Raw genomic sequence first — 144,179 nt, forward strand, 5'->3', positions numbered from 1 at the left:
CCCGAGAGAATAACCTCTGTAATGCGCAAGGCACACTCAGATGGCTCACGGCCATGGAAGCAATAATCATTCCAGGGAAAATCAAAGAAGTACTGCCTGAGGGCCTCCCAGTCCGCGGCTCCAAAATGCCACAGACGATGCTTCCCTGGAGGGTCCACAGGCCGTACCGGAGTGATAGGACAGGTTAAGGTAATAAGGTTGTGATCGGAGGAGCCCAACAGAGAGAAAAGATTAACAGAGTAAGCAGAAGGATTAGTTGTGAGGAAGAGGTCAAGTATGTTGGAGCTCTCTCCAAGGCAGTCAGGGATACGGGTAGGGTGCTGTACAAGCTGCTCTAGGTCATTAAGGATAGAAAAGATGTAGGCTTGTTCACCAGGTGGATCCGTGAAAGGAGAGGAGAGCCAAAGGTGGTGGTGAACATTGAAATCTCCAAGAATGGAGATTTCAGAGAAAGGAGAAATGGACAGAATGTGTTCCATCGCAGAAGTAAGATAGTCGAAGAATTTTTGATAGTCGGTAGAATTAGAGGATAAGTAAACAGCACAGATATATTTAGTCAGAGAATGACAGGAAAGCCGAAGCCAGAGTGTGGAGAATTCAGAAGAATCAAGTTCAGGAACACGAGAGCAAGATAAGTCGTTGCGTATGTATACACAACAGCCACCTTTGGCTTTGAAATGGGTATAGAGAAAGTAGGAGGATACAGAAAAGCGTTTGCTGTCAGTTGCCTCAGACAGCTGAGTCTCCGTTAGAAAAAGAAGGTGAGGTTTAGAGGAGGAGAGGTGGTGCTCAACAGAGCGAAAGTTAGATGAAAGGCCGCGAATGTTGCAGAAATGAAGAAGAAGAGAGTCAGACAGTGGTTCCAGGCACCTCGAGACGTCACCGGGAGAGGGGCAGATGGCGGGGGCATTTATGGTCCCCCCCCCTGGGGACTCCGAGGCTTGGTGAATCGACGCCATTATGGTGAATTTTGAATAGGAAGTGTAGTGTGTACTGTGCATGTAGTTTGGTGAAGATAGTTAGAGAAATTTGTACTGGAGAGCATGCTGGCCTACTCTCTGTTTAACTGAGACATTGAAAAAGTTCAGCAAAAGATTTGCACATACAGAGCTGTACGCCACCTTCATGGATGTTTTCTTGCGCTGCTGATACACTCAATGTCGTGGCTTCTTTGTTATTATATTGCAGATAACGCCAAACCATGTTATTATTGAAGCTGATGTTCGTATCTGCCTGAGTACTATAACTTTTTTGGTTGGTGCAACCCTAAATTTCTCTTCAGGCTAAAGTCAGAGGATTCCGGCCAAAGCCAGAGGATTCTCTTCACCTAAGAGTAAGTCAAAGAAGCCTGAATGATAACCCCTTCATTTATACTTTGTGTTTGCTATTTCCCTCTTACTTTATTGACTTTGTAGAGGTTTCACGTGGACACTGGGCTAAAGCAGGCTGTTTATAACTCCTTCAGTTCATGGTGTCAAAATGAATCTGAATAAAACAGCCTGATGTTGCCACGAATAAAACAGAAGATCCATCATCGTAGTGAAAGCGTTGATAATATAAATGTAGATACTAAGTAGTTTCTTCAGTATAACAGAGGTTTCCAGAACTGGAAGAATTATATATATATAAAATTGTCTGTATATGTAATAAATATATAAATAGAGAGACTCTCTCTCTCTCTCTCTCTAAGCTTCGTTAACCCCTTCAAAGCTAGTTTTCTCTAATGGGAATAAAATCTCCTATAGGTGGTAAAAACATAATTACAAAGATGTCACCAAACTGAAAGGATTTACACTAATCATTGTATTAAAACCTTCCATTATAGTGTTATGTTTTATTAGTCTTGGTTAATGGTGCCATAACATTCACATGAAGTAGTACGTAATTGGCCAACATATACATAACTTTGTATATACTGGTATACCTCGTTAGGCCGAAGACGTTATTTACATTTCTATCTTTGCTGCCATCTGATTATTACTATTAATTCTGGTCATGAGAAATTTTTACCGCTGTAAGAGAGAGTTTACCCTCATTAGCCACTTATATTCCAGACGGCTCTTTGAACTTGAATGAAAGCTTCTGGGGGTACAGTTGGTATCAAAAGTTTGTCGTCGTCTCTAGTTTTTCTTGCTTTGGATTCCGAAAATAAATGTGGGCAATGAGATACAGGCGACACTGATAGTTAACTTTTGGGGTCAGAGATCATTGTCATCAGTGTCGTATGCCACGGATTCACAAGACTAATTTTCAAAGCACATGGAGAAAAAAAGCAGGACAGGTGACAGGACTTTTGATGCCGACTGTAACAAGGATGAATATTATCGACGTCACTGGAGTAAAGGAGCTAATAATCACAAAATGAGTAGGCTAGCTCGAGGGTATATAGCATAATATATAACGCATCCAAAATAGTATTTACTGATTAAACTACGGAATAGCAGAGTGGTATTCCAACTTTGCCAAATGTAGAACTTTATCATCTGAAGACAATTTCCTGTAACCTTTTCAGGTCGTCAACTTTATCTTGGTAAGAAATAATAACGGTGAGGAACTGGGGTAATTCCAGTATTCCATCGGTACAATTTCTCACTTCCTGACAATGGTAACTAACAAGGGAAGCAACCAAAAATGCTGTGACTCTTTGCCACGATATGGGAATGATGAGCGAGACGGGGGAAAGACATAGATGATTTCAGGAGAAGATACAAGTGTTGGGATTTTCCCCAGTCTGGTCGGGTAATGTTTTATAGGTAGGGGACAATCAAATACAGGTGTGGTGACAAGGAAAATGCCAGACAAACATTTCCCATGAATACGACACTGAACGGTCGAGTTACAAACTCAGGTCCCTGTTTCAGTTCCATGTGCAACCTGTTTTAGGTAAACGACCCTGTCCAAAGTCTCTTGGTCAAGCCAGGGCGGATGGCTAGTGAGAAGGCTAAAATGAGTGTTGTCGACTGAGCAAGGATAATCAGGTTAAAGCTATTTTTTGTGAAGTTTAAATTACCACTACAACCCGACACGAACACTCGAGGTTACATCCAAGTCTCCAATGGTACTAGTAGGCCAACAGGAATGAGGAAAAAAAAAAAAGATTTATACCAATCATCTGCGTGAGGGATATTTATATGAAATCTTTTAAAACTATAAATCTCACTCTTCATATAACACACAACAAGCAACAGCCTTGATCCCATTTCTCATTAGTTTAGTAAGCGTTCCGACACCTCATTCTTATGAGTTTATTTCTCTACAAGACTCGTAAATGCACCCTGGGATGTTAATGATGCATTCTAGATTTGCAGCATTTAGATAAATTATGGGAATATGGACGTGAAATATGCAAAATAAATCACAAAGAAAGAGGTTTTCGTAAGCGTCATAATCACACAAGAAAATAACCCCAAGTCCCCCTTTCTACTGGGTGAACTGGGGCGAGGGGGAAAGGGTGAGAAGAAGACTACATGATGCTTATTTATTAAGACAGAGGACTTGCTTGAAATGTCGATATCTTCACCTAGAATTCATCTGAAAAGTGTGGATGTTACACTCAGGTCTGCTGGGTGAACGTGACCATGGGTAAAACAAAGAGAAAGGTTTGGGTGCAGGGGCTGGTGGAGGGCAACACCGTCCTGCTGCATGTGACCGCTGATCGCATCGCATATCACCCCGGCCCGCCATTGGTTGCCTAGTTTTGCTGCGGACAGCGGGTCTCTGGAGGTCAGGTCATAGAGGATCTTAGCCTTTTGGATCCCTGGGGCGCATTAATAAAAGATCTTATCTAATTTCTACGGTAAACAAGTCTCCATACCAGTGAAATATTTCTGGATTTTTTATTTTTTTTTTATTCTATCATCCTCTTCTGTCTTTCTTTCATTCTTTCCTCGTCCTTCTGCCTATGGGTGACTTTACACTCCCTCTTCTGTCTTTCTTTCCTTCATTCTTTTTCCTTTACTTCTTCTGCCTGTGGGTGACTCTACACTGAGTGACAAGCCAAATGGTTTCCTGGTTTCCTGTACACCAGGAAACCATTTCCTACGTTGGGTGGTAACCATATAACCAAATTTTGGCGTCTGATGGTTCATTGGGTAATTAAGGCACTCCAATCGGATTGGGCCGGTGAAGGTTTATATCCAAGGGATGGTTGGGGTTTATTGCTCACGTAATGCCACTCAGGGATGAGTGAGGCTGGTCACTCTCATCTCAAATGTTAGGACCAACTTGCCAAGCCCCGGACTCCTACGCTCCTTATGAGGCAACGTTGGATTGGATGAAGGATGGGTGGATGGATATTCACTGAGGTGTGATTGAAAAGTGTTTAGTAACAGACGCTAGAGGATATGTTTATAAATGATTTTTTTTTTTTTTTAACAATAAGCAAGTCTCCGCAAAGGTGTATTTTTGACAATCATTTTGTTCTGACGTATTTTGTATTTTTATAATCTCATTTGTTTGTGAAGTGTACAAAGGTGTACAAAGGAAAGCAAACAGCAACAGACCTTACGGTCCTTTCGTGGCTGTTTGTTACAGAGTAGACTATGACTACGAGATCTAACTTTACATGCTGAAGGATAAGGATAGTAAAGCAAGAAGGCTCCCCCTGCTTCCAAACCCTCCAGTTAAAACTGGCAAGAAAAAAATGAGAAAACCCACCATGCAGCATGGAAAAACTGACATGGAAATTTCATAGGAAAGACTGAAAAGGAAAAGCTACATTCTACAATACATTATCTATAAGCTACCAGCATGAATAACCTGAATGAAGACGGATTAAGACAGGAAATCTTATGCAGAATGTAAGATTAAGGAAATGTAGGCCCCCGATGTTGAAAATATAAGACCAGCTGTTATTGTTTTCTCTTTGCGCAGAAAAATTAATAAATATAGCCCTCTGTGTGGCAAGAACAAAGCCCGTTTCTTTCATTTTCACTTTGTGCTAGAAGGAAAAGACACTATTTTTCCAGTCAAATCCTTGTACTATGAGGTTCACTCCTTGCACACCGTGGCCACTGCCTCCCCTTGCCAGTGTTTGCCGGGGATTATTTGCCTGGGTCGGTTCATTGGCGGTGTAGTACCCTGGGCTGTGGGCGCCTCCAGTGTGGCCTGACCTGGTTTGCACTGAGCCCATATTTCTAAACTTTCCTAAGTCGATTCTATGTATGAAGTTCTTTCTGTATACATTTGTCTTTGTTCATAAAAGTAGTGAACCATTCACAGTCAAATTCACTAAATAATAACGTGGAAAATATTACAAAACAGAAACATTCATTACAATATTTAATTGTTGTGACATCGTAAAAGCTGGCTAAGATGCTTTATGCATACGCAACCTGGCCTGCCGCAGTGCTGACACAGGCCTCACTAAGCACAGATATATGACCACTACTACATGCGCCAAACGCGACTAATATATCTATATCTATCTATATATATGTGTATGTATGTATGTATGTATGTATGTATCTATATCTATATATCTATATCTATCTATCATCTATCTATCTATCTATCTATCTATCTAGAGAGAGAGAGAGAGAGAGAGCCGCGAATTAGCAAAATCGGTGATTTTGATAAATCCTCGATTGGTCTGTGCAATCACGAGAACCCGGTGATTTTTGCGAAATTACAGTTAACGTCGTTATTTTGCAAAATCCCCGGAAAGTCGGTGATTTGGCAAAACTACGAATATCTTCTCGGTGAATTTTTATATGAACCGAAAACACGGGAATTTTTCCAAATTACTGATCAACTTCTTGGCGAGTTGGCAAAGACTTAAAATAGGCTCGTGTATTTTGCGAAGTCACCAGTAGATACTGCTTTATCTGAGCCAAGATGATATTTACATAATTCTCACGATGCCTTGTAGCCTATATGATATTCCTCCCTGCATGTGTGTGTGTGTGTGTGTGTGTGTGCTGTATACCTATATATCCATCAACCTATACTGTATATCCAATATGTACATATGTATACTGAAATTCTATATTGTACCATCAACAGCGTAGGATCCTAGGGCTAGAGAACTTAAACATTTAAGCCGAAAATACCTAGTCGTCAACCCTATGCGGTATATTGTCAGCAATAAACGTCGACCTTCAATCGTATGGTTTATTTGCATCTTACTGGAGCGCCACAACCCACTAAACCATCAGGTATCCAGTTCGATATTTGGCTAAAATCCAGCTTGGTAAATGGTGTCCTGGGCTACATGTAACCATTTCCTTTCATATTTAGTATAGAATTATTTCAAGATCTTGCGGTCGTTTTGCAAGTGACATAATTTATTTATGGTTATTTACTTAACTGTTGCACCTCGGCTATATTATGACTGCCAGTTCCCATACGCAGGTGAAATTCGCAAAATTGCCTGTTTTCAGGCCCTCATATCTCAGCTAATATTATACCTAAAACATTCAACAAACAACCAAAAAACATCATTCTTTCTTCTTTCCACTAAAATTAACCTGAAGGCAAGGTGCTGGTGGTTAGAAATGACGATACGATAACTTAGGGTAACTTTTGGGGCCCCGCACTGGCCATTACTAAGGCATGCTCGCTCCAGGAAATGGGCAGGCAAGCTGAGCATTTCCTGGAGCTTTTCTCCGCCGCTGTCACTTCCCCGCGTTCCGTACTACACCACTCTGCTGGCCTCAAGGTCCAGAGAATACCTGGACCTTGGCTTGCCCCACGTGACCCGACACTTACCTACACTTCGCGCCGTTTCACTCCCACTGCTGTGTCTTGCATTCATCGCCACTTCTCCCTGTATGTGTGGCTTTCAAAATTCGTCCAATATTGCGCCTATTCCAGGCAGGTGAGACTGCATAGTGATGTGTGAGGGAGAGGCAAAAAGAGCTATAAAGTTCACTGTGGCTGCACTTACAACAAAAATCTCCTATCAGCCTACAGCGCTTGTAACATAACACTTATCATAACTTCACTTATAATTTATTATTTGGAGTAGTTTCACATCATACAGCATACTTCTCTAATTTCATATGCTAATACACTTATACAAATTACTTCCTTACATTTGTATTTCTTGGCCATACTTTTCAAAAACTCTGTTTGTATTTTGCTTATCATTAGTTTGCTTAATGTTCTTGATGCACTTTTCCTATTTACACACACACTATTATATACACCATTTACAAAGCCCCATACATCTGTGCTTAGAAGGTTACAAGCCGGTGATAATCGAAAAAACACACCAGGCAGGAGCAATGTAGGATGACCAGGCAAGCTGGACTGGCGAGGGTGGCACATAGATACCTCCACATGGCTCGCACGGCAAATATTTCCCTCTTGACTTTGTCCTCCCCACGTTCTTTCCTCATCCTCAGACTCCCCATATAACTCCCTGACTCATCAAAAGGGTAGGGAGATGCAGGATTGGCTGCAGGGTAGTTAGGGTCACTCTCCAGGGATGGCATGGTACCCCAGAAGGATGCTCGAGAGCCTGGCCATGTCACATCACTCTCCATGTGGTAGTTACCAGCCTCAAAGGGTGATGTTTTCCTGCATGAAATAAATGAGACCATCATTTCTAGTGCCATTTCTGTTGCTGGGTCACTTAGTCCTCTCCTTGGCACTGTAGGAGGCTTGGCAGGGGTGGATGCAGTGCACCGCTGGCATGAGCGAGATGGGGTACTGGAATCGGACAAGCTGGAATTAAAGCTCAACATCCAAAAGCTAGCACTGCACTTGGATGACCAACTTTGGTGACTCACAGCCACCCCAGTGCTTGGGAGAGCGTGGTGCTGAAAAAAAAATTGCTGGAGCTTCCAACAGTTGCGGGAGAGTACTGGTGGATCAGTCTAACACCTGGGGGCCTCCCGGGACCCGGTGTGCATCGAACTGATCCGACACCTGGGTCACATTGGTTAAAGGGTATACAACAAGGGGTGCTATGTACCTGAAGGTGAGGAAAGCTAACCACTTACGGAAACTGATTCTTGGAACTTATATGTCAAATCCTGCTAGTGAAGGTTACTTACTGTAGCTACTCTTCTTGAAGAAATGAGAGATGTAATTTGGGATATCATAGGTCTTAGCGAGATGAGAAGGCCAGGTGAAGCTTTCTTGGCATTGTCTGATGGTCACATACTGTGTTACAGAGGTAAATAAGAAAAGAATAAACGTGGTGTAGGATTTCTGGTTAACATATGAGCAAGTGGCAATACTGAAGAATTCTTTTATATAAATGAGCGAGTAGTAGGCTTAATAATGCTACTGAACAAGAGATTCAAAGAGAAGTTAATCCATGCCATTGCACCAACGTCAGCGTATGATGATGAGAAGAAAAATTCTATGAAGATGTAGAGGAAGCAATGAATAAGCAAGAAAAAAAAGTATAAATTTTGATATGCGGCTTTAATGCAAAGGTTGGCAAGAAATGAGTAGGTGACACTGCGGTAAAGCATTTGGAATGGGTACTTGGAATGCAAGCAGTGGCATGCTATTGGAATTGCTGAAGAGAATGATGAACATGTTCACGGACAAATCGCATGCTAGAACACTGAAAAACATGACTGTAATGAACAGAAGAAATATAGGATGCGATCATTGAATGGTGAGAAGTCAAGTAGTACTTCATCTCAGAGGAGAAAGGGAGAAACTGATTGGAAGGCAACAGTCTAATCTTGTAGCAGTGAGGCAGAAGGCAGTAGAATATAGCCTGCCAGCAGTTGATGGATGCAATAAATACCAACACAACAAATGAATGGAAAATTTACGAGAACAGTAAACAAAGCAGCTCTAGAAACTGATGGTACAAAACTACAAAACAACAACACCAAGCTCTGAGAGGGCACCAGAAAATAATCTAAAGAAAGGTAGGGATATGATCGCATGGATGAGGAAAGATTATACTTAAGCCGCCAAATTATGGAAAACTATCAACAAGAAGAAAAGTGAAGATATTCGAATGATAAAAGCGTACAGAATTGAGGATTTTATTATTTTATTTTATTTTTGGGCAAGGAAGAATGAATCAAAAGCGTGAAGATTGGAAAAAATTCCTTCCATGGAAAATGAGCCAAACTCATGATCCATTAATTTCAAGATGCCTGGACACACTGCACTTAAAAGACTGGAGAACTTAGGCAGTAGGAAATACAAGTACAGTACAGACATGGGGAAGAGTTCCAGAGTTGACCTGTTGCATACATGAAGGATTGGGAGCAACAGTTAATTCTTGTGCTGGAGAGTCTGATAGAAACGGAATGAGAGTTTGCTCAAACGCGAGTGTTATATGCCCTCCATAAGTGGAGGGATACAAGCAGAGAAGCAATTACAATTGAAGAAGCGATAGAAAAGAAATAAAGATGCAACAGTGTGACAAAGGGACAGAGGTTGAAAGGAGTCAGTAAGAAAAGAAGAGTTCATGCGATGAAAAGCCACTGACCCCATCTTGTTGAGGAGGGCTGTATGTGGGGAGTCTCCCCACACGTGAGAGTTGTACTTTACACAGGGGCAAATGAAATCTCTGTATAAAGTCAACAACTGTGCAAGGATAAAGAAGGCACAGAGTCGGATTAGCACACCTACTCTACTGGAAGTAGATTTTACTAGAAAGGCAATATGGGCTTTCAAAATTTATCATATGAGAATGAAACAACAAGTATCTTCAGTTTGATACAGGGTTGAGTTGGATATTGTTAAACATTAGAGCATACTCCTGCAGAAGAATTTGATGGTTCAAAATATGTAAGAACTGATGTCTTGATGCATTAAAAATAAGATAACTTTTACCCCAATCAGATGAATAAGCCAAGTCAGAAATTAGGTGTGCAATAGCCTCATCCCTCTTTTGTTTAATAAACTGATGAGGTGGATGCTGCGAGAAGTGAATGGAAAGGTGACGGGTGGAGTCATCAGCATATGAGTGGATGGGGTTAGATGTAAAACTTGGAAGGTCATTGATGAATAAATAGAAGGAAGAGAGCTGGTGATGGGACCGAGCCCTGAGGAACACCACTATTGATAACTGTAGAAGAATGGTGGCCGTCAACAACAGCAGCTATAGAAAGACCAGAATGATAGCTTGAGATGAAGGCACAGAAAGAAGGATAAAACTGTAGGAGGACAGTTTGGAAATGAAGATTTCTGCCTGACTCGATAGAAAGCCTTTGAGATGTTAAGTGCAGTGGCAATGCTTTAGCCAAAGTCCCTAAAGCAGGATGACCAGGAGTCTGAAAGGAAGGTGAGACGATTGCCAGTGGTCCCTGGCATAACCCATACTGGCAATCGGAAAGAAGTTTATGATAGGAAAGGTGCTTTATTTATTTATTTTTTTGTTAAGAACGTTTTCAAAAGCTTTTGAAATACAGAATGTTAAAAGAATCTGGTGATAGTTAAAGGGTTAGGAATGGTCACCTCTCTTTGGGACATGCTGAATGAGAGCAAACTTCTAGCAAGAAGGAAAGGTACAAGTTGATAACTAAGGCGAAAGTGTTTACTTAAGCAGGGTGCAGGCAAAGAAGTTCACTTCTTGAGGGCAGATGCATTTTTTTCTGAATATAGAATAGAAACCTGGATGTCAAATGTGCATATAGTTTGATATTGACAGTTTGAGACAGTTGTATAGGAGTGTATGCTGGCCTACTCTCTTTGTTACTGAAACACTGAAAAAGTTCAGCAAAGGGGAACGGTCAGAAGCTAGTCCTGAGGGCTGATGAAATGGGAGCACCAGCTCTCCCAGTCACAGGTTTCCATCCACCTTTGGAGTACAACTCTGTTTGATTGGTGCTGCAGTCAACTGCCATAAGATTCCCATAGGGTACGTAGAATGTTTGAGTTTTCCATCTTCCCTGGATGTAACGCCCTGTTTGGCTGGTGCTGCAGTCTGTTCCAGTAGGATACCCTTTAGGAATGGCGGAAAACTGAAGGAAATCAAGTGGAGGCTTGGTCTATGAATATAACATTTTTTTTTCTCAGAGACTTTAATGGAGAAGTAACGTATAACAAATATGAGATGGTCAAAATAGCCAAAGAACTTTATTTAAAAAATTACATTAGCTGAACCGTGGTGGAAGAGTCAGTTTAGGAAAGGGAAACATTGCACACAGCCATCTCCAGAGTGTATTACATGAATTATATAAAGCTTTGAAAGAAATGAAGAGGAATTAGGCAGCATGTGATGATGGTAACACTGTTCAACTTATTATGCCTCTGCTCACCTATAGTGGAGGAGGCATTATATGGTTGGTCTGTCCATCCGCGAGTGTGTGTGTGTTGGTTGGTGCATGCGTTTATAACACTTTTCTGGACACAATATCTTCTGAACCCATTGACTGATTTCTACCAAACTCTTGCCAGTAATGCACTATGACGAGATAATGAACTGATTAGGTCAGCTAGGTAAAACAGCCAATTGTCAAGGTAATATGGGGCCAACTTTGTTTATCCTAGTGGGTGTGATATCTTTTGAACCCTTTGACGGATTTCGACCAAAATTTTGTCAGTGATACAGCATAAAGGGACGATAAAGTGATCAAGTCATCATGGTCAAGTGATCAAAGGTCAAGGTCATATGGCGTCAACTTAGTTTATCCTTGTGGGCATGCATCTGTAATACTATTGTGGGTGTGATATCTCCTGAACGCCTTGATGTATTTCCACCAAACTTTTGTCTGTGATGCAGTATGATGAGCTGATGAGCTGATTAGTTCATCTAGGTCAATGGGTCAAAAGACAAGGTAATAGGGGGTCAACTTTCATCCTTGTAGATGTGATATCTCTCTCCTCGATTAATATCAACTAAACTTCTGTCAGTGATTCAGTATGAAAGGGCAATGAATTGACTGGGTCAGTAGAGTCAACGGATCAAAGGTCAGGGTCATATGTGTTTGGGCATGATATCTCCTGAACCCTTCGACGGATTTTGACACATCCTTTGTTACTGGCTCATTATGAAGGGATGATTGAATGATTAGGTCAGCAAGACCAAGAGGTCAAAAGTCAAGTTCATATGGTTGTGGGTGTGATATCTGAACCACTTGACGGATTTCGACCAAACTTTTGTCAGTGATAGAGTATGAAGAAACGATGAACCAATTAAATGGGCAAGGTCAATGGGTCAAAGGTCAAGGTCATATGGGAATGGGCACAATATTTCCTGAACCCCTTGATGGATGTTGGCCAAACGTTTGTCTGTGATACAGTATGAACGGCCAATAAACTGATTAGATCATGAACGTCAAGATTCAAAGGTCAAGGTTATATGAGGTCAACTTAGTTTATCTTTATGTGTCACTTCAACCTCCAATGAACCCTGGTCTGGAGATTGTATCATGACTCCATTTACAAGCTTGATAGAGGTATACCAAGTGATGCTTTGTGTTGACAGCTTGGGGCCCGAGTTCTCGGCATTTCATTAGCTCTGGAATGCAAACCTTGGGTGGAAATCTCCCGGGCACATGAACACAGCGTGAGCACCACGCAGTCTGTGGCTGGAGAGGGCTGGGATGCCACGTCCCTCAGTACGCTCTGAGCTGTTTTTTTTTTTTTTTTTTCCATAGAGGCAGTTTTAGGCGATTTTCACACTCCGTTTGTGATAGTGTATAGCAAAATGGCTGTATGCCCTCGCCACTATCACCCTGTCTGCACTGACGGTGTGTCTCTCCAGGTAAGTGATAAAGTATTTGGAAGTTTTCAACAATACTTATTTATACTAGGAATAAATAAAAATCAAGTCTATCTTTATACCATATACCTAGGCTGCTTCTCCTAAAGATAGGGAGGTAGCCGAGACAGGACGACACACTTCCAATTTACTCATCCACACAAACACATTCATTCGCAACTTAATGAGTAATGTTAAAAAACCAGGGAATTAATTCTTTGGGGAAATTTCAGGAAAAAAAAGAATCCATGGATTTTTTTTTCAGTCAATAGGTAAATCCTAAGGATGATAAAATAGCAGTCTGTGTTCATTTACAGGGGTAAATAACTTTAAAAACATATTACTTTCAGATGTCTCTTTTTGACTAAAAAAGCAAATACCCCCTTTGTCTATCTCCAGCACAGTACTGACTGAAGGAAGGGAGGCACTGGATGCCCTACCTGAGGATCCTAGGCCCAAAGTTTGTATGTGCAAATGTTCCGATCTTCACATCCAGTACTAGCCAATCTGAGAAATATTTTGTTCATGTCAATAGAAAAATCACATATTTTTTGTTACTTTTTTAAAGTCACCCCTATAACATTAAGTTTTGAATTTCAGTGCATTTTTTTGTGGGAGGGTGGGATTTAAGGAAGAAGAGATCTATTTTCATTGCATGTTGTGAGATTTAATAAAAGCTAATTAGAAGTATTTTTTATTAATTTCCTAAAATTGTGTGTATTTCATCCTGGGTTGGTAATGGTGTTACGGAAACTAAGGGTTTGTGTTCCAGGGTTAAGGATGCAGGTGGCTTAACATTAAATGAACTAGAAGTGTTACTTATGAAAATATTAACAAGTAAGTCCTGTACCCAGATCTGAGAAAAGTGCATCAATTGTTCTGCTTCACAAAAAAAAAGAATGACAATAAAGTTCTGAAGAACTACCATCCAATTAGTGTTTTACATGTTGTGTATAAAGCATCCACAGAAGTCCAAACAAATCGAATTAGTGCTATATGAGATTCAAGCCAGCCAAGAAACCTGTCATAATTTCGAATTGGTTACTCGACAATAGATCTTAGCTTGGATATCAATCAGGCAATTGAGAAAACTTTAAAGTATAAGAAATATCTGTGCATGACATTTGTTATATATAAGAAAGCATTTGATTTATTTGAAATATTTGTAGTGATGAGAGCATCTGAAGGATTAGTTCTAGGAGAAACTTTGATTAAAATCCCTAGAGGATATTAAACAGTAGCATGGTCATAATAAACCTCCATAAAGATAGCCAGAAAATACTAGTAACGAAAGGTGCTAGATAAGGAGACACAACTTCTCCAAGTTATTCATTGCATGCCAAGAGGACATTTTCAGAAACTGAGTCTGGGATGGTTAAGGAATTGAGCAGTTTTAGGGCGGTATTCTCATGCAGTTAGGAAGCTTACCAACGCCTTCTTCTTACCAGTTTATTTCTGATTCTGATTCTTTACTGTATTCTTGTGTGTTATTCATGCATTCTGGGTCGACATTAAAAAGATATATGAATCAGAATATGAGGATATTGAGAAGTAGGTTGGAAAATAAATTGTTAAGGAAGAGGTGCTAGGAAGCCTCCTTGCCCAACAGGAATACAGGCCTTAAAGTTGCAAATGACAAAGTCCTCTTCAGTGAATCAAGGGCGGAAGTATAAGCAATGATAAGTGGCCTGGAGAGGGATAGTGAAGGTAGGTTTGAAAATTAACAAGAGGAGGATAAAAATTATTAACAGAAACGTTTGTACCCGTCCAGTAGATAGAGAAGAAGGACTAGATTGTGTCGAGGAATACATATACCTATGGCAGGTACTTCAGACAGCTCCAGTCTATGACAATGAAATGCATAGAACTGGAATGGGACAGTTTTTTTTTTTTTTTTAGCAAATTAAATTTTCGTAACTACATGGAGGAAAAGCAATAATCATTATGCCTAACAGAACCTTTAGAACGTACACCTATTAGTGCTTAGAGAAGAATAAGGAAACGGACGAAAGTAGAGGACATAATCACTACAATCAAAAGCATAACTGAATGTGGCTAGGTCTTATCCTTCGTTGAACAGATAACAGGTAAACAACCAGGGAAAATGAATGCCAACCTAGAGATGGACCGAGAGGAAGAGCCAGAGTACGAAATGGTGATATGAGATTTGAAGATTCCCTGGGATTGGATGGAACAGGCTTAGAGCCAATCGGTTTGAGAGGAAAAAAATGGGAGAGGCTTTGTCGTGCGGTGGAGTGACTCAGGCTGATGATGTTGATGATGGCATACAGGATAATTATATTGACTGCCCAATAGCTACTTAGACAGACACTGAGTATGGGTTTAAGAACTAAGGAGAGGATGCTCTGTGGCATCCACCTAACAGCTGTATGAAGTATGAAGCAAACCGTGAAAGAAATAAAGGAGTGGCACCAAACTAAAAATCTATTTGAATAAAGAAGAAATAAACTAGGCAAATACATTAGGTCTCCACATTTTGGTGCTAAGGACTACCAGTAAAAACTGTCACCAGATTCACAGAGTTAATGCGCCATGATCACACACCAGGAGGTTACTTGTGATTCTATCACGTATATTCTGTCAGAGATGTAGAACAGTAACCTGCCGCTTGAATGATCAGGATTACGGTAGCATAGCCTTGGGTATTCAGTGGTCACAAAGAGGGTAATTAATAGTGATGATACTGGTAATAGTGATGACAGTGATGATTACGAGTTTGCTAGCAATGTTTACTCCGGAAATGGGAGGCCCGTCCCTTCCTGGCCCAACCCGACCACCATACAAAGCAGAAGCTAATAACTTTACTCCTATGTGAAGTAGAGCTGAAATTGAAATTCTTTTTGCATGTGATACATTTGTTCAACAAATTTTGTTGTCAACGAGAAACTCATCGATATTGGTTTAGAAACTCCTTGGAATCTCTGTTTTCCTAGTGTGTGTGTGTGTGTGTGTGTGTGTGTGTGTGTGTGTGTGTGTGTGTGTGTTAATAAAAGAACGGAGGAAGGAAAAACAAATTATTAAAAAAAATAATCCATACACCAGATTACTGGTGTCCTCTGTTCATAAAATATCTGTAACAGTTAGACTTGAACAGCTGTGGGTTGAAATATGGAGGGAAACAACTATGGGGAAGCGAGTTCCAGAGAGATGCAGTTCGGGGAATGACAGAATTCTGATGACAGAAGTTCTGCAATATGGCTGAGTGACATTCCAGTCATGAGCACTACCAGATCCCCGTGTAGCATGAGGGAAGGCATGGAGAGGTGGCACCATGGACGCAACTTCGTCTGAGCATTTGCCAAAAATATATCTGTAAAATAATGCAAGGGAGGCAACATTCCTTCTAACTTGCAGGGGAGGTAGTTTATTTGTAATGGCAGGGTTATTAATAATTCTAAGAGCTTTATTCTGAATTTTGTCTAGTTGTTTTAATGCAACCTCTCCACATCCATTCCACAAGGGTGAGCAATATTCAAGCTGAGAGCGCACATGACTCTTATAAATTATAGCTAACTGGTCGTCAGTGAAGAAGTTACGGACTCTACAATAATCCAAGTTTCTTTCAGGCGGTTTTAGCAAGTGTGAGTGTGTGTGTGTGTGTGTGTGTGTGTGTGTGTGTGTGTGTGTGTGTGTGTGTGTGTGTGTGTGTGTGTGTGTGTGTGTGTGTGTGTTTTACAGTAACTCATCCTAGACTATTTGATGGAGTTGAATGAAGCTTCCCAGGTAAGAATGTTTTCCATTATACACAATTTTCTAACCACGATTTATGAGGACTGTCAGTCCTCCCTCCCCTCACCAGATTAAAATTTGTAAGTAGTGGAAGGAGGGCAGATATGGCTTTGATATCATAGTACATGTTGCACAATGGACGCTCATCTGTACTGCGATGCACGGGAAGCGTGACCCCCAGTGATTCTTTTGGGGGGGTGGGGGGGTCAGCCCTTTCTCTAAAATAAAAACGATCAGAAATAGGAGAAAATTTTGAATGAAACATCAGAGGTGAGTTCGTCTGATCAATCCGAATGTCGTCCACTATACTAGGTTTTCAGCTGTGATTTTAGGGGAATCAGCCTCCCTCACCAAATAAAAAAATCCCTGAAACAGTGGGAGGATGGCAGATATGGCTTTGAGTTCCTAGTAAATGTTGCAAAATGGACTCTCATCCCTAATGTGCTATTTAGGCAGCGTGACCCCCCAGTGATTCTCAAAAATACAAACAATGAGAAAAAGGGGAAAGTGAACACACATATCCAACGAAAGCAGCATACATATTGCACGAATGGGTATGCAGTTTAATGTTTTCTCTGAGTGCAGAGGAAAAAAAAAAACAAATGCATATCTACTTGATATTACAGTATGCGACATTTTTTTTTTTTACGTGTCCGACTCTGGGCAAAGGCTTCAGGGTTTATTTCTCGAGGGCAGTGGCCTTTCCCAAGGCCCAGTTGTCAGTCTTCTTACACCTCCACATGTCACCACTTCGGCGCTAACACCGACAGTCCATATTGAATACATGCTAGGGCTGTCTCATACAGGACTGGTGTACTGGTATTAGCGGGGGTATTTTTACGATATGTCGGCGGGTCATCTATTAGATCAGGAAAGTTTACATTTAGGAAAATCAAAGCCTTAAACTGTTCCCTGCCCCAGCCGGGATTCGATCCTGGGTCCATTAGGACTGCAGACCGCCTCTCTACCGATTCAGTGATACGTAATCACGAGTCTGCCAAATACTGCGAGTGCGTACACCCCCACGCCCCTTCTAAATCCATGTTTGGTATATGATTAGTTTACACACAGAGCGAGTTTCATAGTCTGTTGAGCAAATTATCTATGCAGAGTTCAACAGAGGGGTAATGTCAGGTATCAGTTTGTGGCCAACAGTTTAGGAATATTAATAGTTAGTCTGTGCCTTTTAGAAAAAGTACCTAGACGTGCCAAGCAAGGATGAGTTTGATCACCCTAAAGCAGAGAATACTTAGCGTGGCTTTACTCAAGCCAGCGTTCTCTTGTACGAGTATATCATGTGGGAACGTCGCCAGAGAGTCTCAGTTCCCCCATCCATCGACAGGACTTTGATACACAAGTGAGATCGCCGAGTAGGCAATGCAGTCATGCAACCATTCAGGTGATACCTAACACACCATGGTTTCAACAGTGTCCTAATCAAGATTTGGAAATTCAATCTGTAATGGTTATTTTGAAAATTTCAAGATATTATCCCGTACTGGATAGATTTTTCAATATTATTAAGCATTATGCAATTTTTGTTATTCCAAACCATTGTGTTGAGCTTAGGAGAGACTTCTTTTATTGAATAAATTAACAAAGGTTATTTGGGTCCTTCAAGCAGTTCTCGGCCTTGCCCAGAAGCAAAGGAAGTAAGACCAATTTTCTACATGACTTTTTACTAAAAAGCCTTATATGACTATACACCAGAACTCAAATCTCTGTCTCTAATTGTTTGCAGGTGACGCCCATTGAAATTCAGAGGGTTAGAGCAAAATTCAGAAATGAACAACACGACGTCTGTGCTGTGATCAAGTCTCTGAAAAAAAAAAAAAAAAAAAAAACGGATATGACCCATAAGGAAAGCCATGAATACATGGCCAATAAATTTGGCGAGGACTCTCCTCGCTATTCCACCATAAAGAAGTGGACTGCTGATTTCTTGCAGGACAGGGAGAGCACAAAAGATGAATGCCTCAGTGTTTTGGGACACTGAGGGAGTTCTCATGATTGACTATTTGCAAAAGGGTCATACCATGAATGGGGCCTAATCTCCTTCAGGACAGTGACAGTTGATACGAGCAATCAAAGAGAAATGAAGAGGAAAGTTGTGAGCAGGCATTCTGTTGCTCCAGGACAGTGTCCCTGCCCGCACGGCACAAGGGTCTGTGGCTGAAGTAGCCAGTTGTGTCTTTAAACTTTGCCTCATGCTCCTTACTCACCCAGCCTAGCCCCGTCTGGTTTCTACCTATTTCACAAACTGAAATCCTACCTGTGTGGTCACCGTTTTCGGAGTGAAAATGAAGTCATCCATGCTGTTATAGCATACTTGCAGATTGAAGATGTGACCTTCTCCCACGACGGGACCGCAATGTTTGAACGTCATTGGACCAAGTTCATTGAACTTAAGGGAGGCTATGCTGAGAAAAAGTACAAGGGCAATCTTTCTCCTGTGATTTTTCTTTTGTGGGGGGGAGGGGGTGATTCCGAGAACTTTTTGGAGGACCCACGAATATCCAAGCTTTGTAATAAAAAAAAAAATCCTAGTAGAATATAACAGTATGGAGAATACACACACACACACACACACTAATATATATATATATATATATATATATATATATATATATATATATATATATATATATATATATATGACTTACGCACACAAGCATAGCCATGACTATGTTTTGACTTTCATGAGCATCACCGTCATTACTGACACCTTTGCCTCTTTGCACATGGCCAGGATGGAAAATTTTGGTGGCCCTTGTACCTGCAATGGCAGTACGGTACGGTACGGAAAAAATATCGTAATTCCGATAGTTTAAAAATATCGTACCGTAATTTTGTACCATACCTAAAGAACCGTACAGCTCTGGTGCTGTGAAATGAAATTTCGTATCTAATCTCGTACGTCTGCCATTACGTTTCTGTGAAAATGAATCGACAGTATAAATTATCTTTGCAAGCAATTCCTCGTCCAGTTTCAGTACTCTCTGATTATATTTGTATTTTTTGTTGTTAGTGGAAATTACTGTAAATATATTAAGTGTGTGTGTGTGTGTGTGTGTGTGTGTGTGTGTGTGTGTGTGTGTGTGTGTTAATTGACCTAACATTTCATTTACCTTCATATGGCACTGACTGCAACGGAGTACTTGGACTATGGACAGGAACTGAACGCGGTTATTCGGTCGCGACAGCGCGTCTCACCCGGGCCGTACCCGTACAGTTGTACCGACCTTGTACTGTGCCCACACCCACACCCACACCCACACCGACCCACCCACACACACACACACACACACACACACACACACACACACACACACACACACACGCTAAAACATAGGGTTATATCTTAAAATAGAACTTTCGTCAAGGAAATAATTAGGTTACCCTCTTTAAAAGTCAATATTTGTCATCTGGATTATTCTGGACAGTGGACAGTCACATTTGAATAAGTAGGGAATGGGTACGGAAAAGGTACGAACAAAAAAAAAAAAAAACGTAATTTTCGTACCGTACCGTACTTAAAAAGAAATATCGTACCGTAATTTCGTACCGTACTTACAGGTGATAAAAAAAAACCGTACCGTAATTCCATACCGTACCGTACCGTACTGCCACCCTTGCCTGCGAGGTGTAGGACAGGTCATGCAGTCGACCTCATATAGAATGTTACAGTTGAAGTAAAGCCAAATTTGTATAATCAGGTCAAAGTAAGCCGTAGGTAGTGACCGCAGTTTTTCAGGAATAAAATATTATTGTGGTCTGAGAGCGAAACAATATAGCACACAGAGAATGGCTATAGCAAAATGCCCAGTGAATTTCCCATACTTTGGCAGTCGTGTTTTCATAAAGATGCATTTACATCGTTTGCTTATTGCATATCCAAGGCAGTATTATCATATACACACACAGATACGAATAAGTTTTCTTAGGACACCACGAACTGCACTGATTACTTAGGACATCATCAGAGCCCTCTTGCCTTTCATTAATTTGATGGTGTGTGTGTGGCTTATTAACACGGATATACTGTATGTCCACCAAAATTCCATCAAAAGAAAAATATTTGTTTGTCAACTTTACAAACTCAAGGACTCAGTATGACAGGCCTGAAGGAAGTGGTATTGTGGGGGATGCTTATTATGTATGGGATTCATGGAAACTTGGTGAGAGTTGTCAAGAGTTTATATGAGGAAGGTGATGTGCAAGTCAGAGTTCTCAGAAATGTTGGTAGGATGACGATGTGCGAAGCGGTGACGAGAGTTCATGTCGCAGGAAAAATATATCAGTTATTCTTTGCTTACGGGGTGAGTCAGAAACGAATTTAACCGCTGACGGTGTGTAAGACTAAATAAACATTACGATATTAAAAATGGGTATGATAACACACAAGGAAGATGGGACGATGAGGAATGAGGAAGTATGCAACGGAGAGTGTAGCTGACTTTCAACACTGGCATATTTAATTGTGTTATGAGAGTTGTGATGTTACTGGTAGTGGTGGTAGTGGCAGTAATGACAGTGGTTGTGGAGGTGCAGTAATGTTGGTCGTGAGTAATAATAATGGTAGTGATGATTGTGGCAGTCATGATGGTGTTAGTGATGACTGAGGATAGTGGAAATGATTACGGTGGTATAATGACTGTTGCAGTGATAACAGTGGTAATGAATTGGTAGTAACATTATTTGCAGTTTTAATAGTGGTAGTATGATTTTTTTTTTTCACTGGAAAGTGAAATTTTGCACGTTGATAAACTTTCAACCAAGCCATATTTTAGGCAGGGTGAGACACATCCCCATTTGAATTACAGGGATATTTTTCTCTTCAAGGGAAACACACACACACACACACACACACACACACACACACACACACACACACAGAAAATCGCACGGTGCTATACGTCCCCCGTGAACGGGCTTTAGGCCAGTGGGTCGAGGCCCCCCTCCCCCTTTTCCCTGAAGGTACCGGTATGCACGGCTATAGTTTTCTTACCCTGGCAGCGACGGTTACCCTTCCTCTCTCTCTCTCTCTCTCTCTCTCTCACACACACACACACACACACACACACACATACACACACACACACACACACACACACACACACACACACACACATTTGAAGTAAACACTAACTTTACAGTAGTCTTGATTGTTAGGTTTTCTTCCTTTTGACTGATTTTTCTGTCGACTTTTCTAACTTTAAAACCATTCTCATTATTCTCGAAAAAAAAAACGCGCACACACACACACACACACACACACACACACACACACACACAAAAGCTTTTGACACAGTACCACACTAAAGACTTTTATAGAAACTGTACCATCAAGGAGGAATTCGAGGCAAACTGTTTTGTTAGATGCAAGATTTTCTCATAAAAAGAGAAATGAGAACAGTACTAAGAGGAAACTACTCATCATGGAAAGAAGTGACTAGTGGAGTACCACAGGGTTCAGTGCTGGCACCAATCATGTTTTTAGTGTATATAAATGATATAAACAGTAACACTGGAAATGAGAGCTATCTCAATATGTTTGCAGATGATGCAAAAATACAAAGGAGCATTACTAACACAGACTCTTGTAAAGAGCTATAAGAAGAATTAAATAAACTTCATGAATGGAGTAATACATGGCAAATGGAATTCAATGTGGACAAGTGTCATGTAATCAAGTTTGGTAAAAGTGGAAAAAGACCTGACTGGGATTATAAGTTAGGAAATAAAACCCTATACACATCAGAAAGAGAGAAGGACCTAGGTGTGATTATCAATAACAGACTATCTCCGGCTGACCACATCAGCGAGAAGGTACGGAACATGTATACACTGCTTGCAAATATGAGAATAGCATTCACATACACAAATGAAGACATGCTAAGAAGGATAATAACATCATTCATTAGACCAACTCTGGAATATGCATCAGTAGTCCGGAGTCCTCATCTCAAAAAACACATAGACAAGATTGAAAAAGTTCAAAGGGCCGCTACAAGATGGATACCAAGCTTAAGGGACCTAAGCTATGAAGAAAGACTAAATAAACTGAATCTACCAACACTACAGGAGGGAAGGAAAAGAGGTGACATGATAATGCTATGTATGTGCATATCAAGGAAGGAGAAAATAGACATAAATGATTACTTAACATATGGAGAAGCATCAGCAAGAGGACACCGCAAAAAACTGCATAAGAAGAGAGGTGATAAAGACATAAGGAAATTCAGTTTCCCAAACAGAGCAATTGATCAATGGAATGCACTACCGAATGAAATAGTGTGTGCCAAAACAATTCACAAATTTAAGGATATGTACGAAAAATATGGTTTAAGACACGGGACAGTACGAGCTTGACTCATTCCTGTAAAGATACAATTAGGTAAGAACACACACACACACACACACACACACACACACACACACACACACACACACACAAGGATACTCACATCACGTGCGCACACACCCTCCTCACACAAACACACACACATACATACAAGTACACAGAAAGACAGACAGGCAAACACACAACCATCCCCCTCCCCCCAACACCTCCACACACACACCAGAAAACAATATCCTGGTGCCCCACTCCGGAAGAGGCTTAGCAAACACTAAACTTTGTTGTGTTTGGTTAAAGCAGCCAGGCATGATATTGTGCTCCACTTGTTGCACCTCTTAATTAAAGAAAAAAGTAATGATGCAGTCGTTGTGCGTCTTCTGTAAACACAGTAATTGTAGCGTTGACCTATAGTGACAGTGGATAAATGAGAGAGAAAATTGAGCCAGTTACATATATGATAAAGGGGAAGAATTAAATGGAGAGAAAACGAAGTCCAGGGCGGGGGTAATTTATTGGTTCTGTTTTGTAGTTTGTTGTTGCTCTTGCTGTGGAGTAACCCCAATCTCTCTAGCCGATCAGAACCATAAATTGCAGAGAAGCAATCGCCCTTGTAAGACGGCCCCATTTGGTGATCCGGTGTTTCTTTGTGGTAGACAGCGTCCTCCCACGGCAAGGGCCATAAAAAGTGTCGAGGTTTGGATCCCGGATGGACGCTTCACATGCGTCTCTCCACCGAGTTAACATGGGTACATAGGCGGTTCCACATCACCTCGTTATTGGGTTAAATATTTATCACCCAGAACTGTAAATGGTGTTTTTGGTTATAAGAAAACATTAGACTTGTCACTCAGTGTAGAGCCACCTGGAGTGGTAGCATGAGTAATAAAAAGTGGCAGGAAGAATGTAAAAAATAGAAAGAGAGGAAGGTAGGCACAGAAAAAGAATACTAAAAGTGAAGAACGGAGTAGGCAACACTACATGAAATACGTGGATGCTGGTCGTCGCCACCTGTCGCCAGTACTTTGTAGGTCAGGAACAGATGGAAGTACATGCAAATTTGCCAACAGGAAAAACACCCAGGTATTCCCCCTAAAACAGGACACACAATCATCGACAAATAATCCACGTACTGGACCGTACTTTCAGTTTATATAACAAAGGAACTGTGGTAAAAACAACCCTGGCCAAAGATACCGTGAGTCAAAGGAAGTGAATCGAGAATTTCTTGCTGATGGAGTATGCTTCCGACTGCACCACACCTACGCAAGATCTTGTAAATAAAAGTCTCTGTCAACGAAAGTATAAAACATTTACCCATAAGAAGAAGGATTAAATGTATGACCACATATCGCATGAGGGTCATTACGGAAACATTCAGTACTTAACAAGTCCTATATTCCTGTACAAGACCACCAGCAACAAATCCAGGATCAAACAGCACTGAAAAAAAAAATGTTGAATAGCCTGACCGGTATGGAAATCAAATTCAGGTTTTTCCAGTTGAATCTGTATATTTAAAAATGCCGCCTTGTTTGTTTGTTTGTCCTTCAATCACGCCCAAACCAAGGACCAGAGACCCCAACCCCCTATATAATCTGAATCAGGGTGGCCCAAGGATGGTTTTAGTTGGGTCAAAATTCAGATCTGGGTCATTTGAGGTCACCGATAGAGTGTTTATCTTTTCGGTCCGGGCAACGCCGGGTATCCCTGCAGCCCAATGTATCGCATGGAGACTCACATGACCTCCAGTTCGGACATAGGCTATGTGAGGTTGACCTCCGAGGTCATTTGAGGTCACCAGTCGGAGGTCATTTGAGGTCACCGGTAATAGTAAACAAGTGCGCACAAATACTGTGCGTTAGTCTGCTAAAGCTGAAATAGAAAGTTCCTGGACCTTTTATAATCCCTCTTCAAAAGCATAAGAGGTACATGGTCTTTCTGGAGTAGAAAGAAAGACTGAACTAGAACAAATAGGATTAAAGTGTTTGCCTTCTTGGCCCGGCCAACGCCGGGTACCCCTGCTAGTTCTAAATAAAGATTGAGAAATAGGTACTGTAACATTCGTGGCCTACAGTTGCTCGAAGGCTGAACCTTTGATTTTGTCCTTTGATGATTTATTCTTATAACAAAATTGTTTCTTCCTTGTCTGACCTTGAACACGTGTACCAAGTTTGGTTCAAATCTGATCAAAACTGTTTGAGTTGACCTTGCTCTGTGAGAGTGATATTTCATCTACCGTTCTGAAACCGAATCTCTTCATTTATTCCTTCAACCAGTCTGATCAAAATCGAATCGAAAGTGTTTAAGTTATATAGGCTGAGCCTTTGACTTTGCCCTAAAAATTGATTGTTCCCAAAGTGAAAGTAGTTCTTTCTTGTGAGACGCTTATTCCCCCACCACGTTTTGTTCTAATACGATTAAAACTACTTGAGCTTACTAACTTGCTATTTGGACTTGACTTCTGACTTTTTGTTCCTAAACAATTGGTCGATCTTTCGTCTGATTCTTAACGATTCCACCAAGTTTGGTCAAATCTGAATAAAATCTGTTTGAATAATGCGGTTCACACACACACACACACACACACACACACACACACACACGGAGTGATATGTAATACACCCCCATAGTCTGCGTGCAGGTGTAATGAAGCGGTATTGCTCATTCTAAGATAAATTACACATATGTTGTGACGACACCAACTGTAATGGAAAATATAAAGGTCATGACCCTCGTGAAAAAAAAAATAAATAAATAAAAGATGAAAATAAGTACAATATGGCCATAATCCTTCGTGCCAAAATAATATAATCAAAGCCATTAACATCACAATCATACCCTCACTTAAGCCTGTCTCTGTCATTTCTCTCAACACTGATACCATCAACACTGAAACTACAACTGTCATAATCACCACTATCACTTACACACTGGCACAACTACCACAACCACAAATACCACAGCCACTAGTAACACTATCACTGCCAAAACTGCCGCAACGCACATCACTACTTTAATTACCACTATCACCATCAAACCAGTGCTATCAATACTGTCACCATTAGAACAACTACAGATATCACCATCATGACCACAGCCATCATTATCACCGCTACTACCTCAACTGTGACAACTACGGGAATCCCGACTACCAATGTCAGTATAATAATTACCACCACCCTAAGTACGACGATCACCGTCACCCTCACAGCTACACAATTATCATCATTACCAAAACTATTCATTTGTGTGCATCATTATCATAACCATCACTATCAGCACCACTGCTTCATGTACTACTGTCACATCACTACCAGAGTCACACCTAAAAGAATTTCAGTAATCACAGTTACAAACCCAGCCATTTCTATCATTACAATCATTTCCAAAACTATCAATTTCACTATCATCACTACATTTATCACCACATAACTTTCACTAACACCATCACTACCGGAAGTATCATCGTCTGTATCGCAACTACCACAATCAACATTGCCACGAGTACTATAACGATCATCAGTACAACAGCTATCACCATCATCACCTAGCAGCTTATCATCCCCATACCAGCCAACCATCAGCACCTCATCCACAACCAGCGGTATGGCTATCCCTGCCAGTACTATGGCTGTCAGTGTCATCATTACCATTACTAAAGCATCACTGTCATCATCATCACCACCAGACTAATACCTATTACAATACAGACAAAAGCTGTGCTGATAGCTAACATATACACTCAGGATACAATGACCCTCCCTCACTTAAAGCAAGCCATCTAGTGTTACCTGGGAGATCGTGTTAGCCTTGACCTCAGCATGAGAGGGTTAATTAATTATCGCCCGCCTAGCGAAAGGATACCGTTAATGCATGTGTCGTTGTGTCTGGCTGTTCCCAAAACATCTCAAAAGCAAGTGGGCAAACTGTATCCAAACTCTGTGGGCAGTATCTCGGGATGTATGGCTTGTTTGTCAATAATTTGGGCAAAGCTGCTATTGTCTGCGATTGCCAGAGGATTTAAAAAAAAAAATATGAACTTTTAGTTTTAGGCCATTATTCACATTTCCTATCGAACCCTACACGACCATTTAAAGGGTAACTATTAGAAATTCATCAAAGGTTTGTTATACTCAATGATCTCCACCAACATAATATCCCTGATTTCAGGCTTCTGAATTGTAGCATGATATTTAATCTGGGAGGAAAAAGCGAAATCCTAAGACTTTTTCGATTTTGGCGAAGCTGTGATGATTGCCAAAGGATTACAGTTCTCTCTCTCTCTCTCTCTCTCTCTCTCTCTCTCTCTCTCTCTCTCTCTCTCTCTCTCTATATATATATATATATATATATATATATATATATATATATATATATATATATAATATATATATATATATATATATATATATATATATATATATATATATATATATATATATATATATATATATATATATATATATTTAACAATGGCGGGTAAAACATTCGTGGGCGCCTGCTATGGCCTTTACTGTGAGAGTAAAAGCACTCTAAGGATGCATTCACATAGAGGCCAGAATGTATTTTTTATCTAATACAATCTGTCCGATCATGTAGGCTGGATTAGATAAAGGACAGAAAAGTTCATTGAACTGGTTCACTTTTGTGTTTCTGAGTGGCAACTACATTACGTGTAACCATAAAAAACAGTTTGTGCACAACATAGCCCATGAACCTAATACTTCCAGGTTTTATCCTGGCCAACATAATCGGACAGTTTGCCTCTGAGTATGTTAGCTTCTGGCCTCAGTGTGAATATCCCCTAAGGCTTTTTCACGCTTGCCATTAAAAAAATAATAAAAAATAAACAGTTTGGCATTAATTGGAGCAAGTCAATTAGTCTTGACCATGAGTGTTAAACAAGTGATAATCAGGACAAGACTAATGATAAAAACATGACTGGTATAAAAGACAGTAAATTTAACACAGCAGGTGATCGAAATATATCTATGATCATTTTGTCATTCAATCAGCAACATAGCAAGTACCACTGGACGGTTTATGGTGGCTACCCTGAAGCATTAGTATTTAAAAGAGGGACGCATCTAAAAGGCAGACTATTAATGTACATTCCTAGATTTTTAATCATATGCAGACTAAGCTGCTTCAATATTTTTAACATGTGTTAATTAATAACATATTACTATCAACACCTGTCTTGATTAACACTTGTCTACAATAACAGCAGACTCCACTGACCCACTGAGGACTACAGCTACCTTATTAATTATATTCTAGCAACCACCATAGGAATTCAGTCAGCATGGAGGCGGCCTCTTGTTTTGTAAATCTATATATCAATAATTCACAGTTAAGGTCGTCTGCTGTCTTGCATCTCCACCGTCTGCTGGCTGCCGTCGCGTCCTCTTCTCTCATATCTAGCTTTCCTGCGAGTATACTTTCACCGTCTCTTCATTTGTTTCTCATCTCTCTCCATCGCTCAGTTCCCCCACCGGCCTCCTCCATGCTAGCTTACCTTGTCTATCTTCACTCAGTTTCACCACATCCATTTACCATTGCAGTCTTGCTTTAACTCACGATTTTCGCTCTACGTTTGTTTTGTTTAGGTTTTCTCTTACTGAAATCTTCAATATCTGTCTCACCGTTTTAGTCAAAGCCCTTTCCATTAACTTCTTGTACTTCATTGGATGTATGTGTACGAGTACGAGGTATTCACATAAGAAATCTGTGCAGCTTGTGAGGTGGTGTGTGGGGTGAAGAGAAGACAAAAAATGGGTGCAAGGAACAGCATGGTGGAATGAAGAGGTGAGACAAGCTAAGGCTCAAAAGAAGAAAACATATACTGGGTGGATGAGAAGCAAAGGCATGGATGAAGTTGAGACACAAAACAGGGAGTTACATAAGGAGAGAGGTGAACGAACAGATTAGCAAGAGGGAGTAGGGAGAGAGTGGATGAGGAGTTGGGAAGAAAACTGAGTGTAAAGTGGCGAGTATGTAAGAAAATGTTCTGGAAGGAGGTAGAGTTATAGAGGGTGATAAAGAAGGTAGTAGGGGAGTGATAGATAAAAATGGTGGATGGCTATTGGAGAAGGGAAAATAATTGAGCAGGAGACAACACTTTAAGGAACAATTAAACACAGAAATTGAAAGTAACGTGAGTATAAGTGGCTGGGGAGTGGCTGGGAGAAGAAGAGAGGTGAGGTGGGAGGAAGAAATCAGTAGGATGGAAGTAATGGAAGCAATAAAGTCAAAATGGGAAAAGCCCCAGGAATTGATGGAGTGTGTGGTGAAATGCTGTGTCACGAATCAAATTCTCGACATTACCCTTTTGTGAGAAGCCACGAACTATTAGTGGAAAACTCACTGTTTATCGTTCAGTTAACCGCTCATTCGGACGGAAGCTTTGTCAAATCAATTTTGCATTGTCATACGTGATCGTCTTTGTGTGAGACATTAGTGCTTCCGCTGAGCGATTTGTTTTGGGCGCGTTTCGCACACTCGACCGTTAAAAAAATGCGGCCTATTGCTCCCCCTTTTTCCCCACGACTTACTCAGTCCAGTGTTTGCTCTGACGGAGAGAGGTTCTGTGCTCCAGAAGTGCGAGAGAAGAGGTCGCTAGCACCCAGACTCCACTGAGTACGGTTTCTCCAAGCTCCCACCCTTGGTGATACAAAGCATTCATCGACCAGTATTTCCTTTTGTATTTTCCTAGGTTTAAGAGTTTAATTAAGGTGTTTTTCCTAGGCGTAAGGATTTAGCTCTTGTGTGAGTGAGTGAGTGCGATCTCATTAATTTGATTTTGAATTGTAACGTTAAATTTATTTTGTAATCAATAAATTTAACAGTTCTTTTTCTTGAGCTTAATGTAAAGTAACCTCTTGTTTCATTTCTCCGCAGTTAAGCTTATTTCTCATATAGCTCCTAGCTTGCATAAACGTTTGCTATTCATAACTGGTACTTAGGCCAGTCTTGTTGTATTAACTTAAAATCCGTTGTGCCACCTAGGAGTTAAGCATCAGCAAGAACCTGATGTTAGTATTAGCTATTTATTGTCAGGGTTGAAGTAACTTTCTCCAGAGGCTACAGTACTATTGAACAGCAATTGAGTGATTAGTCTCTGCTGTGTACTGTCGAGAAAGTTTATAAATTCTCGTTCTTAGAGAATCGTTGCTTGATTTAGCAAGACAATCATTGTCCCTGCTCTTTAATATTATTGAATATTATTATCAATTAAATAATATTTAGCATTTATTTTAAAAACCCCTTGATATTTTAAAAACCTCGTGACAATTGGCGACCTCATTCCAGGATATTAACTCCTAGCTCTAAAGCTATTCACGAGATAGTGCTCACTCGTTCATATTTAGGTATTTATCATTAAAGTTTATAGGCACAAATTTACTGGTGTTTACCGTTAATTTAGCAAGTGAATTTTTGCTTTATTAATTCATAGAGTACTTAACTCTATTTAGTACTTTATTTTTTGTAACGCCAGACGATTTTATTCACTCCTGGGTAGCCGCCGTACCCATTGTGTTAGTTATTGAGTCTTCTCAGTTATGTGCAAATTTTGTTTTATTTTTGCCAGTTAACTAGATAAGACTGGTCACCACTAGCTTGTGTCTGTATTCTTTATTTGTGTTATTAGCATTCGTTTGCGAAGCAGTCAGTACTCAGTTTCGTTTGCTTAATAAATTAGCACCATGGCTACCGCTGTATTTTTACAGGAAGCCAAAGAAATGGGTCTTTCGGACCCAACCGAAATTAAAGAGTATATACTCTCACGGCATAATCAGGAGCAGCGTGAGAAAGAGCGTGAGTACAAGCGCGAACAACATGAACGTGAGCGAGAACAGCGCGAATACGAGCGTGAACAACATGAACGTGAGCAAGAACAGCGCGAATACAAGCGAGAACAGCGCGAACACGAGCTAGTACAAGAGCAAGAACAGCGCGAATACGAGCGTGAACAATGAGACAGAGAACGAAAACACGAACGTGCCGAGCAAGAAGCGCGTGAAAAACATGAACTTGAAGTGCTGAAGCTCAAGCGAGATTCCTTGGCTTCAGACACGTCTGGTGCAGTTGGTCCAAGCTCCACGAGCGTTCCCCCTGCACATGTCCTGGCGACCCCACGCATCAAGCTTCCTTCATACAAGGAAAGCGAGCGAATCGAGCCGTACATAGCTCGTTTTGAGGACATGGCAGACATGTATCAACTGGATGAGGCAGCTGAGCGGCTTCAGTTTCTTAGCCTATTTGAGGGTCCTGCCCTCGATATTCTCCACAGAATTCGTGGAGACAATCTCACATATGAGATGATGAAAGCTGCACTCATTAAGGCATATGGTCTCACAGTAGATGACGCCAAAGTTCAGTTCATGAGAGCTCATCTCAAAGACAAGGAAACAGCTGTTCAGTTCCTTGATTGTCTCACAGCTTACTTAAATGAGTGGATGGAGAAAGATGAAACTCCTTCCACGCGTGAGGGGATAATTGACCTTATGCTGCGTACACAGCTAGAGAGGTCGTGGCCTGCTGAGCTCATAGCACAGCTTAAGATTTGCCAGGTGAAAGATGCCAGCCAAATGGTAGAACAGGCTGATGCATTCTTTACTGCATACGGGTATCAAACTCGTAAGCAAAACACCTGGAACAGAAAACCTGATAAATCTGGGAAATCGTCTCAGACTGAACCCCAGCAACAAGGCCATTCTCAGAATAATGGCCAAGGTCCAAAACCGCAGTGGAAGGACCAGGGGCGAAACACTCAGAAATATGAGTGGAAGAGGTACAACAAGTACCCTAACCAGCAGCAGTATCAGCCACGCAACCGACCGTCGGGACAAACTTTTTCAACACCAGCTCAAAAGAGGCAGGAAGCGAACGCAGCCTTCATTCCTCAGCAGCAGCACGGTGGTCATGTCCCTACCAGTATGGGTACTCCCCCACAGTTCACTAGTCCCACAGTGACAGTGAACCCCCCTCCACAGATGGCCAATGTTCCATCTTCCCAATATAATTCACAAGGCACAATGTTTGCCGCATCAATTCAGCAGCCTCATGAGTGGCTAGCTGCTTCCTCCACAGGCCCTCCCACAGGTGACAGTACCTTCCTTGTTCAGCCAGGGTTTGTGGGAGACATTCCTGTGAAGGTCCTGAGAGATAATGGTTCCTCAGGTTGCTCTGTCAAGCAGAGTCTAGTTCGGCCTGAGCAGTATACAGGTCGACAGATCCATGCAAACCTTATTGATGGATCAGTGAGATTGTTCCCTGAGGCATGTATCCAGGTTGCATCTCCATTTTATACTGGTACAACACTCGCAGTTGTCATACCAGAACCTTTATTTGAACTCATCATCGGCAATATTTCCGGTGTCAAGGATAGTTGCTCCGATGATAACGCTACTCAGACTTTGGCTGCTGCGGTAACACGAGCCATGGCTGAGGCTCCAGACTGTGTCACCCCAGTGATCATTGAATCGCCGCAAGATCTGATGTGTAGTCAACTTGTTGTGCAAGAACAACATTCTGACCCGACACTTGCTGCCGTGCGGAACAAACAAAAGGGTCGAGTGATTAAGTATTCACGGGGAGGTCGAGCCAAGTTCCTTCGCAAACAAGGACGGCTCTACCGTGAGTCACGAACACCCGAGGGCGAGGTTCGACTGCAGTTTGTCGTTCCCACCAAGTACCGCCTAGCAGTGTTACAACGGGGTCATTGCTCAGCCTCAGGAGTTCACATGGGCAAAAGGAAGACCCAGGGCCATATCCGAGCTGACTTTTTCTGGCCAGGGATGGGATGAGACATAGATAGTTTTGTCCGTTCCTGTAGTGTGTGTCAAAGTAACACCACTAATCAGGGACATGTCCTTCCTGTGCCATTTGTAACCACACCTGTAATCTCTGAGTCAGTTGAGAGACAGGGTAGTGGTGAAGTGGGTGTAGACCTGACGTCTCGCCCATTGGCCCCACAGGACACATTATGTCCAGGGCCTGTACATACATATTATGTACTGTAAGTTAAGGGGGAAGCAGAGGCGACTCGAGGCTATGGAAGTCCCGCATTTGCACAAGGATTTTCAGCTTCCCGATATTAATATAAGTACTGTAGGTTAAGGCACAGATTGAGGACCCGTGTGCAGTTCGAGGCTATGGAAGACCCGAGTTTGCACAAGGATTCTCAACTTGCCGACCATAATCGTGTGCTATAATTAATGGTGACCTCAAATGTACGTCGTAGCACTGACTGCTAGGCAGAGAGAGTAATTGTAACATAATAAAATTTTGTCTCATTGACACTTTTGATGCTCCACCTCAATTGGTTTTGCAGGTACAGCAATGGGTGTAGCAGTTTTGCTGTGCGCGCCAGCTGATCGTCTGCCGCACGCTGCCGCCTCTTCTCCTCTGCCTTCGTTTTCGCCAAATTATTATTTACTGTGTCATTTTACACGTAGGTACAGTTACACTACAACTGTCACACCTACACCGTGTATTACATACACCACGCTACACAACAATTAGCTGTCAGTGTAAATGTAGCGAATTTTCGCTCAGTTTGACCTGAGTACAGGATTTTCACCGTCGTCACGGAGTTTTTCCCTCAAGCTTGCTTCTATTAACGTAAATACGAGTTTTTTTTCGCTCACTGGCGACTGTGACTTTCTCCTGTAGCAGGATAGCACACACACCACAGTGTGAATCTTGTGTGACTGAGTTAGGATGTGTACATATATATATATATATATCCACAAATTTTTTCCCATAAGGAAAAAATTTAATTTTGTAGGGGCGTAATGTCATGAATCAAATTCACGACATTACCCTTTTGTGAGAAGCCACGAACTATTAGTGGAAAACTCACTGTTTATCGTTCAGTTAACCGCTCATTCGGACGGAAGCTTTGTCAAATCAATTTTGCATTGTCATACGTGATCATCTTTGTGTGAGACATTAGCGCTTCCGCTGAGCGATTTATTTTGGGCGCGTTTCGCTCACTTGACTGTTAAAAAAATGCGGCCTATTGCTCCCCCTTTTTTCCCACGACATACTCAGTCTAGTGTTTGCTCTGACGGAGAGAGGTTCTGTGCTCCAGCAGTGCAAGAGAAGAGGTCGCTAGCACCCAGACTCCACTGAGTACGGTTTCTCCAAGCTCCCACCCTTGGTGATACAAAGCATTCATCGACCAGTATTTCCTTTTGTATTTTCCTAGGTTTAAGAGTTTAATTAAGGTGTTTTTCCTAGGCGTAAGGATTTAGCTCTTGTGTGAGTGAGTGAGTGCGATCTCATTAATTTGATTTTGAATTGTAACGTTAAATTTATTTTGTAATCAATAAATTTAACAGTTCTTTTTCTTGAGCTTAATGTAAAGTAAACTCTTGTTTCATTTCTCCGCAATTAAGCTTATTTCTCATATAGCTCCTAGCTTGCATAAACGTTTGCTATTCATAACTGGTACTTAGGCCAGTCTTGTTGTATTAACTTAAAATCCGTTGTGCCACCTAGGAGTTAAGCATCAACAAGAACCTGATGTTAGTATTAGTTATTTATTGTCAGGGGTGAAGTAACTTTCTCCAGAGGCTACAGTACTATTGAACAGCAATTGAGTGATTAGTCTCTGCTGTGTACTGTCGAGAAAGTTTATCAATTCTCGTTCTTAGAGAATCGTTGCTTGATTTAGCAAAACAATCATTGTCCCTGCTCTTTAATATTATTGAATATTATTATCAATTAAATAATATTTAACATTTATTTTAAAAACCCCGTGATATTTTAAAAACCCCGTGACATGCTGAAGCATGGGGGAGAGATAGTAGTAGAGTGGATATGGATGATGTGTAGATTAGCTTGGGAGGAAGGTAGAGTACCGGAGGATTGGAAGTCAGGTATTATTCTCTTATACAAAAGAAAAAAGGAAAAAAAAGTGTGTGTTAATCATAGGGACATCTGTCTTTTTAGTGTAATAGAGAAAATCTATGGTAGGATACTTATTGACAGAGTTAGGAGTATAACAGAATAATTAGTTGGGGACGTACAGGGAGCCTTCAGGAAGGGAAGAGGTTAATATTAGATATTCATCCTATAGTGTATGGTGGAAAAGTTTCTAGAGAAGGGAAAGAATTTGTATGCAGCCTTCATGAATTTGAAGATTGCATATGACAGTAGATAGACAAGGAAATGTGGAAAATATTAAGAATATATGTAGTAAAGGGAAAACTGTTGAATGTCGTCAAGAGTATGTATGACAGTGCTAGGGCTGCAGTGCATGTGGATGGAGAACTGATAAATTCTTCAGTTTGAAGGTTGGATTGAAACAGAGATGTGCCATGTCTCCATGGTTGTTCAATCTGTATATGGATGGAGTTATTAAAGAGATGCAAGGTAGGGCAGTGGATGTTGGAGTGGTCCTAATGAGAGAGGGCAGTGTTGGGAAATTTTTTGTTCTGTTGTTTGCAGATGATAATGTATTGCAAAGTGAAGATAAAGGGGAACTGCTAAGCTTGGTGAATGAGTTTGGGAAAATGTGTAAAGTGGGCCATACACGCACAGGCGAACCCGTCAGGTAGCCTGAAGAGGCCAGCCTCAACGAACAATGCTATGCCCACACACGATTCAGTCAGCCTCATGTCTCAGCTCAGTTGCAAGCGAAACGCTGTGGTGTGAGGGTGGCCATGGACACTCCACTGCCCACAGATGACCTGGAGCTGTATGCTACTGAGGCTGTTGCCGCGGCCTATATTGCAAATAATAAAAAGAGGAGGAAAAAACGGACCAAATGGACAAAAGACTGGTTGATGAGGAGTAAATTGTCCCATCTGACTCTGTTGAAAGAATTCCTGTGTGAGAAAAATGACTTGTTTAACCCGCCCCGTCCCGACGACGTATGGGTACGTCACCACGATTTGCATTTGCCAGTCCCGGCGACGTACCAGTACGTCGTGCAATTGCAAGGTCGCTAATTTGCACAATTTTCAATTTTCGCACGTGATTTTTCGTATGTATACACGGGACACCTTCCTCTATTCCTGTACAAGATACCAAGCAGGGACAATGCCTTACACTGCATAACCTCCCCCCTCCCCCCCTCACGACATTGTCTTGGCAAAGGACCTGTTACCAGTGACCTGGCTAGTAAAGTTATTCAGGGCCAGAGTGATTCCCCAATCGATGACAATGTGGAGGACAATGTTTACATAGCATTAGAAGAAGAAACAGCCAGAAATAATGATCAGGTAGTGTGGCAAAAATAGGTCAGGTATGGTGATTAGTTAGTGAGTGAAACAATGCTTATAATGCCTTTATTACTGCTTGAAAACCAATATACTGTCATACTACATATACATTCGTACCAAGTAAATAAATAAGTACCGTTTATGAGTGGATAAAATAGTTACCCTCCCATAGAACTCGTTTTCTTTGGTGCCAGCATGTTAGAAAACCCACTCAGGTAAGGAGGAACTCCTACCTGGATTGGGCACTTTAAACCTCAGGTGAGCGATTTCTCTATGAATTTTCGATGTTTCTCACCAAAAGCGAAGGTTTTAGCCAAAAAAAAAAAAATCGAAAATACCTCGGGACTGGGGGATGTCGGAGGTGCGGAAAGCCTCGGGACGTGACGGGTTAATTACTTGAGGATGGATGAGCTTTCCTACCTGCAGCTGTTGTCACTGGTTTCCCCAATAATAAAGAAGAACGATACCTGTATGAGGAGTGTTATTTCACCACATAAAAGACTGACAGCCACACTGAGATTATTTGCCACAGGTTGCTCGTACTAGAATTTAAAATTTTCCCTCACAACTGACACAAGACTGACGCCTGACGGCCAGCGGTACCTCACACATGCTCAGTTTGCCTGAACCTGACTGGAGCCTGACCATGAATATTTGTCCTCGACAGATCCCAGGACGACCGTTAAGGCTGTCTGTGCAGGCACATGTTCCCTACCCACACACACCCAGGTTTGCCTGAACGGGCTGGCCTCTTCAGGCCACCGGACGGGTTCGCCTGTGCCTGTATGGCCCGCTTAAGAAACGGAATCTAAAGGCGAATGTAGGGAAGAGTAAAGTTGTGATCTTCGAGAGAAATGAAGTTACTGAATGCACAGTTAGGCTGGATGTTGAGGAAACGGAAAATGTAAGTGCATGTGAGTACTTGGGTAGTGTGATAAGTAAGGATGGAAGATTATAGGATAAAGTGCTTGACAGAGTGCAACAGGGAAGAAAGGCTGCAAGTTCTTTAAAGAACAGTGAGAAGAAATATGAAAGTGTGCATGGATGCAAAAAGGTGCTGCATGATTGTATTGCGATACCAGCTCTAACGTATGAATGCGAAGCTTGGAGCTTGTTGGAGGGATGCAAGTCAAGAGTGAGTGCAGTGAAAATGAGTTATTTGAGAGGAGCATGTGGAGTTAGAGTAAATGAAGAGTGAGAGAGACTGATAAATGAGGAGGTGAAGGAGCGTTGTGGTGCAGATGTGAATGTGACAGAAAGCTTTAGGAGAAATTCACTGAGGTGGTTCGGTTATGTGGAGGGAATGGAGAGAGAGAGAGACTAACCAGGGAAGTGTATGTATATTGTTTTTATGCAAGGCAAAAGGAACCAAAGGCCAGGAGCCCGCAAATCATTTCTTACAAGGAAAAACAAAACAACAGTGAGCCAAATTCTAGATCAGTTACTTTCGAGATGCCCGGACACACTGCGTTTGAAAGACTGGAGATCATAGGAAGTAGAAAATACAGACAAAGGGAGACAGTTCCAGAGCTGACATGTTGCATAATTAAAGGACTGGGAGTAACGGTTAACTCTTGCATTAGAGAGTTGGACAAAAAAAAGGATGAGAGTTTGATGCTAGACGGGTGTTACGCGCCTGTCGTAATGGTGGACTGGTGCAAACAGCTAGTTCAAATGAGCAGTGACCATTGAAGTAGCGATAAAAAAGAGATAAACATACAACAGTGAGGAGAAGAGACAGAGGTTGAAGGCAGCCAGGAAGAGCAGGAGAGTTAATGAGACGAAAAGCCTTTGACTGCACCCTGTTGAGAAGATCTGTATGTGGGAAACCTCCCCACACATATAAAAGGTCAGAAACTGTGCAGGGGTAAAGAAGGTACGGAGCTAGCTTAGCACACCTATATCTCTTCGGAGCAGATTTTACAAGAGATGCCTCTCCTTCACATTTTCTCCCGAAATAACCGGGCAGCTGGGAGCGCCCATGAACTCACACTCTCTCCCCCCGCAATGCAGAACCTCTGCTTATCAGAATTCTTTTATCCCCAGAACTACTACTCTCTGAAATTCATTTCCTGGGAGTTGCTTCCCACAAACATATAATCCACTTTTATTTAAATCCAGTTGTTATAAATATTTTATGAATGGAGGATGCCTTTAGCACATGGACTTAGTTTTTATTTATTTCCCTTTGTTTTCCCTTCCTCCATTCATTGTCTCTTAATAAAAAATTATCATCTTTCCTAAATAAATCCCCGAAGAATGAAACCCCAAGTATGTTTAGAGATGATGCGGGATTGAGCTGGATGTTATTAAACATTAGTGGGTACTCCTGTGGAAAATTTTGACAGGTTGATAGATAAAAGGACTGAGTCTTTGATGCATTAAAAACAACAAGATTACTTTTACCCCAGTCAGAGATACAAGCCAATTCAAACATTAAGTGTGCCATAGCCTCATCCCTTTTTTGTTGATATAACTGCTGAGATGGAGGTGGGGAGAGGGAGGGGGAGACCGATGATGAAATGGAGGGATGGAGTGGAGTGGTATATTGTAAAGAGGGTATGTGAGTTGTGTAGAGGGCAGCATAGTGGCAGAGCACAGGGCGACATGGAGGCGATTTATTTGTGGCCGTCCCTCACAGGATTAAGCCGTCTGACTAGAGACTGATAGATAAACAGACTTTCTTCTTTGTGCCTATGTGTTATATTCCATAATGTCAATAAATGATGCACGCAGTGAGGGGGACAACTGGAGGTTAGGACAGTATACAGACGACTGCCAGACTGAGGTTGACCAAACGACACAGGCCAGACACAGGTACAGTTGATAGTTTCTCTTTTCTAGTTGTGTTGTCTTAGGTGAGTTGGGTTATGTAACGGGAGTTAATGCATTTCAGAGACCACTTCACATCAGTCATTCAAAAGTCACCTTGAACCTGGTAATGTTAGATACATTAAAGTTAAAATTGGTCACTATAAAATCGCAACTTAATCTGGTATTGTTCTGTGTTAAGTTAGTCAGGATAGAGTACAGTAGGTTGGGTATGGGCGGTGGCAACACGGCCTGCGCCCGGTGGTCTAGGTCTGTCCTGACCTGACCCCTACTGGCAGGTCAGGTCAGGGCAGGGACACCACTTGAACAAAAACGAGCCAGGACGCTACCTCCTAGGTGGCTTGGAAAGGCATCCCTCCCCCCCCCCCCCAAAACACACAGAGAAGCAAGTTCTGTTTTGTTACTTCCTTTTTTTGTTGTTGTTGTTGTTTCTCACGTGCCATCAATGACAGTCATCCAGTGATAAGGTTTCCGTAGTGAAATGACATTTAGCTGTTTTTTTTTTTTTTCGGTCTTGCAGTTATCGAGGAATTAATACACAAACGAGAGTGAACAATTGAATGAAACGTACGTCCAGTGAAAATGGGTAACGATATTTTATACGTAACCTTTTATATGAGGGGAGGAAGGAAAAATAGGCTAAAAGCCAGCAAATTGTTCCCTCCAAGAAAAAATAACAATGGTAATACAGAGCTGAATTCGTGATCAGTTCATTTCGAGATGCCTGGACACACTGCTTTTAGATGACTGGAGATCATAGGCAGTAGGAAATACGGACAGAGGAAGACAGTTCCAGAACTGAAATGTTGCATACATGAAGAACTAAGAGTGAGGGTTAACCCCTACATTAAAGGGTTGGATAAATGGGATGAAAGTTTGCTGCTAATAGGGTCCTACGGACTCGCTATAGTGGTGGAGGGATGCAAGAAGACATTTCAGATGAGCAGTGACAATGAAGGAGTAAAAGAAAAGAGATAAAGATGCAACAGTGCAGCGAAGATATAGAGGCTGAAGTAGGGCAGTAAGAGGATGCGAGTTAATGAGATGAAAAACCTTTGACTCCACCTGGATGAGAAGAGCTGTATGTGAGGAGCCTCCTCACACATGAGAGTTATACTCAGCACAGGGACAAATAAAACCCGTGTATAAAGTAAAACCCTTTGCATTGGTAAAGAAGGCACAGTGTCGGCTTAGCACAAATTATATCTGAGAAGCAGAATTTACAAAAGAGGTAATATGATCCTTCTAAGATACAAGTTCAATGATTGATGCACGCTTGAGTTGAGTATTGTAAAAAAAAAAAAAAGAAAGAAAGAAAAGAAATAGAGGATAGTCCTGTATATGATATTCATGGTTCATGAGATTTATGAGCTGAGTTTCTGATGCATTAAAAACAAGATTAATTTTATCCTAATCAGAGATATGAGCCAAGTCAGACATTAAGTGTGACATAACCTTATCCCTTGTTTGTTGATGTACCTGGTGAGATGGATGTTACGGAAATCGAATGGAAAGGTGAAGGGTGGAGTAATCAGCCTATAAGTGGATAGGGGTAGACGTACAGCTTCGAAGGTCATTGATGAGTAGAAGAAAGAGAGTTGTTAGAGGACAGAACCCTGAAGAACACTACTATTGATAGCCCTGGTAGAAGAATGGTGGCTGTTTACAACAGCAGCTATAGAAAGACCAGAAAGGAAGCTAGAGATGAAGGCACAGATTGAAGCATAGAAACCGTAATAGAGCAGTTTAGAAAATAAAGCTTTATGCCAGATTCGATCAAAAGCCTTTAAAATGTCAAGTGCAATGGCAAAGCTTTCACAAAAGCAAAGTCCCGGATGTAGGATGACGTGGAGTCGGAAGTAAGGTGAGAAATCACCGTGAAGTGCCCCTAGTGGAACCCATACTAACGATTGGAGAGAAGGTTGAGACGGGAAAGGCGCTTTAATATTTTTTCTATAGTAATAGATTTAAAAACTTTCGAAACACAGGATGTCAGAGGAACTGGGCGATAGTTACAGGGCTGGGAATGGTCACCCTTCATTGGGACAGGCTGAATGAAAGCAAACTTCCAGTAAGAATGAAAAGTATAGGCTGACAGACAGATGCAAAAGAGTTTACCTTGGCAGGGTGTTAGCACAGAAACACAGTTTTTGAGGACAGCAGGAGGGACCCCATCAGACCCATATGCCTTTTTAGAACTGAGGCCAGTGATGGTAGAAAACACATCAATTGAAGAAATTTTAATGTCCACCATGAGAAAGTCAGAGGGGAGAGGAAATGGAGGAACAGAACCGGAATCGTCTAAGGTGGAGGTGGAGGAGAGCACCTGCATGAAGAGTTCTGCCTTGTCAGTAGGAGTAACAACCACAGAGTCATCAGAACCGAAATGAGGGGGGGAAGGATGATGAAGTAAAAATGTTAGAAAGGTTTTTGGGAGGGTGCCTGAAGGAATGGGAAAAACTTGAGTTGGAGAGTTCGGATCATTTAGCAAATTATTCTTAATAGAGCAAAGAACAGACAGGGAACGATTCCGGGCAGAAACATAAAATAGATGAAATTCAGGGGTGGGTTGGCTCTGGTACATTTTGAAGGCCGGCCCCCTCCTTGTTGTGGATAGCATTAGAACAAGCGTGATCAAACTTTTTTTTTTTTTTCATTTTTCACGGAATAAGAGAAAGGAATCTATGCTTCCATGCCCAGGAGAATAACCTCCACAGTGTGCAAGGCACACTCAGACGACTCTCGGCCATGAAAGCAATAATCATTCCACGGAAGATCAAAGAACTGCTGCCTGAGGGCCTCCCAATCAGAAGCTCCAAAGTACCACAGTTGCAGCTTCTTGGGAGAGTCCAAAGACCCTAACAGAGTGATAGGACAGGTTCAGGTAACAAGACTGTGATTAGAGGAGCCCAATGAAGAGAAAAGATTAACAGCATAAGCAGGATTAAGTGAAAGGAAAGGGTCAGGTGTGTTGGAACTTTCTCCAAGATGGTCAAGGATACAAGTAGGATGCTATGCAAGCTGCTCTAGGTCATTAAGGATAGATAAGGTGTAACTTGCTCACTGGGTAGCTCAGTAAATGGAGAGGAAAGCGAAAGTTGGTGAATATTGAAATCACCTAGAATGGAGATTTCAGAGAAAAGAGTAATTGATAGGATGTGTTCCATATTACAAGTAAAATAGCCAAAGAATTTTTCATAGTCAGTAGAATTTGGGGATAAATATACAACGCTGATATGTTTAGTCAGAGAATGACAGGATAGCCGAAGCCAGAGAGTAGAGAATTCAGAAGATTCAAGTTCAGGAACACGAGAGCAAGATTATGTTGTTGCCTTCATATACACAACAGCCATCTTTGGCTTTGAAGTAAGCATAGAGAAAGTAGGAGGTTACAGAGAAGGGTATGTTGTCTGTCGCCTCAGACAGCTGCCTCAGTAAGGAAGAGAAGGTGAGGTTTAGGGGAAGACAGGTGTGATCAACAGAGGGAAAATTAGAGGACAGGCCGCGAATGTTGCAGAAACAAGAAGTTAGTTAGACAATAGTTTCAAGCATCTCTCTTGGCTGTAAACAGGAGAGAGGTGGATGTTGTGGGCTTTTGTCGTCCCCACCCTCCCCCTGTGGGACTCAGAGGCTGGACAGTGAGGCGCCATTGTTTTACTTTTGAAAAGGAAATTTGGTGTGTAATGTGCTTGTAATATGGTGTTGACAGTGTGAGGAAATTGTATAGGAGAGTATGCTGGCCTACTCTCAGTTGTACGGAAACACTGGAAATTTCAGCAAGTTAGGATGGTCAAAAGCTAGTCCCGATGGCTGATGAAGCGGGAGCTCCAGCTCTCTCTATGGTCAATTTTCCATCCCCCTTGGGAGTACTGTCCTGTTTGACTGGTGCTAGAGCTTGTTTTCCATTAAAACTGGCTAAGATCCTCCATGAATACTGTACCTCTTTTGTCCATGTGGGGTGTTTGTGGTTGCTTGTCATGTTGTCTGTCACTGAGCTCATCCTGGTTTACTGGACAGGTTACTTTCGTAACCCGTAAAGGACGATACGCCACACCCGAGATACAATATTTTGCCTGGCGTTGCCCGGAACAAAATCATAAAGATTTTGGACGTCCTGAAAGGTGATGAGTTGGCTCCATATATAAATGCCTGTCCAACTCTCTCTATATTTATCTGTCATATGTCTGTCTGTCTAACTATCTGTCTCTCTGTTTATGTGTTTGTACATCTACCTACCTATCGGAATGTCTATCCAATTACCTGCCTATCTGTTCATCGCAAGAGACTCTTGGAACGTAAAATTGATACTGGAAACAGGAAGATATGATGATGACAGAAATTCTAGACAATAATTCGTTCATCATGTGATGGTAATGGGACATATCTGACCTTTGCTGATTGCTGCACTGTGCAGTGTTGGATGAAGGTTGATCACGTCTAGCAAGTGTCGGTTTTCAATACATAAATAATTATGATGTTAGCGTTTTGTTTATGCCTTCAAACTGAGTGTTAATATTATGTCCAATTATTTTGGAATTGATTAGAAACGCATCAGAAATAAAAATTTGTGCAGTTGGTTTTGCTCGTGATAGGAAGCGTTATGAGGAACACACTGAGGTGGTTTGGCCATGTGGAGAGGATGGAGGGTGAAAGACTGACGAAGAGAGTGTATGTGAGTGAGGTGGAGGGGGAAAGAGGGAGGGGGAGGCCGAGGATGAGATGGAGAGATGGGGTGGAGAGGTATATGAGAGAGGGGGGTGTGAGTTGGAAGCAGGGGAGTGAAATGGCGGGGGACAGGGCGACTTGGAGGCGATTTGTTTGTGGCCACCCCAAACGGGATTGAGGTGTCTGGCAATAGATAGATAGATAGATAGGTTTTGCTCGTTAGGTTGAGAAAGGATTCCGGCTTGGATGATGTGTAAATGACTGTTTGGCCCATGACACTGGGCATGCTGTTTGGTTCTTCGCTTTTGGTTCATTTTATTCGCTCCTGGATACCGAATTACCTCATCCCATTTATGGATGGGAATAAGGATAAGGATACTGATGCTGATAATGGATTGGATAAGACAGTATATATGAAGGAGATGGTGTAAGAATATCTGTTGACCAAAGCCTAGAATACAGTGCTAAGAGTCCTCAGAGGATATTGTGAAAGAAAATGGACAAGGATAAAACGATCATAAATGTGAGTGTGACTGATGGCGGTGACTGATGATGATTTTAAAGTATATTTTGAAAGATAATACTGAGACACGGTAACATAAAGCAGTCACCTTCAAAGTCATGCCAGTAATATGAAGTGGCAACGGCTTTAGAATCCCGCTGGTAAATATGGAGAGGGTAAGCCAACATGGTTCTCACAAAGACGACAAAGACGGGAAAGAGGACAGCTGTCTTTTGTGTCCCTTCATCCCCTTGTTGACCGGGACAGTATAGTGCAGTCACATCACATCACCTCTCTAATTGTGTCATTTTTCATATTTTTAGGTAAAAAAAAAAAAAGTTTGGATGATGATGATGGGTATGGTGTTACTTTTTGCATAGAGTCAGATAGGTGTGACTTATTTAAAGAGTTACATCTTCATAGTTTCACTTGGGTGATACTTTTGCATGATGTCATTTCCTTCACGATGTCACGTCAGTGATAACACTCCAGGCATGATGTTAACTGTCATGCTGCCACTTTTTGCACTATGTTAACTAGCTATAATTTAACGCATGGTGTCACTTCTCTTTTGACCGCTTCGACTAATTGTCTTCAGCTTACCAGTTTTCTGGCTAGAGTTAGCGATATTAATTCCAGTCAATGAAATTTTGTTGAGATCTTATCTCATTATGGCGAAAACATGCGTCATCAAATTGAGGAGTTAAAAGACAAGAGGTGTTTTATTAATTTCTGTTTCATCTCTTATGTTGTCCATAATATATCAGTCATTTTATGGTAAGTGATCGTAACTTTCTCATAAGATAAGGTTTATGATTCATTACGGATAATGCCAGCCATCGTGGGCCGGGATTCACAAATAAACCTACGATCATATATTCCCAGTCGTAGCGGTGATGTGTTTTTGTAGGGACGATGAGGGAATACAGAGCTCAGTATCATCCCATATAACTTGCCCTTCCAGTAAATGGAAAAAAAAAAACTTTGTAACAAAAATGAATTGATTATTTGTGGATCTAAAATCTGGCCAAGAAATTCCCAGAAGACTTGTCTCATAAGACCTGGGGAAAAATCCTGATCCTGGCGTGAGTAGTCGGACTCAGTTATGGAACATTAGGATGTAACTTATGAGTTTTAAAACAAAAAGCAAATGCATCATCTACAGGAACTAGGTGTGTGATGAGGAAAAACGACAGATACTTGCACAAAATTAGCCCTGGGTTATTGGGTTCACTGTAGCACCTCTGCCTTAACCCATCAGAACGGTAACTTGAAAATATTATTCTTGCCAAAATCAGACGATTTTAGCCTGATTTGATAAGACTTCTCGAACTGTAGAATTGATGTATGTGTACAGTGTGGCCTTTGTAACCCTTTCGCTACTTGGTTATAATACTCCCACATACATAAAGGACGATCACAGCCTAATCTTCTTAGTGGCAAGAAATTGTCTGGGGAAAAAATGCACTCGGGTGATTAACTTTTGCATGTGGCAAAGTATGTGACTGAAACGGCACTGAGCGTACCCATTCAGTACAAGAGCTCCTCCACTCCTGTAAAATGAATCGTCCATGGTAACTACAATGAAACATATCTTGATGAGTGTATGTTCGTGTTTGTATGTATGTATGCATGTATGTATGTATGTTCTTATTTTATATATATATATATATATATATATATATATATATATATATATATATATATATATATATATATATATATATATATATATATATATATATATATTGTGTGTGTGTGTGTGTGTGTGGGTCGGTGTGTGTGTGTGTGTTTTACAGGCAAACTGTGAAATCGGTCATTTCGTGAAATGACTCGTCAGTTCCTGAAACGAGGTTATAATGTGGTTGGGTCACATAAAGTTAGGTTAATTTAGGATAGGGACAGATAGTCTGAGAAGATCCAGGTTAAGGTTAGTTTAAGTCAGGCTAGTTTGGTTAATTTAGAATAAGATCACGTTAACATATCCAAACCTGAACTATAACTGGTCATAACAAACCTATCTAGCACAACTTAGCCTGAATCTAAACTAACCTAACCTAACCTAAGCTTGGCTTATCCTAGATCATCCCAGCCTACTGTAACGTCAGCTTAAATTAACCTGACCTAAATTAACCAAGTCAATTACAACCTCGTTTCGTGAACTGACTAGTCATTTCACGAAAAAACTGATTTCACAGTCTGCCTGTATATTAGACACGTATGCAAGAGCTGTTACCCCCAGGTATTCATGTATGGAACAGGTCAACTCTGGAACTGTATTCATCTGCCTGTATTTCCTACTACCTATGATCTCCAACCTTTCAAATGTAGTGTGTTCAAGCATTTCGAAATGAACACATCTGGTACTTATCTCTCTCTTCATTTTTCTCGGAGGGAACAATCTTTCGGGTTTCTGGCCTTTGGTCCCTTCTTCCTTGCACACACACACACACACACACACACACACACACACACACACACACACACACACACATATACACGCACGCACACACACACACACACACACACACACACACACAAATATATATATATATATATATATATATATATATATATATATATATATATATGAGTGTGTGCAGTTGCGGACAGGCAACACTGATTGGCATGGAACTTCACCAAGTTTCGTTCGGTCGCTGGGACGAACCGAACGCGGTGATCATTGCCGTTGTGCGCAGTTATTGGTAGTTTATAAATGTCCCGCCAGACAATATATTGAAAATAACAACGTTTTGTGAATATAGCAGTAAAATAATTTCACACTATACATATTCGTAATTTATTCACATTAAACACATAGGTTTCGTAAGTATAACTTTCGACAAACATCACGAACCATATAACATTTACCGACGGCCAGCATATAAGCCATTATTACATTGTTTGCATTCCCATACCTATCATAATCACCAAAATACTGTCTAAGTCTACTAATACCAAGTCGGTTCACTTTCCGTCAGAGCGCAGGGAGGCGTGGCTTGTGTGACGTCACTGGCTTAAATAACAGAAAATGTATTAAAGGGCAGACTCAAATTAAACATTTATAATAAAGGAAAACGACGAAGGGGAAGAAGTGTGGACTCGTTTAACCCTATAATATGGCAGTAGGTTCCCTCACACCCCCACACCTTACATCACACCCCCACACCTTCCCTCATACTTCACACCTTCCCTCACACATTTCAGTCCCTTCCCTCACACCCCTACACCTTCCTTCACACACTCATATCCTTCCTCACACACCCCCACACTTTCCTTCACAATCTTATATCCTCCCTCACACCCCCACACTTTCCCTCACACATTTGTTGCTTCACTCACACCCCCGCACCTTCCTTCACACCCTCATATCCTCCCTCACACATCAGTCGCTTCCCTCACATCCCCGTACCTTCCTTCACAACCTCATATCCTCCCTCACGCCCGCACACCTTTGTCGCTTCCCTCACACCTTCCTTCACACTCTCATATCCTCCCTGACATACCCACACCTTCCTCTCAATTCTCCGGGCTGAAAATGTGTCATGGTATTTGCACCTTCCCTTTTAGCTATGTTCTTTAGTACTGTGTAAAGCTTCTTTTTTGATTATGTAAAAGTAAACTCATGTATCAAGTAGTATATGAGATTTATATTATAACAAGAATTACAGAAGTCCTATATTCATTTCACCATGCATTGCACAATAAGACATTCTGTTACGAAAAAGTTACTGGCCTGTGCGCCTGGTCGTGTCGTGAAGGTAGTGTTTATACCTAAGCCTGTAGACTTAGATTTATACTTTCGTGGAGCAAGCACCCATTCACCACCGTGGTCAGGAGTCGACTGAACTGGAGATTCGTGCTAGCTAACGTCACTCTGATGCTCCGCCCCCTGCGCCAGCTTGGACCAGTTTTGGAAAGAAGTGATCTGACTTGGTATTAGTAGACTTAGAATACCGTGATCCCCCTCCTCCCTGACCGTGAACCTGAAACTGATAGACCTCTTTAGGGAATGCCACAGGAGGAGGCAGGGTGGGGCCCCTGGGAAACAGGAGGAGAGAGAAGGGGGCAATACTGGTCTGGCTGGTGGGAAGGGGTCTCTAAAAGAGACGAGTGATATGCTAGGGGAGAGTTGACTTTGGCAGGAAACTAGGATGGGATGGATAATGATACACTGGTTACATGGTGCCAAATCAGCAATAGTTTAATGCTAATTATGGAATTTGATAGGCTGTTCAATGTTATGCAGATTTTGGCATGTTACGCAGTCTACCAGCAAGTTTTGTTATATCATATAAAGGATGACCTACTCCCCATGGGGTGGCACATTTCACAAACCTTGCAGTATTAGTGTATGGTGAAGACTATGTCATCACACGGTGATATATGAAATGTTCCTAGAATGTTTGTTTGATGTCACACCTGTTGTCATAGCGACTGGGAGCTATTCTTGTTACATTTACGTAGTAACATCGTGGATGACAACTGATGTCGAAAGCAGAAGGGGGGGGGGAGTAATTTTCTCTTGTTACAATAAATAATAGTTAACAGTAGTGATTCGTGCCTATAGTTCTCATTAATATTTGTATGGCACCTGTGTAAACCAACACGTGATTTTCTAGGGGGGGTGGACTGCATCCCAGAACATTGGTAACGTTACTGGGATGGGCTAATAGGTGGGTAGAGAGATGCCTTACCAGCTGCATTATATGATCTTTATGCCGGATCACTGTTAACCCTATAGTGACAGAGTTGTGGTATGAAGGATGTGTAACTGTTAAACTGAGGCATCCCGTTGATGTATGGGTACGTCTCAATGTTTTGTCACAGCTAGTCCCATCGACGTACCAGTATGTCGCGCAATTGCAAGGTTCATAATTTGCACAATTTTCAATTTTTGCGTGTGATTTTTGGTATGTATACAAGGGACACCTTCCTCTACAAGATGCCAGGCAGGGACAATGCCTTACCCTGCATGACCCCCCCCCCTGCACGCCATTGTCTTGGTAAATCACCTGTTTTCAGTGACCTGGCCAATAAAGACATTCAGGGCCAGAGTGATTCCCCAATCGATGACAATGTGGAGGACAAGGTTTATGTAGCATTAGAGGAAGAAAAAGTTAGAAATGATGATCAGGTAATGTCGCCAAAAAAGGTCAGGTATGTTGATGTGTTAGTGGGTGAAACAATGCTCATATTGCCTATATTAGTGTGTGAAAACTAGTATACTCTCGTACTACATATAAATTCGTACCAAATAAATAAATAAATACTGTTTATGAGTGGTGTGGAATAGTTACCCTCCCATAGAACTCGTTCTCTTTGGAGTCAACCTGATAGAAAACCCAGTAAGGTAAGGAGTACTGCTAACTGTATCGAGTATTTTAAACCTCAGGTGAGTGATTTCTCTATGAATTTTCGATGTTTCTCACCAAAAGCGGAGGTTTGAGCCAAAATTTTTTTTTCCAAAATTGATCGAGATTGAAGGGAGTCAGTGGTGGAATATCAGTTGGGACGGGGCGGGTTGAACAATATGATTCACAACCTCAGTATCCAGTTTATTGTCAACCCTTCCCTCTTCCCAAAAACTTCATGCACTTAGATGGGTAGTCCTACTGACGGGGAAGGGAGATGGCCATAATGACTGCTCCACCATGGACCGCATATTACATGTTTATACACCAATGACAGTGGTTCACCTGTTTTATTTAGTGGATTGCAATATACATTATTACTCAGCCAGGGCAGCAGCTCCATGTTCGGACACTGGTGAACGTGTGGCTCAGTAGTTGCTCTCCGTGAACAGGGCAATGGTCCTTGTATTTATCTTTATCCTGTGTATTTCATACACTGTGCACATAACTCGGTTGTTTAGCATAATGAAACACACTACAGATGTAGTGTGTGTTTGCATTTAATAAAAGCGATTTCTGTAACTGATGGCACAATTGATGTAATATGCACCTGCTCAGACTGGATAACTGCAGACATTACAACCTTGTTCCACCATTATTAGCTCAAGGGTTTGTGAAGGAATGCTTATGGCATACGCCAGTTGCTCAGTATGAACCTAAATATAACTAATAACCATTGGCAATCTCTTAAATCAACAAACATGGCATCCAGAAAACGGTAATATTTACCTGTTAAGTAAATCCACCTTTATTTTACATTGGTGCCATACAGATATTAATGAGAAACAAAGGGACCATGAATACTGTCAGACTGTTCATATTTACTGGTGATAAAGGAAAAATCTACATAGGCCTATCCCTACTCTGTTTGAGATATCAGTCGTCATCCATGATGATACAACGCAATAGGCTACAAGAGCAATTCCCAATCACTATGACAACTGTAACATCTGACAAACTGTAGGGACATGTAATATATTTGCATATTAGCAAATTGTCACCATACTCATAATACAGGGGTACTGAGCCATCCAGTGGAAAGTGTGTCGTGAATTGTTACAAACCATGACGGTCAATAACAACACTTGCCAATGTCAACATAATGTTGCATGGTCTGACTGTAAAATTCCGTAATCTCCATGAAACACTGATTTGGCCCAGTCATTACCTTGTAATCTATCCCTCCCACTGTAGCTCCTGTTGTCTACTGTAGTCCACCTTCCCATCACCCCTCTCCTCTAGCCCCTAGTTCAAACACTATTGCCTTATCCCAATCCTCACCCACCTTCCTCCTCCTGTTTCCCAGATCCCACACCCCCACCCTGATGCCCCCTTTGGCGCCACCTCCTGTATGTAGTGAACTTGCTTCGATTTCAGAGGTCTACCAATGTCAGGTTCACGGTGGGGAGCACGGGCATCACGATAATTTTCTGTTCATTGATGGCTGCTGGGAATCTGATAACTATTATTTATATGATGAATTATTAACTGTTGTGTGGTTCATGACTCAAAACTAAACCACTCATGAATTCCGTGTCATTCATAATAACTGCCATTATGTAGAGGGTGTATTATGTGACAATATTAACCCTTTTGCACACAGATAAGTTAATAAGTTTTTTGGGACATGACACGCGGGCTTTTCTCCCCTCCCCCCTCGGCCACCATGCACTCAAAAAATTTGTATTCTCAGCTTGTTTCCACCACCCAAACATATTTATTTTGCCACAAAACCCACATATTCCTATTCGTCGATCTTTGTTCTACATAAGGAAAAAAAAAAAACTATACGTATGTCAGGGCTATGTGAATTAACATTCAAGATCATTCATCTCACTTCCGAACATCATAAATCGAATGTTTACTAATCAATCTCTACATATTATACCATCATTGGAAAGAGAATTTTATTAGCTTTCGAATCCCGGAAGTTCCAGTTTGATACGAGGTATGGTGCTCGAATAACAATCGAAAAAGTATAACCCACTTCCGAGAGACAACAGATTTTTTATTCGTGGAGAGCTAGCAAAAAAACTTTTCTCGCCACTGGTACATTTTTATTTTATCATCCTATGCAGAATTTCATTGGCTTTCATTTGAGTCCACAATGGTGATCCTAGGCCTCATAGTTTTCAAGAAAAATGCAAAAAACTACAGTGTACCACACCGTGTCGTGACTGCAGTGCAGTTTCCTGCTTTCCTCTAAGCTTCTGCACATATTTCACCAATCCTTTGTACACTAGATATGCACACTATATTCACATGATTCACTGTCACTATTTTTATAGCTGAATGCTCACATTTGGTGCGGGGTAGAGGCAGTGTGGTTGATTAGAAACAGTAGCACAATCTTTGTTGGGCCAATGGCTGATAACGACCAAGATTGCTTCAGAAACACCAAATTTCCTATTGCAAACACCAAAGCTAATCACCTCAGTGCCCAAGCACTATACACAAGCACTACTGGTATAGTGAAATATGTTGCACAGCCGGGATGGGGGTAAGAGTGAAAATTTAAAGGAAGAGAACCGCGTAGTACCTTCCCCACTCATAGGTCATTTGGTACTGAATAACCTGTCCACTTTCTTGTTGGTATCGGGACCCACAGTTGCCAACTCATTACATTGATGAGGAGCAAGGAAGCTATGATGCCTCCAAAAATGACACCGATCAGCAGAAAACTTTTCCTCTGACGAAAGTTTTTATACTTTAACCCCTTAACCGTGGGGCGTCACTTTCGTGATGCTTGGGATCAAGGGATCATACCGCGGGGCGTCGCTTTTGTGATTTTGTGTTATTTTGAATTCACCCGGGCTTCCAAGTGGGGGCTTGTATCATCTATCAGTACTGCCAATGTCCAACACTAGTCAGCACTCCTAATCTCATCTGTACTCCCATCCATTGTTGACAATTTAGCCATTTCTCCCCATTCTTGACTCCCCTCCCTACCCCCCCTCCATTACCCTATCCTCTCGCCTGCCCGGCCGTGCTACGCTAAGTAAATCTTCCCTGGAATTTTTCACTGATTTCATCCATTGAAATAAGCCCTATGCCCTATTCTTATACCAAATAATATATACAAGAAAGAAATAAGGTAAGTGAAAGTGCCATACACCTGGAATTGGCTAATTATCACCTGACAACACCTCACGTGCACTCGTTCGCTAATTTTCGCTGTTTATTTCCCCTTGAAATATGCCGTGTAATCTACTTTCGTAATAAATATACATATAAGGAGGGAAGGGAGAAGCCTAAGTGATATGTACATTCACCTGGAACTACCTAATTTATAATGTATTGTCTAGATTTCCTGCCAATCATTTCACTGCTATATATAGCTGTGTCAAGAGGCTAAGTTGGTAGTAATGAATTTCCCTAGGTAGGCCACCACCCCGGCCCACCCTTATCAGTTCACTCTCATCTTCCAATGTGGAGGTACGTCAGTTCGCTCTTGCTAGCTTCAGGGACTTTTCACCCCCATGCAAAGGGCCCTGTGACCTTTACCCCCTACTAAACCTCGTGTGGAAAGAGGTAAAGGGCTGACAATTGATAAAAGAGTGACTACGATCTTTCTATTAAGTAAAACAGTGGAAGTGGAATTGTAAATAATGTGTAAACAGCAAGTGAAAGTAATGAATGTAAATATACGTGAACAGTGGAAAATAGTTTTATAAGTTACTTCAAGTGACAGTGCATAACACAGTGTAAATAAAACAGAAATGTAAATAACGTAAATAAAATAGAGAACGTAAATAGAAATGTAAATGAGTAGTATTATAAGAATACGAGTATATACCCTAGGAGTAATGAAAGTGAAAGTTTCACTCTAGCATATCTGAATACTATGAGTTATGAGAGTGAAGGTGAAAGTGACATTCACCCTCAATGCTAGTATACAGGACGAGAAAGTGAATGCCACGTATTTTACTGAAAGAAATTGAATCCCTACAGTGACAATAAACTAATACTACTGAAGGAAACTTATGGATAAAGACTGTAGATATATATAAGTGTTATATAGTAATAGAAATATAAAGTGTGAGGGGTTTTATGAATAATAAATGACAGAGTACCAAGAGCGAACTAGCGCAAGGGCGATGGTCAGACGCGCTCGTAATTTTCATTGCTTTCACAGTGTTTTTTTTTTTTTTGGAGTATGGATCCCAAACTACTTGGAAAGCATAGAGTAGTGTTTATAGTGTTAATATCTGGCTGTGGTAATCATATTACGGGTTGTCGGGAAGTGTAAAGTGGAGACTTCGTTACCCAACTTCAGAGGTCTCCACAAGTCCTACGGTAACCGACAAAGGCTCAACAAACATTCCAAGAGAAAGCTGAAGGTATGTGCCATAAGCATATGTAATTTTAATATTCTAGGACTAATAACTGATTTTTGGCAAATATTTTTTGAGAGTTTGTCGGAGCCCGAATAACCCCGTGGCACACGCAAAACATTGGTAAACATGCCCGCGGTGTAGGGGTTAATGACGCCAAAGGCGTCAACGAGTATTGTCGCAGCCAAACCCTAATGACGACAAGCACATCATCATTTACGAACGGATTATAAAAGCTTACTATCATCAGTATATTTTCTGACAGAACATTGCTCATATATTACCAACAATAACTGCGCACAGCAGCAGTGATAACCATGTTTGGTTCATCCTGATGACCGAACAAAACCTCATGAAGCTCCATACCAATCAGTGTTCCCAGATGTGGAGAGCACTACACCACCTCGCTGATGGACGGGGTGTTTCTGTTTGGTTTGTCCACAACTGTACCTATCTATCTTCAGCCAGACAACTTAATCCTGTACTGGGTCACCCTTTCGCCTGCCATTTCGCTGCCCTTTCCCCAAATTACATCCCCTTTCTCCTATACTATTCTACTGCATCCCCCAATCTCATCCTCAGTCTCCCCCTTTCCCTCCCTCCACCTCACTCACATACAGTCTCCTAGATAGTCTCTCACTCTCCATCCTTTCCATATGGCCAAACCACCTCAATGAATTTCTCCTAATGCTATCACCTTTATATGCACACCACAACGTTCCGTCCCGTCCTCATTTGTTAGTCTGTCTCTTCTTGTAACTCTACATGATCCTCTCAAATAACTCATTTCCACTGGCCTCACCCATGTTATATGTCCTTCCAACATGGTCCAAGTTTTGCTTCCATACATCAGACTTTGTATCACAATACTATCAAGCAGTGACTTTTTTACTTCCTTGTTCACCTCTCTATTTCCTATCATAGCTTTCAGTGAATCAGCAACCTTTCTTCCCTGATGAACCCTTTCAAGCACTTCATCCTCCAAACTCCTATCTTTGGTGTCAACATTAGCCAAGTACTTAAATGCACTCTCACTTTCCATTTCCTCACTATCCAGTCCCACTGTGCATTCAGTGACTGTTTCTTTCCAAGATCACAACTGTACTCTTCCTTACATTCACCTTTACATTCCGTTTCTTACACACTCTCCTAGACTCATTCACCAAGCCTTGCAGTTTTCCTTTGTTTTCAATTAACAATACAGTATCATCTGCAAACAACAGATCAGGGTGCTTTCAAATGATGCCCTCACTCATTATGGCCACTCCAACATCCACTGCCCTACCTTTTATCTCTTTTATAACTCCATCCATATACAAACTGAATAAGCATGGAGGCATGACTTGTTTCTCTTTCAATCCAACATTCAGACTGAAAAAATTCACTCAGAAATCTATCCATATGCACTGCAGCCTTAGTGGCCTCTTAAATACTTTTCATAGTATTCAACTGCTTCTCATATTTACCATAAAATGTTAGTATCTTCCAAATTCTTTGTCTATCCACTGTGTCATATGCTTTCTCCATATCTATGAAGGCAACATACAACTTCCTTCCTTTCTTTAGTAACTTTTCCAGTAAACACTCTAGGACGAAGATCTGATCTACCCAATTTCTTCCTTTCCTGAAGCTTCCCTGGTCTTCTCCAAATAATTCCTCTGTTCTTTCCCTAATTCTGCCAGTAAGTATCCTACCATATACTTGTCCCATACAAATGCCATTTTAATCACCACAGACTTCTCTTCCCCATTTCATTTGAACGTTAGAATAACTATACCTGGCGTCCAATCCTATGGGACTCTGCCTCCCTCCTAGGCCAGTCTGCATAGGCCTATCTTCCACATCCATTCATCAACTATAGCTCCCCCGTGATTCAGCATATCACCACACTCTCCATCAATTCCTGGAGTTTTCCCTATTTTGACTCTTTACTGCTTCGATCCACCTGGTCTCTTCCACCCATCTTATCTCCCTGCTTCTCCCAGAGATTCTCCTGTCACATATACTAGTGTTCCTTTCATTCTCCATGTTTAACAGTTCCCTAAAGAATTCTCTCCATCTATTCTCTTTTTTCCTTTCTCCACCAGCAATCTGCCATTTTTTGTCTTTCAATCCCCTGCTGCCCCCTTTATCACCCTGTCGTACTCTCGTAACCTCCTTTCAGAACATTTTCTTGCATTCCATCCACTTTATACTGAGATTCTATCTAAACCCCTCATCCACTCTCCTCATACTAATTTTTTCACCTCTCTCTTTCCGTCTACGTATAACTCTCTATTCCGTTTCTCAACTTCCACGTCTCTGCTTCCTATCCATTCATTATATGCTTTCTTCTTTTGCATCACAGTTTGTCTCACCTCTTCATTCCACCATTCTGTTTCTTGCACCCCTTTTCGTCTTCTCTTTACCCCGTACACCACCTCACATGCGGCACAGATTTCCCCTGTGAATGTCTTGCAACCACCTTCCACCTCCCCCTTCTGCTCCAAGCCATATTGCTCCAATCACTCCTCGACTTCACCCATATATATATATATGTCACCATGAGGTGTCATGGCTTAAAGATTGCCCTGCTCATTTTAAACCATTGCTGTACCGTAGATATGTTGACGACTGTTTTGTGTTATTTAGGCAGTCTGATCATGATATTTTGAATTACATTAAACATAAGAACCCTAATATTGAATTCCCTGTAGAAACAGAGGAAAATACAAGGCTTCCTTTCCTTAACGTTTTAGTCATCATCAAGCGACTGTGCTACCTCCAGTGTTGTGGCGCCCTAAATCTGCTCGTCAGTGCAGTAAAATTTTCTTTTGCAATATTAGGGGACTTCATTCCAACATCAACTCTGTTCAAAATTACCTCCAGTTTGAATCCCCAGATCTGCTATTTCTGACAGACACAAGTAAGCTCCACCTCTGATTTAGCTAGATTTAATTTTCCTGGTTATATCTTGATTCAAAATTTCAGACCCAAAGGAGGCGTATGTTGCCTTACTAAATCAGAAATTGACCTGGAGGAGATTACTATATTTAATTGTCCTTTTTTCGACTATTCCATATACAAATTAAATTCTTTCGGTAAAATTAAATATTTACAGTTGTGTTTATCGTTCCCCTAATGCCCCTTCAGAACCGAGTTTATTTGACTCTCTGTCTTCACAACTAAGTGTCCTCAACATTAATATTGGATCAGAAATTAATATTCTGGGTGATTTTAATGTCCATAATGTCAAATGGCTCTGTTATTCACCCAGAACTGATGACTCTGGTCTTGAATGTGAGCTATTTGCAGATTCATTTGATCTCACCCAGTTAGTCAGTCAACCCACCCGTGTACTAGACAACCCCGATCAAAATCCCCATCTGCTGGACTTGTTTTCTAACAAACAATTCAGATAATTATAATGTCAAGTGAAGCCCCCACTCGGATCCTCTGATCATTGTCTCATTCAATCCATCAGTTTCACACCTACCACATCCTCCTGCCCTGAACCTGTCGTGAACTAAATGGCACTACGACAGGGCAGACTGGAAGGGACTTCAAAATATTCTCCTGAATGTTACTTGGACCTCCTTTTTCTCCCATGATGCAAATTCCACATTGGGCCACATACAGGATTTCATTAAAGTCGGCATGGAAACATTCATTCCCCATCATAGTTACAGAAAAAGATGTAATTCTCCTAAATAGTTTGACCACAACTGTGCTAGAGTAACAGAACATAAAACAATAGCGTATAACACTTACACAAGGACCAAAACCAATGAAGCCTTTAACTATTTTAAAAATATCAGAAACCATGCCAAAACTATTATCAATCTTTCTAAATCAGACTTTCTACATAGACAAGCTAACAAGCTACTAAACAACCCAAATGATGACAAAATATTCTGGTCAGCCCTTAACCCCTCCGTGACCGAAGGCCCGCAATTTTCCGTGCACCCCAGGCTGACGCCGGGGCCATTTTTTGAAGTTTCGAAAATTGATTTTTTTTTCTTGCCATATTGAAGAGAAAGTTCAGATGCACCTAACAGTGCAAATCCCAGCTTCCTAGACGCATTTTGTGGCTTGCAGTGAAGCACGGAAGTTGCAGAAATATTGGCAACCAATATCGCCGCCCACAGGACTGCCGCATTGCAACTGGGTAGGTGTTGTTATTTTTTTTAAACCTCCCAAAACAATGCGAATGGTGCTGAAATGTTATGCATATATGAGATATGATTTTACCGAATGATTTCAGTACATAATCTGTTAGGAACGACTGGAAAAAAAATATTATGAATACATTTTCATCTTTTTGATATAAAATATGTTTATGGTAGTTTCGAGTTATTTTTTACATAATCGTTGTGCCCATGCTTGGAAAAGGAAGTGAAAGAGTTGAATTTTCAGTCTTAAATGAGAAAACTGCACTTCCTGCAGGGCTAGACTCTGCCACGGGAGAATAACGTGGAGGGTCAGTCCGATTAGCAATAAGGAAGTTGAGTCGCAACTTCCAGCTCCCACACCACGAGGATGGCTAAAAATAGAATCGTAATGCAGTTTCAGAACTAAGAATCAGTCTAATTATTACGAATACAGATACAAAGCAGAAATAAATACGTTTACAGGCGGGGGAAAACGTATTTTTTCCGTCATAACATGTTCATCTTTCTCTATCATTTTACGTTCATCTTTATCATTTTACCATATTATTTTCACAATATACATTGCTGACTCGTAAACAGGGTGGTTGTGTGTGTTTTGCAAGGGAGGAAAAAGATTGTATTTTCTTTTCTGGGTCGAGATAATGGGTGTAACTATGTGTGTTTAGGCATGGCCGCGAGCGAAAAAATCGTACATCCACTTATCACGACAGCAGGTGGTGAACTGACAGATGATACGTGAGAGGGTGAAGTCAAGGTCAGTCTCATGTCCCAGATTTTCGTTCACTTCTCGAAAGTTTTCACAGTTTTCTACAAGTTGCATTTCATCAAATGATCCAAACCACTACAGAAAACCTGAGCAAATAGGTAAAGATACCAAGACAAAAGTGTATTTTTCTGTTATTATCATGTCTCTTTTGTATGTGCCTGTATTGCTTCGTACTCGTAAACAGATGATTGTATGTGTTTTGCAAGAGAGGACAAAGATATGTTCTGCCTGGGTCGAGATTATGGGTGTAGTTGTGCTTGTTAAGGCATGGCCAGGAGCGAAATAATAAAAAATCCACTTATCACAGCAGCAGGCTCTAAACTGCTGGATGGGGTGTATGGTAGTGTAGTGTAGATCAGTGTGAAGACGTTCAGAATGTCCATTCACTTTCCAAAAATTTTTGCAGTTTTTTACAGGCCACGCTCAAACGACGCCGGCGGCCATTTATCAGCTGAATGTCATTCGAAGCCGGCAGCCACGGAGGGGTTAGTTCATTCAAACTAACTTCACTACCACCTCTTTCATTCCACCGTTACAGTCCCCCAGTGGAAATCTAGTACCAGTAAGTGACCCATGCGGAAAAGCCAACCTTCTTGTTGACGTTTTTTCAACAAACTCAACCATAAAATCAGAAAATCATAATATTCCTGTACTTGATTTTGATTCCCCTCAAATACCTCCTTTCATGATTCACACCAGACACGTACAAGCCGCATTACAGAATCTATCAGCAGACAAAGCCTCTGGTCCAGATGAAATTCCTTCAATAGTGCTTAAAAATTGCTCCTCAGTATTGGCTCCTGTATTAGCAAAATTTTTCCGCTTATGCATCCTACCTCAATTTTTCCAGCCCCTTGGAAAGAAGCAAATATCCATCCTGTTCCTAAAAAGGGGGCAACTTCTGATCCATCAAACTATAGACCAATTGCAATAACTTCCATTCTCGGTAAAGTTTTTGAGACACTAATTAACAAACACATAGTCAAGCTTCTAGAAATCAATAAATTGATCAATGATTGGCAGGATGGATTTAGACAGGAACATTCAACTGTAGATATTCTTTGCCTTCTTACCCATCAGATTAACAAAACAATAGACCAACATGGTGAAACATACACAGTAGCACTTGATATTTCAAAAGCATTTGACAGAGTATGGCACCAGGCCTTATTGTCTAAGATGTCACACTATGGCCTTGAATCACTGGTTCCTCTGATTTCTTCTTACCTTCATAGTAGAAAAATACGGTTCATTGTAGATGACTTTATTCTCAGTTTCATTCCACAAATGCTGGGATACCTCAGGGATCAGTTTTGGTGCCAACCCTCTTTCTCATACATATAAATGACCTCCTATGTCACGCACAACCCAATACACTCTTATGCTGATGACTCGACCTTTCATAGTTCTTTCATATTTAGTACCTCCTTTACACAATTAGATATTATAAATTCCGAAATAAACACAATAATTTCTCTGAACTAGGACCCTTCTAAAATTAATCAATGGGACAAAAAAATCTGATCTCATTTAATGCTCAGAAAACTAAATACATTAATTTCTTCAATAGAAAGAATCCCTCAGACTCTCGCATAATTTTAAATGATGTCAGTATTCCCATATCCACTACAATTGATATCCTAAGTGTTACTCTAAACCCCAACCTAAGCTGGACAGCTTATGTTAAATCCCTTGCTAAAGATGCTTCTAAAAAACTGGGACTTATGTACAGAGTTTGTGAGTTCTTCACTGACGAGCAGCTGGCCACAAAAGTAATGTGCGTTCTCAGATCAAATACTGTTCACCACTGTGGAGTGGATGTGGAGCGGTTGCATTGAGGCAGTTGGACAAAATTCAAAATAAAGCCATTAGATTAATCAATAATCCTGCCAAAATGCAGGACCTTCCTCCCTTATCAGTACGTAGAGATGTTGCTTCTTTAGCACTATTTTATCGATATTTTTACCGTAAGTGCTTTAACCCTTTAACCGAGGGTATTGTTTTGGTCTGACTGTCCTCTCCCGCGGGGGTTTCAGCCAAATGTAAACAAACCTTTAAACCTTAATAACTCTGCACAGAATAAAGCTAGAGAAAAAAATAAGGTACCATTAGAAAGTACTAACCTTCAGCTTTCCATTGATGTAGGTTTCATGACTTTGTTGACTTTCACAGGACGGGCAGAGCCGTTAGAAGTGAGGGGTGTAAAATCACTATTTTACGCCCCACACACCAGTACCAAATGCCAACCACTCTCTCATAACAGTAATATAAACATATATGAACACTGTACATACGATAAACACCCACTCTGTGTTCACTGAGGTAGGTAAAAGGCACTTCACTGCGGCTGCGCCGGCTCTTCACTGCAGCTGCGCCTCACTTCACTGTGGCGTCACCTGCTCACTGACGTTTCAGGCGATCTTTTCATTATTTCTAACTTCTAATATTATTTTACATATAATCTTGGCAATATACATTATATTTACACTGCACTTATTACTATATTGCGTCACTGTCGCATCACAGAATTGCACAAGTGCCGCAGAATTACACAAGTGCCGCAGATTCTCTTATTACAATATCACTTATTATACTGGCCAATATTTACATTTTTTTCTAGGCAAAATATCCCTTATTACTACATTATCCATTATACAATTATTGGTAAAGCACGTCACTGTCGCATCACTGTATATCACTGTCACTTTCAGTAACTCTGCACAGAATAAATCTAGAGCGAAAAATAAGGTACCATTAGAAAGTACTAACCTTCGGCTTTGCAATGATGTAGGTTTCATGATTTCGTTGACTATCACTGGATGGGCAGTGCCATTAGAAGTGAGCGATCTAAAATCACTATTTTTCGCTCACACACCATTACCTTCGCTCATACACCATTACCAAATGCCAACCTCATTCTGATAATAATACTATAAACATATATGAACACTGCACATACGATAAACACCCACTCTGTGTTCACTGAGGCAGGTAAAAGGCACTGTCATTACCCGCACTTCACTGCCACATCAGCGGTGTTGTAATCAATATTTTTCGCTCACACACCATTACCAAATGCCAACCTCATTCTGATAATAATACTATAAACATATATGAACACTGCACATACGATAAACACCCATTCTGTGTTCACTGAGGCAGGTAAAAGGCACTGTAATTGCCCGCACTTCACTGCCATATCAGTGGTGTTGTAATCACTATTTCTCGCTCACACACCATTACCAAATGCCAACCTCATTCTGATAATAATACTATAAACATATATGAACACTGCACATACGATAAACACCCACTCTGTGTTCACTGAGGCAGGTAAAAGGCACTGTAATTGCTTGCGCTTCACTTCCACATCAGCAGTGTTGTCGCTCACACAGCTGGACAGATACTGATGCGTGTTTGGTCCGGGGTGGGGTGGGGGGCCCAGGGGGTTGGAGGTGGGGCCCCAAGGGGGGGAGGAGGGAGGTGGGGGTCGGCTGGAGTGAAAGAACTTATTAGCTACTCTCCCTTGAAACAATTGGCGCATGGAAAAAACGCGGGGTATTCAAAATATTCACAAACATTCGAGAATGACACCCGCGGTTTGGTCCAGTTTTTGCAATGTCATTCTGGAATGACACCCGCGGTTAAAGGGTTAACGAACTGGCTTCAATTGTGCTTCCCCTTCACATTTTCTCCCGAAATACTCAGGCAGCTGGGAGCGCCCATGAACTCACTCTCCCCCACAATGCAGAATCTCTGCTTATTAAATTCATTTATCCCCAGAACTACTACTCTCTGGAATTCACTTCCTGGGAGTTGCTTCCCACATATATATAATCCTCTCAATTTTAAATCCAATTGTTATAAGTATTTTATGAATGGAGGATGCCTTTAGGCACACGTACTTTTTTTTTTTTCTTTACTTTTCCTTCCTCCATTCATTATATAAAAAAAAAAAATCTAGTTTCAGTACCTCTGTTTATAGGAAGAGTATCTTTACAGGACTATGTCTTAATTTTTTGTCTTTTGTACCCAGGGTATTGAAATTCAGCTCCATTAAGACTTTGGTATTCAGGTGTTTTAATCTTTCCTCGGATTGGAATTTGTTCCATTTAGAAATTACTAGGCTTAGAACATATTTCTTGAATAATGGATACCCTTTGCATCTTTTTGAAAGTACCTTGCATAAGTTCCTGGATAAATTATTCAGTTGCACAAAGCCTGTGTATTTAGTTCCCAAACTAGTACTTCATATTGGTCTCCCTTATTATGGGCACAGCAGTTTTCTCATCAGAAAGCAATTAAATATACTGCTTAACCCGTCACGTCCCGAGGTTTTCCGCACCTCCGACATCCCCCAGTCCCGAGGTATTTTCGATTTTTTTTTTTTGGCTAAAACCTTCGCTTTTGGTGAGAAACATCGAAAATTCATAGAGAAATCGCTCACCTGAGGTTTAAAGTGCCCAATCCAGGTAGGAGTTCCTCCTTACCTGAGTGGGTTTTCTAACATGCTGGCACCAAAGAAAACGAGTTCTATGGGAGGGTAACTATTTCATCCACTCATAAACGGTATTTCTTTATTTACTTGGTACGAATGTATATGTAGTATGATAGTATATTGGTTTTCAAGCAGTAATAAAGGCATTATAAGCATTGTTTCACTCACTAACTAATCACCATACCTGACCTATTTTTGCCACACTACCTGATCATTATTTCTGGCTGTTTCTTCTTCTAATGCTATGTAAACATTGTCCTCCACATTGTCATCGATTGGGGAATCACTCTGGCCCTGAATAACTTTACTAGCCAGGTCACTGGTAACAGGTCCTTTGCCAAGACAATGGCGTGAGGGGGGGAGGGGGGAGGTTATGCAGTGTAAGGCATTGTCCCTGCTTGGTATCTTGTACAGGAATAGAGGAAGGTGTCCGGTGTATACATACGAAAAATCACGTGCGAAAATTGAAAATTGTGCAAATTAGGTACCTTGCAATTGCACGACGTACTGGTACGTCGCCGGGACTGGCAAATGCAAATCGTGGTGACGTACCCATACGTCGTCGGGACGGGGCGGGTTAATGCAGTTTATCCACAGGTTTCATTTCGGTTCATCTTTACAAATTCATATACTATTGGATCCTTTTTTAGGTATAAGGATAGAATCCCAAAAACTTTATGCTCTAACATTGTGTACAAGTTTAATTGTTCCTGCTGTAATGCAGGATATATTGGGAGTTCTATTCGAAACCTGAAAATTAGGATGTTCGAACACAAAGGCCTGTCATATAGAACCACTTTACCACTATCAAACCCTCCCTTCTCGGAAATTAGGGAACATTCATCTGTTTCGGGTCATACTATTGATCTGGATGATTTTGAGATTTTAATGACAAATGATGATAAAAACTAGTCTTAGAATAGCAGAATTATTGTTTATATATGACTTAAAGCCTTCACTATATACCAATGATTCTTCTATTAAAATATAATTTTACCCACTGACTCATTATGATTAAATTCAGTCGTCTCATACAGCTCAACCAATTTTACTTATCCATAGACTTTTGTCTACTGATCAGTTGCATTGTGCTGTTGTCTCGGTGTAGATGTGTGTAGGTTAGATCTTTAGTAATTCTGTGAATGATTTTTTTTTTATTTTTTTGCTACTTCATTTTATAATTTACTTTGGATACATTTTATTGGTGGTTAATATTTTGTGAATGAGGTGTTACTTGTTGCAACTTCATTTTTTAAATTCATTTTGTGTATATTTCAGTTTTGTCAGATGATGGGGTTGGATTTCCTCGAAACGTCACTACAGAAATAAATCGTGAACATGGCCTCAGTCAATCGTCTACTTATCCTGGTCTTCAATTTTATATATGCCATCAGGTTCCCTACTAGATCCTGAGTTGTTAATAATCTTTATATATATATATACACAGTATATATATATAATATATATATATATATATATATATATATATATATATATATATATATATATATATATATATATATATATATATATATATATATATATATATATATATATATATATATATATATATATATATATATATATATATATATATATATATATATATATATATATATATATATATATATATATATATATATATATATATATATATATATATATATATATATATATATATATATATATATATATATATATATATATATATATATATATATATATATATATATATATATATATATATATATATATATGATGTATATATAATATATATAAATATATATATATATATATATATATATATATATATATATATATATATATATATATATATATATATATATATATATATATATATATATATATATATATATATATATATATATATATATATATATATATATATACCCAGGGGCAGGATCCCACTGCTACCTGGTGCGTCCCCAGGTGGCGGATAGGGCAAAGCCTTGTAGATATACAAGGTACCGTCTTAGACAGTGTGGACCACGGGACCCCCTAAAGATATATAGGGCTCCACCGAATATAACGAATAAGGTGGCAGAAAAAATTACATCTCACCAGAAACTATTTGGCAGGGAGGTGAGATTATTTGCTACAATCCTCCCAACCAAACATGAGTTCTATTGCTAAGTGTTTGACAGGCGTTCCTGTTGGATCATCGTCTATTAAAGGTCCAACCGCACTGCCTACTGTGCTTATGGGCAGTGTGCCACCGAAAGTGAGTAAGCATTGTGTTGACAAGATAGAGACTGGGATATTGAACACTCTTAAATCAGTGAAGATCTATGCATACAATGTAAGAAGCCTCGCTGAAGATAACAAACTTCATAACTTAATGGCTTAACTGGAAAACATTAGTTGGGATATTGTAGGTCTGAGTGAGACCCACAGAAAAGAAGAAAAAGTAATTCAGCTCGATGACAGTGGCCACCTATTTTATTACATTGGAAGGAAAAATGAAGGAGTTAGTGGTGTAGGATTTCTAATTAACGGAAATCTTGCAGACAACATTGTTAAATTCAGCAGTGCATCTGACAGAGTAGAAGTGGTTGTAATTAGATTGTGCAAAAAATATACCCTGAAAGTGATTCAAGTATATGCACCAACTTCTCAGAGCCAGATGAAGAAATTGAAATATTCTATGATGACATCTTCCTGATTATGGAAGAGGAAAAGACCACCTATACTACACTCATGGGAGACTTCAATGCAAAAGTTGGAAAATCAAAAAATGGAGAAGTATGTATGGGAAAATTTGGAGTGGGAGAAAGGAACAAAAGAGGAGAAATGTTGGTAAACTTTGCAGAAATGTTTAACATGAGATTAATGAACACACTCTTTCACAAAAGAACAGGGAGAAAGTGGACCTGGAGAAGCCCAAATGGAGAAACAAAGAATGAAATCGACTTCATTATAGCAAATAAGAATAACACAATCACAAACGTCACAGATGTCAATAAAGTAAATATTGGAAGTGACCATAGAATGGTGGGTTGCACAGCAAGATTCAATTTCAAAAGTGAAAGAAAAAAGATGATTAAAGACAAAAAGATATGCCCAATAAAAGACAGCGAAAACAAAGCAGCTTTTCAGTTGGAAATAAGAAACAGATTTCAGGCTATCAGTTATGTTGAATGTGACATTGATGAGTTGAATGACAGACTAATAAAAGTCCTAAAAGAATCAGCGGAGGTAGTAGGAAAACCTAATACAACCAAAGCCGGGAAGTATCTAGAGAAGACACTTGAGCTTATAAAAAAAGAAAGGTAATGAAAGTAAAAACAAAGAAAGATGAAATAGAACGAGCGAATTAAATAACCTTATCAACAAAACACAAAGAGAAGAAAAAAGAAAGAGAAACACGGATCAAATCAAGGAAACCATCAAAAAAGGAAAAAATCTGAAACAGTTCCGAAATAAAATGGCACTTGGAAAGCAACAAATTACATCACTAAAAGACAAAAACGGTAAAGCCATTAAATGCAGAGATATGATGGTGAAGCGAGTTGAAGAATTTTACAAAGAACTGTATGCATCAAAGACATTAGTACCAATAGCTAACTTTTCTGTTGACACAAGTGAAATACTTGAGATATCACCAGACGAAGTAAATATTTCTCTTAAAAATATGAAAAGAGGGAAGGCAACCGGAGAAGGTGGAATAGTAGCAGATTTACTGTGGGATGCAGGAGCAGAAGTACAAAATAGGCTTGCCTACTTATTTACCCAATGTATTAAACAGAAGACAATTCCGAAAACATGGTGTAATGCAAATGTTATTCTACTTTATTAAAAAGGCGACTCAAAAGACCTTAGTAACTATCGACCCATTAGCTTGCTATCAGTCATTTCCAAACTTTTCACTAAAGACCTTACAAACAGAATAGCTACAAATTTGGAGGAAAACCAACCTCGTGAACAGGCAGGATTCCGATGCGGGTATTCGACCACTGATCATCTGCACACAATGAATCAGCTAACAGAGAAAACTACAGAATATAATAAACCACTGTGCTTAGGTTTTGTTGATACGAAAAGGCTTTCGACTCAGTGGAGCACAAAGCAATTATAAATTCATTGAGAGAACAAGGAGTGAATGAGAACATTGTAAAACTGCTCGAAAGCATAAATAAAGAGGGAACTGCTACAGTTAAATTACATAAGGACTCAGAGAAAATTAAGACTGAGAAGGGTGTGCGTCAGGGAGATACAATTTCACCAAAGTTACTTACAGCATGCCTAGAAAGTATTTTCAGAAAGCTAGACTGGGAAAACAAAGGAGCAAACATAGACGGAGAAAAGCTAAACCATTTAAGATTTGCAGATGACATTGTCCTAATCTCGGAAAAAGCAGAGACGTTGCAAGAAATGTTGAGAAAGTCTCAAAGTAGGGCTAAAGATCAACCGGAGTAAAACTGAAGTAATGTTTAATCCTCAAACACCAAAGAGCGTCATTAGAATAAGTGGAGAAATTTTTGAAGAAGTTGAGGAGTACAATTACCTGGGGCAAATACTAAAATTAATGAAAGATAATTATAGCGAAATAAAAAGACGCATTATAATTGGATGGAAAGCTTTCGGTAAACACAGAGACATTATGAAAAGTAGCTTCCCAGTTTGTATGAAACGAAAAGTATATAACGAATGTATAATTCCAGCTATGACGTATGGTTGTGAGCCTTGGAAACTGACAAAATCGATGGAAAATAAATTAATTCTTTCTCAGAGAGCAATGGAAATGTCAATGTAGTAGACAGGAAAAGATCAGCTTGGGTGAGAGATCAGACTAAAGTCAAATATATTATAGGAGTTATAAAAGAACAGAAATGGAGGTGGGCAGGCCATGTAGCAAGAACAAGGGATAATCGATGGAGCAAGAGGTTGACTAACTAGACACCAAGAGATGGTAAGCGTAGCAGAAAAAGGCCAGACAGGAGGCGGAGGGATGAGATAGAAAAATTTGCAGGGAAAACGTGGCAAAGATTGGCTCAGCCAAGGAATTCGTGGAGAAGGTTGGGGAAGGCCTTTGGTCAGCAGTGGACATATAATGGCTGATGATGATATCTATCTATCTATCTATCTATCTATCTATCTATCTATATATATATATATATATATATATGTTTATATATATGTCTATCTATCTATCTATCTATCTATCTATCTATATATATATATATATATATATATATATATATATATATATATATATATATATATATATATATATATAAGTTTACTCTATCAATCTATGTATCTATCGATCTACCTATATCTATCTATATATCGGTAAACATACAAAGTATTTTTTCCATTCAAGGTATTATGCGTTATCCTAATTATCTATTGGAGGATGGTCTTGCATATAATGTTTCTGTAGCTTTCTTGTATTATACTAAACTGACAAGGTTTTGTAATCCCCTGCCTCCCTTTAAATCGCCTACTGTATTCAGATGGTTGGTTAAGTTTGAGCGGTAGGAAGGGAAACTTATTTGTCACTCATAGCAGAATTTCACTGAATATTATACAAGTTATACCACGATTGGCTGGAGTGGCCCATTTAGGTTAGGTAAAAGTTTTTTTTTTTTTTTTTTTTATGTGTCCGACTCTGGGCATAGGCTTCACAGCCTGCTGTCAAGGCCCAGCAGTCCTCCTACATACAATGCACCTCTACAAACCGACAAGAGTAGAGAAGGTGACTCATTTCTATCTCATAAATAAGGCTGATCGCATTCATGCAGCCACGACTTAGTATTCAAGTTACACGTGTGATCCAGTTTCATCAGGCAAAAGCAAAGTAAGGGATTTAGCGGTTAATGTGTGCACAATATCGGTCATGCGAAAACATTTTCCATGACACCTCATGTACGCTGCGGATGTCGATTGTCATATCTGTGTTCTGGGTAAAGCTCATAATAATCCTCGTGTGCTATGAGTGACCTGAATACAGACCGTAACACTTTTTTTTTTTTTTTAATAAGAGAACAGAGAAAGGAAAAACAAATGATTTTAAAAAAAATAATAATCCATACACCCCATTACTGGTGTCCTCCATTCATAAAATATCTGTAACAGTTGGACTTGAACAGCTGTTGTTGAAGTTTGGGGGGAAACAACCCCGGGGAAGCGAGTTCCAGAGAGATGCAGTTCGGGGAATAAAAGAATTCTGATAGGCAGAAGTTCTGCAATATGGCTGTGTGACATTCCAGTCATGAGCACAACCAGATGCCCGGGTAGCACGAGGGAAGACACGGAGAGGTGGCACAATGGATGCAACTTCGTTTGGGCATTTGCCATAATAATATCGGTAAAATAATGCAAGGGAGGCAACATTCATTCTTACTTGTAGGGGAGGTAGTCTATTTATAATAGCAGGGTTAATAATAATACCAACAGCTTTGTTCTGAATTTTGTCTAGTTCTTTTGGTGCAACATCTCCACATCCATTCCACAAGGGAGAGCAATATTTTAGCTGACAGTGCACATGACTCTCAGAGATTATAGCTAACTGCTCGTCAGTGAAGAAGTTACGGACTCTGTACAATAATCCAAGTTTCTTTGAGGCGGTTTTAGCAAGTGATCTGACATGAGAGGTCCAGTTGAGGGCACTGTTAAGTGAGACACAGAGAATTTCAATACTTTTGGAGATGATAATATTAGTAGTACTGAAGGTAATATACGAATCTGGCAATATCTGTCTATTAGTAAATTGTTTATATTTGGTTTTACTAGCATTAAATGAGACAAGGTTGTTTTGTCCCCATTCACTGACAGTAGATAAGTCTTGATTTATGGAGATGGCTGTACCGAGTTGAGAGTTAGAGATATTAGACCTTGTAAATGGGTGTTTGAATGTGAATGAACTGTGAAGTGTTGAGTCATCTGCATATGAATGGATGGGATTGTGGGTGATAGACAAGAGATCATTAATATGAACCAGGAACAGGGCTGGCGTCAGAACTGAGTGGAAATTGGAATATGCATCATCTACTCTTACTCTTATCTTCCTGTCAGTGAGATATGAGGAAATCAAAGGAACAAAGGAAGCTGGTCCATAGCAAGGGTTTTTGGACAGAAAGGGAACGGTGCCACACTCTGTTGAAAGCTTTAGAAATATGAAGGGCTACTGCATGAGTTTCTCCATGTTGGTCAATTGACTGATGGATGGCATGAGTCAGGAGATTAAGTATGTCAATGGTGGATCTTTCGTGGCGGAAACCATACGTCTATCATTAATTAAGTTGTTGAATTCAAGATGTTTAACTATGTGCTTATTAAAATTTCAAGTACTTCACCATTCTTAGATGTGACAGCTATTGGTCTGTAATCAGAGGGGTCAGAGGAACTTCCATTCTTTGGAACTGGGTGGATATTGGCTTCCTTAATTTCTTACTGGATGCAGATACCTTCACTTAATTATATAGATCAGTCTATTATGATTTTCATATGGCCTGTCACAGCTAGCACTCAAATAATAATTTGTGCAGTAGCTACGTATCTATGTTTTTCTAATAAATCCATCTATATATCCCTTGACACCACAACCTATGAGTGGCAGTGTCGACATAAGAGCATAAAAGCCATTCTGTCTCAGCTCAACAGCGACTCCTCTTCACACGACACACGACACCGCACCTTATCCCTCTATCTTCTTCCTGGTCTCCCTCTCCTCCTCGCACCCCTCTCGCTCTCACCTGTTTTCCCAGTCACTTAATCCCTGCAGTACAGTATTATCATATTTTATCCGATTCTCATTGTTATCACTCAAAAATGTCTTTCTTTCACACACCTTTCATCATATAACACCTCATTCGTTCAGTACTGTATCCTGCCTCTTAAAAAGTATGGTCGACTAAAATCTGGCCTCTACTCCCAGGTGAGCCATACGCAAGGTAAATTTCCAATGAAGGTTTTCATTTAGCATCTTAAGCCCGTAAAAGTATTTCCTTTAGTGCATAGCTGTGACTATTGGAACTGGTTCTAACCCCTATCCCCTCCGCGCGGCGCGAGTGTGTGTGTGTGTGTGTGTGTGTGTGTGTGTGTGTGTGTGTGTGTGTGTGTGTGTGTGTGTGTATAATGTTTTTTTTTTGTGTGTGTAGTATCAAGTCTCACACACACACACACACTAAAACCCTCCCATTCTTTCCTGGTCTCTGTATTTCTGGCGAACAGGTGCAAATCGCTACTTTACGGCAAAAAGCTCCAGCCACAACACCCAATCGCCAAAAAATGCCATCTCAAAACTGAGGTACAGACTTAACTAATGTAATCTGTGTTTTCGTAAGTGACAGTCTTCGGCCGGGGACAAAATTTAGCTAAATACTGTATGTCACCTTATTTCTCACATCCCTATTCAGGCTAATATTATTGGCCCGGAAAGGTTTGGTATAAATCTCTGCCTAACGCTGATGTTTGATGTGATGCGCCAGAGAGTAAAGTGACGGACATCCCCTGTGGGCAAAGTAGACGTGGCAGAATACTTGGTGACCTTTGGTTCCTTACTGTATGTAATGATAAAAATACTGCATATGGGAGACCCTTTTCCCACACTGGGAAAGATGGCCTTGAGACTACAGACAGATTAACAGGTTTACTAATGGATCCATAACCCAAGCCGTATACGACACTGAAAGTACTGTAGGTGCTGATAGTGCGTTGTTTCGTCGCATAATATCTCGTAATCTTGTTGGTCCTTACTGATGACATATGGATTTTGACATATACCACAGTAGCCATTTCAGTCCTTCGACTTTCACATGCATTACTTTCCCTACAAACTTTCCATCCAAGTTCATACTTTGCTTGCGTAAGGAAGGCTACCACTCGCCCTTTGACTAACAGATTCCTTGCTTATTCCACTGAAATAGATGAATCAGTTTATATCCTTAGTCAGAGTATGTAAAGTTAGTAGAGCGACTGGCAGTCCACTGAATACGCAAACCTACTGAATTAATAACACTGCCTGGCATCTAGTGTGGACTACGTTGTGTTGCCCCGTGTTTTGAACTTAGTTATCATTACAAGCATTAAATACACAACTTGGAATTAAGCTTATAATGAGGTTACTGCAGTTTTTATCTGAACTGGGCCCTGTTGGACTTGAAGCTTGTTAATATATATAATTTCGGAATTAATGTAATGGCGCTCCAGCTGGGAGTGACCTATCAAGGTTTATGTTCGATTGTTAGTTGGGGTTTATGGCTCATATAATGCCATTCAGCGTTTAGCGACCGATCTTCCTCTCCTTATTTTTCATAACTGAGTGGCGTAGCCCTGTGTCCCTACGCTCTTGTTGGAGCAGCGTGCGAGTGGATGATAGACAGGTTGTGAGGATGCAACATTTTCGGCCACACTTACGATTACGTAGACTAGGACCTGATAAATAACCTTACAGTAAACTGTTTCAGTATGCAGGCATAGTTCTTCCCTGTGAGCAATCATCTATTTAGAATATGAAAAACACTCTCACCGACCGAAGAAAAAATCTGGCCATGATGTTGACTACAGTGTCGAGGAAAAATCTATAAATTATGAGGTATCTTCTACCATATTTGTCTGAAATACATATCGCTATCATCCAAACTAGAGAAAACTATTATTCTTTGTCCGTTATGTTATTGTTTTCTTTTTAAATCATTATAAGACGATACCGTTTTAATGTTTCCTCAAGGAGAATAATTTCATGTACAGTAATTAATGATGTGTCTCTAAGGACAAAACAAACGATATCTTTTATAATTTTTCATTAATGGAATGCATTCATTCCTATTTAGAATGAAAATAATCGGATAAAAGACTTAAGAACAAAAACCTGATAATAATATTGTTTCTTATACGAAAATTATATCTATACAGAGAATAACAACAACAAAAAATTACAACCCAGCCAGTCTACAGTTTATCCGTGAAACACATTCTCTCCTACCCAGAAAATATATTATGACGTAACACTGACAGTAACACAAAGGATTACGCATACAACAATACTTCAACTGTTTGGTGTTCTGGGACATCACTCTTTCTACTTTGAAAACAATATCTGGAAGTAGGACTGAATATAATACAAAGGATGAAGGGGACCTGGTTATTTTATTTCTACTATCGAAATTTTCTATCCTTATGATGTATCGCTCATAATAAAACTGGCTGTATTATTTTGCATTCATGGTATATTCTTTCCCCTGCCCAGAAAAGATAATCCGATCATAGCACTGGCTACAACAGAAAGAAAATACAAGGAAGCATGTTTTTGTGCGACAAATAGATCACGACGTGTTGCTGGTGACGAAATCAACAACCCTTTCCATATGATTTGTGTTCTTGGAAAATTTTCTCCTACCGAGAAGATCCTCTAACCTAAAATGTATTAGCCAATGAGGAACAGCTAGCGATACACTGGTGCGGTCCTTGTGAGGAAACAGTTGTGTTTCTTGTAATGAAGGGATCTATTGTTAACGAAATCAACACAAATAATAATAGTATTTACAAAAATGTTAATCATTACTGTTCTCTGCTCTGATTAAGCAGTCTCTTCCACGCTAAGCCATCATCTGTACTTAATACAAGGGAGAGAGAGAGAGAGAGAGAGAGAGAGAGAGAGAGAGAGAGACTATTCAAATGGTATCTTGTATTTTATGAAGTGTTACTTATGGCAACATCAGAAACAGCATTACTGAGCAGTGTCCTGGTAAACAGATTGTCCTACATAAATCAGGTCATGCTGCCGTAAGAAGGAATGTAGTGGGAGGAAACTATGCTCATTTTACTTTAACTTGGCCCAGATGTTTGTCCTTTTGCAGCTCATCTCTCGTAGTCCTGTGACAGAAAACGACAGTACTGCAGCTCGACGTACTTTCCATAGCACTTTTTCATTACCAGCACTATATTTCAGTATTAGTGTAATGTATATGCTTTAATGTATTGCTAGTTGTATGTTGTAGTTATAGGAGTGTACTGTATATCTGTTAAGAAGTCTGTTGTGGCTAACTGAGGCTTCTATCAGACTCAGCATATTTCTTTTCCTCTCACACCTAGTAGCAAGCAAGACTTATATTAGACGCTGACTTGTATCACTCAGTAAATCAAGAAACCCCATGCTCAGTTTGATTCTACACCTGCACCTCTTCCATCCATCAACTCCTGTTACGTTAGTCCATTCTTATAACTCAGCATTCAAGAGCAAGAATGGCACTGTTAGGCCAAGTTATAGTAAAAAAGACTGTAGATATTTACAGTTTCTCCTTGCTGAATGTTGTCTTGTCCTTAGCCGCTTCAGCTAGAGACTGTCTCACCTAAGCTATATGAACTTGTCTGAGAGTTAGGAATAATAAGCTAGAATATTATACTGAAGGGGTGAATGAAGTATCGCAGAGGCCGCCAAATGAAGACAATAATGCTGTCATGTAACGGCATAAAGCATTCTCCCTCAGCCCAAAATGTTCTCTCTCCATATAAATGTGTAAGGCAAACATACAGAAAGCGACGCCAAGGCTTTCATGACTACGCACTCAAAACATTCTTCTTACTGAGTGTATATTCTTGCTATCACAGGATATTATATTCAGGTAAGAGGATAATTTTTGAAGGGAAGGGGATGGGCGTAGCCTTCAGTACCCCCTTCACTGAATAGAACGTCTTTTGTGTTCGATGTTTTTGCTGACCTTAGATTAGTTTATTCATCTTAGGACTTTCTGAACTGAATGGGCTAGATAATGCCATCAAATACCCTTTTTTTTTTTTTTTTTCCGAGGAAGCAATTTCTAATTCATTCTTGTCTCCAGACAATTTCATTAAGCTTAGACGAGCATTCGAACTGGAAAGGGTAAGTCTTATTAAAATCTTTAATACGAGAGAGAGGTTATCCATGCCGAATAATGATAGTGATGGAAAAAAAAAATAAGAGTGAAGAGGGAACTGATAATTATGAGTAAAGTAGTCTAGAGGCACCAGGAATTAGCCAAAGGAAAACCTGATCTCAAGATTCAGGGAGCACTGTTAACGTTGCAACACTAAGCATTCCTTATATCTTGCTTACTGAACTCTTGCACCCACTGGAAAATATTACTACATAACTTAAGGGAGGTCTCGTTGTACTGTAGCGTCAACAAACCCTCTGATATCCCTATATACGATGTGCCCATAAAACGGCGTAACCTGAACATAAAGACTGATGTTAACGTTACCCTGGATACATACGCAGGGCATTCTGTTCCCCTGTGTGTGTGTGTGTGTGTGTGTGTGTGTGTGTGTGTGTGTGTGTGTGTGTGTGTGTGTGCGTGTGTGTGTGTGTGCCCTGCAGTCAGGGTTCTGGCTTTCCTGTTCACAGCTGTGTATGTGCTCTTTTCTTTTTCTGTTGTACTTGATCAGCGCTGTCTTTAGTTGTTTGACATTAGCGTTTTTTTTTTTTTTTCGTTATTTAGCGAATTAATTCAGGGGTATTCTGATGTCGGAATCCTTTGCTACAACTGATAACTTTCTTGTATTATAATATTCCTACTGTCTGACGATTATACTTAGCTTACGAGAGACATTCAATGATACTGGAGTTAATGAAGGCTGTATTTAACTGCATAACGTTAAAAAAGTTGGTTTTCTTCTATCGTCAGTTGTCAACCCTATGTTTTTAATAGTATAATCTTGGTTAAAACTTGCAACAACTTAACAATTTTTTTGAAAGACTGTTGCGTCATGGCCTTGGTGAGAGCTGATTAATACAATACCCAACATTTCGACCGTTTACTGTACGAATCTACTTCCACACTAATTTTAATACACCACCTCATAATGATATATATTTCTTCATCTATTCTGTTTCAGGTCTGGCATTACCTATCTCTGTATGTATGTGCTGTATATCTATCTATCTATATCTATCATTCCATCTCTCTCTCTCTCTCTCTCTCTATGCTAGTGCTTGCCCTTACAAGTTTGCGAGGCTAACTAGTAGCCTATCCATCACAAAATATTTGCAAATACCATTATATTTTATTCCATACCGTTATTCAGCCCACAATGACCAGTTCTGACGAAAGTGCCGAAAAAATGATTTTTGCATGCTATCGCGGGTCGCGATATCCGACAATTTCGAGTTGTCGCCTGGCGCGCGATCGCATTTTTTTTTTTTTTTTTTTTTTTAGGGGGAGGTACTCTACTGACGCTCCCTGAACTAACCCAAACTTAATGCAAGAAGAATTAGGTCGATATCTATTAACGATTTCGTGAAAGAAACGAACAAACACACAAACTGACACACATATGCAGCTTGACTTCATTATATCTATCAGTCAATCTCTCTACTTATCTGTCTATCCATCTATCTGTCTATCTATCAACCAGTCAATCTCTCTCTCTCTCTCTCTCTCTCTCTCTCTCTCTCTCTCTCTCTCTCTCTCTCTATATATATATATATATATATATATATATATATATATATATATATATATTATGTGCAAGACTCTGGGGATAGACTTGACAACCTGCTCCCAATGCCCAATAGTCCTCCTACATATCATATACCTCTACATGTCACCACCTCGGCGCTAACACCCACTGTCCATATTGAATACATGCTAGGGCTGTCTCATTCAGGTCTGGTGTATTGGTATTAGCGGGTGTATTTTTACGACATGTCGGAGGGTCTTCTGGTAGATCGGTAAAGTCTACTTTACATGTAATTCAAATCCTTAAACTGTTCCCTGACCCAGCGGGATTTGAACCTGGGTCCGGAAGGACCGCAGGCCACCTCACTATCGATTGAGCTATATATATATATATATATATATATATATATATATATATATATATATATATATATATATATATATATATATATATATATATAAAGGAAGTGATGATAGAATGGTGCATTGCAAAGCAAGATTCAATTTCAAAAGTGAAAGAAAAATGGTTAAAGATAAAAAAATATGTATAATAAAAGTAAACGAAAACAAAGCAGCCTTTCACTTGGAAATCAGGGACAGATGTCAGGCTCAAAGTAATGGTGAATGTGACATTGATGAGCTGAATGACAGACTAACAAAAGTGCTAAGAGAATCAGCGGAGGTAGTAGGAAAACCTAATACAACCAAATCCAAGAAATATTCAGAAAAGACACTCGAACTTATGAAAAACGAAAGGAAATGGATGTAAAAACAAGGAAAGATGAAAGAATAGGAGCGGAATTAAATAAGCTTATCAAGAAGAGACAAAGAGAAGAAAAAAGAAAGAGAAACATGGATCAGATCAAAGACACCATCAAAAATGGAAAAAGTCTGAAACAGGTCCGACTAAATGGCACTAGGAAAGCAACGAATGACCTAACTGAAAGAAAAAAACGGTGAAATCATTAAATGTAGAGATAAGATGGTGAAGAGAGTTGAAGAATTTTGCAAAGGACTGCATGCATCATAGACAGTAGTGCCAATAGCTAACTTTTCAGTTGACACAAGTGAAATACCTGAGGTAACATCAGACGAAGTAAATATTTCTCTTAAAAATATGAAAAGAGGGAAAGCTCTGGAATAGAAACGGATTTACTGTTGGATGCAGGAGTAGAAGTGCAAAATAGGCTTGCTCACTTATATACCCAATATAAACCAGGGGAAAATTTAAAAAAACATGGTGTGATGCGATAGTTATTTTACTCTACCAAAATGGTGACTCAAAAGCTCTTAGTAACTATCGACCCATTACCATATAACCAGTCATTTACAAACTCTTCACTAAAGTCCTTACGCACAGGATAACAGTAAATCTGGAGGAAAACCAACCTCGTGAACAGGCAGGATTCCGAAGCGGGTATTCGACTACTGATCATCTACACACAATGAATCAGCTAACAGAGAAAACTACGGAATAAAATAAACCATTGTGCTTAGGTTTTGTAGTTTTCGAAAAAGCTATCGATTGAATGGAGCACATAGCAATTATAAATTCAATGCGAGAACAAGGAGTGAATGAGAACATTGTAAAACTGCTCGTAAACATATATAAAGAGGGAACTGCTACAGTTAAATTACATAAGGACTCGGAAAAAAATAAGATAGAGAAGGGCGTGCGTCAGGGAGATACAATTTCGCCAAAATTATTTACAGCATGCCTAGAAAGTATTTTCAGAGAGCTAGACTGGGAAAACAAATGAGTGAACATAGATGGAGAAAAACTAATCCATTTAAAATTTGCACATGACATTGTCCTAATCTCAGAAACGACAGAGGCATTGCAAGAACTGTTAAATGACCTGAACAGAGAAGGTCTGAAAGTAGGGCTAAAGATGAACCGGAGTAAAACCAATGTTTAATCCACAAACAACAAAAAGCGTCATCAGAATAAGCGAAGAAATTCTTGAAGAAGTTGAGGAGTACAACTACTTGGGGCAAATACTAATATTAACGAAAGATCATGGTAGCCAAATAGAGAGGCATTACAATTGGATGGAAAGCTTTCGGTAAACAGAGAGACATTATGAAAAGTAGCTTGCCAGTTAGTATGAAACGAAAATTATATAACGAGTATATAATTCCAGCTGTGACGTATGGTTGTGTGACCTGGAAACTGACAAAATCGATGGAGAATAAATTAATCCATTCTCAGAGAGCAATGGAAAGGTCAGTGTTGGGAATATCTTTAAGAGACAGGAAAAGATCAACTTGGGTGAGAGAGCAGACTAATGTCAAAGATATTATAGAAGTTATGAAAGAACAGAAATGGAGGAGGGCAGGCCATATAGCAAGAATAAGCGATAACCGATGCAGGAAGAGGCTAACTGACTGGACACCAAGAGTTTGTAAGCGTAGCAGAAAACGGCCAGACAGGAGATGGAGAGATGAGATAGCGAAATCTGCAGGGAAAACGTGGCAAAGATTGACTCAGTCAAAGAATTCGTGGAAAAGGTTGGGGGAGGCCTTTGTTCAGCAGTGGACTTGTGATGGAGGAAAGAGAGAGAGAGAGAGAGAGAGACAGACAGACAGACAGACAGACAGACAGACAGATAAAAAGATAATGTAAAAACTTCATGCAGAAATAAGTAAATATATATATGTAGGTACACCTCTGGTCATACTGGGAGCTTTATGTACATTTCTCTCCGTCCATTCAGGCTGCTGGCGCAAAGGACATACATGGAATGTTTTTGTTTCCATTTTGGTGCGTAACGTCGTGGTGGCAGTGCGGCGAAACACACTGCCGTCTTTTTACCACGTCAAGCTCCGTTGCTCATACACGGCCGCATTTTCAAAGGGACGCGGACGAGAAACACTTGCCAGGAAAAATGTGCAATATAATATTTTTACTATCTTACCCACGCTCATAAAGTAAACTCCACAAAAGCCGAGGAGAGAATACTTTCGGTAACAAAACATCATATACTGTACATTCAAGCACATTATGACTCGCACCCATCTGAATAAAACCATCTCTAGGTGCCTGAAACAATATATTACAGTAAAGTTATCAGAATCGAAAGATGGAAATTAGTGATCTTATCAGTAATCTCAAGTTCTTATGGTTCACTGCTGGCTGATTAAAATCTTATCTCGTCAGCTGGAACATTCTGATGTTCGTAAGACCATGAGAAAGTTCACAATACCAGAGTTAATGGTCCTGGGCTTTTATGACACACTTTCGCTTAATATATTCTTTTGGCCTTAATTATAATACCAGTGAAGTGCGCTCTGTGAGCGTGTGACGAGCGAGCGACTTCTTGCTATCATTATAGGCGGAATCTCCTACTCTTAATTGCTAGAGCTGATGCCAAAAAACATAGTATTATGACGGAAAATCTTATAAAATTTGATCTCATAATTGACGTTTTCACTGATTAGAGCCGAACACTTCCTTGACAAACTCGAGATTCCAAGGGGGTTTCGCACCTTTATGGGTGAGTTTTCAGTTGATAAAAAAACTGCGGAATGACTGTATGACATGCAGAAAGAATTTCAACTCTTCTTCACATAGAAGTAAAGTTATTAGCTTCTGCTTGGCGTGATGCTTGGCCTGGCCTGGTCTGGCCTGGCCTATAAAGTTAAATGACAGTAGTAGGGTTGGATTGGAAGAGAAAAGGAGCAAATGTTCGGATGACTACCAATCTGTTTTATCCCTGGCTTGGGCAAGATATCCTGCATTTTCCTGTACCCTTGATGTTTGGCTGATTGCTCTGAAAATCATACTTCATTCTTACATGATCATTAATCCATCCATCAAATGCGGTTCAAATCGGATCCAGAATGTTTAAATTGACCATACCCCATGACCTTGATCTTAGATACATTGTTCTAAAAATACAATAATTTCACCCACGGAAAACCTTCAAACTCTCCCATGATCAAGTTTTATCCAAATCTAATAAAAACTGTATAGTTAAAGGCCGGCCTTTTGGTCTTGATGTGTGACCCTTACTTCCCTCCGATTGTTCTCAAAGTTGTCTCACATCACACCGTCTTGTCATCTCTGGTGACATCAATTCTGCCCAGTCCCACATTAGTGACTTAATACAAGCTGGTATGGATCTGTTCATACCAAGTCAACATTTCACTAAAAGATCGGACTCCCCAAATTGGTTTCATAGCAACTATGCCACGATAACGGCCTAAAAGTCGTTAGCATATAAATCTTACTTAAAATAGAAAAGCACCAGAATCGCTCAATTTAAAATTGCTAGAAACCATGCAAAAGCAGTAATAAATGTCGCTAAATCAAACGTTCTCCACAATCAAGTATCCAACATATTAAACAGTCCTAATGACAATAGAATATTTTGGTCTACTCTCAATTCTTTTACTGTAATAACTTTAACAGGTCATCACCCATTCCTCCACTATAATCTTCAGATAGGAACATTACAAATGACCCATGTGGTAAAGGAAACATCCTTCCCAATACAATTGCCAGTATTTCTACGTTAGAGATAGTCAGCCAGAACGTCCCTGCACTAGAACGTGACTCTCCAGAAACTACTCCACTTAAGGGACAAACTAGATGTGTAAAATCCATCCTTGACAATTTATCAACCAACAAACCTCCAGATCCAGATGGAATTCCTCCAGTTGTTTTGAAAAATGTTCCCCTGAACCCAGGGGCGCAGCCAGAAAAATAATCCGGGGGGGGGGGCATAAACCTAGCCCCCCCCCATGCCTCGCACTTAAGGACGCAGTGCACTATACATATTCCGTAGTTAAGAGTTCCACTAAGTTGCCTGTAGTTATTTGTGCTGAAAAAATTCACTGAGAAATATGCTTTTTGTAATCATGAAAGGCTTTGTCCACCTCTTGCATAGTAAAAGGTACAGTTCCTGCTAATAAGACAGGTCCACCAATAATATACTGCCGAAAATCATCATCAGTATACAGTATATCATCACATTCTGGCCAATTGCATTTCTCAGTTCCTCTCCTTTCCAAAAATTTCATCGTACAACTCTTTTTCCCTACTTTTAACGCTATACTAATATATGCTTTTTTGCCATAATCCACATCACAGTATTTTCTCTCTTTAGGGCAAGCATGCAACCTGAAAATGAGAAATATCTACTTGTTGACACCCAAAACCACCATAAATACAGCAAACTATAAAAAATAGTAGTATATAAGGCATGAAAAGTAGGTTTTTCCTTGCGAAAATCACAAATGAAATTGTTGTCCCAACTCACCCTGGGTAAAAAAAAAAAAAAATGGTCGGAGAGTCGGGACAATTGTCTATTAATCCTTCAGCACTGCCCTGCCGTAAAAATGCATTTGCTAGATAAATTACACACACACAAAAAAAAAACTATAACAACTGAAGATTTCACCTACCAAAAACTAGACCTTTAGCTCTAAAACTGACTGGGAGAGGAAAATTGGCAAAATATGTGTATTTTCAAAAATGAAATTTTACAGAGATCTAAATGCTACCCTTTCATATTTGCACATTTTCCATGCATTATTCGTGGTTCTATAGAAAACTAGTATTAATAACATTTGTAACGCTGGGGCAGGGCTATTGTATGGGCACCATAAAATGGAAATGCCTGGGCATTTGGCATTGCAGTGCCCATTGTTCCAACTCACCCCGTGACCCCGCAGTGTCCCAACTTACCACACTCAGTGCTAATGTCTATGAATATCCATCATCTGTTTAATACTTCATTTAGTACAGTGATGATTAGTTTACTTCAGCGATGGTTGCCACACAGGGCGCAGGTAACTAAAGCCTGAAATATATCACAAAGAAAATCATAAGCAATCATTAACTTCCAGTTTCTGCGTGCACCTACACTTATGTAGAGCTCATGGCATGACATTATCATTTGTTATTATTACTGGCAGTAATAATATCCTCTACAATGTAATGCATTTGCTAAACATAAACTGACCTTTTAGAACTTGAACTCATGAAGTCCAATATACTTGACTGCTGTGGCTGCTTCCGTTTCATAATAAAGTGATCCAGGGAAACCCACGGAATACGTCTTTTCACTTCTTGTCACAGTACAGTGTGCAAGTAGCGTAATTAGCAAGTTCAATGGACTGATGACCGGTGCAACACGATCTGATGAGGGTTGACTGATGACTGATGGCACAGGCGGGTGATGGGCGAGTGACACTCAGCTGATGGCCGGTAAACGTTGCCTCGATAATTTATTTTTCTTGCCAATTCTACCACATGTAGGCCTACATGCCCACAGGTACTCCTAACTAGTTAATTACATAAACCTATTGGTAGTGGAGTTTCCCATTTTGAAGATGATGTCATAAGGTACATAAAAAAACTGAAAATTTCGCACAGTGGCACACGTTTCTTGCTTCGTTTCCTGCCTCCTCTCCTCGTCTGTCCGGGCGCTAGCAGCTTCCCGTGCGTAAATTCGAATATCTGTCTCGCATCTAAAGTAAAGTAAGTCTTAAAAAGGATATGTGTATACAAGACTTTTTGTTCAGAATTGCATATTTTTTCAGTCTTCCAAATATGTGACATACCGAGTATTACACCTTTGATTAAACAAGAATTCAGCATTTAAGATTCTCAGTCTATTCTTGAACACAAATAGAAATTTTTTTGGGGGGGCTAGGCCCCCGTGGCCCCCCCTTGGCTGCCCCACTGCCTGAACCTGCTCCTGTTTTAGCTAAATTATTCAGATTATTCATATGTACTTCTCCATTCCTTGAGTCTAGGAAAGAAGCCAATATCCACCCAATTCCGAAGAAAGGAAATTCGTTTGACCCCTCTGATTACAGACCAATAGCTATCACGTCTTCTCTTGGTAAAGCATTTGAAATTATAATTAATATACACATCGATAAACTTATTGAATCCAACAACTTAACTAGTGATAGACGGCATGGTATTCGTCATGATCGATCCACTATTGACATATTCAATCTCCTGACTCATACCATCCATCAGTCAACTGACAAACATGGAGAAACTTCTGCAGTAGCTCCTGATATTTCTAAAGATTTTGACAGTGTGGCACCATTCCCTGCTATCCAAACTTTCTTGTTATGCCCTAACGTCTCTTTTTTTTTCCCCTGATTTCCTCATATCCCAATGACAGAATGGTAGATGATGAGTATTTCAATTTCCATACGATTAAGGCCGATGTGTCACAAGGATCATTTCTTGCTCCAACCCTATTCCTAATTCATATTAATGATCTCTTATCTGTCACCCATAATATCATCCATTTATATGCAGATGACCCAACACTTCACAGTCCATTCAAACTTAAATACCCATTCACAGAGCTCAATACCTCAAACTCACATCTCAGTACAGCGGTCTCCATAAATCAAGACTTATCTATCACTGAATGAAGACAAAACAGCGTTGTCTCATTTAATGCCAGTAAAACCAAATATACACAGTTTAGTAGTAGACAGATATTGCCTGATTCCAATAATACTGTCAATGCTACTAATGTTCGTATCTCCAAAAGTATTAAAATTCTCGGTGATTCACTTAACAATACCCTGAGCTGGACCTCTCATGTCAGATTAGTTGCTCAAGCCGCCTCAATGGAACTTGGATTATCGTACAGAGTCCGTAACTTCTTCACTGATCAGCAGCTAGCTAAAATTTATAAGAGTCATGTCTGCTTTCAGCTGGAATATTGTTCACCTTCGTGGAATGGATGTAGAGAGGTAGCACTAAAACAACTAGACAAAATTCAGAACAAGGCTGTTAGAACTATTAATAACCCACTACTCCCTTTCAAGTAACAGTGAATGTTGCCTCCCTTGCATTATTTTATAGATGCTTTTATGGTAAATGCTCAGACGAAGTTGCATCCATTGTGCCACTTTCCATGCCTTCTCCCGTGCTATACGGGCATCTGGTAGTGATCATGACTGGACTGTTACACTGCCATGTTGCAGAACTTCTACCTATCAGAATTCTTGCATTCCCTGAACTGTATCTCTTTGAAACTTGCTTCCCCAGTGTGATGTACCCCCAAACTTCAACATAGGGCTGTTTAAGTCCAACTGTTACAGAGTTTTTATGAATGGAGGACACCTGTAATCTGGTGCATGAATTATATTTTAGTGATTTGTTATTCCTTTCTCTTGTTTGTTATTTATATAATTTTTTTTAATGACTTACGACCTTTTGCCTCCAAATTAATCAGGTTTTCTCCAATGGCCTTCAGTAAGTATGACAAATTTGATGCAGTTCCATCCAATAGATTTTCTATTGTTTGGTAGCAGAGATGGACAGAGACACAGAGACAAACAGAGAGACAGACAAGATCAAACACACAAAACCCTTGTGCTTCAGCGCGCTGATGTAAAAGTGCCATATTTTCATTAATAGGGCATATTCCGAAAAAAAACTGCATAAAACAAAATGTGTTGAGTTTATATACCCATCTTTTCTATCCTTAATGACCTAGAGCAGCTTGTACAGCACCCTACCCGTATCCCTGACCGCCTTGGAGAGAGCTCCAACATACTTGACCTGTTCCTCTCAACTAATCCTTCTGCTTACTCTGTTAATCTTTTCTCTCCGTTGGGCTCCTCCGATCACAACCTTATTACCTTAACCTGTCCTATCACTCCGGTACGGCCCGTGGACCCTCCAGGGAAACGTCGTCTGTGGCATTTTGGAGCCACAGACTGGGAGGCCCTCAGGCAGTACTTCTTTGATTTTCCCTGGAATGATTATTGCTTCCATGGCCGGGAGCCATCTGAGTGTGCCTTGCGCATTACGGAGGTTATTCTCTCGGGCATGGAAGCATACATTCCTTTCTCATATCCTTTGACTAACGCAAGAAAGCCTTGGTTTAAACACGCTTGTTCTAATGCTATCCGCAACAAGGAGAGGGCCTACAAAAGGTACCGGAGCCAACCCACCCCTGAATCACATCATCTTTACGTTTCTGCCCGGAATCATGCTAAGTCTGTTCTTCGCTCTACTAAAAATAATTTCATCCATACTAAATGCTCTCAACTCTCCAACTCGAATTCTTCCCGCTCCTTCTGGCACCTTGCCAAAAATCTTTCTAACAACTTTACCTCATCATCCTTCCCTCCTCTTTTCTACTCTGATGGTTCTGCAGCTATTTCTTCTACTGATAAAGCAGATCTCTTCGCTCAGACACTCTCCTCCAATTCCACCTTAGACGATTCCGGTGCTGTTTCTCCATCACTTCCCCCCTCTGACTTCCTCATGGCTGACATTAAAATTTCTTCAGTTGATGTATTTTCTGCCATCACTGGCCTCAGTACTAACAAGGCATACGGGCCTGATGGGGTCCCTCCTGTTGTTCTCAAGAACTGTGCTTCTGTGCTTACACCCTGCCTAGGCAAACTCTTTCGCCTTTGTCTGTCAACTTGTACCTTTCCTTCTTGCTGGAAGTTTGCTCTCATTCAGCCAGTCCCAAAGAAGGGTGACCACTCCCAACCCTCCAACTATCGTCCAATTGCTTTAACGCCCTGTATTTCAAAAGTTTTCGAGTCAATTCTCAATGGAAAAATTTTAAGGCATCTTTCCTATCACAACCTTCTTTCTGATCGTCAGTATGGGTTCCGTCAGGGACGCTCCACTGGCGATCTCTCACCTACCTTTCAGACTCCTGGTCATCCTCCTTTCGGGACTTTGGCGAAAGCTTTGCCATTGCACTTGACATCTCAAAGGCTTTCGATCGAGTCTGGCATAAATCTTTAATTTCCAAACTGCCCTCCTACGGTTTCTATCCTTCTATCTGTGCCTTCATCGCTAGCTTCCTTTCTGGTCGTTTAATAGCCGCTGTTGTAGATGGCCATCGTTCTTCTCCTAGCTCTATCAACAGTGGTGTTCCTCAGGGCTCTGTCCTATCACCAACTCTCTTCCTTTTATTCATCAATGATCTTCTAAGCTGTACATCTAACCCTATCCACTCATACGCTGATGACTCCACCCTTCACCTTTTCATTCGGTTTCCGCAACGCCCATCTCAACAGTTACTTCAACAAACAAGGGATGAGGCTATGGCACACCTAATGTCTGACTTGGCTCGTATCTCTGACAGGGGTAAAAATAATATGGTTGTCTTTTATGCATCTAAGACTCAGTTCTTACACCTATCAACCCGACAAAATCTTCCACAGGTATACCCACTAATGTTTAATAATATTCAGCTTAATCCTGCATCATCCTTGAACATGCTTGGGGTTTCATTTACTTGGGACTTATCTTGGAGAGATCATATTGCATCTCTTGTAAAATCTGCTTCCAAGAGATTGGGTGTGCTCAGCCAACTCCTGTCTTTCTTTACCCCTGCACAATTGTTGACTCTATACAGGGGTTTTATCCGCCCCTGTGTGGAGTACAACTCTCATGTGTGGGGAGGCTCCCCACATACAGCTCTTCTCAATAGGGTGGAGTCAAAGGCTTTTCGTCTCATTAACTCTCCTCCTCTTACTGCCTCCCTTCAACCTCTGTCTCTTCATCGCACTGTTGCATCTTTATCTCTTTTCTATCGCTACTTTAATGGTCACTGCTCCTATGAACTGTCTGCTTGCATTCCTCCACCTCTGCGACGGGCGCGTAGCACCCGTCTGGCAGCAAACTCTCATCCCTTTTCTGTCCAACTTTCTAATGCAAGAGTTAACCGTTAGTCCCAGTCTTTCATTTATGCAACAGGTCAGCTCTGGAATTGTCTCCCTTTGTCTGTATTTCCTGCTGCCTATGATCTCCAGTCTTTCAAACATAGTGTGTCCAGGCATCTGAAAATGATCGGATCTTGAATTTGGCTCTCTATTGTATTTTGTTTTTCTCTTGGAGGGAATTGTTATTGCGGGCTCATGGCCTTTGGTTCCTTCTTCCTCGCATAAAAAAAAAAAAAAAAAGATAGATAAACAGAAGCACCAGCCAGGGTGTGAGAATAGGAAGTGTGTCAGTGAGAACTGACCAAGAGGAAATGAGTTCAGCAAAGACTTAATGAACAGTATGCCAGTGGGCACCGGAAGCACTACATACACACAGACATACAAGGTTCTAGAATCTTCCAACGACAGTGTAGCCCACATGACACGAGCCCTGCTAAACAAGAATGTAGGAATTAGAGATCTGAAAAGGGCTAGCCATAAAAGCGAAAGGTCGTGGAGAGAGGAAATAAGAAGAGGGGTCCGAGGAGACTTAGTAAATTACTTTCCTGTATAATACGTACACTGCCCAACTTAGACTTTCCTTGAAGATAATCAATCAAGATCAACTCCCTGTAATCATCTTTAACTTCTCCTGCCTTCAACTAGCACAATAACTTTAACCAAATCTCAAGATTTACATACTACAAGACCGAAGAGTCACATATATAGTTGGTGGCAGTAACGACCGGCCTACGCCTAAAAACCATCTTTTCTACAATCAAACTATATATTTGAAGAGTTACGAGTGAGTGAAAACAAGCTCTACGAGTCTACAGTTGAGTCTACATTATCAAGATATGTCAAATGATACTACAGTTATAGCCCCACGAGCCTCGTAACTTTAATTTCTATGACGAACCAACAACCTACATCTATCAACGATTGCTACACAACATGCAAACGAAAAGCAAGAACAGAGCAATAACCACCAGACCCCCACCCACTCCAACCACCCCCTGCCTGCAGCGAGCTGACGAGAGGAGTGAACAAGGTCAAAGACGACGGCGGCATAATTCAGAGTCAACATTTACAACTCGTCTTACTCATCTTTCCTCACTCAGGTTACTCATCGCTACTCATTTACTCACCACAGCTACCAGAGTGTAGGAAGTCGACGTCACCATGTGTGTTTGCTGAGACGCCACCGCGACAATCAACGTGTGACTGACACCAGGCACCTCTCACCCACTGCTCGCTACTCACGCTTATTCAGATAACTCATACTCATACTCATTTATTTCCAACAGTTATTGTGGACGTTGTATGGTGAGGTATTATAATTATCACTGAGATTAATTTGCACTGCAATCAACACTGAGATCATCAAACCATGGAATTTCCAGAGTAATATCGTCCATTTACACAGCCCTAGAATTATCCGAGATCGACATCTGTTATCAACACGCCTCTCCGAGTGACATCATCTGTATCAATTGCGTGTAATTATACTTACTCATTTCTTCTCAGTCCTTTAACTTAGGTACAGTCACCTCCTTTACTTAATATTATATATACTTTTATACACTAATTATCTTTCATTCAGTACAACTCATTCACTCATCTATTCCGTTAGGACATAAATAAAAGACGTATTTCATAACACCATACCCTACCAACATGAATTCTTTTTAGCTGAGTGATATGACCGAAATATTTTCGCCTCCACCCGTGTTAGTAACAGATGATACACAGTTAGTGGCCACTGCAGATACACAATTAGGAGAACAACAGGGCAACACACCCACTCTACAAAATTCACTGCAAACTAAAGACAAAGAAACAAATACCTCATTTCTAGATGATAATGATGATGATTGGGAAACCCCCTCTGATGTAGCGAGTGAGGACTTTGTCTCTGACTTGCAAACCTATGAAAATTTATTTAACAGAGGTCATCGTTCAGGGAAAACCAATTCCATTATTCCCTCACACAACGCTAAACAAGTCCAAGTTACATTAACTAAGCATCCAGTGAAAACGAATAACGCAAGCAATACCACAGATCAAACATCCCCACCTCATGTTTATGTTTATCATGAGTATAAAACCACCCCAAAAATCTCAGGCACAGAAAAAAGATTGCACTGATGTAATATCTTTGATAAACCAGTGTGAACAACTCTTTGTAAAGAGACATGTAACTGTTGAACAAGAAAAAATTGCAATATTTTCCTCGTGGATCAATCAGGAAAGAAGCCGGCAGGAGATTTCCTGAAGTCTGATAAGCTTCTCCGAGCTAAGACAAATGATGAGTTTAAAACTGAATTTTTGAAGAAATTTTCTGGAGGTATGAACGTTTTGCCATGTATCATCCCAGAATTACATAAGATTGTAGATCTTGTAGGGAGCACACTACAAATCATGTGCTCAGTGAAATTATTGCTGATGTCTCCACTATTAAAAGATAATTATTAGCTACTTTAGAAAATTCAAACTTGATAGACTGGATAACACAAGATGGGAAGATGTCGTCAGACCTTGTTGTAGACATCATTGGTTATGCAGCTGTCTTGTATAAATTACCTGATAGGACCCTCAAAATTGCCAAGACGATCCCGTACACCCCAGGTATGTGCTTACGAGACTTAATGAATGAGGTAGAGATGCAGTGTAGCAAAGCAGGGGTGACCGAAACACAATCAGATTCTAGTAGAATGAGAGTGCCTGAGACAGTATCAACTGTGAAAACAGCTACAACTACCCAAAACAGAGAACAAAACCGATCGTGACCCGAAAGCAGACAGAGCAAACAACAAATGCGTTGAGGCAGCGATCTCAAACACCAGGCCACAGGCAGTCACATAAGTTTCCGTGCAATCCGAGTAGACCTCGCGCCAAAGACACCACTAATTATGGGAAGTCATCTCACAAATCACAGTTGGGAGATAGCTCCATTCTAGGTTATTATTGTGCAAAACCAGGACACACAAAGAATGAATGCTTTATCAAAACAAAAGTACACAAACGAAAGACAAAGATTTGATCCATACTGTAGGCATCATCGGTGCCAAGAGCATTGGGCCAGTAATTGCAAGACAGTAGAGAAATTAGTTTCCATTTTCAAATCGGGGTAAGGCCAAGTCACGACAAAAAACGAACAAACGTAATGAAAATCAAGCCTAAAATCCACATAGGAGGCATGTTGGGAGGTGAGTGTACCTTGATACCAGTTGTATGTGAGGATGAAAACATTTTCTTATTTTTAGACACAGGCTCTACAGTGAACTTAATAACACAAGAAGAAATAGATAGAATTTTTGGAAATAAGAAGAAAGTAACTTTTCTCGAAGAATCTGATTTAGACATATGCAGTAGATGACAAATTGCAGTAAACGGTATGATACGGGTAAACACCAGTTTTACACAGACTACAAGACCAATTTCTGCATTTTTTTTTTTATTGTTGAAAACTTAGCAATAAAAGCTGACATGTTACTGGGCTTAAGATGCATGAGAACAGAGAAAATAACTTTAATCCCACATATGAATGGAATAAACTTTCATAATGAATTCATAGAAGAAATACCATCAGTGTTCTTACCGATTAGTAAAACAGAACCAAAAAGAATTGGTTATAATAAAAGCTTAAACAGACATACACAAACAGATGATTGTATAGATCCACTCACACCCTCCCCCTCCCAGCCGCCAGGACTAGAAACCCAGGTAATGGTACTGTGTCATCAGTTTTTCCTGCCCATTTCACCAATGATTTGGTTATACAACCTAACTCCTACATGAAAGTTACCATAAAGAGCAAATTTTAAAAATAGTACTGTTCTTATCTTGGAAGAATTATGTAAAGTAAAAGGATTGTCAGTAGAAAACGCATTGTGTCAGATGAACGACTGTAATGCAAGAAATTTTTAAGCCACCAGTGTAATGTCGAGAAAAATATTATGCCATCACCAGTGATGACGCTGAACTAGTCACCAGTGTAATGATCAGAAGATACCTCCAGTGTAACGCCGAAAATTTTAGGGATTATAGAATAATTGGATAGCGTGATTTTATTTGAGAAAATATGGCTTTATGAGAAATGAGGTAGCTTGATCTTATTACAGAGGGCGTGAGTAGCTAGATACTAGCATACCTTGTGGGCCACTCAATCTCGTCTATACTACTTCTTAAAGGATAAAATTCAAACTCAAAATTACTTAACCAAAGATTTACTATTAAGAACTGCGATACAGATTACTCTTCAAACTGGGAATGATACCAGTTAAAATATAATGAGGAACTATGTCAACAGAAATATGAATCTTCTCAAACTGAATATTCAAAGAATACTGTTAAACTTTTCAGAAATATGAATCTTCACGAACTAAATTAATATTCAATAATGGGGATTTACAGCATAACTCCAGAAATATGTATCTTTACACACCAGATTAATATCCCAGGAATACTGATATGCATGGATATAGTCCCGTTGTCTCTGACGGACTCGTCGGGAAGGTACCTAACATCATCACCAAAAATATTTTCTAAGACTAGACGCACACAAACTGAAGAATCTTATATAAACTAGACACAATAATCAAAAGGACTAGTAATTACAACATGGACCGTAATCAAATGGACAATTGGCCCAGCCGATATTTACTTTGATTCCATAAACTAAAGGGGGGGGAGGGATTTAGTGTGTTAATGGTTAGGTCGCGGCTAGAACGCCCGAATCCTTGGGATGCTAGCCACGACCCTCCATAATTCTCGTCTGCAACCATGAGGAGAGGAACAGTGATCTCATTATTCAGCACAAAATAGATCAAGGGAAAATATCACTAATTTACCTTACGAACGAAGGAGAAAAAGGGAGAGGGGGTGAGAGCTCAGGCATTATTCTGCAACCATGAGGAGAGGAACAGCGATCTGGCGGTTAGTTTGTTGATTGTTTAAAGATTTCCTGCACATATGGTGCAGGCCGGACCATACATTAGCTCGGTCAGTGGGGTATGGGCTAGTTATAAATAGTAAGGGGGGAGGACAGGACCTGGGGATGTGCCCAGCACACACGTCCTGTCTCCTGGCTGGTGTGTGTGTGTGTGTGTATGTGTGTGGCGGTTGGTACTGTTGCCCGCCTTTTATAAGTATCACAGACAGTATTAGGGAATCGGCTAAACTTTAACTGATGACTTTATACTATTATCGATTCTCTAGGATCTTCAAAGAATACAAAAGATACGTTTGCACTCTACATAGGTAGAAAAGTGACTTACGATGTTGAAATTTTTTTAATAAGCGTACAGGAACTTTAAACATAATGATGCCAAATTAATTAAGAATTCGGACAGTTTTATTGCCCTTTGTCGGTTACATGCCTACGTGACTGTAAGCAGGACTCAGTGACAAATTTCGCGCTTCACAAAAGACAATCTTCAACATTCTTATTTCAGACATTCTCAGTTCTTTACTGCATAGTTCAAAAAAGGAAATCTATTAACTTCGGCAGGTAAATCTCTAGATCAGAATACGAAGAAAGACATTCGCGATTATTAATCTCTACTAAAATTTTGCGGTTATACGTCTTTGTTGAGGGGGGAAGAGCTGGTTTATATGTATAACAATCATATTCACATCAGTATTTGACTCAGTACTATCAATAGCAAATTCATGTTCACATTATGAATATCAACTAAGACTAAACTTAAATATAGAACTTAACGGTTAAATCATGAGTTATACATACAACACTTAAGGTTACACTTACAATACTAGCTTATACAAACTTACACTTATACTCAAAATTATGGCACTACACGACAATGGGCAAACACAGATATTCCTAATTAATCACATGAATGGGGAAGTACAGTTGAAAAAGGGGACTATATTATAGTTAATATTGAAAATTGTCCCGCCCCCGTGATGGATATAGTTTTAGCTGGTGTGACAAGTAAGACAAAATCTACGAGTAGAGAAAGCATAAAAGAGAATTTAATTCACTCGCGTGAATTTGATGAAGAAACTGATTTGCTAAACCTGCTGGAAAAGCAGGGATACCATAGCATTACCCGGTGAACAATTAGGGTGTACTAACCTGATTTACTTACAAGATTAACGTGCACCCAGACAAACCACCGATTTTCGTATCTGCCTATAGAGTCCCACTATCTCAACGTACACTCGCAAACCAGTATGTCGATGAAATATTAAAATTTGGAATTATTGAGCCATCAGTCTCCCCGTGGAATGCCCCATTATTCTTCATGCCCAAATGAAATGGAGAAATGCGTGCGGTAGTAGATTACCGTAAACTAAACAATCACGCAATCCCAAACCAGTTTCCCTTGCCATTGCTAAGTGACATCCTACAGAATATTGGTCCAGAAAATAATGTATTTTCCATGATAGATTTGCTCAATGGATATTAACAAGTTCCATTAGATCAGGAGTTACGTAAATACACTGCCTTTTCCACAAATACAGGACATTATCAGTACAGGAGAATGCCAATGGGGTTGAAGACAGCGCTAGGCACATTCCAGCTTCTTATGAATTACGTATTTTTCCGGAATTTTAGGACAAGGATTTATTTATCTCTATGACATAATTGTCGCATCGAAAGATATTACAGAACATCTCCAGAAATTAGATCTACTCTTACAAAAGCTTGGTGATGCTGGTTTAAAAATTAAGCTTTCTAAACGCAAATTTTGCTTTAAGGAAATAAAATTCATAGGCCACAAATTAAATGCTGAAGGTATTCACATCTCCGATGACAAAATACAGGCAGATACTTCCCTGAACCCACCACGTCTGACGAAGTTAGCCAGTTTTTAGGTCTAGCTGGGTACTATAGGTCATTCATACAACAGTTCTCTCATATAGCCTTTCATCTATTCCAACTACTCAAAAAAGATGCTATATTCCAATGGGGAGAAGAACAAACACAAGCATTTAACAAATTAAAAAATAAACTTACAAATGCACCATGTTTGGCATATCCTGATTTCACAAAACCATTTATTATTTGTACAGATGCATCAATTAAAGTATTAGGGGCTGTACTGATGCAAGAAGATAAAAGAGGAAAGAATCAACCAATTGCATTTGCCAGCAGACAAATAAAAGGTGCAGAGAAAAATTATTGCACAACAGACTTAGTGGCACATGCAGTGGTTTATACATTACAAAAGTTTCGAGATTTGGTATATGGTTACGAAATACACTTATTCAGCGACAATAAACCGCTAGTGGGTATGTTGAAAGAAAAACTCCTCTCTGGGAGGAGAGCAAGATGGAAATGTACTGTACAGTTGAAAACTACAATGCACATATTCATTACATTCAAGGCAAAATGAGTCTAGTAGCTGATGCATTATCCAGGAACCCGAAAACAATTCAGGTCGCGGCATTAGATCTCAAAGGAAACATCCCAAACCAAGATGAAATCGCGAAAGCACAAAGACTTGATCCAACATGGTCTAAAGTTATATACAAGTTAGAAAGTGGAGATGACATACAATTAGCCAAACTACATGTACCACTAGAACAATTCACAATAATCAATAATGCCTTATACAGGATCAACCCAGGACAACCAAAACGCCGAAGAAATAATAAACAATTAGTGGTACCTAATGACATGATACCCCAGGTATTACGAACGATACACGATAGCCCACATGCAGGACATCTGGGAAGGATAGGACATTCAAACAAGCCCAGTTGTTATATTACTGACCATCAGTACGAAACGATATAAACAATTTTATAGACAGATGCGAATCATGTGCAAAACACAAAGGATACCCAATCATACCTACACCTATAGGTAATTACCCTGTACCACGTCAACCATGGGACGTTGTCGCGGTTGATTTACTCAAGATGCTGTTATCATACAATAATAATCAATACCTGTTCGTAGCGACGGATCTTTTTTCCCGTTATGTAATTTTAGCCCAAATTAAGGATAAAACAGCAGAGACAGTAGCAAAGGCAATAACTGATAATGTAATATGTCGCTTCACTAGCCCAAAGGTACTAATAAGCAATAATGGAGGTGAATTTAATTCTGATATCTTACAAGAAATATGTAAACAGTACAATATCAAAAAGATTAACGTTTTAGCCTATTACCCAGCATCCAGTGGGTTAGCAGAGAGACAAAACAAAAAAGTATTAGATGTACGACACATTCTCAATGAATATTATGCAAGTTGGGATGATTGGATTCCCAGAGTAGAAGCCTCAATTAATGGATCTATAAATAAGTCTATAGGAGACACACCACATTTCATTATATATGGGACAGATAAAAAAAACTACCATATGAAATTCTAGGTAAAAATCTGCCCATATACAGCTACCATGATTAAACTCCGTTTGCGTGAATTCTAGGACATACATAAAAAAGTAAAAAAAAAAATAACGATGTCCAAGAAAGAAATGACGGAGGCATTTAATAAAAAGGCAAGAGACTCGCCTATCAGCTTAGGAGACATTGCCTATGGTATCATTCATACGAGAGACAAATTTTCCCAGAAATCTGAGGGCCCATACAGAGTAATTAACATAAAAGCAAACAAAGTTTTAATTAGGTCACTGTCAAGTGGCGAAGAGAAACAATTTCATATTTACCATTTGCGAGTTTCAAGAGAACTATCCAATAATTAATACAGCCTCGGATACCACCGAACAACCGAACATAACTCATGAAACCAATCAAGAAAACAACAATTACAAAAATAAATTAACGTCATATACCAATCAAACATGGGTGCAACTGTTCCAAAACAATCTACTGTACATCATTTACATGATTTAAAAATCGTTTTAAACTCCTTCTGTAAATGAAATAAACAAGTTTTTGTTCTCCGTTAGTCAACCATAACGCACATCATCACTATCATCGACCACAGCGTGATCATATTAGAAAATTAATGTATTATTTTTGTCGGTAGGTAACGATGAATGGACTTAGGCCTATACTATGGATTCTCCTCTACATAGCAAGAGGATATGCTCACTTAGACCCCCAGCACATAGTATGGCAAGGTTGCCCCATAGCTCCAACGGCCACGACGTCAATCGTAAAAGATATCATGAGTACTGAAATCAGTTTGGATTACTTAAACGAATTACATTCTTATCTAGAGAACATCGCCAAACCTATGAGGACCCTGGACTTCATGATAGGAGGCTATGTTTCACAAGCACATAACACACAGGAAGTGGATGAAATAGTGAAGTTAGCGAAATGGAAGATAGAACAGGCGAAGTCAACTTTGCTCATCATGATCCAAGATCTCCCATCTCATGGAATGGAGGTACTGAGCAACACGAACAACATTACACATACTCGCCAAAAGCGTGGTTTGTTCGACCTGGTTGGTGCAATTCTTGGAAACATCTTTGGATTGGCTACAGAGGAAGACCTTCAAGAAATAAACAACAAATTTAATAAAATAGCTCAGATACTAACATGCCAAGATAAATTCATCGCCGGACATAACTCACCAATGAAGACAATCGTGAAAAATCTAAAAAATGCGGAAAACATAGCTCTCCAAAGTGTAGATAAAATAAATGCCATGGAAGGGAACATAACACTTTTCGAACACTTCTCCATCATCACGGAACACATTGACACAATTCTACTCCAATTAGACAACACTAGAGTTCGTTGCAGGACACTTATGCAAGGAATTTCGAACGCCGGTAATGGCAAGATCACAACTGACCTACTTCTAGTTCATGAGCTACGTCAGATAATTAGTCAAGGCATACATAACCATAAATTGAAGCATTTGTTCAGAAGTAGGGATTTCATACAATATTATCCATATTTAGAAGCAACACTAACACCAACATCAGTAGTAGTTCATGTACCATTCATTACTGACGACCTATTCACAGTATACCAAATACACCCCTTCCCTTCTAAGAACAATGACTTTGGTCATCATCAACATCAACATAGACACCGAACTCATCATGGTCTCCAAGAGACGGAACACTCACTTTCGCCAGTGAATCAACGATTGAACGAAAGTGCCATACATCTTTACATGCTGTTCACCTTTGTGCTGCGTACATTTTTACGTTTCAGCCTACTGGAACAATCCCTTGTGAAATGGCTAACATAAGAAATCACCACATTCATAATCACTGGAATTTCGCTTTTGCTCCACATAAGCTTGTACACCATCAACGCATCGGACACTCACAGTTTTTATATTTCACTCATAACACATCAGTTTACATAGTCTGTCCAGATATACCACCATCTCATACTTCAGCCTAAGGATTATACGTAGCACCAGACTACTGTGTGGTACTTACACCATCCATGTCTACTTTATCCACCATCAATCACTACGCCATCCTCAATCATACACACAAACATTTCCACCCACTGCCTGATATGGACTTAAACATGAGCACAAGTATTAAGTTGACTTCACCTAAGTTTGAAACTATGCAACTAATCAATGAAACAATGAAGCCCTGGGAAGATTTGAGTTTGAGTATGTTCAACCCATATTATGTATATAGCCCAGTACCTACTGTCTTTATAATCTGCATTGTATTTGCAGTAGTGCTGTTCACAATGCAGAGAATGCATGCAAGAATTGCAAACTTGGAGTCAGTATTTAGTGGGGGTAGAGTACGTATTCAAGTAAACCCCCCTGAATGAAGTGTACATATTTTGTATATCGTATTAATTTTATTTAAAAAAAAAAATTGAATTACATGATATAGAAGTATTCCAGTATCATTATCTTTATATAAAATTTTAATAGCTCTTACCATAATCTTAACTTTGAACTATTTTTTTTTTGCATATATGCATATGACTTATACATACATATCTTAAAATATGTCATACAATATTCTATAACCAATTTAACTATATTGCATTCGTTCAATTATGTATACAACTTGTTTAAAATGTAATATTACTGGATCATTGCAATATTAACATGAATATTATATCTATGCAATATTATAATTGTCACGAATTCATGAGAGTGTGTATTCTACAAATCCGTGACATTGTACTTGGGTGAGAAAACCACGAACTCTAGTGGAATTCCCACTATGTGTCACTCAGTTTAACCATCCTCGTATGCACTTCGATTGGGATAGTTTTTCAGAATATTCGTCACTGCTCCAAAAGTGACTATTTTTATGCGTGACATTAGCGCTTCACTGAGTGATTTTATTGCATGTGTATATCGTTCGCCCTCTCTCCATTGACCGTTGAAGTTAGGCCACGCCTACATCCTGTGAACATAGTCATCTCTCACCCCCCTTTCCAAGTTTGGACTCAGTCAGCTTTGGACTGCTTTGAGAGTAGGATCGTTATGCCCAGCTTACAGAGCAGCATCTCTGTTGTACAGCGATTTCCTGGATCTCCACCTAAATGGTGATTGGCGAAGTGGGCTTAGCAGCGAATAGCAGCATCTGATGTGCAACAGACAGACACTCAGTTGTTCGTAGCTTCAGCTCCATTCCCTCCACTGACCAGTATTTTCGTTCGTTTTCTTAGCCTTAAGTCTGATTAGATTTTGAATGAGTGAGTGAGTGTATTTCCTTTGTTATTTTCATTCACGAGTCCCCCTGTAACCGTGAATTCCCCTTTTGAATTCATTTTGAAATTCATGTAACGTAATTTTATTTTACTGTAATCTATAAATTTACGGTTCTTTTCTTTTAACTTAATGTAAAGTATTAATGGTGTTTCATTTCTCCACATTGAGATTAATTTAGTTTGCAACTCCCAGTTAGCACAAACTTCTTAGGTTAATCACAACTGGTATTTAGGCCAGTTCTTCTGTATCAAGACTTAAATCTGTTGTGCCAGCCAGGAGTTAAGCATCAGCAAGGACCTGTCCATTATTAGTAATTAGTTATTGTTTGTCAGGGGGTAAAGATCACTCTTTCTCAGAGGCTACCAGTACTAATGATACAGAATTCGTGAGTAGATAGTCTCTGCTGTGTACTATTGAGAAAGTTTATAAAATTCTCATCCATAGAGAATTGGCAAAGTAGGCCACATAAAGTAAAACTTAGTACTTGCTTTCACAGGTCAATTCTTTGTCTTTCTTTCAAGCAATATTAGCATTCTTATTCAAAATTTCACATCCCCCGTGACATCTGGCAACCCCATTCCAGGATACTAACTCCTAGCTCTAAAGTTATTAACGAAATAATATTCACTCACTCACACCTAGGTATTTGTTATCAATAAAGGCTATAGGCACGAGTTACAATTCACTAGTCCCCCTGCGACAGTGAACCCTCCTCTGCAGGAAATAAGACTGGTCACCACCAGCCTGTGCCTATATTCTTTACTTTTGATTATTAGCATTTCTCTGCAAAACAGCAGTCAGTATTCAGTGTTTAGTCCACTCAGCCTTAGTTGAGTTAGCATCATGGCTACTGATATATATGTACAGGAAGCCAAGGATATGGGGCTTACCAATCTCCAAGAAATTAAAGACTATGTGCTTTCACTGTACACTCTTGAACAGCAGCGTGAGAGTGATGCCCGTGAAGAGCGTAAAATTCAACGTGAACATGAGTGAGAACAGCGCGAATACGAGCGCGAGCAGTAAAAGGAACGTGAGAGAGAGAGAGAGAGAGAGAGAGAGAGAGAGAGAGAGAGAGAGAGAATATGAGTGAGAACAACGCGAGAGAGGACACGACCACGAGCATGCCGAGCGCGAGGCACTTGAGAAACATGAACTTGAGATGCTGAAGCTCAAGCGAGCCTCCTTGGCTTCAGGCACATCTGGTGCAGCCGACCCGAGTGCACATGTTCTAGCAACCCCACACCTCAAGCTTCCTTCATATAAGGAAGGCGAGTGAATCGAGCCATTCATAGCTCGTTTTGAAGACATGGTGCAGCTGTACCAGGTGAATGAGGCAAGTAAGTGGCTCCAGTTTCTTAGCTTGTTTGAGGGCCCTGCCCTCGATATTCTCCACAATTCGTGGAGACAATCTCATGTACGAGATGATGAAGGCTGCACTCGTCAAAGCATACGGTCTCACAGTTGATGACGCCAGGAGTCACTTTATGAGTGAGCGTCTACAAGAAAAGGAGACTGCTGTTCAGTTCCTCGACCGGCTTACTGCTTGCTTCGATGGGTAGATGGAGAAAGATGAGATCCCTCACACGTGAGAGGGGATAATTGACTTTATGCTGCACACTCAGCTAGAAAAGTCGTGCCCTGCTGAGCTTATGGCTCAGCTTAAGATCTGCCAGGTAAGAGATGCCAGCCAAATGGTGGATAAGGCTGATGCATTCTTCACTGTGTATGGGTACCAAAGCAACAGACCTGGAACAGGAAAGCTAACTAGTCTGGGAAACCATCTCAGACTGAACCCCAGCATCAAGACTGTTCTTAGAATAATGGACAAGGCCGAAACAAACCTCAGAAGAAGGACCAGGGGCAAAATACTCAGAAACCCGATTGGAAGAGGTACAAACAGTACCCTAACCAGCAGCAGTATCAGCCACGCGGTCGACGATTGGGACAATCCTTTTCAGCACGAGCCCCAGTGTATTGGAGGCAGGAGGCAAACGCAGCCTTCATTCCTCAACAGCAGTAGGTGGTGTAGTCCTTAGCAGCACAGGTACTTCCCCACAGTCCATTAGTCCCCCTGCGACAGTGAACCCTCCTCCACGGGTGGTCTTTACTTTCAAGCAATATCAGAATTTTTTTATTCTTATATTGACATCTCCCCATAACAATAATCAGTGTTATGTATTAATAGATTAACATATGTCAATGATGATTGCCGTCGAAAGACCGCTAGCCGGCGTGACCGAGCGATGTCAAGACTCCATATTATAATAATACAACTCATAGATAGATAGATAGATAAAAGCACCAGCTAGGGTGTGAGAATAGGAAGTGTGTCAACGAGAATTGACCAAATGGAAATGAGTTCAGCAAAGACTTAATGAACAGTATGCCAGTAGGCACCAGAAGCAATGCATACACACAGACATACAGGGTTCTAGAATCTTCCAACGACAGTGTAGCCCACGTGACACGAGCCCTGCTAAACAAGAATGTAGGGATTAGAGATCTGAAAGGGGCTAGCCATAAAACTGAAAAGCCGTGGAGAGAGGAAATAAGAAGTGGGGTCTGACGAGACTTAATTAGTAAATTACATTCCTGTGTAATACATACACTGCTCAACATAGACTTTCCTTGAAGATAATAAATCAAGATCAACTTTCTGTATTCATCTTTAATTTCTCCTGCCTTTGACTAGCACAATAACTTTAACCAAATCTCAAGAATTACATATTAAAAGACCAAAGAGTCAGAACAGAATTCAGAATATATATATATATATATATATATATATATATATATATATATATATATATATATATATATCATCATCATCATCCGGACCTCCTTTCCCACCCAAGGGCAGGGTGAGGAGTAGTAATGTCCAGACAGCACAAACTTGCCCAGTCCAAATAGGCCACACTTCCAGCCCCCGGAATCCTGGCTCTACTGGATACGCCAAAAACATTCACCACATTATGCAGCTTCACAGAAACATATGTGATTGAGTCAATCCGGACGCTGCCATGCTCACAAGGGGTGTCAAAATCCCTGATCATGCATTTCTCCTCACAACATTCATCCAGCCAGCTCGATCTCTTGTCAGTTTCCTAGCCTCACTGACTTCCAAACCATTCTTCCTCAAACACTCGGCCACCATATCTCTCCGCCTTCTCCTTGGCCTACCTCGCCTCCTCCCATCTTCAAATTCGCTCAGGTATATCTTTTTCACCACTCTATTGTTATCCATTCTTTCCACATGACCATACCATCTCAGTAAACTTTCTTCGATTCTGGTGTTCACTGACTTCCTCACTTCACACCCTTCACGAATCACATTATTTAGTACCCTATCCACCCTCTGTGCTCCACATACATTCCTCAGCAGTCCCATCTCCACTGCTCTTACTCTGGACTTTTCATTTTCATGCCACACCATAGTCTCCTACCCATATGTTAAAGTTGGCACTAACGCTCCCTCATGTAAGACAAGTCTTGAGTAATTTCCTACGGTTCATTATATTTTACATCCCAAATGTATATTATAATTAACATCGATGAAGATGATACCGAAAAGAAGAAACAAGAATCCAAAGACGTGAAAGTTTTTTTTATTTTTTTTTTTTATTAAGAAATATATGACTGCCTTGAAAAAAATGGATACCATATTTCAAGACTGAAAGTTAAGAGAATGCCGTGTGAAAAGGAAACAATCATCAATTATACAAAATACGGGTTCTCTATAGCCAATCTCTATCATCGCTGATCAGCATTCGCGGCTTAGAAGTGAATTAGTCATGAAAGGAAAGCAACCCATTACCGCTGACATTATGGTACTCATGTCTGGACATAGAGAGAGAGAGAGACAGAGAGAGAGAATGCATCCATTGGGCATAAGATCTTATTATTTTTTTTTTCATAGGAAACTTTGTCGTTTTCCTTACCGAATAACGTAGGTTGTATATTACACTTTCATGTCCTCTGGCCACTCTTTCCTTTACCGACATAGTTTGCGTGTTTAACATGAAGGAGGATATTATGGTGTAATGTGCAGAAGGAATACCTGATAAAGAAATAACTCCAGTCTTAAGAAGAATACTTGGCCTCACATTAGCATTCGCTGACTCTAACTTTGCAATGCTTCACATCTATCCAGGAAGTCCTGCTGAAGGGAAAAGGAAAGGCTCACCCAGCACAAACCTGTCAGTAACAACAATGTAAGCCTCATCTTTGATACTTAATCTTAGAATCCCTCAAACCTAAGGCCTTACTCTATATGGCATAAAACTCTACGTAGCAAAATTTTCTTTGCTTTTTACTTCTTATGTTATACCTTTATAGTTTCGTGCATGATTTATATATTGTATTAACCTTGAACAACATACAGCAGGAGAGTGAAGCGCAATTTACTTAAGTATTTGCCAAGGAAAAGGTATTACAAATTATTGATAGCCTTTCCTAATCCTGGCATCCTTCAGGCCTAACTTCGGCAGGCGTTCACTTTCGTCACCTCTCTCCCCCACAATGGAATCTGTTCCTGGTGTAATGAGTGTTCAAGAATTTTGAAGGTGCCTTAACCATATGTACGGTAAGTAAACAAAGACATAACTGTTTACTTTTAAGAAACGGAGTGAAAAATAATGTTTATTTATTAGTATTGTTGATTCCACAAAATTCAACAGACAGACGACTGTTTACGCGTTGTATAAGCCTCGAACGTCTACACTGAAAGCCGATGTAATTTGTGCAGAATAATATATAGTGACGAAATGTGCCTGGAATCGGAAAACAAAGTGGAGACATATCGTTCACATTTGCTCAGGTGACAACAGAATGATAAATGAGGTGTCAAAGAACTGAGCAGCACCAGCCAATATTCCCACTGAACCAACACAATAAATTAATAGGCATAGCAGTGGTCAGTGGGTCGTTTACAGACCCGTGAAACTGTGTTCAACTCAGTTAGACCTTGCTAAACTGTGGATGATCATCAAATATTTATATGAGCTACAGTCATGCTTAATTATTTCAAAATCCATAGATGTGTAAAAGGAATTCCAACTACATCTGCATCTCTTTAAAGTCTCGTGCCTGCAGTTAATGGATGCAAAGATTCTCACTTTATAATATTTTGAAAGTAGATTCAGATATCTTTCCAGTGAAAGTACGAAAAGATGCAAAGGATACTTTTTTATGCAAGGACGAAGGAACCAAAGGCCTGGGAAGTAGACTGTAGCACATGTCGAATAGGGAGGTACTCCCATGGTAGATGGAAAGCTGATGACAGAGAGACCTAGAGCTCACGACGTCATCAGCTCTCGAGACTAGCTACTGACCATTCCCTTTTGCTGAACTTTTTCATGAGTAGACTGTTGCACCAGTCGAAGAGGGCAGAACTCCCGAGGTGGATGGCAAGCTGGTGATAGGGAGAGCTGGAGGTCCCGTTTCACCAGCCCTCAGAACTTGATTCTGACCATATCCCTTTGCTGAACATTTTCAGCTCTTTCATTTACACAGAAAGCAGGCCAGCATGCTCTCTTTATACCTTTACCTTCGACTGCCTATACTACATTACATGCACATAAGACATCACACCTTCTATTCCCACTCTCTTTAGCAATGGCCGCTGCAATATTACTTTCTAACGAGGTGGTACCTCGGATTGCCACCACCGGCAGGGTTGGACTGGCAACACAGGGTCCTTCCGGTCGCCATCAAGTGACTGTGCAGGCAGTGACTAGTGCAATTTCAGGTCATGTTCGTCAGCGGAGAAGTGAAAGTGCGGCCTTATTCATCATCAACATCCGTGGTCTTAGTACCAATTTAAATTCACTTCATTTTTTCCTACAGTCCATATCCACTCTAGCCCTATTCCTAACAGAACCACAAATCTCACCCTCTACTGAAATATCCCCATTTTGTTTTCCCGGTTACAATCTCTTCACGAACTTTCGTAACAAGGGCGGCACCTGTTGATATATGAAATCTCAGTATGCAGTTGACACCATTTTAAACTTTACTTCATCCAGTTTTGATTACTCATTGTATAAACTAAATTGTCAAAATATTACGAAATGTATCTGTGTAGTCTATCACTCCCCCAGTGCATCTTCAGAACCCAGTGTATTTGATTCCATATCCACACATTTCAGTAACCTTAACCTTTCCCTTAGCACCGAAATTACCATATTGGGTGATTTTAACATATATAATGTTGAATGGTTATTGCATTCTGCAAGAACTGACAATGCTGTCTAGAGTGCAAGCTGTTTGCAGAATCGTTTGATCTCTTGCAGCTGGTAAAGCAACCAACCCAAATACCAGATAATCCTGACCATAAAGCCCAACTCTTGGATCTATTCCCGACAAATAATCCAGATCCATACAGGATAGAGGTATTGTCTCCACTTGGATCCTCGGACCACAATCTCATCAAAGCCTCATTAGTTAGCCCCCTCAAACCTCCCCGTTCTGGACCTGTCAGGATGACCCGATGGTACTTTGATAGGGCAACCTGGGATGGATTTAGAAATTATCTTGCTGACATTTCTTGGTAGTCTTTCTTTAGTGATGCCAGTTCTACCCAGTCCCACATTTGCGACTTAATATTAAATGGTATGGATTTATTCATACCAAGTCAACAGTTCACTAAAAGATCTAACTCTCCAAACTGGTTTGATAGCAACTGTGCCAGAGTACCAGCCCAAAAGTCATTAGCATATAACTCTTACTTAAAATCAAAAACATTTGAATCACTCTTTCCATTTAAATTGCTAGAAACCATGCAAAAACTTTAATAAATCTCGCAAAACCAAACTTTCTTCAAAATCAAGCATCAAAAGTAGTTAACAACCCTAGTGACAATAGAATATTCTGGTCAACTCTCAGTTCTTTCAATATTAACTTTAACAAATCATCATCCATTCCCCCACTAAAATCTTCAGATGGCAGCTTTACAAATGACCCGCTTGGGAAAGTAGATATCTTTGCCAGTACATTTGCCAGAAATTCTGCCATAGAGGAAGCCAGCCAGAAGGTCCCAGTGCTAGAACTTGACCCTCCCGAAATTGTTCCACTTAAAATACTGACAAGATACGTAAACTCCATCCTAGACAATTTACCTACCAACAAAGGCCCAGACCCAGATGGAATTCAGCCATTTGTTTTGAAAAAGTGTTCCCCAGGACTTGCCTCTGTTCTTGCTAAATTATTCAGACTATCCATACGTACTTCCTCATTCCCTAATTCATGGACAGAAGCCAATATCCACCCAGTTCCAAAGGAAGTTCCTCTGACCCCTCTGATTACAGACCAATAGCCGTCACTTCTTCTCTTCATAAGGTATTTGAAACTTTAATTAATAAGCGCATAGTTAAACATCTTGAATTCAACAACTTAACCAGTCATAGACAGTATGGTTTTCGCCACGAAAGATCCACTATAGACATATTCAATCTCTTGACTCATCCATCAATCAATCGACCTACATGGAGAAACTCATACAGTAGCCCTTCATATTTCTAAAGCTTTCGGCAGAGTATGGCACCGTACCCTGCTGTCTAAACTCCCTTGCTATGGACTAAAGTCTTTTGTCCCTTTGATTTCCTCGTATCTCAGCGACAGAAAAATAAGAGTAAAAGTAGATTATGTAATTCCAATTTCCACTCAATCAACGCTGGCGTGCTGCAGGGATCAGATCTTTTGCCAACCCTGTTCCTGGTTCATATTAATGATCTCTTAGCTATCACCCACAATCCCATCCATTCATATGCAGATGACTGAACACTTCATAGTTCATTCACACTCAGACATCCATTTACAAAGTCTGATATCTCTAACTCTTAACTTAGTACAACCATCTCCATATATCAAGACTTATCTACAATCAATGAATGGAGAAAAAACAACCTTATCTCATTTAATGCTAGTAAAACTAAATATATACAATTTACTAATTGACAGGTATTATCTGATTCGTATATTATCTTCAGTGGTACAAATATTCCCATCTCCAAAAGTAATGAAATTCTCGGTGTCTCACTTAACAATGCCCTCAGCTGGACCTCTCTTGTCAGATCACTTGCTAAAACCGCCTCAAAGAAACTTGGATTATTGTACAGAGTCCGTAACTTCTTCACTGACGAGAAATTAGCTATAATATATAAGAGTCATGTGCGCTCTGAGCTTGAATACTATTCACCACCCTTGTGGATTGGAGGTGGAGAGGTTGCATTAAAACAACTTGACAAAATTCAGAACAAAGCTGTTAGAATTATTAATAATCCTGCAATTACTAATAAACTACCACCTGTACAAGTGAGAAGGAATGTTGCCTCCCTTGCTTTATTTTACAGATATTTTTATAGCAAACGCTCAGACGAAGTTGCGTCCATTGTGCCACCTCTCCATGCCTTCCCTCGTGCTACCCGGGCATCTGGTAGCGCTCATGACTGTAATGTCACTCAGGCATATTGCAGAACCTCTGCCTATCAGAGATTTTTCATTACCCGTACTGCATCTCTCTAGAACTTGTTTCCCCAGAGTTGTTTCCCTCAAAATGTTAACCTAGAGCTGTTCAAGTCTAACAGTTACAGATACTTTATGAACAGAGTACATCAGTAATCTGGTGTATGGAATAGGTTGTTTTTGCTTCCTCTGTTCTGTTATAAAAAAAAAGAAAAAATACAGAGAGTAGGTCCTAATGCTTTCTATGCAATCTTCTGTAACCGTCAGCACCAAACTACTTGCACAATACACACTACACTTCCTATTCCAAAATCAGCAAAAAATGGCATCTCAACACCCAGCTTCAGACTCCCCAGGAAGGGTGGGGGGAAGGAGGTAGCATAAAAGCCCTCAACATCCACTTCTTTCCCTGGGACGGCCGAGAAAAGATGTTCAGAACTACTGTCTGACTCACTTCTTCTTTTCTGCAACATTCGTGGCCTTACATCTAATTTCCTCTCAGTTGAACACCACCTCTCTTCCTCCAAACCCCACCCTCTCTTCCTTACTGAGATTCAGGTGCCTGAAACGACTGATAGCAAATTTTCTCTGTATCTTACTTTCTATATACTCACTTCAAAGAAAAAGGTGGCTGCAACAACATATCTTGCTCTCGTGTTCCTGAACCTGAATCTTCTGAATTCTCTGAATTTTTTACTCTCCTTCCGCTATCTATTCATTCTTTGACTAAATATGTCATTGCTGTGTACTTATCCACTAATTCTGCTGGCAACAAAATTCTTTGACTATCTTTTATCTAAGATGGATCACATCCTATCAATTTCTCCTTTCTCTGGAAGCTATATTCTAGATGATTTCAATGTTCACGACCATCTTTAGCTCTCCTCTCCTTTCACTGATCCACCTGTTGAGCAAGTCTACATCTTTTCTGTCCTTAATGACCTAGAACAACTTATACAGAACCCTACCCATATCCCTGACAGTCCTGGAGAGAGTTCCGACAAAACTGAGCTTTTCCTTTCACCTAATCCTTACACTTACACTGTTAATCTTTTCTCTCTGTTTGGCTTCTCTGATCACAACCTTATCACCTTAACCTGTCATATCACTCCAGTAAGGCCTGTGGACCCCCCTAAACAGCGGTTGTTGTGGCACTTTGGAGCCACTGATTGGGAGGCCTTCAGGCAATACTTCTTAAATTTTCCCTGGAATGATGTTATTGCGTCCAAGGTCATGAGCCGTCTGATTGTGTCTCGCGCATTAAGATTATTCATTTGGCATGAAAGCATCTGTTCCTTTCTCTCACTGTATGACCAATGCAAAAAAGAAAAAAAGATGGTTTAAGCATGCTTGTTCAAATGCTGTCCACAACAAGAAGAAGGCTACAATAGGTATTGGAGCGAACCTTCCCCCTGAATCTCATGCCCTTTATGTCTCAGTATGGAACAGAGTAAGTCTGTCCTTAGCTCTGCTAAAGAGGATTTCATTCACATATAATGCTCTGAACTCTCTTATTAAATTCTTCCCACTCCTTCTGGCACCTTCCCAAAAACTTTTCTAGCAAGTTTACTTCATCATCTTTCCCACCTCTTTTACATTCTGATGGCTCTGTAGCTGTTTCGTCTGCTGATAAAGCAGAATTCTTTGCTCAGACGTTCTCCTCCAGTTCCACCTTCGATGTTTCCGGTGCTGTTCCTCCATCACTTCCCCCCTTTGACTTCCTCATAGCTGACATTAAATTTTGCGAAACTGACGTGTTGTCTGCCATCACTGGCCTCAATACTAACAAGGCACATATGGGCCTGACGGGGTCCCTCCTGTTGTCCTCAAGAATTGTGCTTTTCTGCTTATACCCTGCCTAGGTAAAAATTTTTGCCTATCTCTGTCAACTTATTCCTTTACTTTTTATGGAAGTTTGCTCTCATTCGGCCTATCCCAAAAGAGGGTGACCATTCCCAGCCCTCTAACTTTCTCCCAGTTGCTTTAATGTCCTGTATAGGCTTTTTAATCCATTGTTGAAAAAATAAAATCCTCTCATAAACTTCCTTCCAATCGTCAATATGGGTTCAACCAAAGACTCTCAACTGACGATCTTCTCGCCTTACTTTCAGACTCCTTTCCATCCTTCTTTTGGGACTTTAGTGAAAGCTTTGTCATTGCACCTGACATCTCAAAGGCTTTTGATCGAGTCTGACATAAATCTTTAATTTCCAAAACTGCCCTCTTATGGTTTCTGTTCTTTTATCTGTGCCTTCATCTCCTGCTTCCATTCTCGTCATTCTATAGCTGCTGCTGTCGACAACCACCATTCTTTTCCTAGAGCTATCAATATTGGTTTTCCTCAGGGCTCAGTACTACCACCAACTCTCTTCCTTCTATTCATCAATGCTCCTCTAAGCTGAATTTCTATCCCTGTCCACTCATACGCTGATAATTCCACCCTTCACCTTTCCATCCACTTCCCGTAGCGTCCATCTCTGCAGTTACTTCAACAAACAAGAGATGAGGGAATGGTGCACCTAATGCTTACTTGGGTAAAAATAATGTTGTTGATCTAATGCATAGAATACCCTGTTCTTACATCTTTTGACCCATCAAAATCTTTCTCAGGAGTAAACTCTCATTGTTAACAATATCCAGCTCAATTCTATATCATCTTTAAACATATATGGGGTTTCAATCTCTCAGGATTTTTCTTAGAAATATCATATTACCTCTCTTGTAATCTCTGCTTCCAAAAAATTAGGTAAACTAAGCCAGCCCTATGCCTTCTTTACCCCTTCACAGTTCTTTTTTTTAATAAGAGGACAGAGAAAGGAAAACAAATAAATAAAAAAAAATACTCGATACAACAAATTACTGGCGTCCTCCATTCAAAAAAAATCTGTAACAGGTGGACTTGAACAGCTGTAGGTTGAAGTTTGGGAGGAAACAACTCCAGGGAAGCGAGTTCCAGAGAGATGCAGTTCAGGGAGTAAAAGAATTCTGGTAGGCAGAAGTTCTGCAATATGGCTGTGTCTCATTCCAGTCATGAGCACTACTAGATGCTCATGTAGCAAGAGGGAAGGCATGGGAAGGTGACACAATAGATGCAACTTCGCCTGAAGGTTCTGTCTCACATATGCAACACAAGGGCCGACCTCAACGTGACTCAAGGTCATGTCCTAGTTGGCTTTTATGCCTCCCAACTGGCCACGAGTCCGCTCTGCTCACGACTGCCTCACGACCGCGTCACGACTGCCTCACGACCGGTCGTGAAGTCCTCAGGAAAGTGACAAGATCACAATGCAACCACAAGGTGACGGAGCTATGAGTCTTCAAATTTGAAATTTAATGGATTTTTGTCAGCCACGACCATGACACGACTGTCCACGAACGTAACACGACTGTGTGACGTATTTGGGGAATGTACCACGACCCCCCTTGGAAGTGTGGAAGGTGGTGCAGACAGCTAGGGTGATGCATAGGGGCAGGTAGCCAAGCGTGAACTGATGGTAGGCACGGCCCTGTCGTGGTTTTTACGCTGTGTGCTTGAGGACTCGCAGTTGCCATGTGTGATTGGTGTTGCCACCTCGCCGCCCATGCCAGGTTTCCCGCCAAGACTCTTGGTGCACTCATTATGTGGTCTTGACCTGGGCATAGCCCAGTCATCACGTGGTCTTGTTGTAGTTGTCACATAGTCATGAACCATGATTCTGATTCACCGAATGGACTGTCAGAATATGTGGCATAGTCATCTTGGGGTCTTGGCACGGTCTAGTAGTCGTCAGTGACTTGTCACACAGTCGTGACACAGTCATAACTTTTTTTTTCAGTGACAGCATAACGACGCATCCGATTGAGCTATGACTGCTTCACAACCAACTTACACTCCCGACTGCGACGCAACTGTGACATGACTTTTGGCAAGTCATGAGGCAGCCATGATTTTTTAACATGAGCGTTAAAAAATGGTGAGGGGCAATGACTCATCGCAGTGGTTCACAAGCACCATAAAGAGTCCAGGCTTTGTCAGCAAATCAAGGGATGATCGATGAAAAAATGTGTTACGATCTTGAGCCACACAGCGGTCGGCCCTTGAGATGCATATGTGCGACATGGGCTTGAACAATTCCCATTCAAGTATCTGTAAAATAACGCAAGGGAGCAGCATTCCTTCTTACTTTGTAGGGGAGGTATCAATAAATCATTTCCTGTGGCACCCCATGGGATGCATAGGGCCTCGATGAACTCTCTCCACCAATATTTTTCTCTTGCCATCTCCTTCAGGTCCCATCAACACTCCATTCCTGCTTCTCTTTTCTTTGTCCTCAACCAGGTTTCCCTCGGCCTATCTCTACCTATTCTTCCTCTAGCAGTCCACTCTGGCACATCCTGTATTAAACTGCCTTCTTTTCTGTATATGTGCCCTAGTCACTTCCAGCGAGACAGTCTCACATACTCATTAACTGGTTCCACTCTCGTAATATCCCTTTCTCTTTCATTTGTAACTCTGTCTTGCCACTTTACCCCAAGAATCCTTCTCAGTATTTTATTCTCAAATTCTAATATTTATGATCTGTTGCAATTGTACTGTACCATGACTCATGCCCATAAATTAATATTGGTCTAACCATGGACTTGTAAATTTTCACTTTAGTATGTACCGAAAGCATATCATTATTCCAAACAAATTTCAACATTCCAACACCTCGCCAAGCCTGTCTAATCCTCTCCTCAATTTCATTGTTTAATGATCCATTAGATGATACAATCGTTCCCAGATATTTAAAGTTTTCTACATTCTTCACCACATTATTCCCAATTACATAACCGATTTGGTTCTCCACGTTCATATTAATAATTTCAGTCTTTCCACAATTTATTACCGATCCCACTTTCTCTCCTTCCTCCACCAGACAATCAAGCACCCTCTGCATCTCGTAAATACTTCTGCAAATCAGTCCAATATCATCAGCATAGTCCAAATCCATCAGCTTCTTATTTTCTTTCCAGTTAATTCCTGCACCTGGATAACCTTTCTCATAACATAAAACTTAGGCAAAACAAACAGCATTGGCGAAAGAACTCCTCCTTGAATCACTCCTGACCTAACTTGAAATGGATCACTCAAAGAACCACCCACCATTACCTTACAAAAAGTACCTTCATGTAGGCTTCTAATATATTTACAAACTTTTCTGGTATACCATAGAATCTCATAATTTTCAACATAGCTCCACGTGAAACACTATCAAACGCCTTTTCAAAATCCACAAAACACATACTAAGTGGCATTTTCATCTCATGAGAGAGTGTGTAAGAAACGGAATCTAAAGTAGAATGTAGGGAAGAGTAAAGTGATGGTCTTTGAGAGAGGTGAAGTTAGTGAATGTACAGCGAGGTTGGATGGTGAGGAATTGGAAAATGTGAGTACGTTTAAGTACTTGGGTAGTGTGATGAGTAAGGATGGAGGTTTGGAGGGTGAAGTGATTGAAAGGGTACAGCAGGGAAGAAAGGTTGCTGGTTCTTTGAAAGCAGTGATAAGAAACAGGGAAGTGAGCATGGAAGTGAAAAAGTTACTACATGACAGTATTGTGATACCAACTCTAACGTACGGAAGTGAAGCTTGGACATTGTTGGAAGGACACAAGTCAAGAGTGAGAGCAGTGGAAATGAGTTATTTAAGAGGAGCCTGTGGAGTCACATGGAGAGACAGGCTGACGAATGAGGATATAAAGGAGCGTTGTGGTGTTGATGTGGATGTGATAGGAAGCGTTATGAGGAACACACTGAGGTGGTTTGGCCATGTGGAGAGGATGGAGGGTGAAAGACTGACGAAGAGAGTGTATGTGAGTGAGGTGGAGGGGGGAAGAGGGAGGGGGAGGCCGAGGATGAGATGGAGGGATGGGGTGGAGAGGTATATGAGAGAGGGGGGTGTGAGTTGGGAGCAGGGCAGTGAAATGGCGGGGGACAGGGCGACTTGGAGGCGATTTGTTTGTGGCCACCCCAAACGGGATTGAGGCGTCTGGCAATAGATAGATAGATTAATAGAGATAGGTACCTTGTTGCATTAGATGCCTTACAATGAAAATTTTATCATTACAACCTCGATCCTTTCTAAATCCCGCTTGTTCTTCTCTTAAAATTTTATCAGTTCCTGGCTCTATTCTGTTCAACAAGATTTTGGAAAAGACTTTTGCAACTACAGGTGTCAAAGTTATCCCCCTCCAATTGCCACACACACTTAAATCCCCCTTTTTTGGTATTTTTATAATCACTCCATTTTTCCACTCTTCTGAAATTCCACTATTATCCCAAGCCACAGTAAGAAGTTTCAAAAGCGCATTCATCAACTCATCATTTTCCACCTTAAGCATTTCAGGAAATATTCCATCCTCTCCTGGGACCTTAAAATTCTTTAACTCCTATATAGATTTTGCTACCTCATCCAAGGCTATATCGCCTGCTTCTATCTGCAAATCTCTCTCGGCTGGCAAAATGCCCCCTTCAGCTGCGATTGGTCTATTTAGAAGATTCAGGATGCTCTTTCCACCTTGCTTTTATGTCCAAATCTTTAGTCATCAAATTACCATTTCCATCTCGTACAGGTATTTCCTTGCTTCTCTTTTCAGTCCCAGGTAACTCCTTTATAGCCTGATTCGCTGCTCTTGTGCTCTGACCGTCATTTTTACTTAATTTAATTTCTGTCTCTGTTGCCTTTTCATCATATAGCCTCCTCTTATCACGTCTAACGAGTCTTTTTACTTCAGAATGTAAACTCCAGTACTTTGCTCTAAGTATTTCAACAACCTGGCCATCAACATGTTGTTCTTCACTTCTTAACTTCGCCTCTTTCGTTTTCTGAATTGCATTCCATGTTTCAACTGACATCCACTTTTTCCTCCTCGCTTCTCCATTTTTCTTAATAGTAACCTTAGCACTCTCATGCAAAACCTCTTTTACCTCTCTTCACATTTGATCAATATCATTGTCTTTAAAATTGCAGGGTTATTAATAATTCCAACAGCTTTGTTTTGAGTTTTGTCTAGTTGTTTAAAGTGCAACCTCTCCACATCCATTCCACAAGGGTGAGCATTATTCTAGCTGAGTGCGCACATGACTTATAAATTATAGCTAACTGCTCATCACGGAAGAAGTTACGGTACAATAATCCAAGTTTCATTGAGGCAGATTTAGCAAGTGATCAGACATAAGAGGTCCAGCTGAGGGCATTGTTAAGTGAAACTCCGAGATTGTCAATACTTTTGGAGATGGGAATATTTGTACCATTCAAGGCAATATACGAATCTGGCAATACCTGTCTGTTAGCAAATTGTATATATTTTGTTTTGCTAGCATTAAATGAGACAAGGTTATTTTCTTCCCATTCATTGATCTAAGATAACTCTTCATTTATAGAGATGACTGTACTGAGTTTAGAGTAAGAGATATTCAACTTTGTTAATGGGATGTTGACCTCATTTAGGGACTTCATTCCTCTCTGTGTAGAGTACAACTCACATGTGTGGAGAGGCTTCCCCCATACAACACCTATGAACAATGTCGTGAGAAAGACTTTTCGTCTCATAAATTCTCCTCCTCTTACAGGTTCCTTTCAGCCTCTGTCTCATTGCCGCACTGTTGCATCTTTTTCTCTTTTCTGTCGTTACTTCAATGGTCACTGCTCCTCTGAACTGTCTGCTTGCATCTCTTCACCACTACGGCGGGTGCATAATACCCGTCTTGTAGCAAACTCTAATCCTTTTTCTGTCCAACTCTCTAATGTAATAGGCCTTACTCCAAGACCTTAATGTATACAACAGGTCATCTCTGTAACTGTCTTCTTATGTTGTATTTCCTACTGCCTATTACCACCAATCTTTTTTAATGTGTTTCTTGGCACCTCAAAATGAACGGATCTTGAATTTGGATTTCTATCATTTTTTTTTTTTCTTGGAGGAAACAGTATTCCAGGATTCTTTCCATTGGCTCCTTCTTCCTTGCATAAAAAAACCTACAAGATTGTTTCCTCAAGAGTTTATTTAAGACTCTCATCACTGGTTGAACATCTTCAGTATGTTAATCAAGCTCTCGTCAATTGAATTTAAACGGCTGAGAATAGGAATAGCAGCCCTAGAGCATTAATATTGTCTCCATTAACTGTTATGTACGGTAAATTTCTTGTGCCAGATATTTTATTTCCTTTAACACCAGATGATGTTTATTCAGTTTTGGGTGGGTAATAGTACAGTAAGATTATTAATATTTTCACCCTTAGCCCAGTAATGGACTCATTTTCTATAGTGCTTTATTCCAGACTACTTTAATCAAATGAGAATGAATGATAAGAGCCTGGTAGTGTTGTACTTAACAATGTGTGAGAAATGGAAATTACCTAGATTTTAACATAAGAGTAGTGGTATATTGCTTACAAGCAGATATATCCCATGCTGAATTAAACGATAGTATAGATAGAGAAAATTGTGTCATTTTAAATTAAGATTTCTATATCCTTCTCAAAAATTTCACTGGTAACTGTGCAATCTCTTCGCCGTTTGCGTATTGCAGTAGTGCTGGCAACAGAGTAGTGCATACTGCAAGGAGTGTGGACAGGAACTTAAACTTCTAGAAAGTAAGCTAGTGTTTCCATTTACCTCGGGGACAAATAGACAAGATGACAATCTTGGAAGGCAATATCTGTACATTAAAACCCGTTGTTATAGTTTGTTTGTATTCTCGAGGAAAAAAATAAAGCAGGTAAATGGAAGGGTGATGACTGAGGTTGTAAATGCGATATAGTAAGGGAGGTAGGATGGAAATTTATGTAGACTACTTGAAAAAAAAAAAAAATGGCAGCAAGCTATGAAAGAAATGAAACTAAGATGGTCGTCTGAAAGTTCAAGAAATCCCAAGTAAGATTATATGACACTGAAAATAATGCCTGAAAAGTATTAAGAACTGGAAAGCAGGTTGTGAAGTAGATGCAAACTAAAGAAAGTTTTGGGGAATAGAGATATGCTCACGTTTGGATAAATAATTGGATGAAGATATTTGTTATCAAATTCTTCACTGCTCAGTCAGGTGCGTAGATGCCAGGGCTAAGCTACTTGGTTCTGAAGGTCAAGGCTTGAGTGATCAGTCGTAAGTCCCTGAGTGGCATTAGGTGAGGAACTTACACCATCTGTTCCTTAGATATAAATCCAACTGAACCACATCCGGTTGAAGTACCGCTAGAAGACTAAGCGTACATTGGTTAATGATCACCACTCCTCGTACGAAATGCCATTCTGAGATACGAGAAACCATTTTGCTTGTCATCCAGTACAGAGTTGTCGAAATATACCACTGCACCAAATAAGTGAACTCTGAGCACCTCTTCCTACCATTATCAATCTGCAATAATATGTTCAAGATTAATTTTGTCACATCGTGAAAAAACGTCGGAAAACACACAAAGTATCATAAAGTTACGAAGTTGATGTAGTCTAAGAACAATACCCGAAAAATGCAATGTAGTTTCTGTATTAAAATCATGCTACACTTTGGTTAGAATATTTAATGAAAACAAAAGTCTATAAAAGAGTAAAAATATTAAAGAAAGGGAGAACAACAAATTAAAAGAATAAAGAAAAATAGAGAGGAGCTGAATCCAAGCGGGTAAATGTTTTCATACTGGTAAGATTATACTTCAGACGGGAAAAATAAATTTGCAAGAAGACCGTGTATGGAGGAAGGCAATATGAGAAAGAGGAAGAGAGGGGAATAACAATGGCAGTGCGAGAATGTGAAAGTGGGAAGAGGAGGAAGTGGATAAGGAGAACTGAGGATGAGGAGAGAGGAGGAGAGGGAAGAGGAAGTGAAGGACAGAAGAGGAAAAAAAGCGAAGAATTATAGGCAGGAAAGAAAGGTGAGGATAAGTAAGAGGACAGAAAGATGAAGGTAATGGTGAAGAGATGAAGACAGGAGGAGCAGGAGGAGCAGGAGGAGCAGGAAGGTTGAAAACATGAGATGAAAAAAAAGAAGAGTGAGAAGAGGAAGAAAAGCAGACGAGAGAAAGAGAGGAACAGGTAGGAAAAACAAAGAAAATTCAAGGATACAAGGAAAAAGGATCATATGAGATGATAAACAAGAAAAATGGGTTACGAGAGAGAGAGAGAGAGAGAGAGAGAGAGAGAGAGAGAGAGAGAGAGTGTGTAAATAGAGATGGGAGACTAACAGGGAAGGAAAAGGGAAGCCACGAAAATGATAGAGAAAAATGAATGAGCAGGAGAGAGAGAGAGAGAGAGAGAGAGAGAGAGAGAGAGAGACAGACAGACAGAGACAGAGAGACAGACAGACAGACAGACAGAAACAGAGAGAGAGAGAGAGAGAGAGAGAGAGAGAGAGAGAGACAGACAGACAGACAGACAGACAGACAGGCAGACAGACAGAGACAGAGACAGACAGACAGACAGACAGACAGAGAAAGAGAGAGAGTGAAAGGGGATGGGGGACGGACAAGGAAGGAAAAGGGAAGCCACGAAAATGAGAGAGGAAAATGAATGATCAGGGGACGGAGGTAGTTTTGGTGGGGTTAAGAATTAAAGTTGGACTAAAAGCCAGGAGGAGGAGGAGGTGGATGATGATGAGAAGGAGGCGGAAGAGGAAGTAATGAACTGCAGAGAGAGAGAGAGAAAGGAGAGGCCTGGGAAACCAACAAATATACATTCTCCCAACAAGTACGGCTGCATATTGAGTCTGATAGGCATTAATATCCAAATACTGTAACTGTGAAATAATTATACTTGGAGAAAAATTCACTATGGGAGGCCAGTAATATATTCATCCATGCAAATTGCCGTAGTTAATTTCTTAAGGCAAATTAACTCCTGTCTCGTTGGTGGGTAAGACAAAGAGGTAAAGTGAGCCTCTTCCACTCCTCGTAACTCCGAGTGGAAATTCCTTGGCTCTGGATACACAGTGCGGCCCGAGGGAGGCTCTCTGGATTAGCATACTTATTGCACTACATGGATTTTATTTTTTTTTCTCTCTCTCTCCTTCCCTCCACCCTTTCGTCTTCCCGTTTCCTCCAAGACTATATTACTCCATCTTTCTTTTTTCCTACTCTTCCTCTTTCTTCTACTCCTCGCTCTCCTGCTCTTCATCTTCTTTCTCGTTGATTAACATCTATATTGCAGTCGGCAGACCGTTTGCCTCTTTTTCCCTGTCTGTCTGTCTCTGTCTCTGTCTGTCTGTCTGTCTCTCTCTCTCTCTCTCTCTCTCTCTCTCTCTCTCTCTCTCCCTCTCCCTCTCTCTTATAATGCTTGTTTAAAATCGATCAGCGCTCCGCAAGATTTAGATCTGATATGCACCCAGACACTGAAACGATTATCTGTTTGTTGACTTTCCACAGTTGTTCAGGTTCAGTGTTTATCTCAGTAATAAGTGAAGTTAAGCTATCAAGAAGTCATTAAAACATTGTTCATCGTTCTGCACCATTGGGAAAGGCACGGAAACCATAAAAAGAATAATGAAATGTGTTCTTTTAAATTCCCCTGGAGGAAGGGGAGATGAGGTTTGTCCATGAGTACCCAAGGTATTTTGACAGCCTCATTTGTAACATCCACACACACCCACGTTCACGATCTAGTCGTCGACGCATACCCAGAGTGTTCTTTCATCCACACCCTCACTCACATTTGGTTCACACCAGCAGTTTCACCCACAACCGTACCCACATCAGCATGGCTTTTGCATCTACACTTTTTCACTCCTACACCATTTGTGTTCATATTCCCCTCGCCAAAGCTACAAAACCATTCTTGCGTCCAGTGCCACACCCACAAAAAAGAAAACTCATGTGAATACTCTCACACCCATACCATTCTCAACACACATACACACACAAACACACACACACACATACAGCCACACCCTGTATGCTAGCTTCTATTCCACTCTCACGTATAGCAACTACGCCTATAATCCTCTACTTGCACCCATACCCATGCTCACACACCCTTGTCTTCTTACAGCCACACCCACACACCCTTGTCTCCTTACATCTACACCCACACACCCTTGTCTCCTTACAACCACACCCATACACCCTTGTCTCCTTACATCCACCTCTACATACCACTGTCTCCTAACATCCTCACCCACACACCCTTATCCCTTCCGTCCATACTCACCCACAGATCCTTGTCTTCCTATATCCACACCCACACACCCTTGTCTCCTTATATTCACCCCTACACACCCTCGTCTGCTTATATCCACACCCACACACCCCTGTCTCCTTACATCCACACTCACGCACCCTTGTTTCCTTGCATCCACACCCACACACTCTTGTCTCCTTCATTCCTCATCCACACACTTTTGTCTCCTTCCATCCACACCCGCACACACTTGTCTCCATAGCTCCACAACCACATCAACTTACACATACACTAGCATTCACACCAGACTTAACACACACTCTCACCCCTGCTATTCATACACAACACTAATCTTGTACTCACATCTACTGTCATATTGTTCTGCATCCACATCCACAGTTATCCCACTATCAACATCCATATTACACTTTCTTTCACACCCACATCGTTACCACTCTGGCATCATTTATACATCCATACCTATAATCCTTCCACACCCACACTCACTCCAGCCTTCTACTTAGCAACCTTACACATGCATCCAATCGTTACATCTGCTGACATAATAGCATAGGCATTCTTACATTATTAATTTTGTGGGTTTTATCGATTGTGCTAAACGATTACTTGATTCCAGCTTAACAAAGTGAGGAGCTGTGGTGGTGCAATGGATTTCGCGTTCTGGGCATAGGCTAGGGAGCCTGTTTACGAGGTCCACAAGTCAGTCTACGAAGTAAGGAAAGGGTGTAAATCCCTGCATCCCTCACCCATCACCTGGCACTTGGATTCTAATACCCACCATTTCTATTTCGATACGGTAGGCATATTGCATTAAGATTCGTTGTTATGGTGTTAGTGGGGATGTTTTTGTTTTATGACGTGTCGGTGGAGCCAAATGAAAGACCAGTGAGTACGGTGAGTATTAAATTAAATCCAAAACTTGTTTTCTGGAACAACTGGCATCAAAGAAGAGATCACACCCTTCCAAACTCACTGCTTTATCCTCTACTTTCACCACATTCCCTGAACTGAGGTGTCGTCAGTCTGCGTTCGAGTTCAGTCATGACAAACATTTAAAGTGACAGCTGCTACTATGACCTTTCATACAATAGCATACATTCACATCCTGTTGTTCATACCTGACATGATCTTCTTAGGAAGGTTCCATTTTCTTCACTAGATATTTAAACTGTCTTTGCCCTACGGGACACAACTTAAGAACAGACAGTGTTGAAAGTTTGTTTAATGTTCCACTGCGCCCATTGTGCTTCACACTTATGACTTTTACCTCACAGTCCTCCTTGATGCATCATATGGAAAAGTGCGAAAATTGTATATATATATATATATATATATATACAGTACATCCCCACAATATGCAGTTCCGAGTACGTGATCCTCCTTGTACGCGAGGACCTATTTTTTTTTATTTTAGTGTATTTTTTATTAGTACGCGAATTGAACTCCTTGTAAGCGAGACTGGCAGCAAAGAGTGGCCCAAATCCGGGATTACCCCGCGTATGCGACATTGCCCCCCCAAGAAGCAATAACAGATAAAGGTCTATCTATCTATCTATCAATTGCCAGACCCCATAATCCCATAAGGGGTGGCCATTTGACTTTGAGTTAATGCTTTTATGGCGAGGGGCACTAACCCTCCACCAACCCACTTGTTCACACGTAGAGAACACATATGGGTTGGTTGTATAGTTACCACCCAGCATTGTAAATGGTTTCTTGGCTTACAGAAAACCATTTGGCTTGTCACTCAATGTAAAGCCACCTATATAGGAAAGATGAGCAATAAGAAGCGACAGGAAAGATGGGAGAAATAGGAAGAGAGGAGGGCAGGCACAGAAGAAGAAGAATAAAGGCTAAGGAAGAAGTAGGCAGCACTACATCAAGTGAGTGGATGATGGTCACCACCAGCTACCACCAATGATTTACCTAGTAAAGCCATGATCTTGTAGGTTTACTTTATCTTAGATAATATGTCTTAGATAGTTTCCCTGTATAGTACAATACTTAGGTCTGAAAGGCGTCTCAAGGGTTGCCCATGAAAGGAGGGTGCCGCCCATATGTAATTTTTCCCATAAGTTTATGTATTCACAGTACGCGAATTCCTAGTATGTGACATCCTCTGCCGCCCATATAGGCGCGTACTAGGGGGATGTACTGTATATACTGTATATATATATATATATATATATATATATATATATATATATATATACAGTAATCCCCGTACTATCCAGACGCCCACTTTCCGGACATCCCCACTTACCAGATATTTGTGTCCCGGGATCCAATATTCCCAAAATGGGCCAAAAAAAAAAAAATCGAAAAAAATCCGACTTTTTCCCGCCTGTAATTTGAACTTGGTGCGTGCGGCACAGGCCACCTGTGTTTTAGTGCGTCATTCCACCGCCATCCGCTAGAGCGCCCCTGCATCCTCCCCACTTACCACCCGTCTCTCGTTGTGTGTGCAAGCTCGTCGTCATGGCCACCCACGTGCTTGCTTTTGTGGTGGTGCCTTACATGCTGCAGGCTCTCCTGCTGCTCTCGTGCCTCTTATTAGTGTGTGTGATGATGGCCTTGCCACCTGAGAAGAAGAAGTGTGTGGTTTTGACTCTGGAGAAGAAGAGGGAGATATTGGACAAGGTGGATGCGCGATGGTCTTCCTCACGCATCCTTCGTGAATTCAACCTGGCCTGATCTACTTTGTTTGATATCAAGAGATCCTGAGACAAACTCATGCAGTACACGGCTGACTTCTTGTCGAAAAGCAAACACAACGTGAAGAGGAAGATGATGTTTACTCCCAAGTATGCTGAAGTCGACTGCTCCACATTGATTTGGTATCGACAGCAATGTGCTGCTGGTGTGTTGGTGCATGGCACGGAGCTGAAGGCTGCTGCTGAGAATTTCGCAAGCCTTCACGACGCCCCAGACTTCAAGGCATCCAAGGGTTGGCTCTTCGCGTTCAAGTTATGACATGGCCTTACCAACCGTAAGTCTCATTGCGAAGCTTTGGACGCCAACGAGGATGGAGTAGAGGAGTTTCGGCACAAGGTGAAGCATTTGATCGACAGGGAGGGCCTCACTCTCGGTCAAGTCCACAGCGCTGACGAAACTGGTTTATTCTATCGCTCTTTGCCTACGAATACCGTAGCGGAGGAGATGGAGCAGCCTGTACCTGACTGCAAGCTCTCCAAGCAACGGATATCTACTTTGTGTTGTGCCAATGCTAACGGCATGCACCGTCTTAAGCCCGTTATTGTTGGCCATACAAAGCAGCCTCGGTGTCTTCGTGGGGTGATGGATGTCCTTCCTGTCATCTGATACCATTCCTTGAAGGCATGGTTCACTGCCCACATCTTCAAAGACTGGTTCCACTGCCATTTTGTCAAGGAGATCGTACATTACCAGATGGAGAAACTGGGAATCCCACACAACCAGGCAAAGGCCCTCTTTCTCCTTGACAATGCACCTGCTCACCCGTGCAACAAGGACTTAGTGGCTGAGAATGGCTGCATTAGGTGCATGTTTCTGCCACCTAATACTACTGCTCTCATCCAACCAATGGGCCAAGGAGTGATCGTGGCAACGAAGAGGCTGTACCGAAGGAAATTCCTGGACGTAGTGATGGTTGTTCTCGAGGACGAGGATGAGTGCAGGGAGGGATGGGACACGCGAGGCCAGTGGACTTTGGAAAACCTTCGCCGCTACATCAAGTCTGCTATCTACAACTGGGCCAGTGCATGGAAGGAAGTCCCGTCAAGAGTCTAGAAATTGGTTGGTCTAGTCAGCTTCTTGGAATGGATGTGGATCACAATTTCCTAGGTTTTGACATGGAAGACTTCCATACACGTCTACATGCGCATGGGGACGATGTTGATGTGGACGAAGTGCATGAGTGGTTGGATGACAACGAGGGCGATCCTGGGTATCAGACCATGTCTGATGTCGAGATTGCATCTTCAGTAGCACGTGTCAGTACCCAGCTTGAAGATTCCAACGAGGACGGCGACGATGATGCGGACTCCTCTCAGCATGACACTACTCCAGCCATCCCCAAGCTGAGCGCACTCCGGGAACATGTAGAGTTCGTTCTGGACTACCTGGAGCACCCGGACTGCGACAGGGAGATGGGGCCCTTGGGACTTGTGGAGGAAGTGTGCTCTTTCAGGCAGCGCATCATTAATCATCAAAATCGTCGTTCCTTGCATCAATCAACCATTGACAGCTTTTTCAGATCCGTGACCCCCGCTGTGCCCAGCCCTAGCTCCACTCCATTACCTCCCCAAGACAGGCTCTCATCCTCCGAGCCACAACCCAGCACATCAGGCATGGTGGAGTCACCACTCAACGTGAGTTTGTGCCTCTCTTCAGAGTCGTCTGCAGTGGGTACTCCATCACCACGACCCAGCGACGCACCCCTGGGTCACCTGCAACAGCTATTCTCAGACTCTGACAGTGATTAAACGCCTAGAACTTCTCCACTAGACCACACGGGAATTTACAGTGTTGTGCAGTGAAAAAAAAACAGTGCATAGTGTTAAGAAATTAGAATTCTGAGTGAAAAGACAAAGATTTAATAGATTTTCAATGTAATGTAAATTAACTAGAGTGTGTTATGTTTAGAAAATGGATTTATGAGTGCAAAGACTTTAAGTGCAGACTGCAACACTTATTTCATTAAGGTACAATGGAATGCAGGAGTAGGTGAGAATGAGACGGCAAAGGAAGGAGTATGTATAGTTGTGAGTAAAAGATGGAAGAAGAGCATAAGACAGTATGAATCAGTTGGGTCAAGGATTGTGTGGGTAAAGTTGAAAGTTGGAATACAAATGTGGGCAATTGTGTGTGTGTATGCACCAATGCAAGATCGTGCTACAAGAGTGAGAGAAGAGTTCTGGACAAACGTAGAAGTGTGCATGGAAAAGTTTGGAAGGAATGAGAGAGTGTTTTTCATCGGTGATATGAATAGTAAAGTTGGGAATGTGAAGGTGGATGGATTAGTTGGTGAGTGGGGTGTGCCTGCTGAGATAGATGAGAATGGGAGTGCGTTAGTGGACATTTGTGCTGGGAGGGGGTTGGTGATAGCCAATACCCTCTTCAGGCATAAAATGATCCACAGGTATACATGGCGAGTGATGAGAAGGGTGGGTGGTGAACTGAATGAAAGGAAGGCAATGATTGATTATGTGTGTGTGGATGAAAGGATGCGAAGATGTGTAATGGATGCAAGAGCGTAGAGAGGTTGGGGGAGTGGACTTTCTGACCACTACTTGGTGGGGGCCAGAATTAGGATTCAAGTAAGATGGAGGAATAGAAGAAGGGAAAGACGAGAGGAAGGAGTAGTTGCAAGGAGAGTGGAAAGGTTACAAGAGGATGAGAAAAAGGCAGAATATAAGAGAGAAGTGGAGGAACGATTGGGCAAATATGAACTGGAGCAGATGGGAGACGCGGAAGTGTGTGTAGGATATTTACAGAAGAAATGTGTAAAGCATGTGGTGTGGTGTGTGGAAGGAAGAGAAGACGGAGGGGGGTGCAAGGAACAGCGTGGTGGACTGAAGAGGTGAGACAGGCTGTGGCACAAAAGAAGAAAGCATACAATGAATGGATGAGAAATAGGGGTGTGGAAGAAGTTGAGAGGCGGAAGAGAGAGTTATATGTAGAAAGAAAGAGAGAGGTGAAAAGATTAGTAAGAGAGAGTAAGAAGAGAGTGGATGAGGAATTTGGGAGGAATTTGAGTGTAAAGTGGAGGGACTGTAAGAAAATGTTCTGGAAAGAGGTGAAAAGAGTAAGACAGGGTGGAAGTGAAGTTAGCAGGGGAGTGAAAGTTAAAAATGATGGATTACTAGTGGAGAAGGGACAAAAAGTGAGCAGATGGAGGGAACACTTTAAGGAATTGTTGAACATAGAGGATGGAAGTAATGCGAGTATAAGTGGCTGGGGAATGGCTGGGAGAAGGAGGGAGGTGAGAAGACAGGGAGAAATCAGTAGGATAGAAGTTGTGGAAGCAATGAAGAAAGTTAAATCGGGGAAAGCCCCAGGAATTGATGGAGTGTGTGGTGAAATGCTGAGGCATGGGGGAGAGATAGTAGTAGAATGGATGTGGAAGATGTGCAGATTTGCCTGGGAGGAAGGTAGAGTCCCGGAGGATTGGAAGTCAGGTATAATTATTCCCTTGTACAAAGGAAAAGGGGAAAAAGAAGTGTGTTTTAATCATAGGGGCATTTGTCTTCTTAGTATAATGGGAAAAGTGTATGGTAGGATACTTATTGACAGAGTTAGAGAAAGAACAGAGAAATTAGTTGGAGAAGAACAGGGAGGCTTTAGGAAAGGAAGAGGTTGTGTAGATCAGATATTCAATCTTAGATCTTTAGTGGAAAAGTTTCTAGAGAAGGGAAAGAAGTTGTATGTGGCTTTCATGGATTTGGAAAAAGCATATGACAAGGTGGATAGACAAGGATTGTGGAAAGTGTTAAGAATATATGGAGTAGATGGGAAGTTGTTGAATGCTGTGAAGAGTATGTACGATGGTGCGAAGGCTGCAGTGCGTGTGGATGGTGAACTAAGTGAATTTTTCTCTTTGAAAGGTGGGTTGAAACAGGGATGTGTCATGTCTCAATGGTTGTTCAATCTGTATATGGATGTGGTAATAAAAGAGGTACAAGGTAGGGTAGTGGATGTTGGAGTGGCCCTGGTGAGAGAGGATAGTGTTTAGAAACTCCCTGTACTGTTGTTTGAAGATGATACTGTGTTGTTGAGTGAAGACGAAGGGGAGCTGCAAGGCTTGGTGGATGAGTTTAGGAGAGTGTGTAAGAAACGGAATCTAAAGGTGAATGTAGGGAAGAGTAAAGTGATGGTCTTTGATAGAGGTGAAGTCAGTGAATGTACAGCGAGGTTGGATGGGGAGGAATTGGAAAATGTGAGTACGTTTAAGTACTTGGGTAGTGTGATGAGTAAGGATGGAGGTTTGGAGGGTGAAGTGCTTGAAAGGGTACAGCAGGGAAGAAAGGTTGCTGGTTCTTTGAAAGCAGTGATAGGAAACAGGGAAGTGAGCATGGAAGTGAAAAAGTTACTACATGACAGTATTGTGATGCCAACTCTAACGTAAGGAAGTGAAGCTTGGACGTTGTTGGAAGGACACAAGTCAAGAGTGAGAGCAGTGGAAATGAGTTATTTAAGAGGAGCCTGTGGAGTCACATGGAGAGACAGGCTGACAAATGAGGATATAAAGGAGCGTTGTGGTGTGGATGTGGATGTGATAGGAAGCGTTATGAGGAACACACTGAGGTGGTTTGGCCATGTGGAGAGGATGGAGGGTGAAAGACTGACGAAGAGAGTGTATGTGAGTGAGGTGGAGGGGGGAAGAGGGAGGGGGAGGCTGAGGATGAGATGGAGGGATGAGGTGGAGAGGTATATGAGAGAGGGGGGTGTGAGTTGGGAGCAGGGCAGTGAAATGGCGGGGGACAGGGCGACTTGGAGGCGATTTGTTTGTGGCCTCCTCAAACGGGATTGAGGCGTCTGGCAATAGATAGATAGACAGACAATGGAGCCCAAGTAAGACTAGAGTGCGCAGTGTTAAGATAATGGAATTCTGAGTGCAAATGACTAAGTTCAGTGCAAGACTTTATGTACAATGTACTGCAAGTGCTTCAGGAACTCCTTCTTACTGTCAGAGTCTGAGAGGAGGCGGGTTATTCATCGAGATGGCCAGGGACTTGCTGTAGTACCCAGAATGTTTCATATTGTACTGTATTTTCCATACTGTACTTATCTCTAACTCCTCTTTTCACTCTTTTATGTCCCTTATTGGTGTGAATAGGGTCTTAGGTGCAATGCATGTGCAGTAGGGAGGTGTTTTTCTGCGTTAGGCTAGGTTTGGGTCCATAACTACCAGTCCAGGAGCCAGGGACTTGTTGTAAGTACCCAGAATGTTTAATATTGTATAAACTAACCTCTAAAACCTCATTTTATGGTTCTTTTGCATTTATTTCAGTCTTTCATGTCCCTTATTGGTGTGATTTGGGTCTTAAATAGGTGCTATGCATGTTCAGAGGGAGTTGTATAGGTGTTTTTCTGAGTTAGGGCCCATAAGTACAAGTCCAGGAGGCTGGGGCCCACTATCCAGACGGGACCACTTTCCGGACATGCCTTTGGCTCTATTACATTGGATAGTGGAAGGATTACTAAATATATATATATATATATATATATAATACATACATATATACAAGTGCTCGTGGGCCTTTCAGGACCCTCGCACTTGCTCCTGTGGAGGGCTCTTGCGCTGCTGTTGCTATGGGCAAAAAATTCTACGGAGATCTTATGCCGGGCGCCGGGAGCAGCGTTTTTGGTCAAAATGTGGTCACTCATTAAATATAGTAAAAGTTTTTCAATCACGATGGGACCAAGTTTTTTCACATAAGTGAATTTTTTGAGATTTTTGTGCCAATTTTCGTGCGATTTGAATGTGTAGTTTTGGCTGCCCAAAATACACACACACACACACACACACACACACACACACACACACACACACACAGGGCTAGTGCTATGGTATATTAGATAGATAGATACCGATATATTGCCTATAAATCCTTTTCTACTCCAGTATGGTAATTCAGGTCAATGGTGGGTTTAACGGAAGAAGGAAGGAGTCTTTGTGACCACTTCCCCTCATATATTTCAAAGAATATTCTAGAGCAGATAACAAACTAACCCTCTTTCAGTCCAGGAATGTCAGTCAGCAAGGAAAGTGGGAATCAAATGATTGAAATACTGGAGGATTTTTGATCCATATTGTTCACTAACAAGGCGACCTACCTCTGGGATTGACAATTTGGCCTCAGATCTCCCTAACAGCAGTCCATCCCCTTGTCCTGAGCCATCACAAATATCCTACAAATAGCTCTTCAGGGACCACATCGGTTACTCTTACTGTTGATTCTAGCAAAGACTTGAGTGTACGTTCCCCGAAGCCCTGCAGTTCTCCTGTGTACTGTTCAACTTCACATGTAACCATTTCCAAACTAATGACTGTAGACATTATATAAGCATTAGTATATATCTCATAAACACATTGTATAGGACGTAGTGTCTGCTGGGGACATACTCAGTTTCTCACTAGGAATGTCAATCCACATAATGTATATGCACAATCTTGTTGTCCCAGACGATCAAGAATCCTTAACCATATGATGTATTTCAAACATCCTCGTAGTCCAGACACTACATCTCACACACACACACACACACACACACACACACACACACACACACACACACACACACACACACACACACACACACACACACACACACACACACACACACACACACACACACACACACACACACACACACACATCCTCTCCACACTGTATATAATGTCGGAGAGATTCCCTTCAGATCAGAAGGGGTTGGAGAGTAGGCCCGTTAATGTGAGGGTCAGATAGAGTGAGAAAGAGAGAGAGAAAGGGGAGAGAGGGGCAAGAGAGAAGGCCAGTTAACAGAAGGGTCAGATAGGAAACTCTGTCGTCACGCCACGTTAGGCTGTAAATCACTATTGATACAACTGTGTAATAAAAACTCAGTAACCCAAGAGTGCTTACAGTCCTACCAGACCCAGGTTCAAATCCCCGTTGGGGCAAGGAACAGTTTAGGGATTTGAATTTAATAAAAAACGGACTTTACTGATCTACCAGAAGACCCGCCGACATGTCGTAAAAATACCCCCACTAATACCAGATACACCAGTCCTATCTCAGACAACCCTAGCATGTATTCAATATGGACTGTGGGTGTTACCGCCGAAGTGGTGATATGTAGAGGTGTTTGGTATGTAGGAGGACTACTGGGCCTTGAGAGCAGGCTGTGAAGCCTATGCCCAGAGTCGGACACATAAAAAAAATACAACATTGCAATATAGATGCTAATCAACGAGAAAGAAAATGAAGAATAGGAGAGCGAGGAGTAGAAGAAAGAGGAAGAGTAGGAAAAAGAAAGATGGAGTAATATAGTCTTGGAGGAAACGGGAAGACGAAAGGGTGGAGGGAAGGAGAGAGAGGAAAAAAAAATAAAATCCATGTAGTGCAATAAGTATGCTAATCCAGAGAGCCTCCCTCGGGCCGCACTGTGTATCCAGAGCCAAGGAATTTCCCCTCGGAGTTAAGAGGAGTGGAAGAGGCTCACTTTACCTCTTTGTCTTACCCACCAACGAGACAGGAGTAAATTTGCCTTAAGAAATTCACTACGGCAATTTGGATGGATAAATATATAACTGGCCTTCCAAGGTGAATTTTTCTCCAAGCATAATTATTTCACACTTACCGTATTTGGATATTTATGCCTATCTGACTCAACATGCAACAGTACTTTTAGGGAGAACGTACAGTATGATTGTTGCTTTTACAGGCCCCCCATCTCTCTCTCTCTCTGTCTGTCTCTCTCTCTCTCTCTCTCTCTCTTGCGCGCGCGCGACCCATTTTTCTTGTTTACCGTCTCATACGGTCCTTTTTCCTTGTATCCTTTACTTCTCTTTCTTTTTCCTCCCTATTCCTCTCTTTCTTTCTCTCATCTGCTTTTCTTCCTCTTCTCACTCATCTTTTATTTCACCTCATGTTTTCATCCTTCCAACTCCTCCTCCTCCTCCTGTCTTCATTTCTTCACCTTTACCTTCATCTTTATTTCCTCTTACTTATCCTCACCTTCTTTCCTGCATATAATTCTTCGTTTTCTTTCCTCCATCCTCCACTTCCTCTTCCCTCTCCTCCTCTCTCCTCATCCTCAGTTCTCCTTCCCCACTTCCTCCTCTTCCCACTTTCACATTCTCGCACTGCCATTGTTATTCCCCTCTCTTCCTCTTTCTCATGTTGCCTTCCTCCATACACGGTCTTCTTGAAAATTTATTTTCCCCGTCTGAAGTATAATCTTACCAGTATGAAAACATTTACCCGCTTGGATTCAGCTCCTCTCTATTTTTCTTTATTCTTTTAATTTGTTGTTTTCCAGTCCTTTAATTGTCCGACTCCTTTTAAGATATATATTTTCATTAAATATTCTAACCAAAGTGTAGCATGATTTTAATACAGAAACTACATTGCATTTTTCGGGTATTGTTCTTAGACTACATCAACTTCGTAACTTTATGATACTTTGTGTGTTTTCTGACGTTTTTTCACAATGTGACCCAATTTAGCTTGAACATATTTTCGCAGACTGATAATGGTAGGATGAGGTACTCAGAGCTCAGTTATTTGATGCAGTGGTATATTTCGATGACTCTGTACTGAATGACATGCATATTGGTTTTTCGTATCTCAGAATGGCATTTCGTACGAGGAGAGTGGTGATCATATAACTAATGTACGGTTAGTCTTCTAGCGGCTTAAGGTACTTCAACCGGATGTGGTTCAGTAGGGTTTATATCCAAGGAACAGTTGGGGTAAGTTGCTCACAGAATGCCACTCAAGGACATACGACTGATCACTCAAGCCTTAATTTCAGAACCAAGCAGCTTAGGCCGGGACATCTACGCAACTGACTGAGCAATAAAAAGATATATAAATATCTTCATCAAATATCTATCCAAACGTGAACAAATCTCTATTCCCCAAAACTTTCATCAGTCTGAATCTACTTCACAACCTGCTTTCCGGTTCTAAATAATTTTCCAGGCATTATATATTTTCACTGTCATATAATCGTACTTCAGAATATTTTCCATGATTTCTTGAACTTTAAAACAACCATCTTAGTTTCGTCACTTTCATAACCTGTTGCCATATATATATATATATATATCAGTGGTAGGTGGTGGCGACCATCATCCACTCACTTGATGTAGTGCTGCCTACTTCTTCCTTAGCCTTTATCATTCTTTTTCTGTTCCTGCCCTCCTCTCTTCCTGTTTCTCCCATCTTTCTTGTCACTTCTTACTGCTTTTCTTTCCCTTACAGGTGGCTTTACATTGAGTGACAAGACAAATGGTTTCCTATAAGCCAAGAAACCATTTACAACGCTGGGTGGTAACCATATAGCCAAACCATACGTGCTCCCTACGTGTCAACAAGGAGGTTGGTGGAGGGTTAGTGCCCCTCCCCGCAAAACAAATAATTCAAATGGCCACCCCTTACGGGATTACGGCGTTTGGCAATATATATATAGATAGATAGATAGATACATGTATATATAGATATATATATGTAGATAGATAGATAGATATAGATATAGATAGATAGATAGATATAGATACAGATAGATAGATAGATAGATAAATAGATAGATTCTGAAGTAGACTAACTTAAATTTCATCCTGCTTCCCTTACTGGATCGCATTATCAACTCCTATCATTACCCTTCATTTACCTGCAATATTTAGCCACTGAGAGGCACAGATATAGAACTCTGGGTTTTAATGGACAGATATTGCCTTCCCAGATTGTCATCCTGTCACTTTGTCCCCGAAGTAAAAGGAAACACTAGCTTAAATTCTGGAAGTTTCAGTTCCTGTCCACACTCCTTGCAGTATGCACGACCTTGCAGCCCGCTCTACTGCAATATGCAAAAGGTGATGAGATTGCACCGTTACCGGTGAAATTTTGAAGAAGGGTATAGAAATCTCAATTTAAAATAACACAATTTTCATTAGGTATACTATGGTTTATTTCAGCATGGAATAATTCTGCTTATAAGCAATATACCACTATTCTTACGTTATATACTAAGTGATCTTCATTTTAATAATATGGTTAAATACAACAGTACCAGGTTGTTACAATTCACTCTCATCTTAACTGGGTGTCACTGGGTGGGACTTGCAGACCCTAACTGCTGCCCTTGACTGAGTGTCAGAGGGCTGAGTTGCTGACCCTAACTGCCGCCCATAACTTGATGTCAGAGGATTGAGTTGCTGACCCCAACTGCCGCCCATAACTGGGTGGCAGAGGACTGAGTTGCTAACCCTAACTGCTGCTCTTAACTGGGTGTCAGAGGATTGAGTTGCTGACCCCAACTGCCGCCCATAACTGGGTGTCAGAGGGTGGGACTTGCTGACCCTAACTGCTGCCCTTAACTGGGTGGCAGAGGGTGGGACTCGATTAAACAATAGCCCCAACACCATGCACAGCAATAGCCCATACCAATATCCAAACACCATGCACAACAATAGCCCATACCATAGCACAAACACCATGCACAACAATAGTCCATACCGTTGGCCAAACACCATGCACAACAATAGCCCATACCGTTGGCCAAACACCATGCACAACAATAGCCTGTAAAATTAAATCACCACAGGACAGGAAAAGACTGTCAGGGGTAGGTGCCACCTAGGGTCTGGGACCCAGGTGTGTCCGTATCCCACAGCAGACCGTAACCCAGGATATGGTGACTTGTTCACACATTACCACAGCCATAACATTCACCACATTTTACTGCATAATGTAAACACACTGCAGTACATTTCTGTCCGGGGTCTGGCCATTATTTTGGCCTGACAATGGGCAGCACAATCGAACATCTTCCCGCGGTGTGGACGAGTCTTGTGAAGCAGTTGAGTGACTGGAATTAGAGCTCACCATATTGCTGGTGTCACAGACAGTTGCCAAGATTCAATACCGTCCACATTGTAACACATTACTGGAAAACAGTTTTCCCTGCATAGTTGTTGACTTTAAACAAGGGTTTTATTCGCCCCTGTGTAGAGTACAACTCTCATGTGTGGGGAGATTCCCCACATTCAGTTCTTCTCAACAAGGTGGATTAAAGGCTTTTGGTCTCATTAACTCTCCTCCTCTTACTGGCTTCCTTCAACCTCTGTCTCTTCGTTGAAGTGTTACACCTTTATCTCTCTTCTATCTGTACTTCAGTGGTCACTACTCCTGTGAACTGTCTGCTTGCATCCCTCCACGACTTCGGCGGACACGAAGCACCTGTCTAGCAGCAAACTCTCATCCTTTTCTGTCGAACTTTCTAATGCAGTCCTTCATGCATGCAACAGGTCAATTGTGGAACTGTCTTCCCACATCTGTAATTCCTACTGCCTATGACCTCCAGCCTTTCAAACACAGTGTGTCCAGACATCTCTGTCAGGACTCCATATTATAAATACAAATCATAATAGATAGCATGATGGATAGATAGATAGATAAATAGATAGACAGATAGAAGCAGCAAGACAGGGGATGAGATAGGTTGTGTGTCAGCGAGAATCGAGCAAAGGTAAACACGCTTACACACTCTAACACAAGGAATGCTTGATATGCACACAAACAGCACCTCATGACCATACACACACATACACACAGGCTTCTAGAAACTTCACATCAGTATATTCCACGTGACACGACCTCTGATAAAATAGGAATTTAGGAAGCAGAGCTCAGAAGGAGGTTAGTCTTAGAATCGACAGATGGTGGAGAGAAGGAGACTGGCCGTAGGACCGGCAAGTAGTGGAGTGAGTGAATAAGAAGAGGGGTCCAACTAGACTTACTTAGTCTAGTATAATACATTTGCTGCTCAACTTAGACTTTCTCTGAAGATAATAAATCAAGATCAACTCCTGTATTCATCTTTAACTCCTCCTGCTCTTCAATTAACTCAAGACTCACCTATTACAACAACTAAGAGTTGCATATATAAAAATGTTGGCTACAAAGCTTTAACATTAAATAGTGGCAGTAACGAACGAGCCTACGAGCCTACAAGTCTATGAGTCTACAAGCCTATGAGCCTACAAGCCTACAAGTCTATGAGTTTACAAGCCTACGAGCCTACAAGCCTATGAGTCTACAAGCCTATGAGTCTACGAGTGTACAGTTGATTCTACTTTTTCATGATTGAAAACAAACAATACCTCTTACAACCAACAACTCACAACCAGCTCCTGACAGTATTCTCTCCAACCCCCTCTCCCTCTGCCCGATCATCACGTTGATGTAGAGATGAAGAGGTCACACGATGCCTTGCCAGTAGTTTAACAAAATTTTGATACAAACAATCTTCCAATTTCTAGGACAAACCAACAAACCACAACCATTTACGATCAACTACAAGTAACAAGTCTACGAGTCGTCTGTATAATCTTCTACACGCACCAATAAGTAGTGACATTCTTCATCCCACAACGAGTAAATCACAAGAAAAAAAAAAAAAGGACTGAGAAGACATCGAGAAAGAAAAACAAAACAAACAAACGAAGAGCGAGACATGACTCACAACTCACAACCACCTGACCTCACCCTCCTCTCTCTGCTACCATTCTCCAACCTCCATCGCTGACGCAGGAGTGCGAGAAGGTCAATATGACGAAGCAAATACCAAGCCCATATTCACAACTCGTCTTACTCATCTTCACTCAAGTTACTCATCGCTACTCATTTACTCACTACAGCTGCCAGTGTGGGAAGTCAACGTCACCATGCATGTTTGCTGAGACAACGCCACTTCAATCAACTCGTGTGTGACACCACCACTCATCACCACTCAAACCATTCCCACCACAGTAAAAATTAGTGAGTTACATAGTTACTTCATTTATACCACACACAGTGGTAGACAAAAAACTTCTGCACAAACATATAAAACGTACTGTATAGTTACAACTTACAGTAAATACATATACCTACTTCAGTTATCTTGCACCAACAATAAATATTCTACACTGTATATATTAATTCATTTATTATAGCATTTATTTACTACCAACGAGTGTTACCATTTATACCTACATAAAATACGTATTTCATACATACTGTACAACTATACATTATTACATATACAAAGTAATTAAGAAAATATACCATTAATTAAAAAATATACCATCACAGTTACTCAGTGAGCGATTAAAAGAACTGTATTAAACATTTATTAATTAAAGTTACCTAGTGGAAACAGACAAATTAAATTACAAGGAAAACCAGAAAAAAAAATGGCCAACACAAATGATGTTAGCAAGGACGAACAACATCTTCCACACAGTCGTGGAGACAAAGATTTCCACACAGTGCTAACGCATATATTGCCCACGATAGGTACAAGTGAACAACAAGTCAGTGTATCTAGTTAACCAGTCACGTCCCGAGCTATTTCGCACCTCCGACACCCCCCAATCCCGAGCTATTTTCGATTTTTTTTTTGGCTAAAACCTCCACTTTTGGTGAGAAATTCATAGAGAAATCACTCACCTGAGGTTTAAAATACATGATACAGGTAGGAGTACCTCCTTACCTTACTGGGTTTTCTATCAGGCTGGCTCCAAAGAAAACGAGTTCTATGGGGGGGTAACTATTCCACACCACTCATAAACGTTATTTATTTATTTATTTGGTACTAATTTATATGTAGTACGAGAGTATATTGGTTTTCAAACAGTAATATAGGCATTATAAGCATTGTTTCACTAACTTATCAACATACCTGACCCCTTTTGGTAACATTACCTGATCATCATTTCTGACTGTTTCTTCCTCTAATGCTATGTAAACTTTGTCCTCCACATTGTCATCGATTGGGGAATCACTCTGGCCCTGAATGTCTTCATTGGCCAGGTCACTGGTAACAGGTGAATTGCCGAGACAATGGTGTGCGAGGGGAGGGGGGGGAGGTTATGCAGTGTAAGGCATTGTCCCTGCCTGGCATCTTATAGAGTAATAGAGGAAGGTGTATGTATATGTACCAAAAATCACGCACGAAAATTGAAAATTGTGCAAATTATGAAGCTCACAATTGCATGATGTACCAGTACGTCAGTGGGACTAGCTGTGACAAAATGTTGCAATGTACCCATACGTCAATGGGATGCCTCGGGTTAATACTGTATATAGTATATATATATTTTTTATATAAAATAACAAAATATGGGGCTATATGATATCATTTTCAGTAATATCTGTGCAATACCAACTAAGCCTTAAAAAAGGGTCCCAAGGGAATTAACCAGCAATTATGCAACCTTGGACAACTCCGAAAAAGCTTAGACAAAGGAAGAAAAACAAACTATAGAAAATCAACACATACAATAAAAAATAGAAAAGAAAAGAAAAGAAATACAGTAAGATCACATAACAAACAAATGAAAGTAGGTGTAAGTGTTACTACAAATGCCAAAATACCACATAAACTACAAACAAAAAAGCAAATTGTTGTCTCCACAAGCTAGTGGCATGGCACATCATCACTATCATCGACCACAGCATGACCTGATTAGCGATGTCAGGACTGCAATTATGTAACGACAGACGATTGCATTATATTATACTTGCTACAATTATGTAACTACAAACGATATTATTAATAAAATTGTTACAGTTCCTACAATCATGTAACTACAAACGATAGCATTACTACAGTTATGGCCAACACAATTATGTAACAGTTGGATTAACAAGATGTAACTTTTATGTAACTTTAACTACAATTATAAGGCCAACACAAATGTAACAGTTGCATTAACAAAATGTAACTACAATTATAAGGCCAACACAAACATGTAACAGTTGCATTAACAAAATGTAACTACAATTATAAGGCCAACACAATTATGCATTACTCCAATATTATGGAACAATTCATACAATGTTACAATTATTACCACAATGTTACTACAATATTATGTAACAATTCATACAATGTTACAATTATTACTACAATGTTACTACAATATTATGTAACAATTCATACAATGTTACAATTATTACTACAATGTTACTACAATATTATGTAACAATTCATACAATGTTACAATTATTACTACAATGTTACTACAGTATTATGTAACAAGTCATACAATGTTACCACAATTCTGTATTACGAGAATCATCATACAAGTTAGGTGAAATACTGTATTAGGCATTACTAAAGGGACAACTCCATATGTAATGTAATGACCTAGCAGTATTACCATTGCACAATTATATGTGTATGTCTGTTATACATACACATCTTACAAAATGTCATACAATAACCAATTTAACCATATTGTATTTGTTCAGTTATGTATACAACTTGTTTAACATATAATATTACTGAACCATTACAATATTAATATGAATATTATATGTATGCAATATTATAATCAATATTATGTACTAATAGATTAGCATATGTCAATGATGATTACTGTCAGAGGACCGCCAGCGGCGCGACCGAGCGATGTCAGGACTCCATATTATAATTACAAATCATAATAGACAGCATGATGGATAGATTGATAGACAGATAGAAGCAGCAAGTCAGGGGATGAGATAGGTAGTATGTCAGCGAGAATCGAGCAAAGATAAACATGCTTACACACTCTAACTCAAGGAATGCTTGATATGCACACGAACAGCGCCTTGTGACCATACACACACATACACACATACTTACACAGAGGCTTCTAGATACTTCACATCAGTATGTTCCACATGACACGACCTCTGCTAAAATAGGAATTTAGGAAGCAGTTCTCAGAAGGAGATTAGCCTTAGACTCGACAGGTGGTGGAGAGAAAGAGACTGGCCGTAGGACCGGCAGGTAGTGGAGAGAGTGAATAAGAAGAGGGGTCCAACTAGACTTACTTAGTATATTAAATCTCTGTATAATACATACGCTGCTCAACTTAGACTTTCTCTGAAGATAATAAATCAAGATCAACTTCCTGTATTCATCTTTAACTCCTCCTGCTCTTCAATTAACTCAAGACTCACCTATTACAACAACTAAGAGTTACATATATAAAAAGGGAGGCTACAAAGCTTTAACATCTCGAAATGAACAGATCTTGATATTGGCTCTTTGTTATCTTGTTTTTGTTGAAGGGAACAATCTTGCGGGGTTCTGACCTTTGGTTTCTTTCTCCTTACATGAAAAAAAAGGTATGAAATCAATTATGAAAAGTTCAGGAAGAATATTTACATCATACGTGATTTGTACGAGTGGGCGCATTAATCATACGACGTAATCTTGGGTTTATACGGAGATTTTGTTGTGTGTGTGTGTGTGTGTGTGTGTGTGTGTGTGTGTGTGTGTTTGTGGTAAATCACTTAAATAACAAACATACGAGGTAAATTATGTTCTCAAGTTTTGGAGCCTTTAGACGTGAGGAAACGACTTGTTTATTTTACTGTGGCCAACGCCATGTGGTTTTGCTTGTCACCGGGAAGCCTTCCGAGGTTGGAAGGTTTGATATTTATTTATATTCTTTTATTAACGTTCGTTGCTGCCCGTGGGTCAGTTTGTGCCCTTACCTTTTATGAGCCGAAGTCGGGTTGAAAGTCAGACGGTGTAGGCATCCAATAGACTAAATAAGATGATACTGGAGATTTTTTTTCTTAGCACACAATGCAAGCTGGGATATAAACTGGTCAACCACCCTAAAAGTACAGTATTACCGACAATATTAGCCTAGCACTGTGCCCTTCCTTTTATTAAAAACTCGATAATGCAAAACTGGCTGTTAGTTCTTGATTATTATGCTTACCTATCTTCGTCGTTTGGAGGCTCCAACAGTACTGTAGGGTCGTAGGCCGTCCGAGTACCAAGCTCCTTGACCTGAGTTCAATCCCATCCGAGGACGGGCATTGAAGGTGGAGCAGTGTCATGTTCATTTATGTATTTTTACATGAACCATACTTTTTCATTGCCATGTAACTTTTGTTGGGGGAAAGTCGCTTCTCCAATGACAGAAAGTAATGTTCATCGGTTTGACTGATCAGCTGCCTTTAAAATTCATCGAGCACGGTTTGAACTGCATAGTGTCAGGTGTATGCAAGCCCGATGTTACAACAGATACATAATTACCCTGTCGAGGATCCCTCAATGACATACAAACTCTGTCATTTACAAACAAAGCCACTCAGACCTCTATAATTTTCTCATGATTATGTCGGTTAGCATTCAGAAAATCCACCATCTATAGAATGAAGAATTAGCTTGAGTCAGGTCACTCTGCCAATGACAGAAACTGATATTCCTTGGTCCAAGGAAACATTGTCCTTCACGACCCATAAAACATGGCTTTTACGCATGTTGAACAATAGAGTTGTCTATCAATTTATCGCCGGTACCGTACAAGTTGATAGACAAAGGCGCAAGAGTTTACCTAGGCAAAGTGTCAGCACAGATGCACAAGTCTTGAGGAAGATGGACCCCATCAGAGCCATATGCCTTATTAGTACTGAGGCCATTGCTGGCAGAAAATACATCCACTGAAGAAATTTCGATGTCAACCATGATGATGTCAGAGGGGGGAAGTGGTGGAAGAATAGCACCAGAATTGTCTAAGATGGAACTGGAGGAGAATGTCTGAGCAAAGAGTTCTGCTTTATCAGTAAAAGAAAAGATGATGAAAGGATGATGAGGTAAAGTTGTTAGAAAGTTTTTTAGCAAGGTGCTAGAAGGAGCAGGATGAATTTGAGTTAGAGAGTTCAGAGCATTTAGTACGAAGGAAATTATTTTTAGCAGAGCGAAGAACAGACTTAGCACAATTCCGGGCAGAAACATAAATGAGATGAGATTCAGGAGTGGGTTGCTCTGATACTTTCTGTAAGTCTTCTCCTTGTTCCAGACAGCATTAGAACATGCATGATTAAGCCAAGTTTTGTTTTTTTCTTTAGTCAAAGAATATGAGAAAGGAATGTATGTTTCCATGCCCGGGAGAATAACCTTCGTAATGTGCAGGGCACACTCATATGGCTCCCGGCCATGGAAGCAATAATCATTCAAGGGAAAATTAAAGGATTGCCTGAGTCCCTACCTATCCACAGCTCCAAAGTGCCACAACCGTCACTTCTTGGGAGAGTCCACAGGCCGTACTGGAGCGATAGGACAGGGTGAAGTGATAAGGCAGTGATCGGAGGAGCCCAACGGAGAGGAAAGATTTATAGCATAAGCGGAAGGATTAGTTGTAATAATGAGGTCAGTTATGTTGGAAGTTTCTCCTAGGCTATCAGGGATACGGGTAGGGTGCTGTACAAGCCGCTCTAGGGCGTTAAGGTTAGAAAAAAATGTAGGCTTGCTCACCAGGTGGATCAGTGAAAGGAGAGGAGAGCCAACGGTAGTGGTTAACACTGAAATTTCCTAGAATGGAGATATCATAAGTAGGGGATATTGATAGGATATGTTCCATCTTAGAAGCAAGAGAGTTGAAAAAATTTTCATAGTCAGTAGAACTAGGGGATAAGTAAACAGCACAAATATAATAGTCATATAATGACAGGAAAGCCAAACCAGAGTGTAGAGAATTCAGAAGATTCTCAGGAACAGGAGAACTAGATATGTTGTTGCGTACATATGCACAACAACCACCTGTGGCTTGAAAATGAGTATAGAGAAAGTAGGAGGATACAGAGAAGGGTTTGCTATCAGTCGCCTCAGACAGCTGAGTCTCAGTGAGGAAGAGAAGATGACGTTTAGGGTAGGAAAAGAGGTGGTGCTCAACAGAGAGAAAGTTAGAGGAAAGGCCGCGAATGTTGCAGAAATAAAGAAGTGAATCAGACGGTGGTTGCAGCCATCTCGCTTGGTCGTCATCGGGAGAGAGGCGGATGGCGGGGGCTTTGATGTCCCCCTTTCCTCACAGGGATTCCGAGACTTGGTGAATTTATGTCATATCTATTTTAGTTCTGAATTGGAAGTGTGGTGTGTAATGTGCATGTGGTTTGGTGTTGACAGTTAAAGGAACTTGTATTGGAGAGCATGCTGGTCTACTCTCTGTGCTACTGAAATACTGAAAAAGTTCAGCAAAAGGGAATGTTCAGCAGCTAGTTCGGAGGGCTGATGAAACGGGAGCTCCAACTCTCCGTCATCAGCATTCCATCCACCTTGGGAATTCCGCCCAGCTCGACTGGTGCTACAGGTTACTCCCGGCATAATAAGTATGAAGAAATAAAGTGGGGAAATACGGTAGTTTTACAATTATTATTTTGAAGGGATGCAATATTATTTATGTCAGCTGCCTTTCTTATTCATCTTAACACTAATAACAATTACTGAATGAAATGAAAGATACACAAGAAGTAAACAATATGAATATATATACAGTATAATCTGTTTCTTATATGACATATGTATTCATCCATTAACGTCAGACATAATTGTGCTTAGTCAAACTGAACACATGCAGACCTACTTCACAATCACAGGGATCTGCTCATTTGTTTACACACACACACACACACACACACACACACACACACACACACACACACACACACACACACACACACACACACACACACTCCAATAGCCGGCTCAGTGGTAACGCTCTCGCTTAGCGTCTGCTAAGACGAGGGTTTGCGCCTTGCTCGGGATGCAAAAAGTTTCACTGACGAAGCGGGTGGTCTGTCCTCCTTGAGGAAGAGGACGGGTGTGTGGGTGTGTGAAGGTCAAGGCTTTGCCCTTAGATCGGACTATATGAGCTCTCAGCTCTCTTCCGAGAGGGTAAAATGCTGATGATCACAACCATCACGTGATTCTGACCGACCGGGTGAATCACACACACACACACACACACACACACACACACACACACACACACACACACACACACACACACACACACACACACACACACACACACACACACACACACACACACACACACACACACACACACACACACACACACACACACACACACACACACACACACACACACACACACACACACACACACACACACACACACACACACACACACACACACACACACACACACACACACACACACACACACACACACACACACACACACACACACACACACACACACACACACACACACACACACACACACACACACACACACACACACACACACACACACACACACACACACACACACACACACACACACACACACACACACACACACACACACACACACACACACACACACACACACACACACACACACACACACACACACACACACACACACACACACACACACACACACACACACACACACACACACACACACACACACACACACACACACACACACACACACACACACACACACACACACATGCATCAACTCATATAAACACAGCTCCCCCACCCACACACAAAAACGTAAACTTATATGCCGGTACCGTATATACATTACCATCATCATCATCGTCATTCATGCCTCTTCCTTCACCCGTGGATGGAGGAAATCATGGGAAAAATTAGTGTAGGCAACTGTGTGAGCCAGTGATGAGGTGAACTCAAGTTCCAACCATTCAGCTGCTTCACGGGAATCGCCCACACTGAGGCTTGAAGATGTTAGATTTTGCTGCCCTCTGTCAGGCGAAATTATTGACCCTACCCTGGTCAGAAATTTACTGCCGTGTGTGTACCATAGCCAATAACATACTTTGGAGGGCGATTAGCATTCAGCCCACAAATGCTTTTGATTCGTTCTGGAAAGAGCTTCAGCACATTGTAAGGTGCTCCATCTAAGACTACTGGAAAAACTAAAAGCCCGAACCCTCTCCAACAAATTTTGCTCATGACTTGGTGATTGATTAGTGAATCGCAAACAGCGCGAAGTGATAAATGGTGAATCATTAGACTGGCTAGAAGTAACACACAGTTCCTAAAGGTTCAGTTCTTCCCACTATATGAATGGTACTGAAAATGTACTTGTTTCTAGGGTAGCGAAGTTGGCAAATGACACCAAGACAGGAGGCAAAGTTCTTATGAAAGCAGAATAAGAATCTATACAAAACGACCTAGATAAGCAAATAAATTGGACTGAAAAGTGGCAGATGAAATTTAATGCTGATTAGTGGGTAATTAAAGCACTGCAGTCTGACTGAGCCTGTGCAGGTTTCCATATCCAAGGGGTGGTTGGGGTTTATTGCTTACGTCTTCCCACTCAGGGATGAGTGAGGCTGGTAACTCTCATCTTAAATGTCAGGACCAACATGCCTAACCCCGGGCTCCTACACTCCTCTTGGGGCACCGTAGGGTTAGATGATGGTGATGATAAATGTAATGTAATGCATTTTATCAACAAAAACATTCAATATGAAGTTCGTTTGTACAATACACCACTGACGGAAGTAAAGGACGAGAAGGATTTAGGAGTTATTATCAAGAGCGACTTAAACAACTCAAAGCAATGTATAGCAGCCAGTAACAAGGCAAACTAAATGCTTGTGTTCCTCGCATGGAACTCTGAACATAAAACACCCAATATAGCATCTAAGCTTTAAACGTAATATTAGTCAGACCCAACCTGGTACACCGTGTGCAGGAATGGTCCCCTAATTTTATTAAGGACGAAGACAGGCTCGAGAGAGCGCAGTACAGAACCACAAAACTTATCCCATCGCTGCGAAATTTACCCTACGAAAGCGACAATAAAAAAAAAAAATAATAATAATAATTAGGTTTTACGCCAGGTATCCCCGAAGGGTTAAGGCGTCGCCCCTGAGTAGAGGGCTTTTGGACTGAAGTGTGTAGCATTTTATGATTGCAATTATTATTATTATTTTTTTTGAAAAAGCGATGACTCAGAGGAGATTTAGTACTAGTTTTTAAAGTTATTAATAAATTTGATAATGTTAGATAAGGTTATTTGTTCGAAATACAGAATGATACCTTGACTAGAAGTAAAGGAATGAAACCCAAAAGCAAGAGCTGCAACACAAATATAGGGGAAAATTATTTTAATATTCACGTGTGGAACAATGGGATAGGCTACAAGCAACAGTGGTTAGTGCAAAAACTACTGATACACTGACATTCAGTTAGAAAAGTATTTTGAGACTACAGTATGCTAAAAGAAAATTTGTGTTGTTTA

The sequence above is a fragment of the Coenobita brevimanus genome, chromosome 25, assembly GCF_032717465.1.
Source record: "Coenobita brevimanus isolate Jiangsu-jjx chromosome 25, ASM3271746v2, whole genome shotgun sequence".
In the NCBI taxonomy this organism is placed as follows: Eukaryota; Metazoa; Arthropoda; class Malacostraca; order Decapoda; family Coenobitidae; genus Coenobita; species Coenobita brevimanus.